The sequence below is a fragment of the Gossypium raimondii genome, chromosome 7 (assembly GCF_025698545.1).
Source record: "Gossypium raimondii isolate GPD5lz chromosome 7, ASM2569854v1, whole genome shotgun sequence".
NCBI classification, from domain to species: Eukaryota; Viridiplantae; Streptophyta; class Magnoliopsida; order Malvales; family Malvaceae; genus Gossypium; species Gossypium raimondii.
This window is the reverse complement of record NC_068571.1, coordinates 49,064,216-49,204,867: the sequence shown is the minus strand read 5'-3', so window position 1 is coordinate 49,204,867 and position 140,652 is coordinate 49,064,216. Positions and strand designations below refer to the sequence as shown.

General features: G+C 32.7%; 15 protein-coding genes and 1 pseudogene across 25 annotated transcripts in view; 9 read left to right on the top strand and 7 right to left on the bottom strand.

Annotated features, from left to right (window-relative positions):
* Positions 1 to 5,105, bottom strand: part of LOC105780599 (peptidyl-prolyl cis-trans isomerase CYP95) — a 7,713-nt gene extending 2,608 nt beyond the window's left edge. Inside the window, exons 1-10 of one of the 5 annotated variants that reach the window (XM_012605270.2) lie at positions 4,944 to 5,105; positions 3,959 to 4,080; positions 3,743 to 3,797; positions 3,063 to 3,151; positions 2,758 to 2,782; positions 2,559 to 2,597; positions 1,477 to 1,594; positions 1,239 to 1,366; positions 714 to 1,074; positions 1 to 33 (exon numbers count right to left, since the gene is read on the bottom strand). The exon at positions 1 to 33 is cut by the window's left edge and continues 77 nt beyond it. In XM_012605270.2, the coding sequence (XP_012460724.1) occupies positions 1 to 33; positions 714 to 1,074; positions 1,239 to 1,366; positions 1,477 to 1,594; positions 2,559 to 2,597; positions 2,758 to 2,782; positions 3,063 to 3,151; positions 3,743 to 3,797; positions 3,959 to 4,036 (926 nt within the window). In that variant the 5' untranslated portion in view covers positions 4,037 to 4,080; positions 4,944 to 5,105. Of the gene's footprint in view, positions 34 to 713; positions 1,075 to 1,238; positions 1,367 to 1,476; positions 1,595 to 2,558; positions 2,598 to 2,757; positions 2,783 to 2,902; positions 2,951 to 3,062; positions 3,152 to 3,742; positions 3,798 to 3,958; positions 4,081 to 4,593; positions 4,617 to 4,938 lie in introns of those variants that run through there. The other 4 variants (XM_012605061.2, XM_012605140.2, XM_052633164.1 and 1 more) reach the window with 4 other exon arrangements.
* Positions 5,106 to 6,936: 1,831 nt separating this feature from the next.
* LOC105781566 (protein DUF642 L-GALACTONO-1,4-LACTONE-RESPONSIVE GENE 2) lies at positions 6,937 to 10,172 on the bottom strand. Its single transcript, XM_012606112.2, has 3 exons — positions 9,981 to 10,172; positions 8,551 to 9,048; positions 6,937 to 7,631 (listed from the first exon to the last, which is right to left on the bottom strand). The coding sequence occupies exons 1-3, from the start codon at positions 10,078 to 10,080 to the stop codon at positions 7,096 to 7,098; spliced, it is 1,134 nt and encodes a 377-aa protein (XP_012461566.1). The 5' UTR covers positions 10,081 to 10,172; the 3' UTR covers positions 6,937 to 7,095.
* A 16,279-nt stretch (positions 10,173 to 26,451) lies between these two features.
* LOC105781747 (transmembrane 9 superfamily member 11) lies at positions 26,452 to 29,223 on the bottom strand. 2 transcript variants are annotated; one of them, XM_012606359.2, is made up of 3 exons: positions 29,092 to 29,223; positions 26,939 to 28,964; positions 26,452 to 26,659 (listed from the first exon to the last, which is right to left on the bottom strand). In XM_012606359.2, the coding sequence occupies exon 2, from the start codon at positions 28,941 to 28,943 to the stop codon at positions 26,979 to 26,981; it is 1,965 nt and encodes a 654-aa protein (XP_012461813.1). In that variant the 5' UTR covers positions 28,944 to 28,964; positions 29,092 to 29,223; the 3' UTR covers positions 26,452 to 26,659; positions 26,939 to 26,978. The 2 variants fall into 2 exon arrangements, with proteins under 2 accessions (XP_012461813.1, XP_012461746.1); XM_012606292.2 differs by lacking the exon at positions 26,452 to 26,659 and having other exon boundaries at positions 26,688 to 28,964.
* Positions 29,224 to 36,851: 7,628 nt separating this feature from the next.
* LOC105782172 (uncharacterized) lies at positions 36,852 to 40,533 on the top strand. 2 transcript variants are annotated; one of them, XM_012606995.2, is made up of 11 exons: positions 36,854 to 37,182; positions 37,277 to 37,396; positions 37,703 to 37,751; positions 38,098 to 38,240; positions 38,377 to 38,450; positions 38,556 to 38,635; positions 38,969 to 39,050; positions 39,187 to 39,279; positions 39,515 to 39,569; positions 39,750 to 39,870; positions 40,313 to 40,533. In XM_012606995.2, the coding sequence occupies exons 2-10, from the start codon at positions 37,386 to 37,388 to the stop codon at positions 39,760 to 39,762; spliced, it is 600 nt and encodes a 199-aa protein (XP_012462449.1). In that variant the 5' UTR covers positions 36,854 to 37,182; positions 37,277 to 37,385; the 3' UTR covers positions 39,763 to 39,870; positions 40,313 to 40,533. The 2 variants fall into 2 exon arrangements, with proteins under 2 accessions (XP_012462606.1, XP_012462449.1); XM_012607152.2 differs by lacking the exon at positions 40,313 to 40,533 and having other exon boundaries at positions 36,852 to 37,182; positions 39,200 to 39,279; positions 39,750 to 39,844.
* Positions 40,534 to 42,100: 1,567 nt separating this feature from the next.
* On the bottom strand, positions 42,101 to 45,823 carry LOC105782098 (gibberellin 3-beta-dioxygenase 1). The gene is made up of 2 exons (XM_012606635.2): positions 45,284 to 45,823; positions 42,101 to 42,685 (listed from the first exon to the last, which is right to left on the bottom strand). Exons 1-2 carry the CDS (start codon positions 45,757 to 45,759, stop codon positions 42,124 to 42,126), a joined length of 1,038 nt encoding a protein of 345 aa, XP_012462089.1. The 5' UTR covers positions 45,760 to 45,823; the 3' UTR covers positions 42,101 to 42,123.
* Positions 45,824 to 51,672: 5,849 nt separating this feature from the next.
* On the top strand, positions 51,673 to 59,685 carry LOC105782472 (uncharacterized). The gene is made up of 5 exons (XM_012607268.2): positions 51,673 to 51,961; positions 52,113 to 54,645; positions 54,896 to 56,650; positions 58,191 to 58,416; positions 58,510 to 59,685. Exons 2-5 carry the CDS (start codon positions 52,135 to 52,137, stop codon positions 59,076 to 59,078), a joined length of 5,061 nt encoding a protein of 1,686 aa, XP_012462722.1. The 5' UTR covers positions 51,673 to 51,961; positions 52,113 to 52,134; the 3' UTR covers positions 59,079 to 59,685.
* A 5,400-nt stretch (positions 59,686 to 65,085) lies between these two features.
* On the top strand, positions 65,086 to 68,672 carry LOC105782742 (serine/threonine protein phosphatase 2A 57 kDa regulatory subunit B' kappa isoform). Its single transcript, XM_012607736.2, has 2 exons — positions 65,086 to 66,776; positions 68,025 to 68,672. The coding sequence occupies exons 1-2, from the start codon at positions 65,625 to 65,627 to the stop codon at positions 68,379 to 68,381; spliced, it is 1,509 nt and encodes a 502-aa protein (XP_012463190.1). The 5' UTR covers positions 65,086 to 65,624; the 3' UTR covers positions 68,382 to 68,672.
* A 1,883-nt stretch (positions 68,673 to 70,555) lies between these two features.
* On the bottom strand, positions 70,556 to 90,751 carry LOC105782547 (transcription initiation factor TFIID subunit 2). Of its 3 annotated transcripts, none has more exons than XM_052633249.1 (25): positions 90,560 to 90,751; positions 90,137 to 90,461; positions 89,499 to 89,644; positions 89,353 to 89,419; positions 87,825 to 88,024; positions 87,548 to 87,701; positions 86,827 to 86,911; positions 86,603 to 86,694; positions 85,380 to 85,505; positions 84,758 to 84,811; positions 84,560 to 84,628; positions 81,004 to 81,101; positions 80,554 to 80,898; positions 80,371 to 80,458; positions 78,158 to 78,283; positions 78,018 to 78,074; positions 77,474 to 77,553; positions 77,346 to 77,388; positions 76,715 to 76,801; positions 74,362 to 74,451; positions 73,699 to 73,727; positions 73,522 to 73,612; positions 73,269 to 73,434; positions 72,944 to 73,127; positions 70,556 to 71,772 (listed from the first exon to the last, which is right to left on the bottom strand). In XM_052633249.1, exons 1-25 carry the CDS (start codon positions 90,673 to 90,675, stop codon positions 70,686 to 70,688), a joined length of 4,005 nt encoding a protein of 1,334 aa, XP_052489209.1. In that variant the 5' UTR covers positions 90,676 to 90,751; the 3' UTR covers positions 70,556 to 70,685. The 3 variants fall into 3 exon arrangements, with proteins under 3 accessions (XP_052489209.1, XP_012462841.1, XP_012462994.1); XM_012607387.2 differs by having other exon boundaries at positions 73,699 to 73,757; positions 90,560 to 90,750; XM_012607540.2 differs by lacking the exon at positions 90,560 to 90,751 and having other exon boundaries at positions 73,699 to 73,757; positions 89,499 to 89,661; positions 90,137 to 90,283.
* Positions 90,752 to 99,034: 8,283 nt separating this feature from the next.
* On the top strand, positions 99,035 to 101,558 carry LOC105782922 (protein CHUP1, chloroplastic-like). 2 transcript variants are annotated; one of them, XM_052633124.1, is made up of 4 exons: positions 99,035 to 99,301; positions 99,418 to 99,485; positions 99,550 to 100,155; positions 100,531 to 101,558. In XM_052633124.1, the coding sequence occupies exons 1-4, from the start codon at positions 99,196 to 99,198 to the stop codon at positions 101,494 to 101,496; spliced, it is 1,746 nt and encodes a 581-aa protein (XP_052489084.1). In that variant the 5' UTR covers positions 99,035 to 99,195; the 3' UTR covers positions 101,497 to 101,558. The 2 variants fall into 2 exon arrangements, with proteins under 2 accessions (XP_052489084.1, XP_052489086.1); XM_052633126.1 differs by having other exon boundaries at positions 99,036 to 99,301; positions 99,559 to 100,155.
* Positions 101,559 to 103,125: 1,567 nt separating this feature from the next.
* LOC105782991 (protein LPA2) lies at positions 103,126 to 104,325 on the top strand. Its single transcript, XM_012608177.2, has 2 exons — positions 103,126 to 103,609; positions 103,923 to 104,325. The coding sequence occupies exons 1-2, from the start codon at positions 103,210 to 103,212 to the stop codon at positions 104,066 to 104,068; spliced, it is 546 nt and encodes a 181-aa protein (XP_012463631.1). The 5' UTR covers positions 103,126 to 103,209; the 3' UTR covers positions 104,069 to 104,325.
* A 4,940-nt stretch (positions 104,326 to 109,265) lies between these two features.
* On the top strand, positions 109,266 to 111,597 carry LOC105783068 (40S ribosomal protein S20-2). Its single transcript, XM_012608290.2, has 4 exons — positions 109,266 to 109,431; positions 110,110 to 110,246; positions 110,408 to 110,521; positions 111,168 to 111,597. The coding sequence occupies exons 2-4, from the start codon at positions 110,135 to 110,137 to the stop codon at positions 111,308 to 111,310; spliced, it is 369 nt and encodes a 122-aa protein (XP_012463744.1). The 5' UTR covers positions 109,266 to 109,431; positions 110,110 to 110,134; the 3' UTR covers positions 111,311 to 111,597.
* Positions 111,598 to 116,305: 4,708 nt separating this feature from the next.
* On the bottom strand, positions 116,306 to 122,509 carry LOC105782811 (polyadenylate-binding protein, cytoplasmic and nuclear). The gene is made up of 11 exons (XM_012607856.2): positions 121,825 to 122,509; positions 120,417 to 120,844; positions 120,237 to 120,326; positions 119,813 to 120,052; positions 119,061 to 119,276; positions 118,443 to 118,986; positions 118,159 to 118,355; positions 117,850 to 118,085; positions 117,712 to 117,761; positions 116,788 to 116,843; positions 116,306 to 116,644 (listed from the first exon to the last, which is right to left on the bottom strand). The coding sequence occupies exons 1-11, from the start codon at positions 122,321 to 122,323 to the stop codon at positions 116,576 to 116,578; spliced, it is 2,625 nt and encodes an 874-aa protein (XP_012463310.1). The 5' UTR covers positions 122,324 to 122,509; the 3' UTR covers positions 116,306 to 116,575.
* A 1,506-nt stretch (positions 122,510 to 124,015) lies between these two features.
* Positions 124,016 to 127,612, top strand: LOC105783435 (enolase). The gene is made up of 17 exons (XM_012608927.2): positions 124,016 to 124,175; positions 124,286 to 124,349; positions 124,451 to 124,515; positions 124,708 to 124,755; positions 124,856 to 124,942; positions 125,028 to 125,108; positions 125,203 to 125,304; positions 125,386 to 125,466; positions 125,544 to 125,618; positions 125,827 to 125,889; positions 126,001 to 126,081; positions 126,175 to 126,369; positions 126,454 to 126,504; positions 126,643 to 126,731; positions 126,883 to 126,934; positions 127,062 to 127,118; positions 127,271 to 127,612. The coding sequence occupies exons 1-17, from the start codon at positions 124,110 to 124,112 to the stop codon at positions 127,349 to 127,351; spliced, it is 1,338 nt and encodes a 445-aa protein (XP_012464381.1). The 5' UTR covers positions 124,016 to 124,109; the 3' UTR covers positions 127,352 to 127,612.
* A 1,099-nt stretch (positions 127,613 to 128,711) lies between these two features.
* LOC105783222 (65-kDa microtubule-associated protein 3) lies at positions 128,712 to 133,035 on the top strand. Of its 2 annotated transcripts, none has more exons than XM_012608739.2 (13): positions 128,712 to 128,881; positions 129,344 to 129,427; positions 129,568 to 129,774; positions 129,847 to 130,098; positions 130,202 to 130,411; positions 130,509 to 130,664; positions 130,739 to 130,898; positions 131,000 to 131,151; positions 131,235 to 131,322; positions 131,467 to 131,540; positions 131,639 to 131,713; positions 131,859 to 132,147; positions 132,384 to 133,035. In XM_012608739.2, exons 2-13 carry the CDS (start codon positions 129,356 to 129,358, stop codon positions 132,842 to 132,844), a joined length of 2,196 nt encoding a protein of 731 aa, XP_012464193.1. In that variant the 5' UTR covers positions 128,712 to 128,881; positions 129,344 to 129,355; the 3' UTR covers positions 132,845 to 133,035. The 2 variants fall into 2 exon arrangements, with proteins under 2 accessions (XP_012464193.1, XP_012464033.1); XM_012608579.2 differs by having other exon boundaries at positions 128,713 to 128,881; positions 129,329 to 129,427.
* Positions 133,036 to 134,686: 1,651 nt separating this feature from the next.
* LOC105783504 (AT-hook motif nuclear-localized protein 6-like) lies at positions 134,687 to 137,362 on the top strand (annotated as a pseudogene).
* Positions 137,363 to 137,726: 364 nt separating this feature from the next.
* LOC105783577 (probable rRNA-processing protein EBP2 homolog) lies at positions 137,727 to 139,227 on the bottom strand. Its single transcript, XM_012609150.2, has 2 exons — positions 139,151 to 139,227; positions 137,727 to 138,792 (listed from the first exon to the last, which is right to left on the bottom strand). Exon 2 carries the CDS (start codon positions 138,780 to 138,782, stop codon positions 137,898 to 137,900), a length of 885 nt encoding a protein of 294 aa, XP_012464604.1. The 5' UTR covers positions 138,783 to 138,792; positions 139,151 to 139,227; the 3' UTR covers positions 137,727 to 137,897.
* Between the last annotated feature and the right edge of the window lie 1,425 nt (positions 139,228 to 140,652).

Below are 140,652 nucleotides of genomic sequence, written 5' to 3'. Positions count from 1 at the left end.
TCACTGTCATCGTCTGTAAGGCTATCTGATGCCCTGATAAAAAAGAGGATATAGTAATTTAAGTTCTATAAGATACTTAAGAAAGCTAATCAGCTCACCCGTGAACTTGAAGCATCATAACCCTATTTGTTTTGCGTGGATTGGAAAAGGTTTTGGTAAATTCCACACCAGATGTATTAACAAAATTAATTTCGAGGGACGAAACCATGATATTTTCTCAACAAATGTTCACCAAGCACTAGAGAGAAACACATGGATCTACTTCAACAAAGACACAAGTGACAACTGCATTTCAAAGAAAGGATAGAAATATGCATTTTACATAATATTTATAGTTGCTATTCATGCGCATCGTTAGTTCATATATGCAACTCATTATGACTTAGGAACAAACAAATCCTGAACAATTTTAGTAATTTACCAAGATTGCAGGTTTTGGATCACAAAAACCTACCATTAGTAATCAAAAACTTATTTTTCTAAGGGGGAAAAAGGAAAAGAACATCTTCTAACGCATCACACTGGAAGCCAAGGAAACAGTAACAGGACCATAAAAGTATTGATTACATCTAGAAAACATTAAAGTCCTCTCATACACAGCTGAACAAGCACAAAACTCAACAAAACATGCACAGGACTCATGTTGATTAACAGGTAATTTGCTGGAAGAGAAGACAATGTCATGAAGTATAAATAGATTGTAAGCATATAACCTTCTTGATTTACGCTTTGATCTCTTATCACGCCTTTTTCTCTTTTTGTCACGTCGTCTCTCTCTCTTTTTTCCACGCCTATATTTTCCTCTTTTAAAATATCTCTTCCTCTTTTTGTGCCCATCATCACTTGAGGAACTAATGTCAGAGGAAGATGAGAGATATGAGTCAGAATCACTATCAGATTCAGATGATTCTATCTCAGAATCTGAGGAACTATCTGAATCAGACGAATAATGTCTTCTTCTCTTCTTTCTTTTGTCTCTTGAAGATTTTTTATTTTTCCCCTTCCTCCGCACTTCATAATTGTTAGCACCAGAAGAAGCATCTTTGCCCGTTCTCAACTTATTTTTCCTCTTGTCTGCAGATAAGATAAAAAAATAAAAAGTAAATTTAAAAAGGAATGATGGCCAAGCCTCATGCAGCACCATACAGGTGCATCTTTGGCAGGTCTACCATAAATTAGATCATGATATTCCATCTTAAGAAATATACCCTCCAATCAGAGATGACTATGACCTATACCTTCAATGACTTCACCACAATTAATAATTTTCACTGTCACAGTTGGTATTCCTTCCTCATCACCCACATTTTCAATTTTCTTCAGCACTTCATTTCCTTGTACAAGCTGTCCAAAGACTATATACTTTCTGCAACATGCCAAAAATGCAAAAGCTCAAGATCCAAGGATGAATAACAGCAAAGCATATATCTGGGGAGGTAGGGAACTGAGAACAAATATTTGAAGATAAGAAACTACCTATCAAGGTCATGATTAGCCTTGAAGGTGATAACAAATTGTGAACCAACAGTATCACGATCAGCAATTGCCATGGATAAAAGACCAGGTCCATCATGCTTTAGCCTAGGTGATTCATCTGAACAAGAGTTGAAATTATCCCTTGTTACTAATCAATTATTAGTGAAAAGAATAGCCTACTGTCAAATTCTAAAAGAATAATCATAAGCTTGGAATTAAGAAAGCATTAGACTTCAAACAGTAAACATACTTTCTTTGAATTATGTCCCTTGATAGTTTGTGGAGATCATAAAATTTAGCATTTAATAGTCCTTAAATGATTTAGCCATCAGGTCATTATGTTAGCACCAACCAATTCTCAAGGACATCCAGATTATTGAGAAAAAATGCTATGACCCAGGCATTGATGGTGCAAAATAAAACTTGTGAAGTGATTTGAAGAATGCATATTGCTCCATCAAAAAGGCCTTTTAGGTGAAGATAGGCTTAGATCAAGAGCCATGGAAAGCACCTACTATATACGATATTAACACAAAAGAAAGCTTTTGCAAAGATCCTAAGAACACCTATTGCTCACTCAGAAACATTTCAATTGCAGATACACCCAAATCTAGATTCAAGGAAAAAACTTAATACAATGTTATCTTGGTATAAATAACCCTAATACCAAACCTGAAATTAAGTCCAAAAAAATTGATCAATTCCATATTATATAGCAACAAATTATAAATTGAAAATAAAGATTTGACATTTTGACCATTAGAAACACAACTTGATAACAAAATTAGAGACTTTGGTCACTTAGGGAGAGTACAATACTATGTACATTATTAGCACATATGACCACTTCCATCATGTACACGATTATGATATAGTTAGAATATTATTCAATTTTCATGAACAAAGAGTAATTACAAACAACAATAGCATAAATAGTACAATGTTTAAATCATTTCCACAAAATGATTGAATTTTAAAATATTAAAAGAAAGGAGAATCTTGCATCCATTCTTCATTAATTTAAGACAACCTAAACTATGTCTATCACTGTAACCTTGGAAGGATGGGAAGAGATCACTCACCTGGAAACTTCCCATCATATATGCTTTCCCCACTAGTTCCTGGAAAAGGTACAGTTAAAATATCAATGTGCTTTTCAAGAGAAACTTCAACCAGCAGTCACATAGATGGCAACCTTTAAAAAGAGATCTTATCTAAAGTAAAATCAATTAACAGCTGCAAAAAATTAAAATAAAAGTCCTCTCTGCAAAGAATGCATACCATCTCTTCTTACAAAATCACCACCCTGCACAACAAACATAAGATGTTAGTCCACAAGAAAAAAGACATTTATGTGCAAAAAAACTGGGTTGGACACAGCGAAGTTTAGTAAAATTTTGAGGATTCACAACATGGTAAATACAACCTTAAAAACTACATCACAAGAAAAGCAGTCGTGACCATCAGCCCTGTTTCCTACAGCATAAACAATAGTAACTGACTAAACGACATTCCACTTCTAAGCCATGTTCTACAAGAAACAGCTAGTGGAAAATCCCGATTAGAAGTAAGATAAAAAAACAAACCTGGGCCAGGGAACCTTTCATGACTCGATGGAAAAAGGAACCCTTGTAGTGCAATGGCTTTCCAGTTTTAGGACCAATGCCCTTTTCTCCTGTAGACCAAGACATATTTTAAGAAAGCAGAAAAATACAAACATGTGAATATATATGTGCATAAATGTCTGCAAGTGTGCTTATCTATACTAACTTGAAATCCGTGACAGACTGAGTTTGGTGTTACAAGTGAAGTGGACACCAACTCAGTTGGGGGAAAGACAAATACAACAAATTTACAAGAGAAAATTAGTACATCAATAAGATCAAATAAGAAATTTAATCTTTAAAAAAAACTAAAAGTCACTCCTAGTTTTCACATGCAGTTTTAAAATCATTTTCACTTTAATTTCTCTTTCATTAATAATAATTAGTTTTTTCAAAGAAGAAAAGAACATTAGTTGAGTAATTTTTATATTCTTTTATTTTTTTCACCCACATGGTGAGTGTGTATTGACATAGCATATGGTAAACAATTACAACCCAGAAACTACCTAGCCCCTGACCACAAATGCTTCTTCAAACGTGAAAAAGATCATATACAACAAAAACTTAAAGAGTTAAGAAGAGGAATTATTCTTAATACAATAATTTAAAAAATTCTGGGAATAAAAGAACATCATAACAATGGGAAATAAGAATATCAGAACCTGTACAAAGGGCACGGAAATTTTCTGCAGTCTTGGGAGCAATATCAGGAAAGAGCTGAAGAATCAAAGAAAACTGATAAATATAAGCAAAAACATAATCTCCAATATACACATATAGAAACCCAATGCATGGTGATTCAAAACAAGAGAACATGGGCAAAGGACAATACAAAAATGTAAAATTTTGTTGACTTGCTTCCATAGCTAAAATGATACCTCAAAAACCATTCTTTCAGCAGGATCACCATCTATTGACACATCCATAAAAACTAGGGGATTCTTCTTCTTTGCCATCTTTGTTCACCAGATTCACAACTCAAGCCAGCATAACCAACAATCTAATCAAATAACAAGCAGCTAGAATCAGCAGATTAAAATTAATATTAGCTAAGAAAGAAAAAAACCTAACACTACTTCATCATTAAAGCATTCCCAAGCTCACCAATCTTCATTAACGAATATAGCAAAACAGACGGGACCTTTTTCCCTTTATATGCGTCATTTCTTTCATTCATTTAACTGTTTCAAGATACTAGTGAAGGTTTTCCAGAACATGGAGCGTATAAAAATAGATTTTCTTATACATAGTATATATCGAGATTAGGAAGAAGAAGAAAATGGAAAGCATTGCAGGTAGCTATGAAACCTGAAAAATATTTCTGGTCCTATTTCAGCTTTGTGCAAATCATCCTAGCATTTCCAAACATACTGATTGCAGGATGCAAGAAAACAAGAAAATCAAGTTGATGGAACCTAAGCCGTAATCATTAGAGCAATTACATAATCAAACTAGTGGACGATTGCAGGGAATCAGAATCCCATATCAGAAAAAGAAAAACAATGGCCATTACCCATTAGAGACATACTTCCCAAACGAAAGCAGAAGCACACACTCTCCTAAAACAGTGAGCCAAATAATATCATAACCAAATCAAGCTGAAAACCTTAAACCCTAGAAAAACCAGCAAAAACACTTAAACCAAGCTTATAGTAAACTCTACCTTAAACCATAAACTCAAAAACTGGAGAATCATACAAAAAAACTAAATATACGTAAACATTTTAAAACGAAGTAAGCAAAAAAAAAACATAAAAAAAAAAACTACGCGAGTATTGCATCAGAAAAATACTCTTTAAAGAAAAGGGGAAAATAGTGCAATAGTAAGTGACAAAGGCAGAAACCCTAGAATGTTCACCTGACCTGAGAAATGCTGAGCCACAAAAAGAAAAAAACCTAAAAAAAAGTGACGATTATAGGAGAGAAAACGAAACCGAAGGCCTAATGGACTTTCTTTCGGATTATAAAGGAAGCCTCCCCTCCCCTGGCCTGGATTCTTATATTGGGTACTGGATTATCCTGTCATTGAGTTTCTGCCTCTATGGATTGGGATCCGTTTTATAATAGGCTAACTTCAGGTATCTATTCGGTTTTGGATGCACCATAGACCCAACTCCAAATGCTTTGTTGTTAAAAGTTTCTAATAACCAAATGATTGATTCGCTGGAATTAAACAAAGGTTTAATATAATAAATATTAATTTTTTATCTCTTGTCATGCAGTATTTTATAAAATTATTATTTAATTATTTAATAGTCATAAAACTCTTTTAATAGAAAATTGTAAATAATATTTTGAACTTTTAAATTTTGTAAAATTATTTTAAAAATATTGTTTCAAATTTTGAAACTTTTAAAATGAACAGAACTTTTGATAAATTATTTTTATATTGTATTTAAAAATGTTTTGATTTTTACCGTTAAATATAAAATAATTTTGAAAATTTTGAAATCAATTTTAAATTTTTAAAAGTTTTAAAATATTTTTTTAAAACGATTTAGTTTTAATATTATATGTTTCAATTTAAAATTATTTTTATATTTTTGGATTTAAAAAATATTATATGTTTGCAAACATATTTTAAAAGTAATTAAAATCCATGCAAAAATTTTTTAAAAATTCAATTTTTGGATTTTTGAAGCTGTTTTTGCAAGAGGCGTGAAGGTAAAATTAATGTCGAAACGTGCTTTTGGTGTTCTGTATGTGTATTTAAGTATGTGATAAGGATGATAGTTTGTCTGAAAAACTGCATGGATTACATGATTTATTTACATTTTTAGTGTCATATCTAAGTTTGATAATAATGGTGGGAATATATGAGAACATGATCAGCTTTTTCCCTTAACTAAAATCTTTGTTTTGCTGTCACTAATTAACAATACTTCTTGATATCTTATTGATTTAAAGAGAAAATATAATCGAGATTTATCTTGAATGAATTTTTTCCTAAAAACTGAAGTTATTTGTTTTTATTTTATTTTTTGCATTTCAATTTGTTGAGTGAAATAGTTAAAATCAAACATTAAAAGAAACTATTTAGTTCTTAGAAAAATATTCATAATAATGTGCCCTTCGTAAAAAAAAAAAAAAAAAGATTATGCATAATTTTTTTTTCCGAACATGCCTTTTTCAAGTATAAGTATGCAAGATCTGGTCATTCATGTTGTTAAGTATCAACATGGACGGATATTTAATTGGAGCTTGAAATTTATTTTTTGGTGATTGATTACAACTCGCATTGGTAGGCGGTTATACCTCACAGGCGGTTGCATGTTTGTTCTCACGTTTCCTGATAGTTACATCCATGGATGGTAAAAACCGGGTATGCTTATCTGCACTTGCATGTACATGCATGTCTATATATAATGGATTTGTTAATTAATTTTTTTTATTTATTGTTATTTATAATCTATAATATATATAAAAAGGCGAGTATGAAAAAAAATTTAAACTGCGAGAACGTTGTTTATTTTCCATCCTATGATTTGCGTTTAAAAATAAAAAGATTGGAGTAAAATAGAATTTGCGATAATTATAGAGTTAAATATAATTATAATTTATTAGAAGTCGTGATAATTAAACTTTTAAAAATAATTATAATTTATTATAACTATTAGTGTTAATTTTAAAATAAATTTATTAGTTAAATAAAATTATAAGTATAAAATATAGAAAAAAATTGTTATTATTATAACTATAATTGTAAGTTTAAACTACAATTAGTTAAAGAAATTTATGTAAAAAAAAGTTGTGTTAATTTCATTTTTAAAATTGTAAAATTTTATTGATATAAAATAGTATTATTAAATAAAATACATAAACAAGTAATAAATTCACATAGTATACCACCCTCATATTAGTATATATTTTGTTGGATTAATAAACTAATTAAACTCTCACAAAGCATGCTAAAATAGGGGGAAAACATCGTAGTATAGCAAAACATTCAATATAGCCAGATTCTAGGGCATATGTGGCTTGCTTCATCGACGGCTGTAAATCAGGTCGATGATGATCAAGGATTCGGGGAAGTTTGGATGCTCAAAAGCTTCACGTCGTCGAGGACTGGGCCACATAGGGAAGAGAAGTCATCACTCCTCATGGTGTAAAAAGTGCTAAGGAACATGATTCTTGTTCTGTTGGAAACAGCCTTGAATTTAAGCTCAGCACGCTTGAATCCCCCTTTGCCCTTTGACTCATATGGGACTTTGAGTGTGTCTTTTCCAGCGAATGCCTCGACAACCAAAGAACCTACACAGGAGTTGTTAGCATCCCCAACCGCAAACGAGAGCCTGTACATTTTTCCGACGATGGTCCTGACTATCTGAGCGATGGCACTCTCTTTTCCAGCAACTAGCTCCACTGCTCTTCGCCCTTGAGGCACAAAGTAATGTGCTGAGTCGATGTACTTGACAGCCTTGAGGGATTCAACAATCCAGGCAGGCAGAGGAGAGTGATCATCCTCGATGTTGGGTGGAATTAAGACACCCCATGGAGTGTTGGGGAATACGTAGGGACCTTCTTCAAAACCTCCATTTTTCACACTGTTTTCTAAAGAAATAGAAACTTGAATAGTCACTCCTTAAATTCACTCTATCATGACACGTTCTACTAGTATGTTTGAAATCAAAACAACAAGCGAAGAGGCATAGCATTGAATGCCACGTGAAACGGGACCAAGGTGTTAGGTATAGCAGTAGCTAGCTCCTTAATTGTCTGCAACAATTCGCTGGCCCAAATCTGAATCATAACTTTGAAAACAAAGGCCACACCACATGTTCTTGTAGAAGTACCATCTCTATCTCAAATTCGTCTCAAAATTCAGTATTGTGCTTTCAACCACAGTAATAACATTTATTGAGCTTAGCTTGATCATATAATTACTCTTAAAAGATGGTATTTAGTAAATATGATATTCAAGTTTTAGCATGCCAAATACTTTTTTTTTCTATAATTACAGGTGTCCTCATTCGTTTTACAATCTGAAATCAGTCTTGTTCGGGTCGGGATGGTATTCAAGTAAAAACTTCCTAACAATGATGACTCTAGGATTAGAATTTGGTCCAAATGCATCGGATCAGAAAGAAGTCCACTAAAAAAACTTTCTTAAAGAATGTATCAAATGCTAAAGTTTTAATTCAATTTTCAGCAAGAACAATGGTGAATGTAAGTTTTAATTAACAGAATCAGACTGCAACATGCAATAATTAATCCTAATTTAAGTTTTATTCCTACAAGAGCCAGCCGGAAGGAGTCATGATTCATGGGTCTCTTTCATTATCCGCAGCCCACTCATCCACCATTTACTTTTGACAGTTGCTCGTATGTCCCACAAAAAGTTAAGCAGAAAAAGACAGAACCCAATTTCTATGTAATGAATATTCCCCAGGTGAAAAACAATCTTAAAAGTTAAATCAAAGCTAATTAAGTAATATTGAAACGTAGGCCGATGGTGAATTGAAACACTTACTATTGGTTGGTCTAGGAGGATATAAAGCCTTGATTGCAACAGCATCGATGAGTGGTCCACAAGCTGGATCTTCCTCCACTCCTGGATTATGAATAATCAACTCTGCAACCTCATATATTGCTTTGAACGCCCATGCATAGTTGTCCCAACCACTGCTACTGTACACAGTCTGGATGGGCAGAACGCCGGAATCAGGCGCCACCGTTACATTCAAACGCTCCTCTTGAGCACAAGTCCGAGCTGCACTGAATGTGATGGAGTAATACATCCCTTTGATCACCTTTATCTTCTGCTTGATGGATGCCTCGTTTCCTAGCCTTACAGCATAGGCCCCTTCGGGCACCACCAGCAGCATGTCCCCTTGCTTTTGCCCTGACTTAATGTATTCCACAAACCCCTCATTCACCCATCCTGGTATTGAGTAGCGTCCCACAACCACGGTGCCTTTCATGTTTGTTGCATTTGGGGCGTTTTCAAAGTTGCCATTTTCCAGTAGTCCTGAAACCAATTACATAGGGAAAGACATTAAACATGTTGAAACCCAAACTCACATTTTTCCTAAAGGGAATGCATATGGTTAAAAAAAGCTATTTATCATTTATTCTAGTTTCTTCAATCATAAATTTCATTAGGTGTTCCAGAAATGAACAGACAGTGATGAAAAAGTAAAGATGTGCGAGTTAGAAAAGAAATAAAACATGATACTTTAAGAAGAAATAATTTAGCATACTTCACCGCTGATATGGTAAATTTTTTGTGTCATTGAGGTTGATGGCTCTCTGCAAAATTATCTAGTCATGAACATGCAAACGCATTAAATACCCTGCATCAACACTCTTTACATATCGGACATAATAAGGTCATTCTCGTTCTAAAATACTAGCTCAATATCCTAGTAGGAATTGTCTCATTAAATGTTCTGCTTTATAGACGAAATAACCAATTTAAATAAACTTATAACCCGTAACAATTAAGAATTCAGGTTTAGTCCAATACTCGTTCGTTATTACTCTCAAAGTATCCGACTTTACAATTCCTTCCCTTAACCCCTCTTTGGTAAAAGAAAAATATAACAATTACGTATACTACTGCTAGCTTAGTAGCATTGCTTGTTCCAACCGATAATCCCGTTTTAAATCTCTCCATATTCCTATGAATTCAGCTCATTAAAAGCAGTCAAGGGGTAAAAAGCAACAGTTTCAGATCAGTATGCAATAAGAAGAGTTTTAGACCCATGGCAACGATCTAGATCAGCGGCTTAAACCACAACACCCCCAAACACAATGCAATCAAAACTGTATGATTTCTTTCCTTTTTTTCCTAATATTTTTTGTTGAACACTCAAACTAAGAGTTGAGCACTCTTAGTGTCGGTAAGGAGTGAATGTATTTTGTTCGATATTAAAAGAATGCATGGATATATAGTCTTACCGTCCGCCACTGTACCGTTGCTGGCAGTACCATTGGTCAAGGAAAGGGAGATATGGCAGCTGGCGCAAAGGAGCACCGATAGTAAGACGAGCCTTTGCATTGCTACAATTCTAGTGTGTAATTTCTGACAGATTTAGGAAATAAAAGAAATGTCAGCTTAAGTTGGTTGGAGCAAAACAGAGGAGAGCAAGGGGCTTATATGCATGCTCAGCTATGAGAAATCCCTTGGATTTTGCCTAAATAACCAACTTGACATTCGTAAATCAACCTTCACGTGGGCGGTTTTTTTTTTATTTTTTTTGTCTTTTTTAAATATAGTGAGGTTGCTATCTATTTTACTGTTCAAAGCTAATCACAAACTCAATCCGAACACCTAAGAAAAAAAACCTACAGTCACTTTCTTGAGCCACTTGTTAATAAAATATTTTTTTAAGTTACAATTGTATATACAAATAATAAATATATGAGGAATATATTAAAACAAGACTTACACATGATAGGGTTTATACCTAAATAAAATTTAGAGCTAAGGCTAACACATGATTTATATAGGGTTTAAGATTTTAAAGCCTTCATGATTTCAACTAGGGTATTAATTATAAGGAATTATAATTCTCTAAACATATTTGGTGATAAAGTGTAATTAAATGTATCATAATAGTATAAAATTGTAATTATATAGTTATACAATTTAAATTAAAAATATTAATTTACATAATTTAAAAATATTAATTACTATAAAAAATTATAAGTACAATTAATTTTTTTCTATACAAGTAATAAATATTAAAATCAAATCATTATATGTAATATGTTAATCCAATAAAGTAGTGGATAATATGATCACTAATAAAATAATAAGAAAATGAAATTTAAAGTTTTTATAATGATATAGTATTTCATGAAAATAAAAATACATAATACTTTTTATAAATACATAGCTTTATAAAACATACATATTTATTTTAGGCCATATATTTATGAGTTTTGATGCTCATTAATCGAGTCGGCCCAGCATGTCTATGCTACTATGTTTTTATGATTTTTGAACAAAAGAATAAGTTAAAATAAAGTGTTGTCTAACTTCGAAAATTTTAATATACTTTTTTATTTATAAAATAATTTTGTTTAACTCTGTAAAATACATATAATTATAGTTATAATTTAATTTCTATAACTTGTATAACATAATTTCTAACAAATAATATTTTAACTTTTATAATTTGTTTATATTTAGACGTGTCTATGCTTCTAATATAAAATTTATATCTTGTATAAAAAATAGTTGGATTTGGGTGTTTGAAAATTATACCAGTGTTTGGGAAATCGTAGTGTAATTACTCCAATTTTTAACCCCTCTAAAAATTAGAAAGTGTAATTAGGGTGCTTCAATCACATCCAATTCAATGGGACGCACCCAATTACGATGGTAATTATCCAAACATACCAAACATGTGTAATTACAAATAATTACATCTAAATTCAATTACCAAAAGATATTATAAATATACCTTAAAATTAATTTGAGTTCAAATTATCGTTGTACAAAGAAACCTCATTGATTAAAAAATTGTAATGAAATATCATGTTTTTACTTGGAAAAGAAAAATAGCAATCAAAATTACTAGTTTGGACGGATTATATAGTATTTTAAAATTATTTGTACTAATTTAAATATCAATATTTATTTGTATATTATATAAAGTATATCTAATTAATTAAGAGAAAATGAAAATACAATTTTTAATTTATGAACCAAATAACCATTAGTTTTGTCTTATATTTTGATCGTAAGTCTAAATTCGGAATGATGTAAAGAATCGGATGAGTGGGAAAAAATGAATTGGATGTTTTTCATTTACTTGGTTGATAATATGATTTCTTTCTAAAAACCAAAAAAAAAAAACTGAATAAAAAAATTTCAGATTTAATATAATTAAATGAAATCAAATATTACAGTTTTTTTTTTTAAAACCTATAGAATAAAATCAGCTAAAATGGGGGTTTGTGTGGGAGGTTAAACTTTAAAAGACAAAAACTGTTGAATGTCACATGGGATGGGGTTCAATCCCTAAGCTGTTGCTACGCGCATGCAAGCCTACCACACACTAAATTAACCTACTCTCTCTCCATCTACGATGACATCTTGAGCACGACTTGGAACGGATTAATCAATTAGACCAGTTGGATCGGGAACTAATAAGAGTACTAGTTCGAAGAAAGATATTGAATTAGTTGACTCGAGAATCGATACAAGCTGATTAAACCGTGTAACGATCTGAATTTCGTTGGTGTGGAAAGTTCAATTTTAAGGTTATAATTTCTTAACTGAAAGTGTTGGAATATTGAACCAAGATAGTTATTAGATGATTATGAGATTAGAAAATAGAATTATTTATTAAATTATTAAATAGGTTATTAAACATAGTATGAGGACTAAATTGAAAGGTGACTAAATAAGTGAGATTTGATTAAGAAATTTAGCAAAATCTTAGTGTGCAAATAAGCCAAGGCCTCAATAGCAATTTAACCACGATTGAGTTAATATTAGTAGACCAAAGTGACCTGACCCATTGGATTCCACTAACTAATGTCATGTTAGACTCTAGCCATTCGATTTGTGATTATTAAGTTAATTAAGCTTAATTAAAGGTTAATATATAAGCTAGTGGGAAAGAGAAAACATGTTTATATAATTTCTCCTTCATCTTCTCCGACCGAAATTAAGAAGAAAGAAAGGGTTTAGGTTTCTCCACCATTGCCGTCCACCATTTTTGTAAGGTAAGCATGTTTTCTTTGAAGATTTTTATGGATTTTCAAACTAGGAAGCTAAATTTAACAACCCAATAAGTTAGAATTTTCTATTGTGCACATTTTGTGAAGTTACATTTGTTGAGAACATAGAAAATTGAAGCTTGAAACTATAAAATACTTGATTGTTAAGCTTAGTTTATGTGAGAAACATGCTAGAAATGAATTGGGTAATGTTGGAACAAGTTTGATTAAGCTTAGGCTAAAGGGGTAATGGTTGAGTTTTAAGGACTTATGTAATATATGAGAACTTTGGCGTTGAATGTTATGAATTGATAGGTAGATATTAGATCGGGAAGATGAAAGATACAAGAATTTCTGGCATTAGAGTTATAAGTATGGTAGTCGATTCTACACCGGTTCTGGTCGTATTAGTTAATGTGCACCGTTCTAGTGTTAAAGCGGAACAAGCAACATCCTTTTTCGAGCCAGTGATAATTCTAGCCTATACTGATTGCACTAGTTCATTTCAGTCAATTCCGGTCGTATCGAACAGAACACGATGCATGGGTTGATGCATGAATAATATTAAAGAAATACAAAACTTTTAACTATTATGCTAGAAACTTAATTTGAATGTATTAACCAATAAAAAATTATTACACTAGAAAATAAAGTTTAACTTTTTTAATTTTTTGGGACATACATTCACATTTAGAATATTATAAATAAAAAAACCACTCACTTGATTATCAAAGAAAAAGTTTCATCCATCCTTCAGCTTTTTTATCCAAAAATCCCAAAACTCTTGAGCTATCTTGTTTGTTTTGAGTTTATTAAATGATAAAATTTTATTTGTGGAGTTTAATTTGTATTTTATATAAGCGGCAAATATTTTATATTTAAAATTTATTCAATATATGTAATTATTTTATATATATTAAATATATATATTTTTAAATAATGATAAATCTAAAATTGTACACCAAAACAGACCACTACAAATACTTACCAGTTTTAGAAGAAAAATATAGCATCCATCGATGTGGTATTGACTACCTTGATTATATGGGACCTAAGTGAAAATACGCATAACATGCTTTAATTTTAAGTTATATATACTTAATAATGACAACTTATACAAGTAGATAATTTAAACATGTTTTAGCCTAATCGAAATTGAACAAATAAATTAAAAGACTAATATGTTGTCTATCAAATCCAACTGGGGAGATACCTTATCTTGGGTATCAGAGTGGATGACTTCTATAAGATAGAGATATAAATGCGACTAATTAGACTAACAATACATCGAACAGTACCCAAGTAAAATAAATCCTCGTTTATGTATTTATTCACTTGTTACATTTATAGTATGATATACCTTAATTATGAGTGGATGATGGACATGCGTGACTTGTGTACTTTGATCTAAATGAAAACTTGAGTTCAAATAGATAAAGAAACGAAAGTTGTTACGTTGGGTATACGACTTCTGCATGATTAGCATCATTCCACAACAATAGAATTCATAGTCTAATAAGGGTAAATGATGTCATCTCATTGACATTACATGATAGAAGAAAAGTAACATGTTCTCGAGTTGTTTGTCTTAAAAATAAAAAATTTAATTACTATTTGTTAGTAATTGACTTTTCATGAAGGAAGATGTAATGGTTACCATGAGGATAACACACTTATGGCAAGGTTACTGAACGAATACTTAATGAGTGACTTTTGTAGTGGTATATAATAAATGAGAGTTCAATCACGATACTTTAGTGGAAGGGCTCTAGATTAAATAATGTTGCATACTAGCTCTATTAAAATCAGTCATATTGAATTTTTTTTCAATTTACCCAGCTTGAAGAGTGGATCTTTTGAAGGCTTTGATACCAAAATTGTTATAAATTCAATGTTAAATTTAAAAAATTTAGAGATTTGATAAATGAAGAAGAAGGAGAAGAAAATTTTGAGTAATTTCATTCATGAAAATAGTGGCTCGTTACATTATAATTTATATTTCAATTTGTTCTAACAACTAAATAACAGACTAGTACTATTGAATTATTTTTGGACAATTGTCATTAGCCATGGTTGGCTAGCTGTTGAAATCAGTAGTACAATTAGTTGTTGTAATGGTAGGCTGGAATAATAGCTCTTATCTTAGTTTGTGGTTGGGTCATCTATTGGGCCTGTGTTTGGGTCTATTTTGCTCATTCCATGAAATCCTTTAACACTTAGTGATATCTTTCATACTTGAATTCTTGAGCCCGCTGTTTTGACCCACTCTTTAAGTAGGCCCACTTCCATTCGGCTTGTTTTGTAATAGCCCGTTTTCAGTAATCTTGCTTGGTGATAAATAAATAAAAGAAAATATCATAATGTATATCACTTTTCCCAAAATTAAATACATGGAAACCCTAGCTAAGAGAAGAGAACTCAAGCAAGCTTGCTTGGCTTAATTAGTTAAGTAATCTTGTCCCGTTTTTAGTAATTTTTATGTTTTCAAGATCGTAATAGCTTAATTTAGCTATCTTGGGGATTAATTTGCAAAGTTATCTAAGTATTAAAGTTTACCCATGGATGAATATGCATGAATTATGAAATTTATGATAGAAAATGAAATGTTGTTGATAGATAAACAACTTTTGTAAAGTGAGTTTTATAAAATTGTGATTTAGGGACTAAATTGTAAATATGTAAAATTCATGAAAAATTCTAAATTTTATGAAATACATGGGATTTTAATGTTATATGTAAAAATCGGTTAGGCTTGAAATAAGGATTAAATTGCATAATTTCATTTTCCGAGTCTAGAGACGAAATCGTCATTAATAAAAAGTATAGGGGCAAAATGGTAATTTTTCCTAAGATGTGAATTGAATTGAATATGAATTGTATTAAATTGAGTTAAATTCACTTGTATAGATCCAGGTAGACAAAATACGAAATTAGATCAAGGAAAAGAGAAAGTGTCGGATTAGTAGACAACAAATCAACGAACACTTGTCAAGATAAATTCGTGTAACTAAATTATGTATATTTATATGTTTGAATTTAATGTTGTATATGTGAATTGTATAAATGCCATATGTATGAAATTGATCACATATCTGATAATATCTGATAAATAATAAGTCTCGTTTGGATAAATGAGATTCGGTGGATACATGGTTCCCAAATTGGTTGTGGTCCTGTATATGTTGCGGACACACCATAGCTCGAAAGAGCATCCCGTTATTAGCTCTCATGAGCATCCGAATATTTGGCCCTCTTGAGCTTCTTGTTATATGGTTCTTGCGAGCTTCCCGTTAATAGCTCTTCGGAACATCCTTACCAATCGTGATCCTGATTGTGTTGTGGGTACACCGTAGCTCTTGTGAGCGTCCCATTATATGGCTCTTCACGAGCTTCCCGATTAAAGGCTCTTTGTGAGCTTCCTAATTAATGGCTCTCCGGATCTTCCCGATATGGCTCGCTTGAACTTCCCAATATATAAATGTAACACCCCTTACCCGTATCCAACACCGAAATAGGGTACGAGGCATTACCAAAACACATACACTTGTAAACGTATTTAACCGAGTTATAAAATTTCATCAAAATTAAAACTTTCAAAATAATTAACATGTTTCTATAACTTTTCACAATATATCCTTAAAATATTATAATCATAATAATTAGGGCCTGCGAGACCCGATACATACTCATGCAATTTAATGCTTCATTTCCATTTCATTCAATTCGCAATTTCTCATGCTCATAATTTAAATCATATCACTAGCAATTTCCATTTAATTCACGTACAATTCAATGACATCAAGTTCAAAACTAATACGTATTTACCATTTAACTCAATGTTTATTGATTATACCATTCAATAACACATTTATGAAATTCTCAATTTTGCAATGAAAATATCACTTTAGTTTGAATAACAACATCGTCCTGATATAAATACACTACCACTTATCCATTTACTTTAATTCTTTTGGGCCCATTTGTCACTTACCATCCTTAATCAAATTAGGGAACAGTCACGGAAAATTGAGTACTTCACTTTCATTTTGCCATAGTATAACTATGGTCTTACGTATGATTACTTATCACTTGTCCCTGATCAGATAAGTGTAGCTAGGCTACCACTTATCACTTTGCCACTTGATCAGATAAGTGTAGCACTTATCACTTTGTCACTTGATCAGATAAGTGTAGCTAAAGCTACCACTTATCACTTTGGCTCTTGATCAGATAAGTTTAGCACTTATCACTTTGTCACTTGATCAGATAAGTGTAACCACTTATCACTTTGTTTCTTGATCAGATAAGTGTAACCACTTATCACTTTGTTTCTTGATCAGATAAGTGTAGCCACTTATCACTTTGTCACTTGATCAGAAGTACTCAAATCCGACGTTCCACTTAATTTGATCATTTATTCGATTTTCACATTTTTATTTTATTCTCATTTTAACAATAAATACATTTCACCATACATTGTATAATTCATGAAATTAACATTTAATCATTAAATTTCAGCCATATGAACTTACTATTTCATTATCTTCCACACTTGTTTTCTATGCACATTACACAAGATATAAACATATCATTCAACCATAGTTGCAAGCTAGTGTATTGAAACATAACTTTTTTTGGAACTAACCACATGATAAACCATTCATGACATTATTTCATGCCAAATCATATACCGAATATACCATACACACATGCTATGAAACTTTATTTTCACACATGAGCTTAAACCATGTCCAATAATGCACAAATTTAAGCATCATTTCTATTTCATCATCTATCAATTATAATCAAACATATGACCAATTATACACAAATCATTCATATATTTCTCAATTTTCCTCCTCCTCCTCTCCATTCCACATCCTTAATGTGTATAACACACTTAAACAACATTAACCATAATTTCAATATTCACTAACATATATATTCAAAGCTGTTTATCCGAGTCAGAGTCACTAAATTATTTTTATCCAGAGCTACAGAGCTCCAAATTAAGATCCGTTAATTTTCCCTGAAACTAGACTCACATATCTTCATACCATAAAATTTTCAGAATTTTCGGTTCTGCCAAATAGTACAGTTTATTCTTTACAGTTTCCCCTGTTTCGCTGTCTGACAGTTCCGACCACTCTTCACTAAAAATTAATTATCTCATTGTACAGAATTAGGATGATGTTTTAGCTTGTTTCTTCTAAAAATAGACTTATTAAGGATTCTAACCATATAAACTATAACTCATAATAATTTTTGTACAATTTTTAATGATTTTCCAAAGTCAGAACAGGGGAACCCGAATTCATTCTGACATTGTCTCACAAAATCTATTATATCTCATGATTTACAATTCCATTGCTCACATCTTTTCTTTTATAAGAAACTAGACTCAATAAGATTTAGTTTCATATTTTATTCATCCTCTAATTCAATCTCTACAATTTTTGGTGATTTTTCAAAGTTACACTACTGCTGCTGTCCAAAACTGCTTTAGTGCAAAATGTTGATTTCCATTTTGCCCCAAATTTCACAGTTTATACAATTCGGTCCTTTCTCAATTAACCCCTCAATTAATATAATTTTCTCTATTAGTACTTTACTAGACATTATAAGTTGTTACACAACTATTGAAATTCAGAATTTCCACATATAACTCTATCTTCAAACTCTTTTACTATTAGGTCCCAAACATTCACTTTCTATTCAATTCTTTCAAAAAATCAGCATATGAACAATTTAAAGCTCTAATTTCATGATAAATCATCATATAGTTCCAGCACATATTCATATCAACTTTCAACTTCTTTCATAAAATCAAAAACTAATGAATTTAACAAGTGGGCCTAGTTGTAAAATTCATAAAAATACAAAAATTTCAAGAAATAGTCAAGAATTGAACTTACTTGTAATAATAATATGAAGAATCAGCTTGAAGAAGCCCTTCCATGGTGTTTTAGCTGATGAGAATTCAGAAAAAATGAAGAGAAATCTAGATAATTCCACTTTGGTCCTAACTTTATTAAGCAAATTTTGCAATATTCCAATTTTGCCCTTAATTCTCTTTACTTTCTGCTGATTTCATGCCCCTGTCGTCCAGCCCAAATAGGCCTTGGGTCTATTTACCTTTTAAGCCCTCTTCCTTTTATCATTTAAGCTATTTAATCATTTCCTATAATTTTGCATTTGTTACAATTTAGTCCTTTTTGTTCAATTAATTATCGGAACTTTAAAATTTCTTAACGAAACTTTAATACTAACTTTTTAACACTCCATAAATATTTATAAAAATATTTATGGCTCGGTTTAAAATCCCTGAGGTCTTGATACCTCATTTCGATTCTAATTATTTTAATATTTATTTCTAGTGCACTATTCACTATTTCAAAAATTTTCCTAACTTCACATTTAACTTATACTTACTAAATTAATAATATTTTCTACCCATTTGTCGAATTTAGTGATCTCGAATCACCGTTCCGACACCTCTGAAAATTCAAGCCATTACATTTTTTTTTCGTCGGATTTGTGGTCCCGAAACCACTGTTCCGACTAGGCCTAAAATCAGGCTATTACAATGACTATCCGGAGCTTCCTGATTAATGGCTCTTTGGAGCTACCCGTTATTGGCTCACATGAGCTTCCTGATTATGGCTCTTATGAGCTTCCCGTTATACAGCCCAGATAAGCTTCTCGTTAATGGCTCTCAGGAGCTTCCTGTTTTATGGCTCGAGAGAAGGCTTCTCAATTATGTGCTCTAATGAGCTCCCCCGAATATGAATTGATGGATTTCAGATTCGTACACTTCATGTGTACTACCCTTGTATCCATCGATATTTTAAATGATTCAACGGGTAAAGTTTCGATATGAGATGAAATGAATTCAATATGAAATACTATGAGAAATATTTGAAGTACAAAGATATGATATGTACATGTTCAGGGATACTTGAAGAATACATGTATGTGGAAATTGAATATTGATGAGCTCATTCATTTTTCTTGGTATTTCTGTGAATTACATGACTAACTAAGGGTGTGCAAAATTCGGGTAAAATCGAAAAAATTCGGTTAACCGATCGAATTCGGTTAACCGACCGAATTGATTAACGAAATTTTTCAGTCGGGGGTTGGTTAAGGATTTTTTAAATTTTTCGATTAACGGTTAAATCGGTTTGAAACCGGTCGGTTAACCGAATTTTTTTGATTTAACCGAATTTTGCAAGGTAATTGGGAAACCATGGCCCTTAAATTAAACCCAGCCGGCCAACCCAATTTATTTTCTCTCTTCCAGGCTCCAATCCTAAAAACCAAACCTTTTCTCAATTCTCAGCAGGTAACAACAACACAAATCGGATTCTCAATCTCAAATTCTCAGTCGAATCGGGAAAACCCACCATTTTTGTTGTCCATTTCTCTTCCAGCACACCAATACCCAGAGGCCAGGTTTGCTTTATTCTAATTTCCCTTTCATTTTTTCCAATTTCTTCAATGACAGATATATTTTAGGGTTTTGTTTTGTTTAGTTCCTGTACCTTTTTCTGATTTAACTTTTCTCCTTCTTCTTTTTCTTCTTTTTCTTCTTCTTCTTCTTCTTCTTCTTCTTCTTCTTCTTCTTCAGTTCTTCTTTTTTTCTTTTTAAGTTCCAAATCACTGCAAAATCCCACTTGTTGTTTTTTGTTAATAGTACAGCCTGCTTCGAAAGTTTTCAATCTGCAATATTTTTTCCCCTGGCGTTATGTTCTGTTTGGTGGCTGAGAAAATGTAGGAAGCAAGATAAATAGGCTTTTGATTTCTGACAGCTATGTTAATATCATTTCATCAAAGTGATTTTTAATTCACTACCTAAACCAGAAAAATAAATTAAATGCGAATAGAGACGAAAATGAGAGTTTTGTTCTCTGGATTTCATGGTAACAATAATGAATATAGACAATTATTTCTGTTTCATATCTCAACAGCGTTCCAATTCTTAATTGTTATTATTTTTTCCTTTGTGAAATTGGAATTTCTATGGAAGGATTGCTTCAAAGTCCTTAAAGGCATTTGGTTTAGTTGAACTCTGTGTGTGTTTTCCAGGTTGAATATGTGAGGCAATTAGATGTCACCCAACATTGTTTCTATTTAGTATTTACTGTCTTTGAATGTGCCTTCAATTTCAAAGATACTGAATTTGGTTTGAAAATTGTTTCCATTTCAATTTTCAAAGATACTGACATTATCTTAAGATATAATTGTTTCAATTACTTCATCACTCTTGCTTTGCTTGCTGCTCATGCTCCTAATTTGCATATTCTATTTTGTTTAATTTTTATTTTTGTTAAAAATTATTGAAATACAAAAGATAAATGGTAAATTTATTTTATAATGCTATAAAACAAAATATTTAATACATATTAAATACAATATAGTATTTCTTTTAGAAATTCAACAGTTTAAAACCATATCATAAATCCAATAAACATGAAAGCAATATATAATTAACACAACTTGCTCTTGTTTTTAATTTTAACTCCTTTGTATTTCTATTTACATTAATAAACATATTATAGCGACTATAAAAATAGCAAAAGATTATTGAACTTAAAAGAAGAGAAAATAGTTGTCTGCTTTGCTTTCAATTTTCATTCTATTGATAAAAGATTTTAATCTCTAAATTTTCAAAATAAGATGAAAAAAATGCATTTTTTTAAATTCTCTTACATAGATTTTTTAATATCTATTTATAATTGGCGCTATCAAACAAATTTCTAATAACTTTAACAGTAACTTAGCAAAGTGTTAACCTTTTCAAAATTTATTCTATTTCTATCTCAAATTTTAAAGAAACCTTAAAACCCCTCATCTCTGCTATAGTCATAGTGCAACCAACTTCTATTTGGATTGTTGTGCGCCATCCGTCCTTCCTCTCTCTGATCTTCCCTCTACTTTTTTATATTGGAGTTCGATGGTTTGTTGAGAAGAGCATGGCTTTGTTTGCGAGAGTCAATGCACCAGTAAAATGACTCCTAATCTAGTGGCTAATGCCTCAATTTGCGTTGTTGACTCTTCTAATGCTTGTGTTTTTGCTAACCAATTTCAACCTTTGTCTCTCCGAATTGATGACTCGATATTATTTTGATTTATTATATTTTTTTTCTTGCAGAATGTCAACCGAACCAACATCTATTGAGGGTAGTGTTACACCTCCTATTTTGATAGATTCTGAAAATTCAGGAGTTGGAGCTTCAAGCCAAACAAAGAGGAGTAACAGGAAAAGAAAAGCCGCTCCTCAAAGGTCAAAAGTTTGGTCTCACTTCACTAAGATTATTAATAGTGAGGGTGCAAGTAAGGCTAAATGTAATTATTGTCAAAAGGAATTTTGTTGTGATATAAAAATAAATGGTACAGGGTCATTGAAATATCATATTGGTTCATGTAAGAAAAATCCTAATAATGTTGTTGAAAATACTCAAGGACAACTAGTTTTACCTAGAAAGGGAGTTGAAGGGGGGAAGGGAATCTTTCAACTTGGAGATTTGATCAAGAAGCATGTAGGAAAGGATTAGCACAAATGATTGTGATTGATGAATTACCTTTCAAGTTTGTTGAAAGTGAAGGTTTTAATAAAGTTATGTTTGTGGCATGTCCTAGGTTTCATATTCCTTCACGAACTACTATGACTAGGGATGTTTATCAATTGTATTTAGATGAAAGGATCAAGATAAAACAACTTTTTGAGAAGTTCTTGTTTTAGAATTTGCTTAACTACTGACACATGGACTTCTTTGCAAAGAGTTAATTATTTGTGCATCACTGCTCATTTTATTGATAATGATTGGAAATTAAATAAAAAGATTTTAAACTTTTGTCCAATTTCTAGTCATAAGGGTGAGTCTATTGGGATGGTGATTGAGAAATGCTTATTGAATTGGGGGATTGATAAGTTGTTTACTGTTACTGTTGATAATGCAAGTTCAAATGATGTTGCTATTGGTTATTTGAGAAAGAAATTTAACCCTCGAGAGGGTTTAGTTCAAAATGGTAAATATCTTCATATGAGATGCATGGCACACATTGTGAATTTGATTGTTGTTGAAGGCTTAAAGGAAATGAATAAATCTGTTGAACGTGTTAGGGGGCTGTTAGATATGTGAGACAATCTCCAGCTAGATCACAAAAGTTTAAGGAGTGTGTTGTGGTGGAAAAGATAGAGTGCAAGAAGATGTTGTGTCTTGATGTTTGTACTAGGTGGAACTCGACCTACTTAATGTTAGACATTGCTCAGAACTTTGAGAGAGCTTTTGAGATATTTGAGAAGCAAGATACAAACTTTAAGGCTGAACTTGAAAGGGAAGAGGGTTGACCTAGTGTGGATGATTGGGATAATGTTAGAAACATAAGGGATTTCTTGGAACACTTTTATGAAGTCACTTTGCGTATATCTGGCACTTCATATGTCACATTCAATAATTTTTTTGATGAGCTTTCTGAAATTGATATTCTTTTACAAGATGTTCAGTTAAAAAGTAATGTTGATTTCTGTGTTATGGCCATCAAGATGAAAGAGAAGTATGATAAATATTGGGGTGATATTGATAAGATGAATTTGCTTATGTTTGTTGCTTGTATTTTAGATCCTAGACAAAAACTAAAGTATCTTGAATTTGCACTTAGTGAAATATCTAGTTCTGAAAAAGCTTGTGAAATGATGCAAAAATTGAAGGAATCTTTGTATGAATTGTTTGATGAGTATAAGTCTCCACTTCATAGTACTTGTAGCCAATTGAGTGTGCCAACATATGTTTCTCTCGGTGAACCACAAAAAAAATGAAAAGGCGAATGCAAGCTTTGTATAAAAAGCGTGAGTTGAAAATTTGTGGTGAGGATAAAACAAACATCTGAGTTGGATAAATATCTAATTGAGGCTAATGAGGAATTTGTTGAAGATTTTGATATTTTATTGTGGTAGAAAGTGAACAGCACTAGATTTCCCACTCTTTCAAAAATGGCCAGAGATGTGTTAGTTATACCGGTTTCTACGGTTGCTTCAAAGTCTACATTTAGCACCGGAGGACGTGTGCTTGATCAATATAGGAGTTCTTTAACTCCTAAAATTGTACAAGCTCTTGTGTGTACTCAATATTGGATTCAAAAATCATTATCACAAGAAGACATAAAAAAGATTGAAAAACAAATCCAAGATCTTGACAAGATCGAAAATGGTATATTTATTGTATTTTAATAGTTTCAATTTTTTTACCATATCACTCCTACTTATTTAATTAATTCAATGTTTAGACTTTTCTTGGAATGCATCAAAGCCTACCCTAAATTCATGAGCTTTAGTGAGTTGAAGGATATGCTTACTATCTTATTCTTGTTAACTTATAATCTATTCGTTTGTTTATATTATTTAATTTTTTAGATGCGTATATTTCTATTATATGCTAAATTTTTGCACATTTTTTGTAGGTTTAATGCAAATGGAGATTTTTGGAGAGAAGAAATGGATATAAATGGAGAATATTAAAGACTTACATTTCAATTATGTGTTAATTTCAAGACTTATTTAATATTTTTAATTATGTAGTGATTCAAAGACTTATGTAATGTTTTTAATTATGTAGTGATTCAATTCGGGTAATTCGATTAATTCGGTTAATTTTTAACCAAAAATAAAAACCATATAATTTTCGATTAATTCGGTTAACCGATCGATTTAACCGAAAAAATTTCGGTTCGATTACTTTTTTTTAAAAAAAATTCAGTTCGGTTAAAAGTTAAAAAATTTGGAAGGTCGGTTAATCCAATTATAGCTATTTTGGGTCGGCTAACCGAATACACACCCCTATAATTAACATGCTTGATGAGGATATGTGTTTAGGCAATTGGCCAAATTGGTTTGATCATGTTTAGTTAGCTTACCTTAAATGTGAAATAAATGGTAAGTTAATTTCCTGTTATACGAACTAAGTATTAAATGCTTACTTTGTTTTCTTTCCTCTGTTTTATAGTAACCTGGAAGCTCGTTAAGGTTAGAAGTTGGTCGGAGCCACATCACACTATCAATCGCCCTTTTTCGGTATATTTATTAAATCAACTTTGATATAATGACATGTATAGGTTAATTTGGCCAATGATGGCATGTAAATGTTTTGTTGTGATTAGCCATTTGAATGACTTATGTTTGATACATTTTGATATATATATAAGTATATGGCCTTATCATGGTTGATATGTGTTTTGGTATAATTGATTGATGGTTAACTAATAGGCAAATTGTAATATGGCTTGAGTTGGTATAGTTGGTGTAGATATGAATATATATATATGTAAGTGATCAAATTGTTAAGCATGGATACTTAATTATATAAGATGATATGATATGCATAAGACTTGGTTATGGCTTGATTCAAATGTTTTGTATTGGATTGAGAATGTGTTTAACTGTTAATGTAGGTGGAAGACAAGTTTGGGTGAGAAATAAGGCTTGGAAATGGCCTTATTTTATCCACATGGGCAGAGACACGGGTGTGTGTCTTAGTCGTGTGTAACACACGGCCTAGCACATGGGCGTGTGTTTTGGCTGTGTGTCCCCTACATCTTTAAAATTTCAAAACAGAATGCTCAGAATTGATCACATGGACTAGCACACGGGCATGTGGCTTGACCGTGTGACCCCTGCACCTACACACGGCCTAGCACATGGGCATGTGACTTGGCCGTATGACCCAAGTCAGAGTTACATGGGTATAGACAAAGGTTGGGACACGGCCGTGTGCCCCATTTCGAATGCTCACATGGCCTGAGACACTGGCGTGCCTCTTGGCCGTGTGAGTCACATGGCCTGACCCACCTAAGAAAAATTTTGAAATTTCGCGAAAAATTCTCTGAGTACCCAGTTTAGTCCCGACTTGTTTTTAATGTATGCTTTGGGCCTCGATGGCTCATATAAGGGGACTTTATGAATAATGTTTGATATGGATTTTAAATAATATGAAATGTCTGTATTTGATTTGTTTATTCCGATAATGCTCTGTAACCCTGTTCCAGCGCCGGATACGGGTTAGGGGTGTTACATATTTTCTCTTTTCCCCCTTCAATCAATGTCTCCCAATTCTTCATTTTGGGTTTCGATTTCCCTAATTTCCCATTTTCCCTTAAGCTCATAATATTGTGTCCAAAAAATGGTTTAAGTACCAAAATGATAAAAAAAAGAGTATAATTTAAATATCAATTTATAGATTAAGTTAGAAAACAATTCTAAGTACTAACATATATATATTTAATTATACACACCTAGCACATGTTCAGTGCCATCTTTCTTCACAATTTAATTCACATGAATCAACCACGAAGACTAGACTTGCCAATGAATTCATACTAATAAACACAATGCTATTAGAGCCATATATGACATGACTTAGCTTCAGATTGAATTGTATGAACTAAAAATCCATGTTTAATGTTATGTTTGGTAAGAGTATTATTGTTTACATATGTTTTAATATATGAGTTAACAATAATCTAACTCAAGTGGTAATATTTAACTACTCCTATGACTTACTTTTAGAAAATCGAAAGAAAATATTTCACTTATTTTGAAGAGGCTTTTTTTTTTTTTACAAAAGTTTTTACACATATTTCTAATTTCAAGTTTAAATTTCTATTAACTATTCTTTATTTTATGTTTACCTATTGTAAAACATATGTAATAAATAAGCTTCTTCATGTTATTACACTAGTAAGCAAACGAGGCATAAAAGATAGGAACAAGGAATTCCTGGCATGGTGTCACATTCCGGGCACGCAGAAGGTGCTGTAGACGGCTTCTGTTCTGCTTTCCAAATTTGATCTTTTTCAGAAATTAAGCAAATCTCTTTTGAGTTGGATTTTGGATGGGAGGAAAAGCACTGAAAAAAACAACTAAAAAACCTGAACTCTGATAACGTATTTCCAACATGAAATTACCCAAATGTATGTTACCAAAACGACACAAAAATGGCCTCCAATGATACATCAGACTGCAAAAACAGACTCGGTATTGTGTTGTCATGCATCATAGACATCTAATAAAGAATTAAGCAAAACTGGGCCGACTTATTGGTTATTCCACTTACTAAAGTTTCCCTAACAAAGTAATGCTCGAAGTCAAGAGATGATTTTGACTTTTTATGTTCAGGGCTGCCTACCTCTTAAATGTGCCAATTTTTGTGGCTGGACAAGCTTTTTTCAATCCAGCTTTACCGAAGCAAATAAATAATGCACGAACCAGAAAGAAGAAAGGAATCCAACGGTGCCTGTTGCGAGCATGACTGCAAGAACCATGAAAAGAGAATACCCCAAGTAAAGAGTAGCAGACACGGGTCCACTCAAACTCTTAAGATCAAATATAAGATAATTTATGGAGTACAAGAAGATGTAGATAGCAACTGAACCAGAAGCAAAGAAGGATTTCCACCACCACTTCCAGTCCTCCACACACAGATGCATGTAAGTTAACACCAAAGATACTTCGGCGCAAACCACAACAAGAAGAATTAGAACAATAAATAAAAACCCAAAAACGTAGTAGACTCGTCCCATCCATATGCTAGACATGATGAAGAATAGCTCGATGAAAAGGGTACCGAAAGGCAGGGTCCCAGAACCAAGAACTAACAACCATGATGGATACTTTTGAGCTGGGATTTCACGAGGGATCTGGTTGGTTCGGACAGGATATTCAATATGATGCGCCTTAGCCCCAAAGTATCCACCAACTAAGGTGAGTGGAACTGAGATACAGAACCAGAGCAGAAGTAGAATAACAAAAACAGCAAATGGAATGGCTCCAGTGCTGTGACTTCCCCACAACAGGAAATTCAAAATGGTTAGAATTAAAAAAGCAATACCAGGAAAGAAACAAGCAGCTTTCCAAGCGACAGAAATCCATCCTTTATGATCACCACAGCCAATCGTTCTCCAAAGACGTACTGCAACATAGCCAGCTGCAATACCTAGAATTAGGTAGAAAAATAGCATACCTGTAATAAGAGTGCCACGGGATGCTGGTGACATAAATCCGAGAGCAGCAAACAATATTGTCACAATTGCCATACCAAGGATCTGAACTCCATCCCCTATCAGAATACACAAAAGAGCAGGATTGGATGGGGCACGGAAAACATCCCCGACAACTAACTTCCACCCAGATAACTCCTCGTTCATCTGTACTTGAGACTCCTTGTCTAGCTCCTCATACCGGGTCAGATCCCGCCTAACAGTCCTTAAAAAGATCACAAGGACTATACCAGCAAGGAAAGTGATCACCATAAGAGAATTCAAGATCGAGAACCAATGGACCTTGGATCCTTCCATCTTCAAATAAGCATCCCATCGAGATGGCCACTTGATATCACTCTCCTCAAAAGCAACCTCATAGGTGAAGACAATCGGCTCACCTTCCTTGATGGGCATTGAGACAGCATTTGGGTCGCATTTTATTGGAGATTGGTATTTTTCATACATTTTCAATTTATTAACTAAATTACCATCATGCACCACGCTACAAGGAACCACCTCAAACCCAACAACCATATGTCCTGGCATATCTGAACCCTCCTTGGTAACAGTGGGCATAACCTCAACAGCATCCCCTGTTCCCATCACACGTGCCACACTTGTTTCCTCGTACTTATGAATAAGCACCTTAAATTTCAAATGATTAAACAAATAATACACATTCTGAACCTTAACCCCAACCGGATACCCGGTCCACCTCAACATAAAACCCTCTTTCTTAGTATACCTTATTGCAGGCAAATTATCGAGAATCAAGTTAATCTGATACATCTCATCAATCCTCTTCTTCAACAACTTGAAATCATCAGCCGATACCTTATTAGATTGACATAAGAAGATCTCAGACTCATTAACGTACATTTTAAACTTATATGGTGAATTCTCAATCCGATCTCCCATGAGAAGCTCACCCAAATTCTCAGCACTATCCTTAACACCCTCTTTAGGCTTACAAAAGGGTAAACTGTAATAGCTAAAGGGCATTTCGGTGTCAATGGAAGTTAAGGAATTTACTTTGACAGATAAAGGATCCCCAACAACATATTTGTGAGGGTAACTACCAGGCAGATAAAACCCATATCCCAATTGAAATATCACGCACATTGTCAATACCCAGATCTCAACATGACCCATGACGTCCGAATTTTGGAAGATCTAGGAAAACCCAGATCGAAAAATGAGTTTAAAATAAAAAAGTGTTTAGAGAAAACAAGATAGCAAAAATCTACCACTGCATGTAATATTAAAGAAATTGTGCAAAGGAAGAAAGGATATGACTAACCTTGGGAATTGCCTGAGAGAAAGAAGAGAATAGTCTTTATGACGAAATTGAAGTCCAAACGTAGCGATCTTCAAATTGTTTGTTTATTTTTCTTTTAAACGAATTTGAAATATTCCAGAGAACAAAAGCAGCAATCGAAAACACAAACGATCCGATATTTATACGATTCGCTTTGTGCGTTTTCCGCCAAAAGCCTGGTGGGTCACCACCATCAAAGTATTGCGACTTTTTTATTATTATTTTCTCTTTTCTTTTTCAGATTTTCTTTGATCTTTTCAAGTTATATATATATACCTGAATTAAAAATAATTTCTTTACTATTTTTATCAAAAAATTTCATTTAATGATAAGATTATCATATTATTTATACTTTTAATTATAATTACAGTTATAGCTTTAGTGATTAACACATACATTTAATACAATTTTCAAAAACAAGTTAAAAGAAGCTAAATAATACCAACTACCCTTCCTTCAATGACATGATTGAAGCTCTAGAAATTTTGAAGTTTCAGTCCTACCTACATTTATTCCAATTAATTAATTAGATTAATTGTTGAATTAATTATTTGAAAAATGAAATTCATTCTAGTTTTCTTCTTGAGCTAACTAACTATCGATAATTTAGGCCTAAATTGGGACTTAAGGCTGAATCTACTCATTTTGTTATTATTATTTTTATGTCAATAGATCTTAAGCTTTATAATTCAAATGATAAAAATAATTTTGACATACTAACTTATTTGGCCTCTAATTTTACAAAAAATCATTTTAGCTTTTCATTTAATTTTTCGCTCTTTTAGCCCTAGAACTTGTATTATTTGTCAAATCACCCCAAATAGGATGGAAAAATTAACATCTGTTAACTTTGTTGACATGGCATCCACATGGCAATATGTCATGTTAGCAATTAATTATTTTTTAAAATTTAAAAATATTCAAAAATATTTTTTAATTTCTAATATTTTATTTTAAAAATAATTACGTGTATGCCACATTAGTAAAGTTAATATACATTAATTTTTTCATTCATTTTCGAGTTATTTGACAAACAACGCAAGTTAAAGAGCTAAAAAATGTGAAAAATTAAATAGAGGGCTAAAATGACTTCTTTCATAAAATTAGATGGCCAAATAAATTATTATACCAATAATTTTTAATTAGTGTTTTTTTACACAACCATTGTGCAAACCGAAATGCACGATAAATTAGTTCATTGGAATGGAATAGGGTAGAAATGTAATAATCATTCAATGGGAATTGAATATTAAAATATGCATATTCCATTTAACGTTAATTCATAAAAATAAATATTAAAATTAAAATCGGTAAAATTATAAATTATAACTCCACAAATGAAAGATAATATCTTATTGTTAAATTAAAATTAAAATTAATATATACTATTTTTATTTTTATCAAACTATTTTTAGTATTTTAAATTTTATAATAATTAAAATATTTTTCTATGAATTTAATCTTTGTATTTGAAAAAATAATAATCTTTGTATAAATAGTTAATTTTTTTCTCTTTTTTAAGGATTTCATTGTTCTATACTTCACACCTCTAAGGGGTGAGTTTGGATGGGAGGTGCGTTTACCCGCGGTTAGTGTAAAAACAGCGGTGGCGGTGAGATTAGATATTGTAGTGATACTGTAGCGTGAGAGAAAAAGTAAGCTAAACGCACTGCACCGCACCCAATCGCCGATCCAAACCCACCCTAAGTGTCCCTCAAATTCTCTTCATTGGCTTCTAAGTTTTTCGTTTTCTTTCCGCCAACTTCCAGTGGTTTAATTGTCATTGACCACTATAAACTACTGCCTACCACCAGCTGCGGTGGTTGATGTCCCATTGATATCAAATTTTCACCAGAAACAGTTCTTCACCTATTTATTTTTTCTTTCAGGTGTTTTTTTTTAGTTTTTCTCTTGAACTTTGTAAATTGATTATTTGTTTATGTTGAATATGTTGATGCTGGGTTTTCTGATATGTTGATTTTTTTTATATTTCGGTTAGCCTTGAGTGGTCGGTCAGTCGACCCACAAGAATGTTGATTCTCTTTCCTTCCCTCTTCCCCTCCTCCCCTCCCCTCTATCTTTGTACTGTCTCCTTCTTTTAAGGGTGTGAAAATTTTATTTCTATTACCATTCAGTGTTGCACATAATAGTTATTCTTAGCTATCTCTAAAGAATAACCATTACATGATAAGTAGGAATAGCTAAGGAATAGCATTCCACAGAATAACCAATTCTTCCAACCCAACCATTGTATTACTAGGCATTATTATTGTATAAGGGGGATATTCCATTCCCCCAACCAAACGTATCATTATGGCACGATTCAATATTATATATGCACATTGAATTTAATATTTTATCAGTATTAAGTGTATTAAATAATAAAATAAAATATGATACAAGAATTATTAGTAAAATCATATTTAAATATGTCATTATAATATTCATTTTGTTGTTAGATACACTTAAATATATCAAATCATAGTTATTTAGACAAATATATATATATATATATTAAAGTATTACATTTTAGATCTCGTGCTAATGATTCTTGATCCGAACATTCATAAATTTCAAGGTCAAAGTAATTTTTCTCTTGTAAATACATTCAAACTCAACTCTTTTCTTAACCTTGTAACTATAAACTCTAAATCCTTTCAATTTAAACATTTGATAAAAAAAAAACCAACAAGATCTATTCTAGCTCCAATCTTTTCTCAGGAAGATTTTGGTCTAACGCTAACTTCAAATGAAGCCCATCTCGATTCTCTTAATTTAGATTTTTTATAAGTTTTTAATCATTTTTCAAATAAAAAATGCTCTAGGTTATGTAACACCCTAAACCCAACTTGATTCACTGGGTTTGGATTTCGGGTGTTACTGTACAAGATTTAACCATTAACAAAAACAATTTACAAATTTCTTAATTTCCTTACACATGTTCTTTAACAATTTAACTGAAAACTTATTATATAAAAATAAAGGAAGTATTTAAAATATAATATATTTGGATACAACAATCTTGTATGATCTACTGGGTGCCAATTATTCCACATCATTTATTTGGATGGATACCACCATAGTTTACCGTTCTTTTATACACCAGCTATCATGCTCTTGTCATACTCAATCTTCTTTATCTAACTAATTGAGGAATCCTTCCAAACATTTCGTCTATCTCTTGTCCCATAATACTTTTGAACAGAACATACCCTCAAAAACCACTTCCAATAATTTTTGCCTTAACCTATACTCTTATTTCAAATAGTTGTTCATTGACATTTATCACGGGCATATACATATATGCTTGGCGAATACTTACGCAAAATTTAATGCCATAAACTCATACTCAGATTTACCTCGATTCAGTACCACATATGTCCATACTGATAAATCACTGTATAGACCATTCTGATGAATTCCATATCATGTTATATCAGAATCCCATAACTCAATATAACATTAATTCAGATTTAGAATAATTTTAGATGACGACACAATAGCACTCATTTTCCATTTTTACAGATCTTTATGACGGATACCCTTCGTAACATACGAATATACATCTCTTTTCACGGAAACCCTTAAGATTTATTCACTCTTAGCTTACTTAATACATAAATAAAAAACTTTACTCATATTTTACAATAGAGATGTTACATGACCCTAATGACATGTCATACGTATCCTAACATTTTACTAAGTTCACTCGAGCATCATTTTCGTATAAATGGCTTTATCAATTCCTGTACACAAATTCATTTATCGTACGAGACATATATTCAGTCAAAAATCTCATTTACATCCTATTCTATTTACATATAACTAATATTCACATGAATTTACAATTCAGTCCATTTCAAGCCATTAGTGCCAAATTCACTAATTCACTTCAATCCATCACATAAATGGAATAGAATAGAATTCAACATAGCATAAAATAAAGTAGTATGCTCCATATAAAGTTACTTGACCAAAATTACAAACAAGTTGAAAATTCAAGGACTAATCGACAATTTTGGTTTTTCCTCGATTATTTCCAGTTTGATCCAATTCTTGATTTATACTATTATTTCATTCAATTCATCAATGTTAAACATTTATACATTATATCATGATATGAATGAACCTATGAAATTTCATTTTTCAATACCCATAAAGCTTTACGTGTTATTCAATTTAGTCCCTAAAACCAAAATAGTCATAGCTTTAAATTTTGAGCTTTAGTTTGAAAATTGGCCTTAATTACATTCATTACAGACCCTCCACTATCTATTATCACTAAATTTCACATCAATTTCACAATTTTTTCACTTTATCTTTATGTACAAAACTAACCACCAAACATTTCAATTTAGTCCTTTTCATAATCTAAGCTTAAAATCTATTAATTTAACAACAATTTCTTAAAGAAATAAAGAATGGCATCTTTAAAAAACTTTAATAATTTTGCAAATTAATACATGGGCTAGCTAAATCAAGCTCTCATGACTTCAAAAACATAAAAATTACAAGAAAATGACTTAATTGCACTAACCAAATCATTGTCGAAAGCTTGAAACCCTTAAGGACAGTTTTCTTTGTTTGTTTTCTTGAATTTTCGGTATGGAAAGATGGAGAAGATGGACCTTCTCTTTCTTTCCACTTAATTCATGTTTTTATACATGTTTTATTCTTAGTTAATTTAATTATAATTTTAACAATAATCATATTTAAGAAATTTTAACTTACCGTCCACTATAACCTCTTCAAGATGGTTTATTTCCATTTTAGGCTTTGGATTAATTTCTATTTAAGCCCCTTAGTCTTTAGCCAATTTAAAAACTTATAGCAATAAAACTTTTATAATTTAGTCCCTAGACCTAAATTAAGCAATTAATAGACAAAATTGAAGGACCAAACTTTAATGTTCGTTTATACTAACTCGAAAATATTTATATTTAATATTTACGGACTCGATTTACGGAAATGGGGTTCCAAAACTGCCTTTTCTAGCACCACTAAAAATCGAGCTGTTACACCTTTCGTTTTAACTTCTCAGGGTAGCTCGGTTTAAGAAACCCGGCCCAAAACCGTATTCTATGACACCGACAAAAATGGGTCGTCACACATCTAACTTCCCTCCACTACACCAAAACAGGCTTTTAGCGGCGTTTGGACAAAAAGCGCCACTAAAAATCGAGCATTAGCGGCGCTTTTTAGAAAACGCCGCTAAAAATAAGCATTAGCGGCTTTTTTTGAAAAGCGCCGCAAAAAGCCTAAGCCCAACGACACCGTTTTCTGAGTTTTTGGGGCCTTTAGCGGCGTTTTTGAATAAGCGTCGCTAATGCTCTGGCCTTTAGCGGCGTTTTTGGAGAAGCGCCGCTAATGCTGGGGCCTTTAGCGGTGTTTTCGAATAAGCGTCGCTAATGCTCGGGCCTTTAGCGGCGTTTTTTAAGAAGTGCCGCTGATGCTCGGATCTTTGGCGGCGTTTTTGAAAAAGCGCCGCTAATGCTCTAGCCTTTAGCGGCGTTTTTGAAAAAGCGCCGCTAATAATAAAATCTAAAACCATTTCAATTATCTCATTCGTTGATATATTCTCAAGTAATGTTTCAATTATATTTTTTTATTATAAGTTGAAAATTTTGATATTTCGTTGTATTTATTATATATTGGTCAAATTTACATTTAAAAGATAACAAATAATATTGTTTAATACAAAATGTTTTTATTAAAGAGAAGTCCTAACTCCTAACTATTTATTATTATTTTTCAATCACAGTTTATTTAAACTACTTTACTAGAAAAATATATTAAATTATGAGTAAAATAAAATATCATAAAAATTAAATTGATAGTTCGATTAAATAAATCAAATAAAGTAATATAAAACACCAAATATGGTGATAAATAATATTATATATTGATAATTTTATTACCAAAAATAATTTTATATTTAGTTAATCAAACATGAACACAACAATGACCTAATAGTACCTACTCAATAGTAAGAACTGAAAATGAATGAAAAGGGACAAATGAAATTAGAGTATTAATTTTAAGTATTAATTTCAAATATAATTGTAAAAAATACGATAGTATTAATTTTAAAATATTTAATTTAATTATCATTATAGTTTAGGGTTTAATATATATGGTTTAGAGTATATATATGGTTAATTTAGGATTTAGGGTCAGTTTAAAAGTTACAATTTTAAGGTTTATAGATTATGAAATTAGGGATTAGGGATTAGGGATTAGGGATTCTAATTTAATGGTTGTCATTTAAGGTTTATGTGTTATGGGCTAGGGGTTAGGGGTTAGGGGATAGATGTTAAGATCAGTTATGGATTTACGGTTTATGGATTTAGGGGTTAGGGGTTAGGGGTTAGGTTTAGATTAATTAGTGGGTTTTAATTTATATATTAAATAATGTTTAGGGGTTAGGGATTCTGGGTCGGGTTAGGGTTTAGAGATTAGGGATTCTGGGTCGGGTTAGGGTTTAGAATTTAGATTAATTAGTGTTTTTTAATTTATATATTAAATAAGGTTTAGGGGTTAGGGGTTTGGGGTTAAGAATTAGTAATTCAGGGTTTAGAGATTCGGGGTCGGGGTTAGGGTTTAAGGTTTAGATTAATTAGTATTTTTTTTATTTATATACTAAATAAGTTCTTATATAATTGTAAAAGAGATAATAATAAATTGTAAAGATTATTAATTTAAAATTGATGATATGCAATATACAATAATTGAATATAAAAAATTATAAAATATACGAGCTTTGGCGGCGTTTATAGCAAAAACGCCGCTAATATGTATTAGAATTTTTCAAAACGGTGTCGTTTCATTACAAGAATTTAATTTATTAGTGACGTTTCTTCTGTAAACGTCGGAAAAGGTGACATTAGCGGTGTTTATGACTAAAAAATATTTAATCTAAACCATTTGATATATTTAAATATTAGATTTTAAATAATTAATAAAAATGTAACAAATTGATACGTATAGGTAACTATCTATTTTGGATATATAGGACCAAATTATGACAAATAAAATAAAATACAAAACTAAAATCATTCCACATCGAACATGTAGCAAAATAATTATATTTTAGTTAGGAAGAAATATCTCTAATAAAATAGAGATTAGATCGAAAATGAATAATATAAAATCATTATTAACGTCTCAATCTTTAATAGAAATTTGATATGTGATAGATTAATTGCTTACATTGGATAATTCTAACTTAATAATTAATTACAGCCATTTAATCTTTTTTTCTTATTAAAATATCGATATTTATTTTAAGAGTACTTAATTTTTTATAAAAATTCAATTTATAAAAATAATAATAAATGAAATAAAAATTCAATTTAACTAATAATTTTAATGAGACAAAATAAAAGATTTTAGCAAAAGATAAGCAATAGCGGCGTTTTATAAAAAGCATACAAAAATAATTTTACTTAAAAAATAGCGCCTCTTAGCATAGCAAAATAGTGTCGTTTTATTCTAAATAAAATAATTTTTTGCGTTTTTATAAAAACGCATAAAAATTAATCAATAGCGCGTTTTTAAAAACGCATACAAAAATAATTTTATTTTAAAAATAGCGCCATTTTATATAGCAAAACAGCGTCGTTTTTATTCCAAATAAAATAATTTTTGCGTTTTTATAAAAACGCATAATAGATAATAATAATAAGCGTTTTATAAACGCCGCAAAAAATTACTTTTAAAAAATAGCGCTATTTTATAAAATTCCTTCCCTCCTCCCTCCGAAATCCCCAACTTTCCCCCCTAAAATTCCTTATTTCCCACATCAAAGAAAGAAACCCAGAAGCTTATTCAACTCTAGGGAAAATCAAAATCAAAGAACCCAAAACCAGGAAACTAAGGAAACGATGAGAAAAAGAGAAAAAAGGATTGGAAATTGAAAGGTACCGAGTGGGAGGGTTGTCAAGGGCATGAAACTTGCATTATTTTTCCCACTCTTAACCTAGCATTTGATATCGGTCGATGCCCACAACGTGCCCTTTCTCAAGATTTTCTTTTTATTTACTCAATCCAACTCCATTAATTCCAATTTTGCAGGTAATATTCCAATTTTATTCTTTCTGGAAAAAGAAAAAAAGTCAAAAAAATTTTCCATGTTGCTTTTAATTTGAGTTTGGTTTTATGGTTAAAGTGAAAAGGAAAGGAAGATTTAGTTTTCAAGGAAAAAAGTGTGGATTCGGTGCAGTTCAGTAGACTGTGAGTATGAAACCTGCTTGGGAGACTTGTACAGTGTTGCTTGGATGGAGGACGGGTACATATAATTTTTTATTTACCCTTCGGTTCATTGAATCTGCGAGGTTTTTGAAGTTGAAGCCTTATTGCCTATATCTGTTTTCGATAGATTTCAGTTTAGCATTTTCAGTTTATTTCATGTCTCTAAGAATTTGGTAAACAAATACAAAAATCAGAGGCAAAGTAGGTGGATATATTCTGATTCTTTTGATATCACCTGGATTAAATTAGGATATATTTTAATACTAAGGAATCAGCTTTTTTCTTAATAGTTGAGTTACATCTCTTGGTATGTATTTTTAATGTTCTGTATCTTGTTGAGCAGTGACATACATAATCTGCGGAAGGAGACTTTGCACCAGCAATATGAAATTGTATGGCTTTTTTAAACCTATGCGTTGCATGAGCTGTTTCCTTTCCTTAAAAAGAGAAAAAAAAATGGCGACTTCGATGTCATCTTCCTATAGTAGTTATTTATTACTGCTATATAGATATAAATAAATATGAAACTATATACTGAAAATGAGAGGTCGGTCTAAGTTCCTTTGACATTGAATTCAAGTGCCAATGAGTCTTATTCAGTATTATGCTAAAATCCAAATGGTTACTCGGTTGAGTTATATGGTGAAATTTCACTGTGCTGGTCTTTACAAGTAAAAAGGAGGACTATCAATGACAATTCTGCATATGGCTCTCATGTTATGCAATTTGGTGATATAGGAATTAGCATGGACAATCTCTTCACATGTTTGGGTACCAATCCTGCTAACGATAACTTCAAATTCGTCGATGGGAACTCATTGTTGCCACCCACCAAAGCTGTTAATCAACGCTATGATGATCTTGTCCATTTCCGGGATAAGGTTTGTATCCTATGTCTCTTGCATCAGATATTACTGTGAATGAGTGTAAGATATGAAACTTTGTTCCATACGTTGAAAGCTGAACTGCTAGTTTAGAGCTCATCCCACTCAAGTTATTTTCGAACCTATTGTGCAGTATCGCAAGGCACCTGATGTCTTGGTTAGGAAGGTTGAAGCTCAAAAGCAGTATCAATATACTGTCTTTGTTTGGTATGAAGGAAGTTTTAGTTTAGTACTAATCTTCTCTTCTTTTGTTTGTCTTGTATCTATTTATTATTTTTTTCTTTTTTGCATTTGTATCATTTTACTTGACAGTGGCTGTCCTAAGGCATACCACCCAGCCTGTATCAAAAGGGATGAGGCATTCTTTAAATCCAAGGCAAAATGGAACTGCGGTATGTTTGGATTAATTATTTATCACTTTTAGTTCGATTTAATTAATATAAGTGCTGGGGAGAGTTGAAGCATGAATTATACTGTCTAATATATCGTAAAATATAAAGGTATAATGTGTCTCTGCCCTTTTCAGACCTTATTTTGTTGCAAGATAATTCATAGTTAACAACTCAAAAGATAAGTAATGCGCATCCAATATTATTATAGCAATTTTATTTTTTGATATTATATATTCTAGCTTATCCAAAATATAAAAATAATGTTTAATATAATATATATATTTATTTATCTTATTATTTTTTTAAGACCTATACTCGTGTTTTCATTTTAAGACATACACGGATAAAGAAGGTATCAGGCAGCAGCAGTTGTTGGCATTTATCCCAAGACATCACAAGCACTACATTTTACCGAGTAAGAATAGTTGATAGAGGCCTTTTTTTTTCCTAGAAGCTAATTAGTGGGTTGAAGTTTTGTATGTTTTCTCATTTCTATTTCCTTTTTGTCCTGTTTCTTTGCCTCTCTTCTATTGAAATTTTTTCTAAGCCAGATTCTGTCAGCAGGAAGGTGCATTTTAGTCCACAGTTACAGACAGATCCTAGGGAAAATTATCTCTATGCTAAATCTTGTCTTCAGCCTTCAGGTATAGTGTTTCTTAGCAAGTAGGAACTCTTCTATGTTAGTTGTTTTCTGCATTGTTTTGAGGGGACCAAAGCATAATTTTCCTTTATATTGATTTATAATTTGATCATATGTATGGGGTTATAATTTGATCATATTATTGGTTTTATCAACTATTGGGAGATTGTTCTCATAACACTAGCTACTGGTCCATTCATTGTTGCTGTTGGAGGCATATCTAATATATTTCTTCATAGGCTTGCTGAGAACATCCAAGATGCTTATGGTGAGGCAGCTAGCATTGCTGAACAGGTTTTTCTCTTCTCTCCTGGTTCCATTTCTTTCAACCAGACTTATTTTTCTTAATGTTCATACAGTTCTAACCCTATTCTTACATCAATGGTCTATGTCTCAAACCAGGCATTATTTTATTTTCTAACCCTCATTTTTTAGCATACTTTTCTTAACATGGAAGAATGATGTTGATGGCAGTCACATTATTTAACACCAAAACCCATATTTTACGGGTTTTTCAAAGAAGAAAAATGCTGAGAATAGATGGTCTCTATAAAAAGATGGGCTACAAGGACACCAAGTTACTGATGCTTTACGGGTATTAGATTTATCCTTTTTCATCTGTTTCTTGTGTGTTCCTAGCTTTCACTGTACAATGGGATAGCTAAATTATATGGTTTCTGCATGCTCCAAATTCCTGGAAAAAAGGTTGACAAACATTGGCAAGTAAAATTTTAGAGAAAGTTCTATGAAGTTTTTTATGGATTCTGTGGCGCAGACCCATATTTTTTAATTTGGCATATCATGTAATTGTTGTACAAGTAAAGTAAAAAGTAGACTGAAGCAGTTTACTATGAAGTTTTTAGAGAAAGTTCTATGAAGTTTTAATCTATGCTTGCTTTCCCATGGATTTCCATTCCAACTAGTTTCGATACGGATCTGCTGCTTTCAGTTTCATGCGATCTCCTCACTGTTAACTTGTAATTATCCTTTCTCCACCTTTTGATGAGTGATTTTGCTGCTGCTATTGTTGTTATTAGGCTCTGATAGCCAATGGCGTTGAAGCGGGGACTATCCAGTGTGGGCGTCCAAAGGAACAGAAGTTTTGGATCTCGTTTGCGTATCGTGATTCTTTTTTTCTTCTCAATTCTGATGCTCATTGCTTTGAGTTCATTACAAGATTTCCTTGATTAAATAAATGTATTATATCTTTTATTACCAAGGTTTACTTGATTAAGAAAATGCATTGTATGTTTTATTACCTTGCATATGTATTATTTATTTTAGTTTTGATTCTAAATTTTTATTTTTACTTAAGAGTTCTAATTGTGTTATTAATTTATTATTTTAAATTCTAAAACTAAATTTATTAATTTTTATATTTAGTTTTAAAGTTAAAATTTTCATAGAAAATTTAATTTAAATAATATTTTTTATTTATCCTTAAAAGTATATTTAAAGTTCAAATTTAGAAAATAAAACATAATATAATATTTATCATAAAAATAAATATAATTTGATTAAAATAATTTTTTTTAAAGGTTATGTTTTTAGTGGCGTTTTTGCGAGAAGCGCTGCTAAAGGTTTGATCTATAGCGGCGTTTGTGACAAAAAACGTCGCTAAAGGTTATGGTCTTTAGCGGCGTTTGTGGGGAAAGTGCCGCTAAAGGTCTTTGTCTTTAGCAGCGTTTGTGAGAAAAGCGCCACTAATGCTCTTGGTCTTTAGCGGCGTTTGTTGGAAAAGCGCCGCTAAAGGTCATGGTCTTTAGCGGCGTTTGTGAGAAAAGCGCCGCTAAAGTTAGCGATGCTGTCATTAGCGGCGTTTTTTGCGACGCTTCTTAAAGTGCCGCTAAAGGCCTAAAAAAGCGCCGCTAAAAGCCTGTTTTGGTGTAGTGCTCCTATTTAATTGTTTTTCTTTGGTTGCAAGAAACTCCCATTCAAATTCAAAAACACCTTGGGAGACTCCTAAAGCATTCAATCATCATACCTCCCTTTGATTCTTGTGTTTCCAAACACCCTTTTAACATCCATTCCACAGAAGAACACAATCGAAAACCTCTTACAAATTGAATTCACATAATCGGCAGCTTGTTCTTCGAATCCTAATCAAACTAGGACAATTCTTTTATCTTTTCACTATTTAATTTCCTTTGTTTTCATATTCGATTTCTTTGTGTTAGATTTCTAATTTTCTTTGTTGTTCATTTCAAGTCCTAACTAGAAAGCTTGCTGGCCAAGTCACCTTGAGCTCGGCCTAGAGGTTCCCACAAGTTTCGGTTTGTTTCTTGAATTGAAAGCAACTTCGGATTTTGCTTGGGCTTTGTGGACACTGCCCTCTGTAAGATTGAAAGGCTTAATCAAATCCTTACTTTTATTGTTTTCTACATGTTTACGCTGCATTAATAGGCTACTTACAAACTTTAAGATCCATCAAACAAAGGTCCAAATAGATTGTGTCAAAAATATGTCGATTCATATAAGTCAAAATTTTATCCTACTGTCAACTATTTCTCAAGTCACAATTGACATTGCAGCTGGTAGATAAAACTAATCATATTTATTAGGACATAGATATACAATATTAGTAGTAAATGAGTATTAGGAACCATATTTTTATTATTGCATTTGATATTTTGATAGTAAATGTGTCTATTTATTTTAATTCATTTTATTCTAGTTAATTATTTTTATACTATTTAAGATTAATTATTTATATTTGATTTAAGTAGAAAATATTGTTTTAGTATTTGATTGAATAATACATTTTAAAATATATTATTATAATAATTAAATATTGATGGGCCGCGCCAGTTTAAAACGAGTTAATGTTAAAGAAAATGTCACTTTAATATTAAATTCTAATCGAAGTAAGTGGTTCCTCGAAATACTTAGACTTAATGTCCACATATTCTTTCACTGTCACAGGTCGGTATCTAGGATTTTCGCCTGAATCTAAGAGCTTTAACAATGGCGATACACTACATTCAATGGGTAACCCGTAGAAGTAAGCCACTGATACCCTGTGAGACCCCTCTTGGTTCAAAACAGCTCGATGAAGCACGCTAGGGAACCGAGCATTGGTTAAAATATGCAAAAGGTCGCCGACGTTCACTACCAGGGCACCGGTAACGGGTAGCATCGAAATCCAACCAGCTCCTTGTTTGAAGATTTGGAGGCCACTTATGGAGCCTTGGTATAGAATGGTCAAGAAGGATGTGTCGGTGTGTGGGGCTAGACCCATGGCTCGATTCGGGTTCGGACATGGAGGGTAGGAGTTGAGCTGAAGGGCGGTGGAAGGTGATCCTACGTCCCAGTTTAGGTCTTCTCGGAAGATTGCCAATGACTCGAGGATGAGATCTGTGAGTTTCTCTGCCAGAACTTTCATTTGCTTCTGATATCTCTCAATTACATCGCTGTTTGTATGTAACAAAGGCAAAAACGCATGGACAAAATGGTGTCAAATGTGAGCTTAAATAAGATGATTTTTTTCCCCTTAATGCATGTAAGTACGAAAATATTCCAACTTCAATCTTCAACTTTCTTTTAAAAGACTCATCTATTAACTTTGTAGATTGCCACATAATTACTTATTATTTTTTTAATATTTAAAAATAAAAATTATAAAAATTATTAAATAAACTATTAATATTATTAAAAAGTATAAATATATATTTAAATTTTAATATTTTAATTAATTGCTGACACATGAATGTCACGTTAGTAAAGTCAACAGACATTACTCTTTTCATCTATTTTGGGATGATTTAACAACGTTCAAAAATTAAAAGAAACAAATAATTAAATGAAAAACTAAAATGAATTTTTTTGTAGAATTGGAGAGAAATAGTTTATAGGTTTTTAAATTTTGAATTTGGTTTTATTTGATGAGATTAATATAGGGAGTTAAGGTGGGTTTGGATGGACGGTGCATTTACTTGCGGTTAGTGTAAAAACAACAGTGACGGTGAGATTAAATATTAATATGAAACAAAAAATAAATTAAACATACTGCAGCGTACCTAATCGTCCATCCAAACTCACTCAAGTTTGAAGTGGCAATTTTTTACTTATATAGCTTACTCCAACCTGCCTATGAAAGCCTATTCGATTGGATATAAAAAATTAGACGCACTCTAAAGCAAAGCATATATAAAAGTTTGTATTAAATTGTTTCTGTCATGTGTCGTGCTTAAATCTTGTCTTTTTCTCTTCCTGGTTCTCAAATTATCGAACTTTAACGATAAGTTAAACATGAATAAAAGACAAAAAAAAAAAAAAAAAGAGAATTAATTACATTAATAAGCTTATATTATATCAAATGTGGCCAATTATTATAATTAGGTTAAATACTCAAAATAGGTGTATTTTTTAATTAGTAGTTCACGTAAGAGTTTAAATCTTTTAAAATAATCACATAAAAGTTAAAATTTTACAAAAATCTTTACGAATATGTTTAAATAAAGATTTTTTACACTATAAATAAATTTATAGTAAAAATTAAATGAATACCAACGAGTTTAAAATAAAATATATGACAACTTAATCAAATTTTACTTGAAAAGAAAAAAAAAGAAAAACATATTTTTAAACTTAATATATGATATTCAAAAATCTTTTATTTGAGTACATTCATAAAATTTAATCTTACAAAATAAGTAGTTTCTAGCTAACGTTATTCAAAGCTCCATCGAATTGCCAATCAAGGATCTAATGATTAAAAGGTCCTTAATCCCACTAATTGACAGATTTTTCTTGGGTAAAGATAAAATCCACTTTCATATAAATAAATATTCTTGTTGATAAAAGGAAAGTTTCAAATCTATATTTCGATTTATAAAAGGAAGGTCGACCATCTTTTTCTTAATATGTGGTTTTTATTAATAATAATTTGTTTTTTATAAAAACATTAAATTTCATCTTTGATTCTTTTAATATGTTTAAATTTGAGATTGAATCTATATACTTTAAATTTTAATATAATTTGATCTATATATTTTATAATATTATTAATTAATCCAAATAGTTAAGATCATCAACTTTTCGGTTAAAAGATTACATATGATTATATATAATTTGATCATATTTTAAAAGCTTGAGACTAACACGTGACTTTTTATTTCTTTTAGGGTTTAAGTCAATGCTTACCTTCTTTCTTCTTTTTTTTTTTGTAGTTTTAGAAAAATGGTTAAATTTCAATTTTGATATTTGTATTAGGCCTAAATTTGAGATTTAATTGCTACAGCATACACTTTAATTTCTAAAGTAATTTGGTGCCTATAATTTTATAATGCTATTAATTAGTCCAAAAGTTAATATCATTAATTTTCCAATTAAAACATTACATGGTTATATAGAATTTCAATGCCCTGAAGGTCTTAGAGATGAATACATGGCATTTATATTTCTTTTAGGTTTTCCTTTCTTCTTCTTCTTATCATAAGATCAATTTTACCCTTATATTATACTGAAACTTGTATTTAATCTATACACTTTATTTTTATATAATTTGATCATTCTACTTTTATAATGTCATTAGTTAGTCTAAATTTATATTATTAACCATTTCAAACAAAATGCCGACGTTAATTTTTTTAGAAACACTATTCCAACAAAAATATTATTTCATCATGACAAGTTTAAATTAATATTTTTGAGAAAAAAACTCCATAAACATTTTTAATGTTATTTTATTATTGCAAAACACCACACCAGTGAATTTAATAGAATCATTTTAATAGTGGTAACAATTAGGCCAAAATTTTAAACCCGAAAAATAGAGAATATAAAATTAGAATATATTTTAACCTTCAAATTTATATTTTATAATTTTACACAAATAAATAATCACTCCAACACAAAACGTGAGACTTTTACTAGTGAAACGAACAAATTAAGGCGCTTCAATGCATCCATCCAGGAATAAGCTATATTCGTACTTTTTTTTTATCATTATTTTCATCGAAGGTTGTCTACGTGCATGCATGAAATGATAGAAAAGTGCAAGGACTTACCAAAAACGTGCATTGTCTGTCGGCCAAAGTGCCCTAGCATGATCAGTCGGTGAATCCATGATGGTGAACCCTTCATGCCACATATACTTTGGGAAAAAAGGGGATATCCGAGCTAGACCATACCCAGTGGCACCTGCCGGTTCGCGTAACGCCTTCATCTTCGTCTGAGTAGGGAGAGAGAACAGCCGTCGAGCCTCCGACTCCACTTCTTCAAGAAGATTCAAATGAATTCCATGGTTAATAACTTGGAACACACCCCATGTCTCACAAGCATGTCCTGCAAGTTTTACAGCATTGGGATCTTTAAGATCTATGATCGGGACCATTAACTGGTGATCGGATGAGAAGTCATCTGATATTGGCCACACATGTGAGTCGGGCACTGAGCGGATGGAGTTGAAATCCAAAGGAATGATGTCGCGGAGGTGGATAGGATGTTCTCTGTAGACTTGGGCGAGAGTAGTAGTGGTGGTCATGATAAGTTCAAAGAGAGAAAAACTAAACAAATAAAGTATGCTTAGGGTTAATTAAAAAAGCATATGCAATTATATATACACATATAGGGTTGTCATGTATTAATATAATATAATTGGAATTAAATTTAGATTAAATTGCCTCCGACAAATTTTAACATGTTATCAACATCAACAAATGTAATATTTGAAAAATAATTAAAATATGATATGATAAAAAATTAATATAAACACAATATAAATATAAGAACCTATCAAAATATGTAATATAATTTTTTAATGTATCAAATTTCATATGAATTATATATAACTACAAACCCTATCACATGCATATGCACGTAGAAATCATGATTTAGAACACAAATGTATGTATAAAAATAACATACAATAAAATAATAAAATGTATGATTTGATATTAATTAATTATAATAACACATGAAATATATACGATATTAAAATAAAAATTAGGTTAAATTATGAGTAAAATAAAATTTAAACACATAAATACATCATAAACAATACTAAATGCACTACAATTATTTATTATAGTTTTGTTATTAATTGTGAGTTAGTGTCGAGTTAACTTTTGACTCAAACTCAATTAACAATATTATTAATATACACAACTACTGGAGGTAGCAAATTGTACACGTTAAAAAAAGTACAAAATACATTGAAATGATGTTTTGGGTAAGTGGTAAAATTAAGGTTTTATTAATTTAATTAGCCGGGGGTTCAAATCCAATCATATTAATTACATAAGAATACTTTCGTAAATTTTCTAATCAAATTAGTACCTGATTGACTCGTGATATCAACTCTATATATTATCATATTTAAATTAAAAGACAAATAAGATATAGAAGTGGTTAAGGGTGGCTGTTTGTACAGAATGTTGTCTGGGTGTGAAATTTAGAAGGATTGTTTTGGGTGATTGGTTGAATCAAACAAAAGAAGGAACAGATAATTCATGCATCGCAATGACTGACAACAAATTTAATGTTCCATGATAAGAGGGGACTTGCGTGCTTTGTGCACAAGTGTAATACTTAAAAGCCAAGTCAAATAACAACAACTGCATAAGAAAATAATAATTCAAATAGCCAGAGTTATTTGTATTTCCTTTTGTCTCTTAATCAAGGGGATCAAGCCACTCCCCCTTTTTTTTTTAAAGTCATGTTGGCTCATTAGATTAAAAAAAACCACGTGTCGTTATTTAATATGAAATTTTATATTAAAAATTATATGTTTTACTATGAAATTTAAGTAACTTATTAATTAAATCAGAGTTATAAATATTTTATTTTCACATTAATCTAATTCGAGTTATTTGCGAGGTTAGCTGAGTAATCCAACTTTTGAATTTATCTGCATGCATATATGAAACCAATGAAACGAACAAATCAAAGTTCTAATGATGTGGTATATGCGTGTTACATCTGAATTCTTTATCAAATCAAATCATTACTAGCAAACACATGATGCAATCATTTGGATTTTAAAATTTTAGATTTATTTGTTATTTATATTTTTTATTTTGGTAATTAAAATATTTGAAATTTACAATTTTGAATTAATCTAAATTTATTATTTGGATAGTATTAAATTTAAATTTGGATTTTAATTAACTAATTTTAAACTTTAAAACATTTTTCCAAAAAATTAATTGTTTAGGAGGATTTTGAACATTGTTACTTGATCAAGGTATTGGTCTAGAGAAATGTATTAGATCGGTTGACTCAGAAATCAGTACAAATCAATTGATTAAGTGGTTGAACCGGTTGAATAATTTTTTAAAAAATATTTTTTATGAATTTTTAATGATTTATTTAACATAACTGAATGGACCAATCGAATCGATCGAATTAATTAAGCCAGCAAACCGGTAGCCTAATCAATTCGGCCACCATGTTTGTTCTAAAATATATTATAATTTAGCATATATTTTTTTTATTATTGATGCGAATTCTAGACATATCATTAATAATTAAAATTAATATATTATGTACTAAGTCAAGCTGATTAGAGTGAGGTTATGCTGATGGGGAGTTAATGTTTACTGTGGTAGTTAACTTTCCTATCTTGTTTGAAATTAAATTTTGGTATAGATTATGATATATATATATATATATATATATATATATATAAAAAGTATTTTGAGTTGCCATGTATAAGAACTTTAATGAAAAGAAAAATGCTTAAAGAAGTTAGAATTTGATGGTGTAGTGAAATAAGATTGAGTCATGCTTTGAATATATGTTGATTTATGAGATATATCTTAAGATTTAAATATGATTTAGGGTGAGTTTGGATGGGCGGTGCGTTTACCTGTGGTTAGTGTAAAAACAGCGGTGGCGGTTAGATTAGATACTGTAGCGATATTGTAGCGTGAGACAAAAAGTAAGCTAAACGCACCGCACCGTACCCAATCGCCCATCCAAACCTACACTTAGATTGATCGGGAAATATGTAAAGATGGTTAGATATATTTTTGAGGTATTCCAAGCTTAATTTTAAGTTCTCTGCATTCATGTATTGATATTTGGGAAGATGTATGGTACAAGTGTCATGTTTTCTCTTTTTTTTTTTTTTGTTTATTTTAGCTTGAATGACTTCCGATTGCAATCAAATTTTAAAAGAAGCTTATAAATGATTCAAATTATTTCAAAAAATTTTAATAAAATTCAAATAAAGTTTTTAGGCTTTGATAAAGTTATGTGAAGTTAGTGAACTTAGTAATGTGGGATCCTTTGCTCGGGTAAGGAGTTGTACATGTATTGTTTGTTTCGATTTTACTTTTGAAATCAAATTGATTTACTACTGTATACAACTTTTGATAAGGAATGATAAGGGATGGTGAAAGAATGTCTTATTCTAGTTGTTCAACTCGAGAAAGAAATATTCAGATCTTACCAGAAAAGAAGAAAGCAAATAGATTTAGGAAAATAATAAAAACAAAAAAATTTAAGAATAAAGAATAAATATTCAAAATATTAAATAAGCAATAAAATAAAGAGTAGAAGATGGATAATTGTCCAATTAAACCCTTTGAGAAACTCAATTAATGATTCTAATCACCCTCCAATAAATAAAGAAAATTAAGAAGAAAATTGCTTCTAAAAATCACATGAAAGTAATCTTACACAAAGAAACTAACTTCTAGAGTTAAAATTTTATTAATAAACAAAAACAATTTTGTATTTAATGAACGATGAAGATGTTTTCATATAGATTAGCTAAGTACACCAAATAAGACTCTCAAGTATATTGAAAATATTTCAAAAAACCCAAAATTTGAAATAAATAACTAATTAAATAATAAAACCTAATAAACACAATATTGGGGCTCATATATAATAAAAATTAAGTCTAAAAATCGAATACAATATGATTTAAGCTCGTAATTTCTGTAATAATCCCGTCCAAAAATTTTGCTTGCGCAATCTTCACTAAAACGATTATAACTTGAGCTTCCAAACTCAAAATTGAGTGATTTAAACTGTATTTCGAAGCTAAGAGATAGATCTTTGAAAACTATGAAGACATCTCATCACAGAAATTCCTGGATCCCATTCAAAAAGTCATAGCAAGTTGACTGATTTTTCAAACTTGAAAATTGACAGTTTCAAAAAATAAAATTTAATAAATTTCACTCCATCCGTGCATGTATTAACTTCATATTACAATCTATAAGTTTCGTTTCCAATTGCTTAATCAAATTAAATTTATATTTATCTTTTTTATAACTAAATCGATTTCACCAAAGGTTCATTAAACATACATAAATTAAGCTTCATTCAAATCCAACAAACATGAACTAAGCTTTAAATCCAACAAACTTCCAACGTTCGTTAAAATTTAACCTTCGTTCAAATCCAACATACATAACTAAGCTTCACAACAATAAAAAATCTAATCACAACAACTACATAAAGATTCATCAAACATGCTGTAAATCTTCACTTCATTAGCAAAAGCAATACAACACAGGCCAACAAAACAATAAAGTAGCAAATTCGTTGCATCCTCCTCCTCTCCATTTCTTTGATTTTTTTGTAAAATACCAACAATAACATTTCTTGCCTGATAACTCATCGGTGGATCAAACCACTTAAAGAAGTGGCAAGAACAACGAAACCCAGACCTGTAAATTTGGCACCTAAAAAACCTTCTTCATGGACTATCATTTGACCATAAAGTTCTCAATAAGGCTTGTAATAATATGCAATAACAAATCGAAATAACTTTAGGTTCTTCATTTCTTGGTATTTGAGAACACTGATCTTCCATTTCCTTCTTGCGTTCCTTCATTTTCCCTTCCCAATTTCTTTTCCTTACTGCTGCGTTAATCTTACTCTAGAGAAAAGGGCCCTCAGCAATGCATATGTCCTCATTTTTAAGGGTTAAACCTCATTTATATTAAAAGATTAGGGTGACTAAATGATAATTTTTTATTTAAATGTATAACAATGAGCCGGATTTTACATAAATTATGAGGAAAACCACAGTTTTAGAAAAATATTTCATCTCATATTTTTGTTTACTATTTTAACAAGAGTAACTAAAATGTTCGAACTAAATATATTTTTGGAATCTAAAATAAAATTATTGAAAATTGAGTGATAATCTATATAGCTTACCCTTTTAAAAATTACATATATCAAACAGTTTAATTCTCGTTCTTAATTTTAAGAAATATACCAAATAAATTTTTATAAATTAAAATTTTAATACTTAAATTTTCAGTATTTGATATTTTAATTTACCAAGCATCTGCTAATTTAATTATAATAACAAATAGAAAATCTAGAATATTAATATTTTATAAACATAAAATTTAAATAAAATTTGGAATGAGTAGTTTTTTTTATCTATGGCTCGCCGGTAAAAACTCGTCTATTGTAAATCCATTCAACAATTAGGTTACTTTTGAATGCACTTTTACCTCCACCGCAACACGTTTTGTGTCACTTTTTGGCTCAATTGCACTGCTGCAATCCTTTTAGATTGCTAGGTCAAGCGCACTGAAATCTTTTACCAATGCACTGATGAAGTTTTTTCAACCGGAGCTTTAAGCTCCAATGAAAATTTTATATCTCTACTGGTTTTTTTTACCCTTTTTCTTTTACTTATTACCACGTATCCTTCTTATTTTATTATTATGATTTTTCCTTTTTCATTCTTTTATACTTTTAAATTTTACTTTCTTAAAATTTGAACGTAATAGCTTTTAAATTATTTATTTTACTTTTTAACTATTTAAAAAATATTTTTTTAATGAAATAAATTTTTTATAATTATATAGTAAGTTCACAGTCAATCCAAATTAACCTTAATTTTTCGTCTCACCATTTCACTCAGACGCCCATCGGCATCCAACTCGCCGTTTTAAGCTCAGATACGCCGCACTGCTCGCATTATTATTCTGCCACGTGTTCACAATGAAATGGAGTTCTCTTCACGTTTCGTGCTAGCGGGTGGCTTTCTCACTTTGCTTAATGGCGCCTACTGACTGAAAATCTCGGTGGCATTTTTGCTATTTTATCAAAACAGTAGGGCCATTTAAAGTAATACAAAATGGAAGTGTGAAATATAAAACCTTTTATTTCCTTCAAATTTAACGTTTCAGCAAATCGAGCCGCTTATGATAAAAAAAAATGGGGTCGCTACCATACATCTCACATATCAACTCAAAATCCTAACCGTCCACGTTCCAGCATAGCCAATCGTGCCGTTCCTTAATCTCATTGTTCTCCACGAAAATATCAATCCGTATTAATTAATCATGCAACTTTAAATAAATCCGAACAAGATCCCACCGCATTTTCTAAATCTGAGGGTTAACTTTTTGCCACGTAGCTGAATCGAAAAGCCAAGTTTAGTATACATTTTACCAATTTTTCCATTTTTAATTTATGATTTTCATTTTGTTTTTGGTTATTTTCGATCTAAGCCCTTACTCTCGTGAAACTGAAGGAAACCCTAGACTCGTCCCGTCTCTCACGGTAAAAAAAAAAAAAAAAGAAAAAAAAAAGAAGGAATTTCAGAAAAAGAATTATCAACAAAATAATTTTAAAAAATCGACAAATCTATTAGGGATTTAGGGTTCAGTTCAAAATCCCTAGATTCTAACCTAGCCTACGCTCGTACTCTTGATATTCACGATTCGGCGGAGAAATTGATGTTCTTTTAAGCACCGATCCAGGTAACAAATGTAGTTTATTTCGATTTTCTTTGCTAATTGCTTGATTTGTTCAAAACAATCTGAATATACGGATATTGGGATTTATCGGCTAATTTATTGGAAATTTGAGGGATTTTTCGTTTTTTTTTTGAGTGCAAATTTGTTTTTACAGATCTGAACTATGTGTGATGTGAATGAGAAAAGTGGGGGATTTTGTTTTCCCTGTTTGGATTGAGGGATTGTTGATGGAAAATAGAATAGGAAACTCTCATGGAGCGGAAATTCCTAAGAAATCAAGATCTTTGGATCTTAAGAGTTTGTATAAATCTGGTGATTCAAAGGAGTCTTCTGAAAATAGAAGCTTGAAGAGGAAAGAAAGTTCGCAAGAAGGTGATGGTGAGAAGAGGAGTAATAATAATAACAAGAGAAAGAAGAGTAGGAAATCTCTGCCTCTCAGTAGTTTTAGAACCGTCCATGATAGCGATAGTAGCAAGAGTTTAACTGAAGTGTATAATGGGGGGTTCAGTTCGAAGTTGCATGATCCAAAAAGCTTGAAGAAGTTGGGTTTGAGCCAGAAATCAAACAATGGCTGTACTGCTGATGGCATTTCAGTTAGTTTGGGCAACAATGGTACTAAGATCCCAAGGCGTAAACGACGGTTTGTGGGGCGGAAAAAATTTGAGGATGGGCAAGCGTTGAAGTTGGCAGGGCGGTCTAATTGTAAAGAAGTTGTTAATGAGGAAGTGAAGTTAGTCAGTGAAGATTCTGGCATTCAGAATGAGTCTTTGAAGGTTAAACAGGATAAGATTGATGATTTTAAGGAAAACCGGAACAGTGAGTCCATTTCAATTCAGCATTTGAAGGAAGAAGATGGTGTTGCTGGTTACTCAGCTGTAAATGATGGTGACTCTTTGCTAAGAAAACCACAGAGGAAGCCTAGGAAGAGGAAAGATTCTGTAAAGAGTGATAAAAGTGTTGCTAACATGGCTGAGAGTTTAGTAGAGACTTGTGATGCCTTTCAAGAAGATGATGAAGAGAACCTAGAAGAAAATGCAGCAAGGATGTTATCATCACGGTTTGACCCATGCTGTACTGGCTTTTCTTCAAACAGCAAAGTTTCTGTGGCACCATCTGATAATGGATTATCTTTTCTCTTATCTTCTGGTCAGAATGCTAGTTCTGGGTCTAAGAATTTGTCTGGTTCTGAATCTGCTTCTGTTGATGCTTCTGGTAGGATATTGAGACCACGGAAAAGTCATAAAGAGAAGGTCAACTCAAGGAAAAGGCGCCATTTTTATGAAATTTTCTCTGGAGACTTGGATGCTGACTGGGTGTTGAATCGAAGAATCAAGGTGTTTTGGCCTTTGGACAAGAATTGGTATTATGGCCTTGTCTATGACTATGACAAAGAGAGAAAGCTTCATCATGTCAAATATGATGACCGTGATGAGGAATGGATAGATTTACGGAATGAGAGATTTAAACTCCTGCTATTTCCTAGTGAACTTCCCTGCAAATCCCAACGGAAAAGAACTCGGCGAGATAGAGGTTCTGATGATAGAATCAGGAATGTGAAGCTCAACAAAGAGAATGGAAAGAAAAATTTCATGACAGAAGATGACAGTTCTAATGGGAGCTATATGGATTCTGAGCCCATCATCTCCTGGTTGGCTCGCTCAACTCATCGTGTCAAATCCTGCCCTTTGCGATCCATGAAGAGACAGAAAACATCTGCTTCATCTCTTAGTTCTCCTGGTCAACCATTGTCGTGTGATGAAGCTGTTGATGAAAATGGTTGTCTCTATGAGGGTTCATTGAAGGGAAGCAAAGTTAAACTGTTCAATTCCACTGCATTGCCAGGCAAAACGGTTGGTAGCAGAAGGGTCCAGGATTCTTCCTTGGGTAGCACTAGTTACCCCAACAGAAAACATCCTATCGTATATTTTAGAAGGCGTTTTCGCAGGACAGATAATGTATTGTGTCAGGCTTCTAAAGGCAATTTTATTGCCAGTAGTGCTTCTGAATCTATCTCGTCCTTTGTCTGTGTTGATGAATTTCAGGATTTGGGTGTAGTTGATGCTTGCCTGGGAAGGCTGGATCCTGAACGAGATTTGTTGTTTAGTGATAATGCAGGACAGTTACAATTAAATATCTCATTGATACATTCAAAACAATTCAGGCTTGGGTTGAGCTTCCCTGTGCCCTCTGTCTCAAATAACTTATTTGGTACAAAGTGCCTTTGGCTGGTTCGTACTTTTCTGTTGCTGCAGTGTGGTACAGTGATGACTGTCTGGCCAATGGTCCATATGGAGATCCTTTTCGTCGATAATGAAGTTGGAGTCAGGTTTTTCCTGTTTGAAGGTTCCCTGAAACAGGCTATAGCTTTTGTTTTCCAGGTCCTGATGGTATTTTATCGACCCACTGAGCAGGGGAAGTATACTGATATGCAGTTGCCTGTAACTTCAATCAGGTTCAAATTTTCTTGTTCTCAAGATTTCAGGAGGCAGATTGTCTTTGCTTTTTACAACTTCCATGATGTGAAGCATTCAAAATGGATGTCCTTGGATTCTAAGCTGAAAAAACATAGTCTGCTCAATAGGCAATTACCTCTGTCTGATTGCACTTATGATAACCTTAAGGCGCTTCAGAATGGAACTAATCAGCTACTTGGTTCCCCTGCTTGCAAAGTCTCCTCATCAGTTGAGGTATGCTTGTTCTCCATGTTATTCTGATATTGAATCCTCGTGTGTTTTTTTTTTTTGTGAGTTTGTGTTACTTGTGATCGCCTATGCCTCAAAAATTCTTTATATAGTTTTAGTTTTGGTTGTGTTCATTTAACTATCAACCATAGGCTCCTGCGAGTTTTAAACTTGCTGTACAGTCTGAGATATTAATACCTTTCTTTTATTGTTGGTGTCTGTATTAAATAGTATGAAATTTGTTTTTGTTGACCAGGGTTTAAGTAGGAGAAAGTATAGGCAGGGTATCAGCCTTATGGGTGTCTCCAGAGAATCTAGTTTTCTGAAACTTGGCCAGTTTTCTTGCAATTCTGAGAAGCTTAGAAATCTTCCTCGGTTTGCCCTTTCTTTTGGTGCTGCACCAACATTCTTTCTTAGTTTGCATCTTAAGCTACTTATGGAACGCAGTCTAGCTCGCATCAGCTTTGGCGATCATGACTCCATTGAGCAACCAGGAAGCTCTGGCAATTTGTTGTTGGATGACAGTTCTAGTAGAGAGGACTCCATGAACAACAATTCTGAAAGTAGCGTAGAAAAAAATCTGAAGGCTTCATCGAAGGAAGTTGCTTCTGATGCTGAGTTAACATCTGATCTCTCTGTTTGTGGTAATGGATGCTTGAAAAAGTCCTCTCGAGAGTACAAAAATAATGATCAAATTGTTGACGGAACTTTTGCCGGTTCTCATGAATCTGAAGTTGGAGCCATAGCCTTTGTTCCATTACAAAAGCAACAATGTGACAATTCTGAGACTCAGCAATTTGTTTTGTCATCAAAGTCTCCATTTGATGCTGATAAGGAGACTGCAAGCTCTGGTTCCATTTTGAGTGGTATTAGGGTTGAGATTCCACCCTTTGATCAATATGGAAAGCATGTTGACAGTGAATTACCCAGTACACGACAGTCTACTGATTTAACTTTGAATATGAATGGTGGCATTATCCCAAGTCCTAATCCTACTGCTCCTAGAAGTACATGGCATCGAAATAGAAGTAGTTCATCGATTGGTTTTCATGCTCGTGGATGGTCAGATGGGAAGGCTGATTTCTTTCACAGTAATTTTGGAAATGGACCTAAGAAGCCACGAACTCAGGTGTCATACTCAATGCCCCTTGGAAGTTTAGATTACAGCTCAAAAAGTAAAGGCCTGCAGCAGAGAGTTCTTCCTCACAAGCGAATTAGGAGGGCTAATGAGAAGAGATCGTCTGATGTTTCTAGAGGCTCCCAAAGGAACTTGGATTTATTATCTTGTGATGCAAATGTACTAATTACTATTGGTGACAGAGGATGGCGAGAATGTGGAGTGCAGGCTGTGCTAGAGCTTTTTGATCATAATGAATGGAAGCTGGCTGTGAAAGTGTCGGGGTCTACGAGGTACTCATACAAGGCACATCAGTTCCTGCAGCCTGGATCTACCAATCGCTTTACGCATGCTATGATGTGGAAAGGAGGAAAGGATTGGATCTTGGAGTTCACGGACAGGAGTCAGTGGGCTCTTTTCAAGGAGATGCATGAAGAGTGCTACAACCGAAATGTTCGAGCTGCTTCTGTGAAGAACATTCCTATTCCTGGGGTTAGCTTGATAGAGGAATATGATGAAAACGCAGTGGAAGTGGCATTTGTTCGCAGTTCTTCCAAGTACTTGCGTCAGGTTGAAACTGATGTCGAGATGGCTTTGGATCCATCCCGTGTTTTATATGACATGGATAGTGATGATGAACAGTGGATTTCGATAATTCAGAAATCTTCTGGAAGTGATATTGGCAATTCTTTGGAATTGTCTGATGAAATGTTTGAGAAGATTATGGACATGTTTGAGAAGGCTGCATATACTCAACAGTGCAATGAGTTTACTTCTGAAGAAATACAGGAGGTCACGGCTGGAGTTGGGTCCATGAAAGTAATCACAGCAATCTATGGGCATTGGAAGCAGAAGAGGCAGAGAGTTGGAATGCCTTTAATTCGTCATCTCCAGGTATCTTTCAAAATGCTTATTTTTCATGCATTTGTTTCTTTGACTTTTATGTCTATAATGTCAATCCTTTTTAGTCTACGAGCAGATTGGAATTTATGGATTTATTTTGTACACTAAAAATTACAGGTCTATTGATTCTTAGTTAATTTCTGGATTCATCCTCAAAATTCACATAACAATCAAATCGAAATAGACTTTTTTAATTCATCTTCCCAAACATAGCATGGGGATTAGGAGTTGTATTTTGTAGGAGTTCATTTAAACCAATGTATTCTTTCTATTGATATTTAGATTTTTATCCAATAATTTCCAGCATTCTTTCTTTTGTGTTTGGGTGATGCATTCAAGCTTAAGTGCGACTCCTAAGGACCCTAGGTGTAAAGCTTAGGATCTTTTCCTTGTTTCTTGTCTGTGTATTGCAATCAACCTTAGTAGCTTCTATGGAACCCATGGTGTAAAACTTAGGGATCTTTTGTATTATGTTCCTGGGTAAAGATGATTGATTGCCTTTTGAAGTTTTGACAATCATATTAATTCTATTTTGTAGAAATTGTATTTCAGTGGCTATTCCTATTCATTTTAACACTTTGTTCGGATTGAGTTAGGAAAGGAAAAGAGGGTTTTAAGGGGAAAGGAATGGGTACTTCATTTCTTTGTTTGGATAGCTAAAATGTGTAAAGAAAAGTAAAAGCACGGATAATGAGCAACCCTGGTTTGGTTTATTGAAGGAAAGTAAAAGATTACAATACATTTTGCTTCATATCCTTGTTAAATATTTCACCTAGCATGTTAATGATCTTGTGATTAATTATTTGAAGTAAATTAAAAATGGAAGTAAAGAATAAAAAACCAAGTATATGTATTACTTGTTAAAAAATATATTAAAAATAGTTCCTTTTTTTTTTCTGGAATTGTTTGTGCACGGCTTTTGTTTTGATTGATGTATACATACTGTTTTCTTGGGTTTTAAAGGGACTATGCCAAGTGGCCATTTATATGGTTGAAGACGGTACTTTACTAGACTAAAATATAGGACTAGAAAAGAAGAAATTTTCTTCATTCTGGAAGGTAGGATTTAGTGACAAAGTAAATACTTATATATCCACCAATAACATGCCTTAAGTCCTCATTCATAAAAGATAATTAAAATTGTCCAAGTATTGCCATATTGGAATCATAGACATACTATTGTGCTATAGAAGCCGAAATATTAACCAAAAAAATAGTTGATGAAGAGCACTTGAGAGGATTTGGCAATGACTACATTTGTATGGTCATAGTGCTTTATTTGGAATTTAAAGAAAACGGTTTGGATTAACTTGAAAATGAGGATTTGAGGGAAACCAATAAAGCAGGATATTATTGCTTCTATCTCCCATCTTATTTTAGAGCCTGAAGAGTTTTCAAGTTCATCTCCTGGCTGTAATTTTATCTGACAATTTTACCACGTTGCTTTGGTGTGTTTGTTTTCATGTGTTTTGTTTTATCTGAAACATTTTATTACGTCCAACTTATTATAAAATATTTGGTTGTCATGCAGCCGCCATTGTGGGAAAGGTACCAGCAGCAAGTGAGAGAGTGGGAGCTAGCAATGTCCAAAGCTAACTCTAAATCCATTGAGAAGCCACCCATGTTTGCTTTCTGCATGAAACCCCGGGGTTTGGAACTTCCAAATAAAGGGTCAAAGCATAGATCCCAGAGGAAAATATCAGTTTCCGGTCAAAGCCAACATGCCTTGGGAGATCACGAGGGCTGTCATTCCTTTGGTAAATGTTCTTTACGCTCACTTTCTGCCTATTAATTTTTTAATTTTTTTAATATTTTTCTTTGTAAACTGTGTCCATTTGCTGTAATTTCAGGCAGAAGATCAAATGGCTTCCTGTTTGGGGATGAAAAGGTTCTATATCCTGCGCATAACTATGAATCATTAGAAGATTCCCCACTGTCTCAAGCATCACCAAGGTCACGAGATGCTGGTAACATGGCGTATTTCCCAATGGGCAGTGATAGGTTTGATAAGAATCATATCAAGAAACTTCAAAGAAGCAAGTCAAAAAAGTATGGCAGTTTTCTACCATCAAATGGACCACAAATGATGGATTCATACAATCACAGGCTAATTGGCAAGAGAAATGGAATTCACCAATGGAACAGGGGCATTTGTGAGTGGTCAAGCCAGCGGCATTACTTCCCTGATAGCCTTCAAAGGCACGGTCCTGAACAGTGGGATAATTCTGACATCGATGAGTTCACATTGCGTGATGCATCTAGCGCAGCCCAGCATGCACTTAAAATGGCCAAGTTCAAGAGAGAGAGAGCCCAGAGATTGCTTTTTAGAGCAGATCTGGCAATTCACAAGGCCATGGTTGCTCTCGCAACTGCAGAGGCAATGAAAGAATCTTCTGAGGACTTAAATGGTGATGGGTAGAATGACCTATGCAACAGAGAGTCTACGAGTGAATGAAATTAGCCAGCACCATTTTCTTGGAGCTGATGAATGCATAAGAATAGACACCGTTTTCCCTGGAAACGGGTGGCCTGGAGTTGTCATTGACCGATCAAGTGGAGAAGTTCCAACAGGAAAGCTGTGGGCGTAGATTTTTGCTTTTGCTACATATCGTGGCAGTTCATTAACTTCACAGCTTTTTGGGGGCCCGTAGGTTCTTTTTAATCCCAGCAGCAGTTTACTCGGTTCGTAAAAACCATGCTTTGATCCTGCCAGTAAGCGGTGCATGGAATTTAGGCTGCTGATATCTGTACAGATTTTTTTTTCTTTTGGGTCCGTGATCTCTTATTTTGTTCGTTTATTCCCCCTTAGCCTTGATATTGTCATATCACAGTAGCTGGTTAGCTCAAATAATACAGCATCCCGTTTGGAATCAAATTGAGGTTTCCTGTGTGATTGAAATGCTTGGAATTGATAGATATATGTATGAAAACAAAAGCGTACGTCTGAAGTGAAAACAGAAAATGCTGTAAGTAATTATTATTATTATTATTATAAGAAGTTCACAGAGATTCATTAGAGGTCAAAAGGAGTCTTTTGTTGGCTTCGCTTCTCCATTGTTTCAATGTGTCTGAAATTTCTGATTTGTAAGCGTTTATGTGAAACCACAGCAACTTCTTTTAAACCGTATCGTCATTGCTCTATCTAATTTTGGTACCATTTCCTAATCGTGAGCGTATGTTACAAACTTTGATTGCGATAAGTTGTTTAGTGTGGGGTTCTGGTGAGATGAATTTAAGGGATTCAACAAATTTGACGTATAAAATTGTAAATTGGATTAAATAATTCCTTTATGTTTTTTAAGAAATTGGATCACTTAATTTCTTAGAGGATTTTGATGTTTAGATGGTTCTTTCATGTATTACTGATTGTTCTTCTTTTTAGAAATCTTTTCATGTTCAAAGTAATTTTTTGTGTTTTATGAATTACTTAATATAAATGAAATTCTTCCACTAAATTCCATATTTACACCCGAGATTTTAAAAAATGCACTTACTTGTTTGGGTAAAAATAATGGAGAAATTGACATTTTAAAGGCTTTTAAATGGCTCAATTTTCTTTTTCTAAAATCCACTTAAAGAAGTAGTTTTTCAAAATTTCTCATTATTTTACATTGGCTAAATTCTAAAATGTCAAATAAGTCTTCCGAAGATAATTCAAAAAAAAACAATTAGGCCCATCGTCGAAAAGTGTACCCAATTGAGCCAATTGAATCATTATTTCTACCCAATTGAGCCATTTGAATCATGATTTCTACCCAATAAAGTCCCTTAAATTCATTTTTCTGTTGAAGCTCTTAGCGACCATTAAGTGCCAACATGGTAAGTTGACGAACGTAGCAATTGACATATAAAAATGATAACGTGGAGGTTTTGTTTATTTTTTATTATTTTACGGGGGCTTAATTGATTATTTAAGAAATTTATTAAAATTACAAAAAAAAATTTAATTTTAAAATATAAATTAAAAAATCATTAAAAAATTATTAGAAATTTATAAATAATTAGAAAAATTACTAAAAATTATAGAAAGTTTTTAAATGTTTTAATTTTTTTTAGAAATATATATACAATTTATTATAAATTATTATAAAATAGTATAAAATTTTAGAAACTATTATTTTTTTAAAAAACTACAAATAAGTTATAAAAAATTAAAAATACAAAAAGTACTAAAAATTAATAGAAATTTATAAAACAAAATTTTTTTAGAAATATTTAAAACTATAGAAAAATTGTTATTTTACTAGTTTGGGGTTCTTGGGTTTTTTTTTTTAATTGAGGGGTTCTTGGTTTTGGTAATAAGGAAATGGGGAGATTGAAGTGTGATGATTGAACTTGTATGGGTGTCGAGTGATGGGTTTGAGTGACGATGAGTTCAATGCTTGATGGCTTAAGGTGAGTGATAAATAAAGATATTCATGGATGGTCTGATTTGATTTACTATTCAAAAATAAAAATATATAAAAATAAGTTTATATTATTATTTTATAATAAATTTAAATAAAAAACTTATTATTTTTAAAACAATGAAACAAATCATTTTGGCGAGCTAGGTCTAGTTGAACTTGAGTGTAGAAAATTTTTGAAATCGAGTCTAAGCTTGGTCCCTCCCATAAACACCTTTAGTGATAAGTATTGTTTTAGTCGATGAAGGATGATGCGAAGGAAGTTGATAATGATGAGTTGATGTATGACATGGTGTGAGAGAAAACAAAAACTTATATTTTTATAGCATTTAAATCATTTTAATAAAATATATATATTTCTAAAAAATTTATAACATTTAATTTTTTTTAATTTTTAATATTTTTATGAATTTTATAATTTATATTTTTAAAAATCATATATTTTTTAGAATTTAATATTTTTTTAACTTAAAGAATCAATTAAGCCCCTCGTAAAATAATAATAAATCAATTAAGTCATTGTAAAATAATAAAAAGTCAATTAAATCCTCCATGCTAATTGTCACTACATCAATTTTTCCATGACACTTGCCACGTCATCCTCCAGCGCTTAACAACCATCATGCGCTTCAATGAAAAAATAAATTTAATGAGCTTAATTAGGTACAAATCATGAGTTAAAGGGTTCAATTGGGCGTATTTTTTTACGATGGGCCTAATTAATTTTTTTTAATTATTTTCGGAAGGGCTTTCACATTTTATCTTTAATACACATGATCCCACTATAAAATTAAAAAGAAATTAAACTTTAAAAAATGCTTTTATTTAATTTTAACATATATTTTAAAATTTTATTTTAGTAAAAATATTTATAAATATGTATAGATTTAATGATATATATATGAAATATATTCTAAATTACTAGCTTTTAATGTTACATACGTCACATTTGATTTTACATATAACATTTAATGAGCTTTTTAAATATTAATTTTAATTGCATTAATTAGCGTAAAATAATATTTATTATTTGAATTATTGAATATAATTAAAATATATTAAATTATCATATAAAAAAGTTCAAGTAATAATTGAAATATTTTAATATATTCAACATACAACAGAGTTTTACTTTACGTAATTAATGCAAAGTAACATTATTTAAAATAATAACTAATTAACTCTAATATTAATGAAGTGATAATTAAGATTCTTAAAATTCTATTCGAATAATAATTTTATTTTACATCAATAAAATTAACATACTTTTGTTTATGTCAAAAATTTTAAACTAATAATTGTAAATTATAATTATAATTATGATAAATTTTTTCGATTAGAGTTCTATTTAAGTAATAGCTCTATTTCAAAATTAGCACAATTTTTTTAATAGATCATTCGAAATATTATAATTATTTTAAATATGAATTTAGTAATATGATAAAAATAAAATGTATTTTCGTTAGTTCAAAAATTTTTCAAACTCGTGTTTATATATATTATAGATTTATTTTTAATATAATTATTTTATTTTATAATTATTTATTAATTTATAAAATTCCAATAACATAACAATTATTTATCCAAACTAAACAATTACAATTACTAGCATTTTGAATTTATAAATTTTGAAATACTAACCTTTTAAAAATCTCCAAAATTTTAAAATTCTTCGCTGAATGCACTCTCTATGTTTTATGTAATTCTTTCAGGCTTTATGAATTACTTAATTTCTTAAAATCTAAGTTTTAAGTAATTTTTCATATATATATATATATATATATATATATATATATAATATTGGTTACAAAACAAGTGTAAAACAATTATTTGCATATGGGATATAACGTTCTCAAACTATTAGGGTAGAGGGTTCTTTTAGTAATGTGAAGAGATGTTACAATCTAGTAAAATAAGAGAAGCCATGGAGAGATGGTAGAGAGGAATATCGAAATAGACTCTAAAAAATAAGTGCAGTAACAAGCGGTTGTGATGGACGTAATAAAGGGTCAAGAAGGATGAGAGTTACAGTGGTTATTGTGATTGTAAAAAGAAAGTTGTTGAGAGAATTTTAGAGTGCTGTGTTGCTAAAAGATAAAAAAAAAAAAGTCCTAAAAATGAAACTTTGAATCTTCTATTTATAGCCTTTCCATAGTAGTTATCCCTAAAGAACGATTATGAAATAAGTGGCATATTTTATAGCATGTGGAGAGATGTGGGTTAATTCACATGAATTTGTTATGAATTATGAGTAATGAGCGTGAATGCAATCACGTTCATGTTACATGTAATGAGTAATGGGAAAGAAGTTAGATAATTGATATAATGGTAGTTTTGTGGAAGTTATACTCATGTAATTCATTTTAGCAACGAGAATGCTACTTACAAACTTAAGTGCAAGTGCATAGTTTGATCAACGAGGAGCGTGAGAGGAAAACACTTATATTCGAAAGAAATGTATCATTTTAATAACCTCTATTTTTTAAAAATTTTAAAAAATTAAATCAAAATTTTATCATTTTTAAGAGACCAAAGTACAATTTTACCTTTACTAATTTAAAATTTTAAAAAAATTCAAAAGGCCTAAATGGAAAATTTTCCATTTTAGAGAGGCCAGGGCCCATGCCAACCTCTGGTTTCACCCCTTATTATTTAAGCCTATAATTGAACTGGTGTGATGAGTCAATCGGTTATCAACTCGATTAGGAAAAATATAAGAATACATTTTCGTAATTATAATAAATTATATTGTTTGAGGGTAGTTATTATTTTTTATTTTAACAAAAACCAAACAGTTAGAAAAATTATGAGAATCTCATTATATAATTATATTAAATTATATTATTTGAGGATTTTTTAATTTAAAAAAGAATCAATAAAAATAAAAATTAGTTTTAAATTACAATCCAACCAAAGTTTCGTTTGGGCAAATTACCAAAAAAAGCCCTATTTTTTTAAAATTTATCGAAATGGGCCCGATATTTTATTATTTACCGGAATGAGCAATTTTCCCCGAAATCGCGTCCACGTCAGCGCGATGTCAGGGGACGTGTCAGAACATCGCGTCCACGTCAGCGCGATTTGCTGACGTGGATGAACAGTTTATGTTTTTTAGCTTGGAAAACTTTGAAAGGTCATAACTTTTGGCTCGATTGTCCGATTGAGACGATTTTTTTTTGATTTCGAATAACTTTTCGAGATCTACGCTACGACAAACAGCCAAGGCGCTTTACCACGATTTCGTCGAAAAAGATCCTTTTTTGCCCCTAAATTTTGATTTTTTCGGTTTAAAATTGAATTTTGAAACATTCAAATCATTATTTTCCTTATTTATTTGAAGTAAACACCGGATTTTTTTACAGAATTGTTGTATTATTTTTTCTGATTTGACACATGTATGGAATAGGTCCGATAAATTGTTAGAACGTAAGTAATATAATTAAGATAATAACATTATTTCTATAATATGTCAATTAATTAGTTTAGCTTAGTTGGTTAAGATGCTTGCTATTTTCCCTTAGTACCTTAGTTCAAATCTTGTTAGTAATAATTTTGAATCTTTTTTGTACTTGTTGCTATTGATGTAATATTAAAGAGTTAATTGATTAAAAAAATAAATACAAGTACAAAAAGATTCAAAATTTATTTTTTCAAAATACCAAAAAAGCCCTATATTTTTAAAATTTATCGAAATGGGCCCGGTATTTTATTTTTTTGACCGTTGGGTACTGTTCACGCACGGGCTGAAATCGCATCCACGTCAGCGCGAGATGCTGACGTGGAAGCGATTTCCTGACGCGTACACTGACATCGCGCTGACGTGGACGCGATTTCTCCAGAAAAAGGACCATTCCGTTAAATAATTAAAAAATAGGCCTATTTCGATAATTTTTGAAAAAAATCTTTTATTGGTAAATTGACCGTTTCGTTTTAGTATATTATGTATTTTAAATAAGAGATTTTCTGTGTTTTTAATAACACCCTTCACTTTATTTCTTTTATATAAATAGATCTGTAGCGTAAAAGGAAATTTCAAAAAACAACAACTATTTCTCTTTCTTCAATCTGATTTTCTTTCTCTTTCTTTGTTTCCAAACACGCAGTCTCCCACTCTCTAGAAATCTCCTCTGGAAGATTCTTCTATAACTTTGCAATCCTGTCTCTCTTTTTGGAATAATGAGATTCTGATCCGTCATCTAAATTTACCTATCTTGTCTCTGTTTCTTTTAACTTTTTCTTTTTTCTGGTTGAATTGATAGTTGTGAAATTCCTTCTTTGTGTTTTATTTTGGGGAAAATGCTTCTGATTGAAAAAGATTCTCCTCTTCTCCACTCTTAGAGAATCCGTTCCACTGCTTTTTGGTTCGATCTGAACGCGTTTCTTTCACCCCCAGATCTGTCAACAAAATCTAGGGTTAGGGTTTCTTTCTTTCTAACATTGTTAGATTGATTTAACAAATCAGTCCCTGGACAATGTGGTTCTTTTCTGTTTAGAACTCCTTTTGGTCGTCAACTTAAAATTTCCTTTTGTTTTGATTTTTGTTCCTCTGGAAATCTGCGATGTTAAGGCAATTCCTCAGTAAACTCCCACGAAAATCCGGGAAATCGGACTCGCCCGAGCTTACAAGGTCAACCTCATGCACGACAGCGGGGTCCACCCCGCAACCTCACCGATCCAACAGTTTGAATTTGGGTTCTGGCCGTCCCTGCGCTCCAAAACGAACATCTTCCGCTGTTTTTCCGGCAAGTGTTGTGGCGGGAATCGAGCCATTGTTGCCATTCAAAGATGTACCAAATTCGGAAAAGATGAATCTTTTTGTGAGTAAAGTTAGCCTTTGTTGTGTAACTTTTGATTTCACTGACCCAACTAAAAATTTAATTGAAAAAGATGTTAAAAGACAAACCTTGCTAGAGCTGTTGGATTTTGTGTCAGGGTCCGTTAGATTTAGCGAACCTGCAATTTTAGCCATGTGTAGGATGTGTGCTGTGAATTTGTTTAGAGTTTTCCCACCCAATTATCGGTCTGCTGTAAGTAATGGAGGTGAAAATGATGACGATGAGCCGATGTTTGATCCGGCTTGGCCACATTTGCAAATTGTGTATGATTTGCTAGTTAAGTTTATCACTTCTTCTTGTCTCGATGCAAAAGTAGCTAAAAAGTATATAGATCATTCCTTTATTTTGAGATTGCTTGACTTGTTTGATTCGGAGGATCCAAGGGAAAGGGATTGTTTGAAGACGATACTGCATAGGGTTTATGGGAAGTTCATGGTTCATAGACCTTTTATTCGGAAGGCTATAAGCAATATATTTTATCGGTTTGTTTTTGAGATTGAGAGGCATAACGGCATTGCTGAGTTATTGGAGATTTTCGGCAGTATAATCAGTGGATTTGCTTTGCCTTTGAAGGAGGAGCACAAGATCTTCTTGTGGAGGGTTTTGATTCCTCTTCACAAGCCAAAATCTTTGGGTGTTTATTTTCAACAATTGTCTTATTGCGTTTCTCAGTTCATTGAGAAGGAGCCGAAGTTGTGTAGTACAGTGATACGGGGGTTGTTGAAGTACTGGCCCATAACAAACAGCCAAAAGGAGTTGATGTTTCTTGCTGAGTTGGAAGAGATTTTGGAAGCCATTAACATGGTGGAATTCCAAAAGGTTATGGTCCCATTATTCTGGCGGATTGGCTGTTGCATTAACAGTTTCCATTTCCAGGTGTTTTTCTTTATATTTTGATATATACTCTTTACTAACATTAAATTGTGCTATTTTCTTTAGTTATTGATCTCATACTCAGTATGTTATCGTCTTCTGTTTATCCAAGGTGGTGCATGACTTGTTTTTTTATCCCCTTCTTGGAAAAGTTTCTATCATGCTCTGCAACTTCTATTTCATTCTTTTTTCAGTGTTAAACTTTCTAGAATATCACGTTAAAGGATGCATCCATTAATGTGTTAAGAAATGCAATTACTAGTCTTTTGTCTGAAATGTATGAAATGTTTCTTGTGATATTTTATTCATGTGAACTTTAGTTGCATTTATTCATGCTTGGGCGTGCATCAATTTCTTAAATAGTTGACCTTTTAATGTTTTCTTTTACTATGTTTGACTACAAATGAGCATAACTTGGGGATAGGCTCTGATCTGGTAACTTACATAATGTCTAAATCCTGGGGTTGATATTGTGGTTGGTTTTAATGAATGTTAGCTTATGTTTATATCCATATCTGACCTAAAGTAAACCTTACTCAGGTCAACTTGGAGCTGACCTCTGTTTGTGGGGTATCTTCGGATATCTTATGAGGGTTGAGAATGTCATGGTTTTTGAGGCTATTAATTCGGCATAATGGTTTATTAATATAACTTAACAGTTAGAAAACATTATACCTAACAAGCTATGAGCTATTTCTCTTTCTTTTCCAATAATAGAATTGTCTATCTTGCAACCAACCAATATTAATTGACTATAAGTTGTCTATCAACTACCTTGCAACCAACCAATATTAAGCTTTGCTTATGCCTTCATCTTGGACCAAAAGTATGTTTACTTTCAGTTAGTGACTGCAATTTTGTTTGTTTAAACATTTGCTCTAAGTTTGTAAGGTTATCAAGCTAGGCTAGGCTAGGCATAAAAGTAGTGATGCGCTAAAATGGCTTTCTTTAAGTTACAAGGCTAGTTGTTAACTCTAAACTCTTGGCTAGAGTAAATTCCCTCATTTGCAATAAGTTTGTAACTACAATAAAAGCTGTCTTGGCCTTAGAGGATGTTGTGGTGGACTGCATGCCATGAACTTCTTGAATGTCTAGTGTTCAACTGTTGTGCCTTCTTTTCTTTAAAAAGAGTTCTTTCTTGGCCTTGTTATCTCATATGGTGTTCATAATTATTATAAGATGTTAGTCATTTACTTGTTTGATCGTCAAAAAGAAATAATAAGTTTATTCTATTAAATATACTTGTTTCAGGTTGCTGAAAGGGCACTTTTCTTTTGGAATAACGATCAAATTGTAAACCTAATTGCACATAACCGGCATGTGATTTTGCCCATCATACTTCCAGCCTTGGAAAAGAATGCCCAGAACCATTGGAATCATGCGGTGCTCAACTTGACAATAAATGTCCGAAAGATGTTCATGGAGATGGATGATCAACTATTCATATCTTGCCATATTCACTTTAAGGAGGAAGAGGCCAAGGTAAGCATATTATCTGAGAAACGGAAGGAAGCATGGAAGCAACTAGAAAATGCAGCCAGTCTCAAGCCAATAGCCGGAAATACCGCTGTACTGGTAACTCCTTTGGCAACCCCAATTGCCTATTAACTGCTTTCCTGAACTGGAGTTTCCCTGAGTTTTTTGATATATCTTTTTCTCCCACCTTTTGCAACAATGGGAAATTTATGCAAATAGCTGCCTTTTCAAGTGGTGGGAACATTTTTTTTTTCCTGTACGTTCCATTAGCAGCCGTTTCCTGTAACTTGCTTTTATGTATTCTCCGTGCTACTGTATGGGATATTAATTGCTTCCTTGGAAAGATCGTGGGGAGGTCCATGCAGTGATTTATGCAAAACTTTATGTATCAACTAATTTTGTTAATTCTCTCACCTTAACTTACACAGTTGTGCCAATTTCTGTTGATAGTATTTTTCTTGCAACATTGGATTAGTTTAACTGAATATTAACTGCATTGGAGTGGAATACTGGAAAATGCTTAAAGCTTGCCATATTTTTTTATCAAAACGAATATGCTTTTATAAGATTAAATTGTTGAGACTCAGATGGTCAATAATATTTTAATAATTAAACAATTCAATTTATAATCGTAGAATATTAGATAATATGTAATTTTTCTCTCGTTTAGCTCTATAGAGAGATTTCCCAAAAGACGTTTCACGTTCTTCTTCTGTCAGCGGCGCATAACTTCCCGTTTCAGTTCTTCTCTTTAACGGTTTCCGTTTTCTAACGTTTGCTGGAAACCAAATCGTCGTTCTCTTCTTGTTTCTAGTTTATCCTTACTGGTTCTTTTGATTGTCAGAGGGTGGCTTGCTGTATTAGTTCCCAATCATTGTTGGTTACGCTAGTAAGCATGCAATTTTTACGTGCCTTCCTTGTCTTTGTTTTAGGGTTTCTTAAGATCTAAACTGGTTTTCTCTTCTTAATCGAAGGATCTAGAGTTCTTGTGTTAGCTCTTATTGGTGGAACCTTTAATCGTTGACAGTTAGTTGCTTGGTCAGTTTAAAGTTTTTTTCTTTTCATCTCGTGTCTCCTTCCCACCAATAAGATCTGTGGTGTTCATCTCCACAGTAGGGGTTAGGAGTCTATAGTTTTTTAGTTTTCATCGGGAAACGTTCTCTATCATTGTTCTTATCCTTTGAAGATTTCCCTATATATTTTAAACCTAATAAGAGATGCAAAACACACGATTTCAACTGTGGCAATAGTGATAATCTATTAAGCAGATTCCAAGAATCAACAGTTTACGTTCCTCCGCACAAGAGAGTGACGGAAAGAGAATCTGAAAGGATAGTGATTCTGAGGATAATGAAAGTAGGGAAATGGTCGACGAGGAGATTCATGATATGGACACGTATCCACCGTTGCATGTTGAACCAAGGGCAAGAGCTAGGAGTCCGATTATCAACATAAATGATGACGTCGCTCGAAATCAGATTCCTTTCTGGAACTAAACTGCAGTGGCGTGTGTTTTGGATGCAATAACTTTTTCTGCTCGAACCATGCAAGGAATAGTCAGGGAAGCATGGGATCTACTAGCAAGGGTGGACGTGCTAACGTGCTAACGTGCTAAGGCAACGATGGAAGTTTTTATTATTTCCATTTCGAATATAGCATGGATGCAGAAATCATTATCCATGGTATCCCCTGGTCACTTGAAGGGGATTTCATTATTTTTTATCACTGGCGGGCTAACCTACCTACTGGAGACCTACAATTGGTAGCATCGCCCATTTGGGTGCAACTTTGGGGCCTTGCCATAGAATTGCAACTGCCTGAGGTGGCTTCAAAAGTGGCAAGTGTCATTGGAAATATGATGCAGGTGGACTGGGCAGCCGGATTTCCACGAAATATTCGATATATAAGAGTTAGATGCTGGTTTGAGCCATGGGCTTTGGGACCTAAGCTTTGGATAGTGAAAAATGTTTGGTTGAAAGCCGAAATCGGCTCAAATCTTTCTCACAGGACCGTTCAGTAAAAATTTATTATTTTGATTTTACAAAATTTTAATTTTTTGCAGTAACTATAAATTATTTTCTTGACCAAAATTTTTTTAACACTATCTACACTAACTCAATTTAAACCTAGAGTAGGCTAAACCTATAATTCTGATACTAAAATACATGAGTACCTAAATTGCAAGCTTTTTATGTTAAGAGCCCGAAATTAAAATATTTAATAGTTTTGAATGACTATTTGTGTAAGCAACCAATTCCAATTTTAAGCACCAAGATCAAAAAAATTAATTAGTGACTAGAGAAAAATTGAAAATGAGAACAATAATTCCAAATAAGATTTGCACTGAATTTCAAATTAACCTTTTCCCAATGCTGGAGAAGAAGGTTAATGGTTTTTTCTTGAATTCACCAATATACTTTTTTTAAAGACAAAAACCTAAGACTTACTTAAAGGCTTGCTCTTAATCTTGATCCGGAATTTGGGCGCAGATGTAGGTTGTGTAGGCTCGGTCCTGGTTTCCAACTTTGAAATTACAACTTTAGGAGGTTCACTTGAATTCATATTATCCGCTTCCTGTTTGTTACCACCCATCTGTGTTAAAGATGTGGTCTCCTCTTTCTTACTTTTTAACTCCCCCGAAGCTGCCTTCACTTCACCCAGTATCCTTGCCATCTCCTTTTCCTTGTATTTTTTCTCTTTTTTCAATCGCTTCTTCTCTAAATATTCTGGATCGTTTCGCTCTCCTTTGTGCTCTTCCCCCTTTCTTTTCTTTTCCTTATCTTTCTTCTTCTTCTTCGACTTCTTTTTCTTCTCCTTCTCCTTCTCCTGGAATGGAGGACCGTCGTCCCTCGAGATTGATAGTGTTTGTAGACTTGCATATTTTTTCGCTTCAGCATCTATGTAGCTATCTTGAATGATGCTTGGCGACGAGGGATCATCAGGCTGATGGTGCACCGAGGCATTACCCGAATCAGCTGTACACTGAAGTTCCTTACCAAAGTTGTCGCCTTCACTTGCAATTTTTGCACTCCCAATGCTAGCAGTAATCCGAGACCCATGATCATGAAATGAGTTAACTTCTTCAATATTTTGATTGCTTATGCTCACGGCCTCAGCCGAATTTCTTTGGGGTGCATCCACAGAAACTGAACTGGTTGCACCACGATCAGCATCATGATTACGCCTTCCTTCAGATCTTTCCCCACCCTCGGACCTTTCGGCAGTACCATTATCTGCTTCCTCTGCTTTACTGGATGTTGCCGACTGCTTGACCCTTATCTTAACAACAGCTGTCTTCCTATCATGACTGTTAGAGACTGTATCTACTTCCTTTGAAGCTTCTGGAATTGCCAAATTGTCATGCGAATGGTTTGAATGGCTCGGATTCCCCATGGGAGGTTGAGGTTGAGGTGGCCTTATCTCATTAACAGGAGCACCGAAATTGTTCTTCTGCTCATTACAAATCTCCACATTACCCATACAGGGCAACTTCTCTTTAGGCACTCCATAAAGTGTGGGGGATCTGAAAATGAGAGCTCAAAAATTTGATTACAAAATTTTGTTTCGAAATAAGACAATATATGAGATTCTCAAAAAGAAATTGCTAATTGAAAACACAAATAAAATGGAAGTTACAAGTTTCTGACATAAGCCTCTTATAAACAGCCGAAGTAACTGAAAACAAGCACCACAAGAGAACTCTGTGCTACATCAAATTCACTAGTATGTTTCTTCCAATAAGGCAAAGCATATTGAACCACAAAAAACATAACAAAAGAATATCAAGCTTCCAATGCCACAACCACAAATTAGGTTCTCATTCTTTGACTTTGTTGCATAGTTTTAGCAAATCAGAAGTTTCCTAACAATTTCTACTGCTAATTTATTAGGAATCTAGTTCGGAGTTTTTAGGGTTTCAACAAATTTAAATTTCTCGTAACTAAAATTTGGTACTTATGTGTTCCCAGTCCCACTGGTTATTCCTAATTAAGTTTTACTATTTAAATCAGAATGGTCGTTTCTATTTTCATTTTATTTCCAGAGAAATGGACTATTTGCGCTTATAGGGTATCATAAACATCAAGCCACAAGAAACTCCAGTAACTCACTGTAAAAGAAAAAAAAACACTAAAACATTTGAGACTATGTAAAGGACTCAATCAAATTCGTACTGATTACTCCAATTAAACCGTAAAAGCTCCAGTGTAGCCACCTGCAAGACTTTCTGATCTCTCTCTCCTTTTTTTTTTTCTTTTTGCCAGGAAAAAAAAAAGAAAATAATCTCTTTATTCTCATCACCATTTTAACCCCAAACACCCCACAGGGCAAACTATCATTGCCAATCCTTTTTTCTCCATAAACTTCATAAGATTTGAAACAAAAATTCAGAACAAACCAAATTGGAAGATTATCTTAGTCCTCTCCCAGCTCACTTCCTATCTGTGACTAGTCTCTCATGACCTCGACAAAAATTTCATAAAAGCTTATGCTAAAACTGTCTACTAATCAGCAGTTCTGTCCAAAGCTTAATAAGATCAAACAGGACAATCTTCAGAAGACAACAGTAACAGAATTATATGCTTTGGTCATCAATGTAGTCTTTTCCCCAGGAATATTATCAACATGTATGAAGCAACCACTTGTCCAAAGGAAAGTTTAAATCCTAGAGAGACCATATTAGAATGCATACCCACCTTCCTGCAAGAACTTGTAAAATGCAGAACAAGTAGTGCCGGAGGAATACATTATTGAATGCTATGCGGCTTTCTAAAAGATGAAGCAAAGCTACAAGTGTTGTTGCCTTAATATCCTCACTAGAGACAGATCCACCTTGTATCTGACATAACCGCATAGCATGCACACCCAACTTTACCTGACCTACAATCAGAGAATGTATAACAACGTCAAATTTTAAACAAATATAAAGTACAACTAAACATTACCAATAAAATAAACATTTTGGATAACATCAGGAAAGTTAGAGAAGATATTTTTCAGAAAAAATTTACTGAAGGGAACCTCTTAAAGAAGGCTCCTCCTCTATATACTTTATAAACAACAACAATGCCGCATTGATGCCATTGCAATGGTGCTCAAGATCTAGCAAAGCTCTGCTTGCTTCTATTCGAACTTGCCAGATGGTCTTGGAATCTCGAAATGGTTTAATTAGTTCAAAGACATGATCCTGCAGCGAGAAACAAAATTTATAAAGAAATATAAAGAAATATGCAAAGTAGACATTATATGATAAGGGATCAGAGAAAAAACACACTAGATGGATGAATCCAGAAAGCTTTAATGCAATCTGTGCCAAGGTCCGGATGCAACTGATCGTCAATATACCATTGTAACTAGGCATCAACCTGGTAAGTGTCATAAGATGTAAATAACCAGGAGATTATTTGGAATAATCAGTCTTTAATCAAACAGATCAGAATATAATTATTACCTGTCGAACTGCAAAAGCCGATCAATGCGCTTCAGAAGAGAAGATAAAAAGTAAATACTCTGAAATAAGAGGAAGAAAGCAAAAAATTGTAAATAGGATAGCCTTACAGATGAATGTTTTAAAATGACATAGGTCATGCATGAGTGAAACCAAAATCTGTAACATTGGAAAGCTATTCTTTACCCGTGACATGTCCCATCAGCCAAAAGGAAATTTAATTGAGAAAAAAAAGGGTTCAAGAGAAAAGGAAACTGAAAGAATCAACAGTAGTAGCAGCAGCAGAAGAGGAAAGCACACAAATAAGATGCTAATGTCCAGTAATTGATCTGTATTTTCAGACTCTGGCAAGCATCTGTTCATAGCACATTCATGTACAGAATATAAGTGTGAGGGGGAGGGGGAGCTATGCTGATAATGTCGATTTGATGGGACAAATTGCAACATATTACCCTATATTTCAAAATCCTAGCATGCGAAGAAAATACTTACACAACAAGAAAGACTAATTTCTTTAAGAATAATATATACTGTTATTCCTTGTAGATTGTAGTAACAGAACAAAGAATTAAACTGCAGAAACTTAATGACAAAAAAACCTACACGAGCTTTTAAACAAATTAAGATGCATACCAAAAGGTGTAAGTAAAAAATATATTTACGTACCTGTTGCCCAAATTCAAGTTCACCAACTGACTGTACCAATGCAGCGAGCCAGAATACATCAGAGTAAGGATTCTCATTATTATCATTATACTGTCAAAGGCAAGTGAAAAACAGAAAGCCGGAATAAGGACTACATATCAAGCATAAGAACCAAAGCAAATAAATGAAGCACCGTTTACAATAATAATTCAGTATAAAGAGCAAGGTAAGCAGTGTATATCAATAATATACATGAAGTATGGTAGGACCAAACGATTTAAGAATGCTCTCTGCATTTATGAATCATATAGGGAATGACTGAACATAAAAGAGCTTTTCTTGACATACCAAATTTGTTTTCATTCCAATTTAATATTATAAACAAAAAGTATAGTAGGACCAAACAAATTAAGAATGTTTTCTGCATATGTGAATGATCTAGAGAATGACCGAAAAAAAAAAAAATCTTGACATACCAAATTAGTTTTCATTCCAATTTAATATTGCATGTCCCATCACCTCTTCAACCATAAATCCTTTAACTGGTTGATCAGTGGCAAGTCATACACACCCATATGCATGTTTTAGTTATATAACCTCGCTTTTCATTTTTAAGGTCATTTATTTATTGCAGAGTGCAAGATATTAGCACAAGCCTTTTTAACTCAGAGAAAGTAAGTCCTGGTTCTTCCAAGTCTCTTCCCATGCAATGCATGGAGAACCACCTTATCTTGCACTTCAACAGGATAAAATATATCAAGTACAATACTGCGATTAGTTCAAGCTCACTGAAAATATGAAGAAAAATCAATAAATCATACTCATGACATCATTCCTCGAATTCAGTAACACCTTTGACTATCCCAGATACAGTTGTCAATTGGTTTCTCTACTTATAGAGATGAGAGAGGATATTCTGCACAACTTATCGTCGCATATTTTGCAGAGTTTAAAGGAATGATAGAACTTAACAAAATTAAAAACCTTATTTCTGTGCAGTCTTAAGCATCACACACATGCTTTTCACTAGTATACTCTCCTAAAGACGCATGCTATGTCCAACGTCCTTTTAGATCTTGCAGAAGTTTGACTTTTCTAATTCAATGGGTAGTTGCTTTAGCTAATTGTAACTTCATAAACAAAAGACAGAAAATGCATTTGCATGCAAAAAAAAACCGGAATAATGATTTTGAATATAAAAAAGTAAAGTTATATTTACAGTGATCAAAAAGATGGAAGAACTATGTTAGAATTAAAGTTGTATTTGGTTGTTCATTTTTAATAAAAATTAATTGTTCTTGTTACCGTTTGCTTTGCATTTTAGCAACCTTTTAAGAGCCACAATACCAAGTAGAATAAGTAGCATAGAAACAATGCCCAAGTAAAAACAGAAGAGCAGTGTTATGTGCTCAATTTATATTAGGAAAGGTCATTCATTTTGATTATCTAGTTAAGGCTACATCGTGATTATATTTTTTCCTTGGGTTTTGTTGTGCTTTTTATTTTAGTTTATTTACAACCTTTCTACAATAGGTTTCCCATTTATGTAACAAAGACAGGTCCTTATTTAAAGGGACGTATGGAATAATAAAACCGAAGCAGAATTTCCATTAAAAGCCCTCCCTCTCTTTCCCTCTCTAACAAGTCCTAAGGTTTCAGTCCCCCTTTGATGAGTTGAACTATCAATCACAAATATTCACAATAATTCGTATCAAGAATCAGCAAAAGTTATAAAATTTGCCAGATTTTCAAAGTACAAAAAAACTGAGAAGTTAATCAAGAATTAACAGAAGCTTAATTTGTTTTTAGCCAGATCATATGATCTTCCTCCCAATGAATAAAAAAAAAGAACAATAAAATTGAACTCCATAAGTAAACCATGCAAAAATATATTATAAATAATGAAATAAAGGCTCACTATAATATTGATTTCTCAGTCTTAATTGAACTCGGGTGTCAGTGTTAGATACGAGTATGTATCCAGCAGGGGTATGTTTAATTTTCTTTTAAAGCTTTTCCATGTATTTAGAGGTTCCTTGGAGAGTCATATACCTATAACCATGTCCTAAAATGCGTCAGATAGAAGCACTTCTAGAAAAATATGAAGAGTAGCAGTAACAAAGATTTCTATATTGCAAAATTAGGAGGTCAACCCCTTCTCTTCTTGACAAGCAAAAATCATGCAAATCAAAGGAAAAAAAATTTCAAGGTTCTATCATTTATGCAGCAATTGACAGCTACAGATCATTGATTACTCACTGAAAGATCCATGCAGCAAAATTAGAAAGCCATCACTGATGTAGATTGATTAGCATAGGCATTCCACATCTTCTTGATGATCTTGTAAAGTAAGTGATGGCCAAGGAAATCATACCTTTAAAAGTTGCAAAATAAACTCAACAGCTTCTCTGGGGCTTTTCCTGTCTGCAGCTCTTATCGTTGCTACGGCATGAGGAATTGCCTAACAAACCAAAGAAAATGAAGAAGGTTTAAGGAACGCCCACAAACTACATTTAAGTTAGAAATTTAGTAACTCAGGCTTAAGTACCAATGCATGCAGGAAGCATCTCAAAGAAAAGAAAGTCTGAACAGCATACAGAGGCAATTAACCTAATTTATGCATTAGTACCACATGAAGATAGAAATACCAGTGTTGCTATCTTGGGTTGAAGGAAATCCCACAAACTACATTTCAGTTATAAATTTAGCAACCCAAGCATAAGTACTGGTGCATACAAGAAGCACCTCAAAGTAAGGAAAAAAGCTAAAAGTCCAGGCAGCATACAGAGGCAATTAACCTAATTTATGCAAAAATCCCACATGAAGGCAGGAGATGCCCAATGTTACTATCCCTTGTCATCCCTTTTCAAACCTCTAGATCAAATATATCTTGCAGTTTTTAATTCAAATTCCATAAACCAGCAATTCACTAGCATCAGAGGCACCTGAGCTAGTTGTAAACATCATAAGCACATAGTTTACCACAGCCTACCTCATTGCATTACCTCAAGAACAAAGTACTCCGGAAAATCTGAGAAGTCATTTGGTCTGGCAAGATCAGCAGGAAAAGGAACTTCTTATTAGGGCATTTTAGCAATCATTGACAAATTGAGACTCAGGTTAAGAAACTCACTTTGGTAGTCCAATATCTGTGTCAAACCTTCTACTTTTATAAAATTTCACCAGATGTTGCAAACCAGCCATGTCAGTTTCCTGCCAGCCAGAGAATGAAATAAAACCTCCATGCCTAGAGCAAATGCAAAAAACTAACAAGATGACAAAAGATCAATTAAAATATGCAAACTATTAAAGAAACTCGGAACAGCACAAATATTTTTTAGTTAAAAAGTGATACTAATGTATTAAAAATTATAACATATCTCACTATTGAACAACCAATAAGAAGCAATCTAACTGCCCCATGCATTTGGATCATTGCAGGTAAGATGTTAAAAGAAAACATCAACCGATGCCACATTCAGAGCATCATGCAAAGAACATGAAAGTTAAGAATAGTTTTAGCGAAACTCAAAAAGACATGCAATTGCTACAAAAAAGGGTTTCAAAATCATAACATAATTTTCCAGTGAAAGAAATAGGTGAATAATTTGGTTAACGTCACATAAAGAAACTAATTTCATCACTAGTTATTGAGCATCAAATGCTGCTGATGATACCTCGGAAGATGTGCTAGCTAATGCAAGTGCAGCCTCGATTCGAACCCTCCAGAAGGCCTTGACACAAAGGAAAATCAAAATGATTAAATTCAATTCATAACGACTCTTAGCCAAATAAGTCCTTGGGGAGCAGAAAAAACCTTGGAGTCAGTCAGGAAATTATTTAGTGCCTTGAGAACAGAAAATGAAAGCTCTGGTAAAGATTCTAGTGCAGTGATTGCTTGTGCCTGAGCTACCACATCTTCATCCTTCTCTAACTGATTAATCTGATAATTTTACCAATTTTAAGAAGTCAAATACCAATGAAAAATTAAATCATTGGAAGTGATTTATAAAAAGCAACAGATACAGCTACACAACTGGATACAAATTCTGTACAATAAAAGCAATCTTGAACTAAGTAGTTACCTTGTTCTGTGTCATCAGATACAATTAGTTCTTAGTAAAATTCCCATTTAATCCAATTATATTTATCAAAGACAAATAATTGGGCTTCAACAGGTTGAAAAAAGATTTCAAGTAAATACTTAAACCTTGTTTAAGGATATATTGTAAGATTACAGTCCATCTTGACAGTTTAATATTACAATGTGGAATTTAGACTAGACTTATGCTTGTGGTGCTGATTAACCACATATCTACGGCCTAACAAAAACTAAATTGGAATTATGGCTTAATTTATTAGGTTGATCACCACATGAAGGGTTAGAATGTATGCTCTTCCTGATCCTCTAAACTCAAAGCATGTTAATAGATGTTATTTTTCTTGCTTCGTATGCATAACTTTTTCATTTTCATAGAAGGCATATTCCAAGTTAAAATTGCAAGCTTCAAAATTTTGTTATTAGTTAAATACAATCTTCGACATGCTAAAATTGAAATTTCAAGCTGACTTTTGGGAATTAGTAATTCAAGAAACCGAGAACTTTATCTCGATTCTCAGTAATATCTAGAGGTTCACTTGAAAGTTCATTAATAAACAACATTTTGCAAATATGCATAATAAATTGCATCTTGTCACATATGTGAATAAATCTCCAAAAGAATGAACAAAATTGTCAGGCAGAAAATCTGAACACGGAAGTTGTGTTTCCAACAAATTTAGCTAGAAGCAACCAAGTAGATTAGCATGCCATCTTTTGATAGTGACACTCCAATGGTCCATCATCCAAACTATAGAAATACAACTGAATGGTTTTACTCCAATTATTTGCCAGCAACCAATAATAGAGAAATAAGTATAAATATCTTTCCCTGCTGCATGGAGGAAACAGAAACAGCTACATACAAGGTAGAGGAGAGGCTATTGGCTATGAGAATAATTGAGCGAACACTGCATGTGTCATAATCATCTTCTAGGAGAAAATAACCCTTTTAAATAAGGCCAAGGAGAAATGTCAAATCCAACCAGAAAATGTATCTACCACTACTGCTTTGCTTATGTGATATAATGATCCTAGCAATGGAAACAGATAAGAACATTGCCATACATCCACACTTATCAACCGTGAACATTTATGTGCATCCAAAATTTCTTCTTCTTTCTTTTTCTTTGTTGTGAATAAGCGAAATACAAAGGCAAATAAAGGAGGCTGGTTTAATTATCTGAGGTATAATTCAATAGAATATGAAATTGATTTAGAAAATCACTCAAGTTTGGATGAGCACAAGAACACAGATGTGATATTCCAGAAAGACAAGTTGCTGAAAGGGTGGAAATCAAGTTTTGGCAAAAACTCTCGTCTGAAATCAAGTTGCCAATATTCCCTCTAATCAGAAATATCAGGACAATATACCCAAATAAACCTTTTGCGCTTGTCTGAAATCATCAGACAAAATAACCTTGCAACTGAGACTTATTTCATGCTGGGTTATGCAAAAACATTAACAAGTTTCTCTCCTTCAACAGCAATGATGGGGAACAATCACGCACATCCAAAATTTCTTTTTGTTAATAAGAGAACAAACACCAAAAAAAAGGTGGTTTAATTTTATCTTAGGTATAATTCAATAGAAGACATCTACACCGGAAGAATACAAGAAAACAGGTGTTATATTCCTACATGACCAGTTGGAAAGTGATGATGGAATTGTCAACATTTTGGTTAAGCATTTTACAACCATGCAGAGCAAGAGCCAATATTCCCCCTAATGATTTTTTTTTGTGTGTGTTGGGGGGGACCCTTAAATCAACAAAGAGAAATAACAGGAATACATAACTTAATAAACCATATGTACTTAATGACTGAGTAAACTATCAAGGAAAATGACCTTGCAACTGACCTACTTAATGCTGGGTTATGCAAAAACATTGACAAAATTCACCTAGAAATGAAAACAATAGTTTTCTTACCCACATCTGTACAGGTTGATTAAAATGAATTTCAGCAAGATATTCCATCTCCGGATCTGCCCTAATCCACAACAATGGGGAGTCTACACTGCAAAAGAACAATTAAACATGGAAGAATGTGTTAATGAAATCTTCTGGAACAAGATATAAAGAAAAAAAATCCACATTTGTGTGATGAAATACCTCGAACGCATATCTACTGTAGGCAAATCACCATTATCATCAGAGCCATCAGGTTTTGAACCCTTTTTAGGCTTCTGGTAGCGTCTAGCAGCAAGCTTTGAGTGGCATGCTATTTCCAGCAGCTGCCATGCATCCCCAGCCATTGGAAGATCAGGATGATCAGACATACCATCAAGTTCATAAACCCTCACAGTCATAACTCCAGGCCACCCAATATCACCATCACGATTTTCAGAATCAGGATTAGCATTTAGAACTGATACACTTGAATCGATTGTAGCTGTGCATTCGCGCAGAACTGCCAACTCAATGATATTTTTCCGCTTGTTGTAGGAAAACCCCATCCTTACAAATTGAGGATAGGAAAGAAAATAACACTTAAGTATATGAAACGAGCAAGAAAATGCCAAATGCAGAAGACATTAAATACATGATTCACTTAAATCATACCTGAGAACTGGACATCCATATAATCCTACCCACCGAGGAAAAAATTCTTTGAGAAATGGACGCTCCAGATTTCCAATTTTATTAGCAAAATGCCGGAACTGAGTATAAAAGTTTATAGCTTAATTAGTGACACAGACACAATTAATTTGTATCTTAATTTTAAGTAAAACCAATACATAATTTTATGAAATTAAAACAAAGAAAAAGACAGAATCATGGAAATACTCTCATATGTGCCATTATCAAATATATATAGCCATACAAAACAATAAATCCATAGTAAGTTAGTATCAATAGGCAGAAGAAGATCAAGGGTCCAAAATAATTGGCAGAAGAAGGGCTCAAACCCCTGCAATTTTACCAATTCAAGCCTACCAATTTTCCTTGTGGACCCTTGCCAAATTACTGCATCAAAAACATGTTTTCAAGCTCCATTAATTTAAAATGAAGCAAAACATAAAACACAAATCCTGAAACACCAGCACTTAGTTTTTTAACAAATAGTTATTCTAGATGACTCTAATTTAAAATTAACACTAAGTCAGCATTTCCATAATTCTCATTATTGCTGTTGCGAACACTTCCAAGTATTGTATTTGATATCATGATGGGTAATGATTAATCTCTTTGCCAAATATGTCATCTCATGAAGGGGAAATTCACAACCTAGACTGAAATTTTAATCAGACTAGAAGAAAGGGTCTTTATCCTTATTTGGATTCCTATTTTTCCCTATGGTTGTGGAACTCTGAAAGAGTTGCCTACCTAGGAACTCTAACTGTGGTTCCTACCTTAATTTACTGGAACTTCCAACATCCTTTATTCATTAATAATTTTCCTCTTAAGGTTTACAATTTAGGAAATAAGATGCAAAACACTAGTTTCATATTCTAATAAGAATTATAATATGACAGCAAAGTATACTAATTTATTAGGATAGTTTTATTTAAACTAATAGGAGAATTCTAGTAAATAAAATCATAACTAAACCCCACTAAAATCAAAGCCAAATCCCGGGTTAGAGAAAAGCTTGTCCTCAAGCTTGACATCAAAACACTTAATGATAAAACCAACCCAATTCATTCATAATGTCAATTTCTGGTTCTGCATCATTTTGATTAGCCAATTCCAACTGAAAGAGCTTTTACATTCATGCCTAACTGTATACAGTTCATCACAATTATAGCATAAGCCCTTCACCTTTCTCTCTGCCATTTCTTCCCTTGATAGGTTTTTTATAAAAAGGTTGTAGTGAGACTCATAGTTCCACTTAATGTGTCACTGTCCTCATTACCTAGCCAAGTTACCTTACGCTTATTTCCAACATGTAGCATCTGTTGCTTCTGCTCAAAAGCTCTAGCAAGACTCTTAGCCATGACTAAATCAAGGGTTTTTCGCATTTGAACATCAAGTTGAATTTAATCATCCAACCCAACCAAGAATAACCCAACATGTTGATCCAATCGAACATAATGACTGGCCCTTGCCAATTTTTCTTAAAGCTGCCGCAGATAGATCTTTATTGTACCTGTTTGTTTCAGACTAACCAAATCTCCCATGAGATTGCTGCCCACAGAAGGACCAAAACGAAGGGTGCAACCATTACAAAACTTTAACCAATACATTATGTGCCCCACCAATTTCATCTAATAAGACCAAGTTGCGCTTCTCCCAACATGTCAAAGGCTGCCAAACCTACCTTGTCTGCTCATTGGTGTGTTGGTTTTTTAAGAATTGTTCACGTCAATGCAGCCATAAAAGGATCTTCAGATCCATGAAAAGTAGGAAAATCTAATTTTGCATACTTGGGACCAGTTCCTCCAACTAGCAGAACCCCACCTAGTGGTGGTGCTGCTGCCCCTCCCCTAGCAATTGGTGGCCAGTGCACCTATTCTAGTTGAATTGTCGAACTATTTGCATCTCCATCCCCAATAGTTGATTTACTCAAGTCGGAAAAAAGGCTTTCACCTGTTCTTGCATTCAGAGTCATTTGCCAGAGGTGGTTATCCATACGGTTCTGCAGATTGACAATTTTAGCCTCCACCAAAGAGTTTGTATAAACTCAAATGGCATTGCCCATTGTGGCAGGCTTTGATGCCAAATTGTTATGGTCCCCAGTTTGGGATCGAGTCACCGAACGATCAACAGAGAAATCAGATCCAAAGAAAGGGTCTTTACCCTTTTTTCGTTTCCTACTTTTTCCTATGGTTGTGGAACCCTAAACGAGTTGCCTATCTTAATTTTCTGGAACTTACAACTTCCTTTAATCATTAATAATTTTCCTCTTAAATAGAGATTTACAATTTAAGAAATAAGATGCAAAATCATAGTTTCACGTTCTTATAAGGAAAACTGAAATATGACAAGACAGTATCCTAATTTATTAGGAAAGTTTTATTTAAACTATAAACAAATTCTAGTAAATAAAATCATATTCAGATTCCCACTTGTCAATCATATTCCTAGTCTAACAACTAAATTCCTCTCTAATGTTTGTTTCAATAGTCACTACTGTACACGTACTTCTCTCCAAGAGAAATCTTCCCTAATCCATCTAATTTCCATTTTACCACCATAGTTTCAACTAAATATGAAAAGCACTCACCTATCAGCATTTAACCACTATTTATGTTTTTAAATTATTTATAGCTTTTATCATTGAATTTCTTTATTTATAAATGCCTTTTACTTTAAGCATTTTATTTTATTTATATTACTCTGCAATTTATTCATTTTGCAATTTACTTTTCCACAATTTATTTTAATCATCTTTTATTTCACTTTTACTTTTGTATTTACTTCATGCATTTGTTTTATTTATTTTAGTCATTTAATTAATATTTATTTTATCTTGTTTATTTACCTTTTATTTTTAATTGGGTAAAATCATATGTCGATGGTATGAGAAAAGTTTCCCAAAACTTAGCAAAAATGAATGGTGTCAAGTTCCTGAAACTATAGTTTTAGGAATGAAATGAAATTCTTCAACTCTACCAGATTACTAGATAGAATTTCAACAATTACTTCTCATAAAAGAATGCAGATTTTAGGAATGAAATAAAATTTTTATCCCAAAACCCATTTTTAGATTCTGCTGAATTCCTGAAAATATATAAAAGTTTGTTAATTTCAAAACAGATCAATTTGTTTTCCAAATAAACAAACCATAATCTAAAAAAATGGTTAAAGAGGATTATTTTCAAATGTCTTAAAACCATTTTTTTCAAGATCTAAGATTATGCATATGATTAATTGGTACAGCTTTCAGACAGACACTGTAATGAGGATGCTAATACACGGGTACTTGCATTCCTAACTCCTGCTTTGTTTTTCTCTAGTTTTATTTACATGCCTAAAAATTTTATTTTTCTCAAATCTTATTTAGTTTTAGGGTTTCTAGAACGATAATTTTTTATTGGTGATGAATTACAGCTAACCGAAAATGATTAGCAGCAGTTCCATTGCAGATGTTATGACAAGCAGAAAGGCAATTAATAAATAGATGGCACATAGATGATAACTGAGAAATAAGAAAAAGAAAAATATATATGATCACCTCTTTTGTACTAAGAGACCTCACAGGACAGGTTGTACTTTGTGCACGACAAATTATTGCTTGCAGAATCTTCATAATGAAAAAAGAAAACCAAGAACAAATGACAGTCAACAAAAGAAACTGATTCCACAATCCCTTTACACATAACATCCAAAATGCTTCAAATAGGACAACTAGGACCAAGATGATACCCCATACCTTTTTGAAGAAGTCAGGTCCCATCTGCTTTTCTAACATCTGAAGAATTGCCACCTTCAGGATAAAAATAGTCAACAAAACGGCCAAAAGATATAAGCGACAATAATGATAGTGCTCCCTTGGTTATTTCTGACTCTCCCGGTTTAAAGTAAATTTTCTTGCTATTTTTGCTACTTTTTCTTCTAGAAACAGAAAAGCAAAAAAGAAATTTCCATTTTTGAACAAGAGCAATTAAAAATTTTGAAAATTAAATATCTTAAACTTTTATGAATAATCATAATGTATGATCAATATTTGCATATGCAACGACTGTGTTTCAAAGCATAGCACATTATAACCATTTCTATGTTTTACAACATTTTAGCCATATGCTATCTTTAACCAAATACTTCTTATTCTCAACGCATACCTTGCACATTTTAGCAACTTTTAAAGTAGTTAATAAAAGCAACAACTAGATGACGCCAAAACTATTTCACCTCCATGCTCTTGAACACATTCCTTTAATTCAAGGTTCATTTCATCATTCATAGTCATAAGATACTTGAGCGACTTAGTAAAAAATTAGGGGGTAATATAACATCATGAAAAAAGAAAAAATAAGTCAAAAGTAGCTACTTACTGACTTCCATGATCGTATTTTTCCAAGCAAGCCAATGGAATGAGTTCCATACAAATCCTTGCAAGCAAAAGAGGAACTCAAAGCTGTTGCACCACTATCATCTGCTTTGCAAACAGCACAATTTGCCTACATTTACATGAATAAAATAGCATAATTCTGCATCTGAAAACATAAGGGGGGCAATTTACATCTATCTCATCCTTGTCTCCTAATGACAGTATAGATTTAAACATAGCTAAATACTCGGAATCATTTCATACTAATGCCACATGCCCACTTCCCATCCACATCAAGAAAATGAATTAATGATGCTAAATTTTATAAAGCCTTTGAATATCAGCCTCCAGTACTATTTGAAACAAAAAATTGCAGTCACATTCTCAACATGCCAAAAGTGTAAGAATTACTAACCTACTTTTGGGTTTAGAAGATGCGCAAACTTAAATCAATGAATTCTAAGTATTCAAATTATACAATTTTTGGTAAGGAAGTCCAGTATAAATCACCCAGAACTTTACATGTTTCAAATCTCCAATGTAATTATTATTAGTTAAATCAAGAATTTATGAATATCCAAATCATCAAGAATTATTATTCATAACTCAAGAACTTATGAATATTCAAATGATGCAATATTTAGTAAGGAAGTCCAGTATAAATCATCCAGAACCTAAGAAAATTTTATTCAAAACTCCATTGTATTATTAATTAAATAAAGCCCTCAGTGAGATAAATTTTCCAGTTATCACAAGGATAGAGAAAATGAAACAGAAAATCAGAAAAGGGATTTTCTTTTAATTCTCCCATAGATCAAGATGGATACAGTAAAAAAATTGATACTAATAAAAAATAAAAATAAAAATATACCATAGTGTCTCTTGGTTTTTAATATTTCAGTCTTTTTTTTTTCGTTCTTTAAACTCATTTCCTATGAGGATGCCAGCTCAACATCAGAATTTAGGTTTTGTTTACGAGCATAAGATGTTAATGGTAAATGAACACATTTAGTAATAGGAAGAATCAAATGAGGTAAGCCATGAATTGAAAAAAGAGATTTAGAATAGAGAGTATTCACTCGAACTACATGCAATAAGCTTTCATAGAAAAAGTACAGCCTACTAAAAACAGTAACCACAGAGGAAACCAAATAGGTTCTCTCAATTAGCAACCATGATCAGCTTCTCCATTAATTTCAATCTTACATGACTCCATAGAAAACAAACCTTGTATCTTCGATACCGTGCCTCATTATTTCCTAAAAATTTCTTGATGAACAAATCTGTCAAAAAACCAGCAAGACCATCCAGCAGCCACTCTGACAACAAAAACAGCAGCCAAATCAGCACTAACAGAAACCTTTTCTTCCAAAGCTTATCAAAATAAATTACTAATTAACTTGCTTAAATTTCAGTCAACCCATACAAGCCGCCATTATCCATCAACATACCATCATTTGGTGCCTCAGGAGTAATATACACCCCAAACCACTGTCTTGAAAGAGCAAAAGCAAGTTTGATGCATGTGTCTATTGTCTGTCAAGACACAAATTTACATATCAACAACATAAGGAAAGAAAAGAAAAACTTGAGACCTGGCATAGATGTCATACACTGCAGTTCATGCTCATATAGAGGTTCAACTAACCTCAAAAATAATAATAATAAAATAAAATACGCATCATAAACAAAACAATTTACATTGTAGTCCCTATTAATTGCCAACATTTAAACCACATCCAACTCGTAAGATGGGAAAGATAAGCATGTATTTAAGGTCATAACATACCCAAATCAAACCAATAAAACATTAAACCTAAAAATTGAGAAAAGTGAAATACATATAAAAAGAACAAGCTGGACCATGGTGAAACATATAGCCACGATTAAAACTTACATGTTACATGCAGCAGGTTCTTAGTTAACAAGAATGTGATAGATATTGTATCAAATTCAATAGTTTAGCCAAGCAAATAGTGCTGTCCATAGAGAAGAAGCAGTATTATGGAATTTAGATTAGACAATTATTTTGTTTGCTTAAAGTAATACTGTGTGATGTATTTTGCATCTTAAACTGACTCCTAGAGTAATAATGCGGAACAAGTGTCCATATCTAAGATTAGACTCATATGTCACGTGCCTCAAAAATATGAGCCCAAGCAGTGAACAAACCTGATCAATGACCTTCTCATCAAATAAAACTTGAGAAGTAAGGATGCACAAGGAGGCTCCAACAGTTGAGGAAGATATTGCCATTTCAGGAGATAGAAAAACTTGGTTGTATGACCCAAATGGAAATTTTGCATCAAGATACTGTTCATACTCACTGTGAAAGTATAATGTTAAACAACCACATAAACTGTAATCAGGGAACTTAAATGTAAATAGCCTGATTATGAAATGAAAGAAAAGATTTTATAATATGTTAAATTTAACCAAAGACAAAAACCTGAATGCATTATGGAAAAACTCCACTGTGTGACGCAGCTTTGGCAAATTAGGTGGTAAACACATGTGTGAAATGAGACCGTTATGCTGATCAGGGAGGATTTCAAATGGTCCAACTGCTAAGGATATCCACTGAGCAGTAACAGGAACATCTAACCTGTAGACATATGTCTTGCAGGGAGGCTCATATTTGCTCAATACCTGAAAAACAGAATAATTAGAATATCAAAAGCCTCAACTGTATTTGTAAAATCCTTAATATAACTGAAGAGAGGGATGGAAGAGAATTAGGCTCATCTCAATAGTCAGCAAGTCCATAACTTCAGGAAACTACTTTTTGAAAAAAAAAATGAAGAGTACCATTAAGAAAATCTAGATGCTAAATACAAGGTCCAGTATACACTATTCTTAACATTTACCACTAACCCTCAATATATTAATGCCATACTTCTGCAATTGCAAAAGAAAATTCATGCTCAAAACTATTTTTTGCTCCTATCTTGAATTTACTACCCTTACCAAGAGGCTTTTACAGTTCCAACACCTAACCAGCAAAAATTTTCACAGCACACAGAAACCTTAAAAGAGGCTTCAGTCACATGAGTAATATGTCAAACATCACAAAGGCTTTTCTTTTAAATGGTACTGGACGCTGAAAAATGGATCAGGGAAATTGATTTGTTTGATGTTGAGTTATTTGAGATCTTGCCCGGATAAAAATAATCATACTCTAGTCTACCAAGGATATTCCAAAAGGATTAGTACAAAAACAAACATTTTAGCCCCCTCAGTACCCCCAACATGAAACATGCTTTAGTCACATAAAGTGAAATTGCCACCTAAAATTAAGGTTTTCTACTTATATTGATTAGCAACGATGCATTCCAGTGCATTATATTTGGTCAACAAGCAGCAAACAATTCTTTTTCAGCAGAAAGGGGGAAAAGAGACTGGGCTACAGTTCCCAGAATAAGAAGCAAGGAATACAACCAACCTCATTGATGAACTTTATCCAACAATGAAGGAATTAATTGTAGCAATCATATCTTTTAAACGCATGATACTTCAATTATAACTATCATTTTGACCCTCCAGAACTTTAGCTGAGCTAAAACAGTGCCTAGCCTAAAATATTTTTCTGCAATGATTCGCAAATTGCATTGAACTGTAACAAGTATTGAATAACTCAAACCTTTTTTATCTCCCTTAAATGGATTATTCCACCTTCAAAAAGTATACAAATCAAAATGCCATGCAATATATCAACCTAAACCTCGATTACAAGGATGCATGTGGTGAGCATAGATTTAAATTTAACCTTCAGATCTCCAATCTGGTGCCCTCCCAACTGAGCTATCCCTACAATTTATGCACCAATCTAGAACTGAACTTTATTATTTACGCACAAGAATAAGATAAAATAAAGACATTTTTCCCATCAATTTTGTCTCACTTATGCATGTCACACAGTTTTTGGCAAAGAAGAAACCTAGAAATCAACTACATATTTTCCATCACATTTGTCTCACCTGATATAATAAGCTCCCATTGCTGACAGCTACGAGATTGTGAGCAACCGTGAACTCCAGATCAAAACTGAACAGAAAATACGTAGATGGTAAAAAGCCCAAAGTAGCCAAATTACTACAAGAAGTGACAGAATATAGTCACATACCAGCACCGCTGATTATTGTCATCGATACAAGGAAACCAGCACCGAGCACGCCGTATCTGATTATCAGTATGGACCACATTATCCTCAAAATGAATCCCTGTCTCCATTTTCTCTACCCAATAGTTAACACGAACAGATTTCACATTCTGCATCCAATACCAACCTACATGAGAGACCGAAATACTCATAAACCTCATCAACTGAACCTGGTACACACTAGAATACATCAGCCAAAATCTTCATTTCTTTGCTTCACAAAAAAACAAGTTTTTAGAAGTCATATAGCGGCAATTTTTGCTACTTGCATAAAAACACAAATCACAATAGGGGGGGAAAAGGTTCTGGAAAGAACTGAAAATTCTAGACATGACTTTTACATATGAGAAGAAAATGCATGTTATATACTACAATATACTACACTTCTATCAAAATTATGCTACAATTTAGTCATAATTCCCTTTTACGTTTCCGGTAAACTAGTAGTGAAAGAAACATTTCTAGTCAGTTCTATTCTTTAGCATATATATTTCGAGAAATCAAAACCAAATAAGCCATATCACATTGATTAAGCATTTACATGCAACTTTTTTAAAAAAAATTAAAAATCATATATTCACTAAAAAAACAGGTGCAGTAACCTGCTTGACTTCAGCAGAAGATTGTACTCCATTAGGCTCCGTATTAATTTGCTCAATTTGCATCTTATTGAAACAATTGATGAGCAAATTAGGGATCAGTTCTGTCTCAAGCGCCGTGACGTAAGCAGCTGCAGCAACATCCGCGGCTGAACTCGGTGAAGACACAGCGGAGGCCCACCGTTTCTCAATATCGGAGCTCTGATTACGCGGGTAATACTCAAAATCTGTCGGTTCCCCATCTACAAGCACACTCTCAATCCCTAAATTCTCCGCATGTAATCCAACGATACCGATATCAGGCACCTCAATTTCAAGCTCAGTGTAGCTGAAAGTGCAAAATGACATCGCGTTAACTAAACACAGCAATTAACACATCTCCATGATAAATTGCAGAGCAAGGAGAAGTGAACAAAATAGAATTACCCGTAAATGCGACGAAGGTTCGTGTCGATGGAGAGGCAAAGCTTCTGGTGGCGGACAACGGCACCGGAGTGAGCTGGCTTCGGGTCTTCGGGCTTGGGCTTGCGAGGCTTGGCCATGGCTCAGGGTCAGACGACTCTGGTCCCTTTTTCGAACTCGAAAAAGTTTTCAGATGAACAGTGAGAGAAGAGTTTATTTATGGAGAAGCTCACGAGCTCCTCCTGTGGATTTGCTGGTGATGATCTACCCTAACATTATTTTTTATTCGACCATTAGCTTACACGTGTCATGATGGGGATCGGAGGATCAGCCAGGAGTCTGATTTTGACTCGGCATATGAACCTTGTTGTAGGGGATTAATTAGTAGAATTTTCACTAAAAATTACACGGAAGCTCTTGTATTAGCTCTTAAATTGCATTTTGTCCTCTATTAAAAAATAGTTAAATTAGTCCTTGTATATTTTATCAAAGAGTAAATTAATCTTTTCTATTAAAAATTTAATCTATTTGTACTGTTAAAAATTCAATCTATCATGTATACCTTATATTGATGTGCATAGACTAATTTTTAAACGTAAAATTGATGAAATTTTAACCAAATGACCAGTTTACTTTTTAATCTAACATATAGAAACTAATTTGTTCATTTTTGAGTAAATGAGGCAAAATACAATATAGTTGATAGCATGTTTATTTTGCATATTTTATGTGTTCAAATCAATTAATTCTTAAAATAATTCCTGCTAAATTGGTGATTTTAAGTTTAAATTTTGTCAAGAATGAAATTCGGGTGTTTTAATTCAAAGACGAGTAGAAAATAATTAAATTGGAGCACGAGCAATAAAAGAGGGGCCGAATCATAAATTTGGAAACATTTAAGGGCTGATCAGACTTTTAACTTTGTAAAAGCCATATTTAAAAAAGGAAATCTGATATTTTATTTCATGTAATTAGTTGCTAGGTGAGTTAGGCTAATTTTAGTATATGATTTGTGTATAAATAGGTTGTATGGTGGCCTTTGAAAAACACACCTTGTATACCTGGAAATTGAATAGAAAAAAAAAATCAATCCATTTCTTATTTTATTTCCATTTCAATATTTTGGCTTAATTGCTTCCGAAGTCCCTTTTTCCTTTCCACCTTCTACCATTTCCATATAAACCATTTCCATACGCCAACTAAGCATGATTAATTTCATGCTTCACTAAACTTCTAACTTAGCTTTAGGCCAATATTCTTTCCGGTCAATAATCGTGAGAATTGAATCCATACTAAAAATCTTTCATAACAATATTCACCGTCTCTCCGGAATATGGGATAGTACAAATCCGTCCCTTAAAGTTAATTCAATTTCAACACAAAATGCACGTTGGGTTGGAGTCATTTTGGCGTACAATTGGGAAGACCAGTTGGCCGTGTTGTATTCGAATTCCCGCGAACAAATTGGCATATTCTGGCGGGGTCATGCTAGTGGGATTTTTGTCAAGGGAGATAGTGATCAGATTTAAATGTCTCGCACGGTTGAGGCTGTTGATCCGAGTTGAGTTCTTCAGAACTCAAGACTGCTGGAGTCTTGAATTACGAACGTGTGTATTGCGATTAGACAATTGGTAAGAGTTGATTTGCAGGTCGTATCAGAATAAACTACAAAATGAAGAATTGGCGGTTGGGACGTTCTTAGTCGCTATAACCAACTTATAGTTTGGAAGAGAAAATCATTTTTAAGGACCGATTCAAAACCGGAATTAATTGAGTCTAAAGCTAAGGCTTAATATTTCTGTTTACAAAATTTAAACCCATTTTCTTATTTTATCTTTTTTTTATTAATATAATTGCTTATTTCTGCTACCTCACTTATTTAATTTCTAAACATTTTCAACTCGCCTAATTTATTTTATTTGTTTATTTTTCAGCGAGTTTGTTTCGAGTCATGGACACGACTATTGCCACGACAGAAATCCTATTCACAATAAAAAAAACGAAATTGGATAACAATAACCAATTCCTGTGGATTTGACCCTACTACTCTTTACTACTATCTAGAGTTAATTTGTTGTAAAAAAATTTATTTGGTGGTTCCAATGCCTATCAAATTTTGGCGCTGTTGCCAGGGATTTGAAATATTTTTTCTAATTTTTGTTTGTTTTCCTTATGATCAGGTCAGAATCAGGGACTCTAGAATTTGAACCAGAAATAGAGAAGTTGGCTTGAAAACTGCGAAGAGAAGTTATTAGACGCTGTAAACAACCACATCCGGAGTTTGAAATAGGATCTTATACCGAGAACATTTTCTCATTTAATGAACCAAACGAAATGGCAAATCAAACTATACACTAACTCGCAACAGCACCAAATGAATGACAGCCACTGTGCATTACTTATTCGGCGGGAGAAACACTGTTCGAGTTGAAGTCGGGCTTAATTCATCTCTTGCCCACCTTTCGCAGAATGCAAAATGAAAATCCGCATACCCATCAATGACTCCTAGTACAATACCTCCATAGTACTTCTACTTGGAATTTTCCTTCTATCTTTTTACAATCACTCATAATTTGTTTTTCTTTTAATTATTTAATGAGCTAACAAATTAATGGAGTTCGAGTATCTAATAGTTTGTTAGGATAACTCACAATACCTAATCAATTTTTTATTTATAAAATTTAACTAGTTTTCTTACTCGTGCAATTGTGCAATGCACAAGCTTACTATATCTATAAATTAGACTTGATTAAGATTAATTTACATAAAATAAAATTACTTACAAATAATTTTTTCCAGAAAATGATTTAGGCTTTTTAAAAAAGTAAATTAATTTTATCGACTAATAAATAATTTTTGTTGTCCAATCTATTTTCCATAAAATAAACACTAAAAAATACTATAAACATTTTTATAAATAATTTTCTATAAATCAAATACACCACATTTACCTTTTAAATTATCACAATGCGATATTATAATTGTTTTATTTTATTTTTTGCATTACGAATATTCATCGTGCATGATAAAGTTAACATTCAATGAAAATGCCAAAGCAAGACAACTCAGATAAAAACAAAAACACCTCCGCCATAATAATTTAAATTATAAGAGTACGAGTATGGTAATTAGGTGGTGTTGTTGTTTTTATGAATGTGATTAGTTTAACTTTAACATTAAACAAATGAGCTTATAATTATACCAGATTAGTCTGACTCTCACGTACATTTCCTGATGATTGGCGGTCCGTCCTAATATATAATTTAAGGTTTGACGATCTGTGCATTAAATGTCCTTGTATTCCTTGAACGCAAAGGAAGTTTCATTGGTAAAACAAATGTAGAAAGGTGGACAATTTTTCCTTATACCCCAATTTCTCCTCATTGATCACTCTTCTCCTCTCTTCTCTTCTTCCCTCTAATAAATTATCACCAAATTGACCATGGAAGCTACCCCTTCTCTCACTCCCACCCCATAAGCTCTCACTGATCACAATATTCCACTTTTGCCTCTCCATGCATGCTGTCCTCTTAAAACTTCAACCTTCTCCCTCCTAGCCAATAGCTATGGCCGTGAAATATACCCAGCTGCATCTTTTCAGTGTCATTCTTTGGCTGTCTTTGTATCTTTTATTCTTTGGGTGGTGCCATTTATTTGACATTAGTCACCAAGTATCCACTTCTCATCATCATCATCACAACCGTAAAGTCTTGGCTACCAAATTTGACTTCACTCCATTTCTAGATCACAAGCATCAGAGTCAGGTTCCAGTTGCCCATCCTCAACCTTCCGGCAACGACATCGACCCACGTTATGGGGTTGAAAAACGCCTTGTTCCTACTGGTCCAAACCCATTGCATCATTGAGGTTTTCTTCTTCCTTTTCCTCTTCTCTTGTGTCTAAATCTATTTTTGTTTTTTTTTCTTCTCATCAAAAAACAAGAAGAAGAAGAAAAAAAGAATATGTAATATGAAATTGTTAATTTGGTATGACCTCCATACTTGTTCAATGTCCATAAACCATATAATTGAGTTATAGTACTGAAGTTGGATCTCTCTTTCTTCTTCTTTTTTTACGTTTTTTGGGATTTTTTTTTTGTACAACTAAATTTCCATATTTCGAAAAGTTATTAAAATGGATTTTACATGCAAATAATTTATTGTTTTATTGCCTTTTTTCTTCTGTGCTGTCAAGAAACAAATGGAGCATGAGTAGTTGTGACGGCACGGCTCACGACGGCAACCCAAATATTTGCGACTCTACCTATAACAAATTCCCACATTTAATTAAATTAGTTATATATTATTAGGAACATTGTGAATAATTATAACTTATTGCCAATGGCCTTTCTATAAAGGGTTGACTTTGGATAGAGATCTATAATTAAAATATTTATTTATTTATCCTTATATTGGTCTAGAAAAGTAAATGATAGTTTATTTAAATTCTAATATCTACAACAAAATAAAAATAGTTACATTAAATTTAAAAACGAAATTATTAAACAAAATAAAAATTATCTCTCCTCAGAAAAAAATATTTTTCGAAAATTTCAAAGTAAAATGTCCATGGAGTTAACCATACACAACATTGGATGCTGAATGGGGTTTAAATACATTTAATTTGCAGTATAGTCAAATTCTTATGGTGTGTTTGTTGTACTTAAAAGGGTCACTTACTTGAGCTCTAAGTCCTTTTGAATTTCAATATGGTTGGTATTAGGTAATTGAAATTTTTTTAAATGTTAAACTACTACTTCTTTCTCTCTTTGGACTTGAGGAATCAAATAACCAATCACTCCTTTTGCTCTTCCAAAGCTACATATTAATCAAACATCAAATCTCTCTCATATTTGAATTACAACCCAACTAATTCTCACTTTTACAGACCAAATTCCAACAAAAGCTATTCAAGTTTAGATTTTTTTTTAACTTTTAAATTTATAATTGAGTTTTTAGATTTAGAATATGAAATGCCAAATTATTTATAAAATAGAAAAAATTTACTTAACATCAAGGTTTAATATATGCTGAGGTACTTGAACTCAAGTTATACCTATTTAGTATCTACACCATTTTTTAGATTTAACTGGTACCTAAATTTAGGAACCGTAAGCGAACTTGATATTTTCTTTTAGGTTCCTTACTAATATTTTTAAAATACGTTGATGACTAATAGCGTGATGACACGTGGTAATATAACATTTTGACATGTGACAAAAATTAAAAAATACAAATAAAAATAAAAAAATTAAAATTTATAAATATAAATATATATAATTTTTTATTTTTGCCACGCGTCAAAATGTGAATCTGTCACATATCACCATGTCCTTAATGCCTTGTCAATATCATATCAACATATTTTAACATTGTTAGTAAATTACCAAGTTGAAATAGTTCCGTATACATTAACCTTAACATCAAAACTATTTCCGCCAAGAGACGCGTAACCGTGGATTTATCGTCATCCAAGGAGATCCAAAATTGTATAAAACTTGACACCACCAAAGCTAGAGGAGAGAAGCCTATGGCAACCAAGCTTCAACCTCCATAATTTCTTCTCTTTGTGAACTAACTTCGGCCTAGGTATTCTGATGCTTTTTGCGTTGAATGTCGTCTCAAAGGGAAAAGCAAAAGAAAGTAACAGGAAAGTTAAAATTTAATACGTTTATTTTTCACAAATAAATTCTATTTTTCGTGAGAACTCAATTTTAGTTTTTTACCCATTGAGAGAATTAACTTCTTTCAATGGAAAGTTAAAATTTTCATTGTGTGCTCGGTTTGTGAATCAATGCCTACTCTCTAAGCAAATTGAGAGTTCAAGAATAACGGAGAAAATTGTGTTGGTTGAAAGTTAAGAATTGATTAATACCGCTAAGAGAAAAATATAGGTAATACTTTGGTAAAGTTTATTGCTATAAGTAACACAAAGGGCTCGGGTTTTAAAAATTAAAATTAAAATTCTGCTATGCAAAATAAAAAAAAATCATTTTCTAAATTGGTTTTTCCCACATGTATCATATTAAAATTTATGCATAAATTAATTTAATTGTCCTATTAAAGTATGACTATGATGACTAATTAATTTAATTACCACTTGAAACCTAATTATTTAATTTCATCCAATTAAATAATTCTCCAAAAATTTAAATTAATTTCTAAGTCATCTCGAGAAAAATACATTTACTACTAATTGTAATTTATGTAATCTATTTCACAAACATTGTTTTCATCCATTTGTTAAAGTGGTTCTTATGATGCAATCAGAAAGAGTTATCTTGAACTAGTGAAGAGACCGATCAAACATATATAATTAGGGCTTAAATACTTTGTAATTAAATTTTGACTCTATATTTATTAATCACGAATTATTTAGTAATGAAGTCAATATACTAAAAGTATCATGACTGATCTACTTATTAAATACCATAAACAATAGCACCTATATTTCTATTTTTGGGAGTCAATTACTTGATAGCCAAGACAATAGTCCCTTGAATCAATTGCTTTGTTTAATTTCTATGGACTATAAACAATTTAGATTACCTAATAATATAAGTTGTCTTCTCGCATTATAATTTACTATTTATAATGCTTATATTGCAACTTTATAATAGATAAAACTTAGGTAATCGATGAGCAAACATTTGCTTATACATTTTACGTTTCATTAAAAAAATCATTGAAGACAACCATACAAATATATATAATTTATTATATAAAACTTTGTTTATTCAATCAAATCGAAAATTGCAAGTAGAATGATGAAATCACTGCACTAAGAGCACAAATCTTAACAATCGCCTAGTTACTTTAGTGAAGTGAAGTCATATTTTGATACACATACGCTCAAAGATGTTTCTCAAAACTCTTAGACACCAAAGTATTGGTAAACGTATCCACATTATTGTCTTCAACTGCGATTTTGACTACATCTACTATTCAATCAACCACCGCCTCTTGTATAATATGATATTTGCAATTAATGTGTTTCTCCTCTTGTGATTTCTTGTAATTTCTTTAGTTTTAACTATTGCCACATTGTTATCGTGATACAATATGATAGTTTTTTTCATGCTAGGAATGACTTAAAAGATTTATTAAGAACTCTCAAAATTTGACTGTCTTTTATATTGCGTTAGAAGCAGTCACATATTTTTATAAGTTCATATTTAGTTCAAATGATGGTTTAGTGGCAAAGCCAAAAATTTTTGACCGAAATTAAGTTATATGTTTTTATGAGAGTTAAAATATAATTTTTTTAAATTTTAATAGCTTATATCTTTATAATTTTTAAAGAACTAAATCAAAATTTTATCTTGAGAGTCAAAATATAATTGTATCGTTTACTAAATTAAAGTATTGTAAAATTTAAAACATCAAAATTGAAATTTACTAAATTAATATGATTTTGACAAGTTGAACATGATATGATAAAAAGAAACAAACACCAACGCACGTATGCAGGGATTGAAGCATTTAAAATATTTGAGATGTAGTTTGATAAATTAAAATTTTAATTGGTAAAGTTAAATTTAATCATTATAAATTATTGAAAAATTTTATTTAATAGAAAATTTTAGTATTTAATTTTTAAATATGTTTAATAAAAATATTGAATAAAATAAGTAGTAATATCTACTTATCACTTAATGTTTAAATGATTAAATTAATCTTTTAAATATATATTTAAAATAAATCATCTCTTTACTTTGGTTAAAAATTAAATTTTATCTAAAATTATCTAAAATAATATAAAATACTATATTAATAAGGTGAAATTAATTTTTACTAACAATACAAATAATTTTAAAATATAAATTTAGCACTTGTAATTTATTATTATTATTATGCACGTGTGTTTTGAAGCAATTGTAAATTTTAAACTAAAATTTCTATTCTTAATTTTAAAGCACATAATTTCTCAGGTGATCAAACAACACTTAAATTTTATGAGTACTAAATTTAGATTAAAAATTATATTATTTGATAAAATAAATATTAATTCTTAAAATTTAATTATTTATTAATTTTAATCTTATTAATATAATATTTTATATTATTTTGTATAGTTTTGGATAAAATTTTAATAAAATAAAATCAACTTAATATTTTCGATATTAAGTGATATGTAGATACAAAGCTACTTATCTTATTTAATAATTTTTTGTTGAAATTATTATATTAAGTAAGAAAATAAAATAATTAACAAACACATTTATAATATTTTATAAAATTAAACGATTTATCATATTCAATGGTTTATAGAAAATGAATATAACGGAAATGTAGTTGATAAAAAGTGCAAATTCTGGCTGATGTACAGGAAAAAGCATCATAATTTTCTACTATCGACGGAGTGAGATGATGTTGGTGATGGCTGTGGGCCTGTTCTTTAGTATTAGAGACATGATAGCTTCATGTTCTTCCAAATGGCATTAAATAGTCGTACATGGACAAAGTTGAGCCACTTCTTGGTGATGAGATTTATCACTATATTTTGTGAGCATAGTGAGGTACCTAAATATCATCAGTACCATTGGAGGTGATGGTGAAAACAGTGGCAATCTATTAGAGCTTCTTGACCCCAAATATCTTGAGTTACCCTATCAACTTTTTAACTCTTTAAAGTACTGCTATGAACTGTGAGGAAGCTAAATGATATTCCGGGTCAGCATCTTAGTTGTTGCTTCACTTGCTGCTTTCGCTGTTTCTCCACTCAATACCAAGCAGCGGTTAAAGAAGCAACATTCTATGCTTTCAGGTCAGTTAATATGTATGTATGTATGTATGTATGTATGTATGTATGTATGTATGCATGCATGCATGCATGCGTATTGTTAGTTTACAGCTAATTTGTTGGCATTGGCATGCTTTTAGGAAAAGGTTGCTCAAGCACTCAAGAAACGGAGGAATTGGGAGGAGAAAAGTTTGGAGATGATATTTCAGTACTTCATCTTATCCCTTTCAATGTTTTTCACTCTTACACATAAGTCTAATGAAAAAACAAAGTTCTTGCAGGAAGAGGACATGCAAAATGAGGAGGGGACTGAAGTGGTTAACACAAAGAATTTGAACCCAAATACAGAAATAGAGCATTCACAGAATCCCATTAATGAGTTGGAGAGCAGGAGATTGACCCTTGAAAGGAAACTGCTTGAGTTGCATAGTCTAAAAGAGAAGTTGTCATGCATTGCTTATTTGCAGAAGGATTTAACTGGCAAAACTGCAGAAATTGGCAAGCTCAATTTCACAATTGCTGCACTTAAGGCTGAGATAAAGGATCTTCAAGAAATTATAAGGCAGGGTAACATGGAAGTGAAGCAGCTAGACATGGCAAAGCAGTTGATAGAGGAATTGCAGAGGAAAAATGGCAATGGTAGCCAGATAAAGGGGCAGATAATTTTGCTTGAAGAGCAATTATCCGGATTTACAGCCATTGAAACCTCTACTGGAGATGCTTTGGTTAAGAACAGGCTTGAAGATATTAAAAATATTGAATTAAAAGTTATTAAAAAGAGGAGGAGAAACAAAGAACTTGAGCTTGAAAAGAGGGAAATTTTTGTCAAGTTATATGCTGCTCATGCTAAACTATCTGCACTTTCTGACATGACACAGGTTAATTTAATTTTGGATTTCTTTTTCTTGCTATCTGCAAGTTTCAGTGTTTGCGCAAATGACTGCTAATCGGTTTGTTCTCATGTGGCTCTAAAATCCCGAATTGGGATAATAAAATTGTTTACACTTAGCACTAGGGTGTATATAGACTCTTTTCGGTTCCGAAATATCGTGTCTAGTACATATTCAAACATGAGCACAGGTATGAACCTCCAAATATATGAAAAAAAAGGGCTTACCTGTTTTATATTCATACATGAGTACATATATATGCCTATGATTCTATATTGAGTTCACACTGAATTGTGATGCACCTACCAGAACACATTATTGATTGAATCTGAAAGGATTGCTTCTTAAATGGTGCTGTTGCAGAATAAGACTATTGGCAAGATTAGTGAACTGAGGCAGGCCAATGGGGACCTTGCAAACAAAGTTAACATACTGCAGAAGAGTAGATTTGACATGGTTGAGGAACTAGTGTACCAACGTTGGCTTAATGTTTGCTTGAGGGCTGAAATCAAAGAATATCAAACATCATCAAGAAAGACCTCGGAAAAGGAAGTTCAGAAGGCTTCAGACCAGAAAACTAGCAAGATAATTACACAATACCCCGACACGAACAGCACTTGGTCATATACCTCATCGACTGATAGTGAAGAGATAGATAGTAGCACCATTGATAGCTCTTCAAGTAGCCAGAGGAGCATTAGCAAGAATTCTAGCACATGTTGGAGAAGCATGGATGACGGTTCTAGTGTTGTTTCATCACCAAACAAGTCCTCCACTGGAAGTCCTGCGGACAGAACTGGCATCATACGCAGGTTTTCTACTTCAATGTTGCCTTCAAAGGAACTTACTGAAACTATGGAAATGCCAAATCTTACAAAAGTAAGGCGAGTTTCATTCAATGCTGATGTGGAAGCAGTTTCATCAGTAAAGATAGTTTTGACAAAATCAGTAGAAGGGTTATTGGATGAGAAGGGAATTGTTTCTTTAGTCCCCGAGGATAGATCGAGTGTGAAGAAGGGCGTAGTAGAGTCTCAATCTGCATTGGCTGGAGAGAAACATGAATTCCCATTGTCTGAGGCTTCACTGGTAGAGCCAGACCAGTCAAGTGGTTCAAATAGGAGATCCATTGACGAGAATGAACGTGATGCCCGAGAAGTTAGCTGGATAGAAAATGCTCAACCAGATGGAGAGCTGCATCCAAGCATTTCCAATGTCATTCATAAGGAAAATAAGATGGAATCTCTCATAAACCCTCGTATATTTGCTTTTCTACTTTTTGTACTTGTTTTACTTCTATGCTTCTTACTTCTTTCTGCAATGATATACTAATCTTGACATATTAATGAAGCAGAAGGCAGCAAATACTTCTATCTGCTGATAACTTTCTCAAAGATGTCCTTCCTGGCTTGGATATGTAGCAAAAAAGTTATTCTCCAATTGACGTGGCCCATGCAATAAATTAAGTAATTTAAGTGATTGTGGGAGGGAATTTCGAACCCGACCCATTGGACCCCGGAGTTCCCAAACCACATCAGGATATCAAGTGTCCAACAAGGTTGTTAGGCCGTGGAATAAAAGTAATCATGGGCTGGGCTGGGCCGGGTCGAGTAAAAATTTAGGCTCATTTTCTAAGTCTGGACCAACTCGAAAAATAGGTTTAAAATTTTGTTTAAATTTAATCCGGATAAAAATGCAAAAACCTGAGTTTAGCCTAGTTTGCTCGTATTAAATTTTTTATATTATTTTTTTATAAAAATAAATTTAAAAATATAATACATCAAATACATTAAAATAAATATTTCCTAACAAGTTAAAAAAAGTATACTTTAATAAAACTAAAATAGATGCAATTTAGTAAGCAAATACTTTTAAAATAGTAACAAAATTAATAATAAAATAAGAGTTATACAATATCCAAGAATTAACAACAAAATAATAGTAATATAATAACGAAATGATAGCAAAATAATGAAAAACAGTAAAAACAACAGCAATTTTTTCGCCCTCAAAATACTTACCGAAACTCAACCTATTTAAAAAAGATTTATCAAAACTCATTTTTCAAATTTATATTTTTATTAAACCCTTGTTTTATTTTTTACTCCATTTTAATGTTACATTGAGTTTATGGGAATTGGGGCTTGATTTTACATACTTTTGGTTTGAAAGAGAATTTTATAAATATTGAATATATTCTAAATATAAATATAAATATAGTAATTATAAGGAAAAAATTATTAATTATGTTATTATATCTAAGATTTGTTTTATATAAAAATCCAATAAGTATATAGAATTTTATTATGATAAATATAATTTTAATATTTATTTGATATGGTTTTAATCCTTTTTAATTATTATTTTAATCATTTTATATTATAAATACATTTTAAATTAATGTCTCTCATATTTCAAACATTTTAATATTTTTAATTATCATTCAACGTTAATATAAATTTAATTTATACTTATTATTTAATATATATGATTTTAATGTTTTTTTTTGAATTATTATGTATAAGCTTATTTTAATTTAGTGTCATGGTCATTTTTACTTTTATCTCATTATCACCGCTACAATTGCATCTAAATATGTATCTCGCCACCGTCTTAATCTTATTATTATAATACTTAATCTCACTTCTACAATAACTAATTTTACAGCTACAGTTATTTTTAATTTCATCAGAACCAATCTCACCATCCATTCAAAACAAACCATGAGGTTTGTTTGTCTTATGTAAGGCCTTAATTGGTGGTTCGATGTGCAAAGATAGAGAGAAAAAACTCTAACATAGGGACAATACCTTTAGTTATTGACATTTCCGATTAGCTGTCCAGGAGGGTGGCACTTTGAAGACTTGTCGATTACCCTTGTCAACAATATCAGTAGATACTCCCAAAGTTTTGGAAAGCAAAATAAAAGAAAAGAATTAAAGGGGCGTAAGCATAAATACTAGATTTTTAATAACCCCAAAAAATCCAGGTTGACAAAAAGATGAAGCTCACGCTGGAGTGCTGTTTAACCAACTAAAACTGAAAATGGCGCTACCAATCTACACCCCATCTTATTTGGCTAACACAGTCTATCACCGCCACTCCCTCTTCCCAAAACCCAAATTTTCAATCAAATCCAAGAAGCCCACCGTCGACGCCGACCCCACTCCAGACCCCACCTCCTCTTCCAAGAAGGCCGTCGTACCTGGCCAAGGGTTTGGCTCCTCACCCTCCCAAAGCAGCGGCAGCAACAAAAAGAAGCCCAAGGGAAAAAGAGAGAGGGCTTCTATAATAAGGCGGTCGCCTGTTGAGAAACCTGCTTTCCTCACCAAAGAGGAAGAGGCTAAGGCTGAGGAACAGAGGAAAAATGAGAGTGCTTTTCTACTGGCATGGTTGGGGCTTGGTGGGATCATTCTTGTCCAAGGCATTGTTCTTGCTGCTTCAGGTTTTTCTACAAATCACTACTATACGCCGTTTTGCTGCTTATTGAAAGTCACCTATTTCTTTGTAGTATAAATTCGAACCTTATTTTAGGTAAAATAAGATTGAAATTGAACATTTTTAGGAGAAACAGTGCTTTCTGTTTCATTGGAAAACTGGGGGCCTTCAGAACTACTTTACTAGGCTTTTTAACCCTTGATAAATGCATAGTGATAAGTCGCATTTCCATAAAGCTGTATATGTCAAAGTATGGAAGTGATTTCTATGAAGCTATAAGTTGTCATCCCAAATAACTTATAAGCTGTTTTTATTTACAGGCTTCCTACCAGAAGAATGGGATAAGTTCTTTGTGAAGTACTTGTACCCATCTTTCACCCCAACTGTTATCTTATTTCTTGCTGGAACTGTTGCGTATGGAGTGTTGAAGTACCTGGAAAATGAGAAACTTAAGGACCAAAAGTAAATAGTTATTCGTATAATACTGTAAGAGTGGACTGCTGTCTTGAAAAGAAAGTGAGCATTTGTACATTTCTGCAGGCAGAACTTTCAGTTTTAGTGCTTTCCTTGTGAAGAAAATTGTATTAACCAGAAATGAACCTCATGCAAGGAATATTAACCATCCTTATTAGTGATCTGCTGATGCAGCTGTGTCTTAATTGGCCATTGAAACAGCTGCACAAATTGTGCGTCTTAATAAATGCAACTGTTTTGATTCTATTATATGTCTGGAATCTTTGAAAGCATGGCATGGTAATTTCTTAACTTCTTTTACCTGAAAAAACAATAATGCAGTTTACAAGGAATTTCCTTACTTTGATATTAAAATTTGACAACTAAGTTTTACTGCTTGCTTCTTCAAATCCCAAAGACACGTTTTTGTGTTTTGCTGTCTAAATTTACTGAGATTGTTATTTTCCATATGCTTACTTGCTGGCAATGATGCGTGGAAGCTTGGTGCTATGCTCTTCAAGGTGACCAATAGTTCTGTTTTCTTGTAGCTACGTTGGACCCACTATGTCTTAGGTAAAAGAGTTAATGAATAACAAATAATAAAATACTGTTTCCTTCCAGAAGAGTGGGATGAACAACTCGGTGTGCATCAATTTGTTCAAAATCCAAGCAGATTAGTTCTCCATCATCTACAAATATGCACAAGTTTTATATGTTGGAAACTGTCCTGAAGCAAAACGCTAAATTCATGGTGCTTGATATTTCTCTCATGATTTATGGATTTTATGTAATGTTATAGTCATTAACATCAATCAATTGTTTCTCTTTGCTTGATTTGTTCTACTACGAGAAATGATCTCTGCTCTTGCCAGTTGTAAGACATTTTGCAGCCAACGGAACTTTGACTAGCTAGGTCTTGTTGCAGCCACTTAAATCTCCTCTTTCTGAATCGAGTATTTGGAAACATTGTATTTATTATTTCTGTTATTCATTGAACTCTGGTTTTAGCCAATTTTTGCTGTCTGTCAGAACTGATAATGCAAGTTTTAGTTTGTTTCCAACTACAGCATTGTCTAACTGCATGCTGGTTTCATTGGATTGATCACATAAAAGCTTACGCCTTATTGCTGGTAAAGGCTTCAATCTCCAGACTGTAGCCTGGTAGGTAACATCAAATACTATACAATAAGAAAATGAACAATAGAATAGCTAAACTTCAATTCAGAATTGAGCTAATAAGGAGTTTTACTTTTTACCAGATTTTTTAGGGTATATAGAAAGGCTTACTATTTAATAGAAAGTTATAACAAAAAAATATGTAAAAGGAGTGCAGGAGATCTATTTATTCATTTCTGTTCCAATATCTTATATTCTTTTGAGAAGTAATAGGATATGGTCGTAATAGATTGGATAAAGGGAGTACATAGCTTATTCATTGAATGAAGAAGGTAGATCCCTGGGTGTAAGAGTTTTAATTCGTTGTAGTATATAATCCTTTCTGAAAGACATCCATTCTTGAATATGAAAATGCCTCTTTTCTTCTAATGTACCACTTAAAAGCCTCAAATCATTAAAACATTCCATTGTTCTGCATGAGTTAGTTTAAGGCCTATGTATCAGTTCGTTTAGGTCATCATTATTGAACTTCGCATGCTGGTTCAAATTTCGGTATATTTTGTACCAATTTTGTGCCGGCTCCATAAGAAGATCTTTGTTACCTCATTTACTTTTCTACTCTAAATTATTTGCATCAGTTTCCCACTTTTTGACAAGCTCTCTTCTTCCCCTTTATTCAATATTGACTGCTACTATTCCTTTTGCCTTCTCTTGTTTCTTGATCTTAGCATAGAACTCCAGCTTAATAATGTGGAATAATTGCTTCTTGTTCCAAATTATTATCCTAGCGGGGAGCCTCTACCTCCTTTGTCCTGCAACTATGAAGATGCTTATCAACCTCCTAATTTGTACAAAGTTTTAAAACTCTAGGAACCAATAAAATCTACAGGTTAGGTTGCTGCATGACGCAGACGCATTCAATATGTCAAGTCTTACCTTTTATTTTGGTGGACTTTGTTCATTGATGATCATCAACTTTGACACATAATTGTACAGTTGTATGTTAGAAGCAAAATTTATAGTCAGTTTCATTGTTCTGGTAAGATATTAATAGTGTTAAATGGGTAACCACCGGTCTCATATTGATATTGTTTTTTCCCGTGGACCATTTCTTAGTCTCTCGCATTCATATCTGTTTGTGCTCTTTCCAACTAGAATTACTCTTGCAAAATATGATCTTTGGTTTTTGATAGTTGGTGATTCCGCTGAAAGCAGAGCAAGAAAATATTCTCCTGCATATGATGGAAAGCATTAAATAAGTGGGGCTGAGTCAGAAAAATGCATCATCCAACAGTGAGGGGGCAAAAATTTAGTGAGATCAATGTCTCCTGTAAGTCTGGTAAAACAGTTTGGAGATGGGTTGAGCTCTTGAAATTGGATACAGTGGAGCTTTTAATTTAAAGTATTGCTTAGCAGATTGAGAATGCAGTGGTTGTTAATTACTTATGATTTAGGGTAACTATGCACCAGTCAGTTCCCTCTTAAATAAAAGCTACAATGCTATATACGATATTTGGTGTAGTTTACAAATGACAGCATAGCACCCTAGTCTATAGTATTCAGCATGTTACCATGAACTAAAATTGTACAGCGTTGGCATAGCAGATTACAACCATAAGCGACAGAACCAGAGATGGTTGGATGGATGAGCTTGTTACTTGAACAGAACATTTACTTGGTGTGGTCATTTGTATTCAATTAACTAAAGATCTTCCATACTATATGATTTGTTAAAGAAGATGCTGCTTTTAACAGCTGGTTTCAGTTGCTCTGATTCCAATTCAGTGTTTGGCTAAGTAAATCCGACAAATGATTGACCATAAAAGTAACACTTAAAAAAGGATAATATAATTTTTAGCCCTAGAATTTGACAATTGGGTCCATTTTGGTACGTGTAAATTTTTTTTATTCACGTTGGTATTTGAACTTAGCAACTCGATCTATTTTGGCCCCTAATCTTGGATTCCATTAAGATTTAATGATATGACTAGTGTTCTTGTAACATGACTGGACTGGTCGCTCAGATTAATTAGATCAAGAATCGACCAGTATACTGATCAAAGCAAAAAAGGTTGAACTAGTTGAATAAAGGTTGGTATATTTTTTAATTGTTATGCTTTATTAATTATTTATTTAGTTATTGTTAGTCTAGCAGTTGAACTGATTAAACTGATTGAATTAAGAACTAATGGTTTGATCAGTTGAACCACTAACCCAATTATTAGAACACTGCATGCGACACTTTAATATTGTATCATGTCATCGCTTGATTATATAAGTTTTTTAATTTTCAAGCGCTGATGTGGCATAATTTCAGAGTGTCACATCATTGAATTTTTATATTTTTCAAGTTCGAAAACCAAAATAAATCTAATTACCAAATTTAAATATCAAAATAGATAAAAAAAATACAGATATTAGTACGGACCTAATTGTCAAATTTAGGGTTGAAAAACTATCTGATTCTTCTGCCTCTATTTTTGTTGGCAGATCTTTTGCCTCTATATAGAAAAAGTCTTCTTTTATTCCATAATGGTCTAAATAGGACAATTGTGAACTTATCAAATGTGACTAGTTTTAACTATATGTTGATATCATTTAGAGCTTCTTTCTTTAGAAAATATGATACATGTGATTTAGGCGCATATTCACTCATGCTTGACGTAGACAATAGTAATGCAACTTCAAACAAATTTCATCTCTCCTTATCCTATGTTTGTCTCTAATGAAAACTTGAAAACATGTTTGAATTAAGGAAGAGCAAGATAAAAGGCTCTTCTTTAACATGTAAAAGGCCATATTTTATTTTATTGGTAAGTCCATATGATTTAAATTTGTGGGCATACCAGTTTTTTTACATTTATTTTTATGAACTTTTCTTTGGTACTAAGATTTTTTTGGTTACGATAACGATTCTCTTTCAAAAGAGAACATAGATTTTAAGGTCAAGATTATTTAATTAGTATTATATGAAATAAATTTGCTTATAAATGAAAAGGTAAATTATTTCGTTAATCACTCTGAATAGAAGTTATTATTATTATTTTAGTAACTCTAAAATATTTTTTATTAAATTGGTTACTTCACCGTTAAATGATAACAAAATGTTGATTGTGCATTTTCACGTTAATCACTCTAAAATTAGGGTAAGCTACCTGTTAATCACTCTAAATAGGGGTGCTCTTATTTTGGTTATCCCAAAGCAATGTGCGAAAATATACTATTAATCTTTTTGTTATCATTTAATGGTGGAGTGACCAAATTTGATCAATTTATTTTTCAAGTGAATAAAATAACAAAAAATTTAGAACGTTCAAAATAAAAAGATCACTATTTAGGGTGAATAAGGAACAATTTACCTTAAATAAAAATAATTGGCTTTTAAAAGAAAATTATTTTACCTTTTAGGGTCTGTTTGATTGCCGAGAAAATATTTTCCGTAAAATTATTTCGGAAAATGTTTTACTTTTCTGTAAAATTTTCTGGAAAATATTTTTGGTGTTTGATTGAATCATGTAAAATATTTTCTCGCTTGCATGATTTTTGAAAATATTTTTCGGAAAAGTTGTTTTTACATATATTAATATATATTAATAAATTTTTATATTTTAAATTATTTTTACATATATTGCAATGATTTATTTATAATAATACTCAATTATTAAGCTACAATATTAATCGTTATAAATTGAAAAAAACTAATATCAAATAAATTATTTGTAATTGTGTTAAAAAAACAAGTATTGAATAATTAAAAAAACAAGTTACTGGAAAATCGATAAACAGAAGCAGTTTTCTACCGGAAATGAAGGAAGGAATGAATGAGGCGATAGAGAGGAGAGCACGGAAAATGTCTTACGGAAATTGAAAGGGTAAGATATTTTCCCTAAAATGTAACCCATTTTTCCTTGTTTTGGAGTTTATTTTCCAAATGGAAAATATTTTCCGCCAATCAAACGCTGAAAAAGTTGGAAATAATTTTCCGAAAAATCAATTCCGTCAATCAAACAGACCCTTAATGTTAGATCGTCCGCTGTGAAGAAAAAGCCCAAACCCAAAACGTTCCTACTTGAGTTGAGTCAAATATCTGTAACCCGACCCGAAACGCATTTGGTCCATCAAAAACCCTAGCGCTAGCAATAAAGTTCAGCTCCACTCCGCACCTATATATCTTGTACAAAGCTTTTATCTCATTCCTCCGTCGCTTTTGAGAATAGAGGCAGCAGTGGCTTGACGTTCCCCTTTGCTCCCTTCTTCCAGGTTTCTTTCTTTTTATTTTGATGTGTAAAAAGCTTGCTTCACAACAGGGACTTAGAATTCTTCTTTATGCTGGTTATTTATTTATTTATTCTACTTAGCAGGTTTTCCTATCTATTTTATATATGTTGCAAGGCTCGATCTTCGATCAAACAAGTTCAAACCCGCTAACCTTTGAATTCGACCTTTTACGTTACTGCATTGTATTGTCTTATTGGAAAAAGGACTTTCTTTTTGTCGCATATAACCTTATTTTTTGTTTTAGATAGTTCTAGGTTTGAAGGTTGTATGGAATATGATAGTTTTCTTCTTAGGTTTAGTACTTAGAATCTAGTTATTGAATCCTATGCTTTTATTTAGGCATTATTAACAAATTGGCCCCTAAACTATACCCCAATTCCCATGTTGGTAAAGCTTTTGTTTTTTTTTTTTTGTTAGATGTGGAGACTAAATTATCAATGTGCAATGTCTCACATTCTTATGGGATGTTATTATTTTACGGGGTAAACTAGGATAATTGATAATTTAGTTCTAGAAAACACTTTAAATACCTATATGGGAATTGGGGTGTAGTTTAGGAGCCAAATTGTTAATAAAGCTTTTTTCAATTTTGAACTTTGTGAATTAATTTGTACGAGGAGTTTTTATTCATTGCAAATGATTGACTTACTGTCCTAGTAGAAGCCAAAAGTTTGAGTTAAGAACAATGGCTTTTGCTGCAATGAAGCCGACCAAACCTGGTTTGGAGGAGTCCCAGGAGCAGATTCACAAGATCAGGATCACTCTCTCCTCCAAGAATGTGAAAAACCTTGAGAAAGGTATGGATTTCTTTTATGCTAGAATATTGTAGTTTCATTTATTATATTATGGGCCTTGTTATTAAAATTCTTTTTCGTGGTGTGATTTCATGTAGGATGTTTGATATCCAATTGAACCAAATAGTTTCTGTTAGTCTAAAGTGTTTCTGTTTGATTGATAGTTTGTGCTGATTTGGTTCGTGGTGCCAAGGATAAGAGACTGAGGGTTAAGGGGCCAGTGAGAATGCCCACCAAGGTTCTTCACATCACAACAAGGAAGTCTCCCTGTGGTGAAGGTAGTTACTTATGTTAATTGCTTTTATTCAAGACTGTTTCTTTTCTTGAAAACATGTTTTAACTACACTTCCCATAAACAATTCTATGTTTCCTTTTTCCCTCGGAGCTGAAAGCTAGAGATTATATCTTATATTAGAAAATAAGGTTCTGCTATCTTTCTGGTTTGCTTGGTAATCCCAGCATCTTGTAAGATTACAAGTATATGTATGTGCTTGTGCTCTTCTATACTTCTTGGTTTCTTAGTTTCCATCCATCTTTTTTATTTGTTAATTTATTTTGTAACAATCATTAGGGACTATCATTTGCACCTTTTTTGCATGTTTAAACATATAAACTTGTCTTAGTAATTGGGTCTTTGAATGCTTGTGCTACTCTTTGCTTCGTTTCTTGTTTGGCCTACATAAATGGATTAGATATATATGTCAAAATCTATTCTTTTTAGTTGGATGCCCTCTACTGTAGTAATGAGTATGAATTGCAACTGTTAGGATCTTGGTTGTTGACTGTATTTGTTGGTTTATCCATTGTTTATGGTTGGGGAGTGACATGCAGTCTGATTTAAAACATAAGAAATTCATGTACGCTAAATATTTGATGTACACAATTTGTTTGGACAATTTATTGAACTATTTGGCCCCTTTGTAGGAACAAACACATGGGATAGATTTGAGCTCCGTGTTCACAAGCGAGTTATTGATCTTTTCAGCTCCCCTGATGTGGTCAAGCAGATCACATCTATCACCATTGAACCTGGTGTTGAGGTGGAGGTTACCATTGCAGATTCTTAAATATGCCTCACTTATATGCTTTTTGGCAACCTCTAGTTTTAGTCAATTAGAAGACTTCCATCTGATATAGCCCTCGATGTCCTAAACAATCTTAAGCTTGAGTGGTTGGTTACAGGGCTTTTGTAGTTTGTGATTTTCCCATGCTAGTATTAAAGTTAAGGTTCTATTTTGCCCTGTGGCTCTGGATTCTCTTTCCTTTTTGTTACCTAAAAAGATCATGTCTGGATGATTTTGTTTATTGCATTATTTGACATTAAAATGTCACGAGACTAGCTGCTTCATTTTCATTTTGCTTAGTGAAGGGTCGATTATGGGAATGAGAATAACGAAATAGGATCTCTGCCTTTAGTTTTCATTTGGTCTCCATTTTTCTCAAAACCATTTTTTAAATTTCCATCTACAGTTCTTAAAAACCGCCCGTTGAGGCTTGTCTTGCTGATAATTTTTACAGGTTTAATTTTTATTTTATTTTATTTTGGGTTTGAGCTTAGTATAATATATTTGGATTTTGAGATAAGTATTAGGTTTATAAATTTAATAAGAAAGATAAAATTTATTTAATTGTCAATATAATAATAAATAATAAATATATTTTCATCAATTCATATATTATATACTGATAAATTTTATATATAATAAGTATTTTAATTATTTTATACAAAAGAACCCAATTAAATATATGTAATTTATGTTTTTTATAAGTCAAATTTAAATTGTTTGCCATCGTAAAATGAATTATTAATAAAAATATTTATTTAAAAAAATTCAAAATTATTTGAAACTATTAGAATCATTTTAAAAAATCCAAGTCCAAAAGAACTTGGGGAAAAAGCTTGATATAAAGCCGCCTGTTTTCAGTCACAGTTAGCAAAGATAGCATCATGGTCCATTTTAGCATCATGGTCCTTTTTAGGACCTCCTTGGTAAGCTGAAATTATAACTATGCTGCCAAGCGTTCTTTCTAAAATTAAGTTATTTGAGTGGTTAAAAATCACCAATTGAAATTTGTTTAATGTTAATTCATATATTAAAACATGATGAAAAAATATTACTTCTACTAGGCGAAACATGCATATTTTATTTCCCAACTGAAGTTTTACGATAGTGCCATAAATTTGAGACATTTTGGAAGAATGTTGAATTGAGGATGAAAATGAGGCTGGAGGAAAGGTTGTTTGAATTGAACCAGAGTGATCGATCAGACTAATTGGATTGAGATTAAGTAATGTACTGGTTCAATTAGAAGATTAAATTGATTAAATTCGCAAATTAAACTGATCAAACCGATTAAACTAAAGATCAATAATTTGATCGATTCAACCATCAATCTAATTTTGCAATCCGATTTTGAAAACCTTAATGGTGGCAAGAGCAAGCCCATTGCACTATTGCAGTAGCACGACAACCCCCATAGGATGGAACAGCAATCTTACCCAAATTACTTTGCATCGCACTCGAGGAACGTGTTTTGGTCCTTGTGGAGGTAAAAATAGACATGCTACCAGGAAGTTGGACATATGAAAAAATGTTGTAACAAACAAATTCTTCATCATTAGCATATTCAATAAAAATTAGACTATATAAGTAAATTATAAGCATGAAACCACGATGCAAATTCATTAGAAACTCAACATCTAAATTAAGATAAAAGCCTCATAAGTGTGAAAAGTACCAAGTTAGTGTTACCAAATCAACATGAATCAAAACAACAGAGAGAAATATACCAAAGACTATAAAAGCATCCAATGGTACATGCCTAAAAATTTAAAGAAGACCTAAAATGACATTACGAGTAAAAGACTAGCTAAGACTCCCGAAAATGATGTTGCTCGACTCTAACAAGCGTTTGCAAACCTCTTAAATCTATACATGAAACACAAATCTACAAATTGAGCTTTTTCATTAAGCTCAATGGTGCATAACAAATTTCCAATAAGCTAAAATAAAAGTATACGAACCAAACAACAATATATCATCTATGGCATCAAGAAGTATAATAATAAAGAATATTTAAAACATTATAACACATAATGTATTCATTAAGATCATAACATTTCACATTTCATTTCACAGCACCGTTGCATACATAGTTGTATTACATAATTGAAGCAAGCATAGTCATTCAATTTCACTTCCTCATAACAAAAATTCTGTTAAACATTTTTATTAAAGCATTGCCCCAAATAATCAAATTTGGAATTGTATATAGATACATAGATATTCAACCAAATCTTTTAAAAGTATTGCAAAAGCTCAATAATATGGCACACTATAACAAACCTTCAGTGCATGTGTAACACGACTTATTCTACCTATTTCTCAAGAATGTGCAAAAACCTTATAAAACAAATCTCTCAAGCACATTAAGCAAACTTGCATCATATAAAAACTTTATAGAACTCTATATATCCTATGACATATTAACTATACACGAGAATTATCTAAAATTATTTAATAGAATTATTCAAAAATTTGAACATGTATTTCCAATTATTTATCAACCAAACACATATCAACATTCCAGCAGCAACATTATTTATCATTTAACCATTCTAAGGCTTCACTATGAGCAACATCACACACACAGTTCTCTATTTATTTAACTTGTACTTAACCCATAACAAGATGCTTACCAAAGTAATCATTCAATGCATACAACATAAAATCAGTTCCTAAACAATTAATTTAGATGAAAACATAACATGAAGTATAACGAAAATTAGAATGCAAAAACTAAAACTAAGCCTCCATTACTTTCTCTTTTGCTTTCGCCTTCAAACTTTCATCTTCTTTAGTTTCATTTTCAACATCAAATCAATAAAACAAATTAGAAAAATGATGCAATTCGATGGAGTGAGACACTATCGCCGCTTCCTAAAACCACTCAAAAACACTCGTCTACTCCTGAATCTATATTTACCGAAACTAAAATCTAACATTATAACTAAGATTTGGAACTTAAAATACTTTTGAACTCTATTAAAAATCAACAAGAACCATCATAAATCTCAGCACTCTCTCACTCTACAACTCACCTAAAGCTTTGAGATATCGCTCAAACTTTCTCAAATATGATTCTTTGTTCTAATGTTGTTTTAAACTTAAAAACATTTGGAATCTAACGTAAAATCAATAAAAAAAAACACAAAATCGAAGCTCCTCTCTCAAGAATGAAAATGACGTGAATGGATATAGAGAAAGAAAGTGAAGAATTCAAGCTTACAGAATTAAAATAGTGATAATTAATTAAGAAAATATGTTTACCTAGCTGAAATGGATCGAATAGAATCAAGAATTAAAGAAAATGATTGAAGAAATTTGAGAAAAAATATGACAACTATGGTGAAAATGGAATGGGTTACAGTTCCCTCCAACTAACCTCAGGGGTTCGACCCAAAAAAAAATCATCTAATGTTATATTTGCTCTTATGCCCTTGGGCTGATTACCAAATAAAGACCTCTATTCTATCTAGAGTTATTTCCAACTCTTAAGACATTGTAACTCCCTAATTTTGATTTCCTTACAAATTAGTCCATATCTCAAAATTTTAATTTCTAATTCCCAACTAATTTAAAACTAACTACTAATTATTGCTCGCTAACTACGGAGTATAAAATCGACCCGATACCGATTCCCATAAACCTCGGTTTAACTTCCCTAAATGTCTCCGATTCAATTGTAGCAATTTTCGCATTTTTTGACACCGGAAAATTTTGGAGCGTTGCATAAAACTGAAGAATTGAGTGAAAACTGACAGAAACCACTGAGTACCCAAGACCATGCGAAAAACCACTCCTTAGAACTCGTTTGTACCAAGACAAGACTTTTACTCCTATAACTTCCTCAGAGAAAATTAAAGAGATGTGGTTTTCCTTTTAAGGTCATGAATATGATAATGTTAGATTATGTAGGACAATGTGTTTGTACGATTGATTTGCTCAATTCAATACCTGGTGTTGAAGGAACATGCTAATGATGGATTTTATGAGCTGCAAAACCCCAAAGAATCGATTCAGGCTTAAGTGTTTGATGGTATCTTTCCTCTAATCATACAGCCTATGTATTTTGCTATTTTTGTCTTCAGTTTTCCTCTGTATGCTAGTGCATCTTATTTCTTGTGGCAGTGGTTCGAGAATGAATTTGGATGAACTCTTTGAACAAAAGGGTGAGATGCTAAAGCTGTTGTTGAGGAACTTGAGAAGGTAATATATGATGCATTCTTTTTCTACCATTGGTCCACATTTAGGCCAAGCGTGGTACCAAATTTGTTAATCTTATGGTTAAGCTGCAAAGTAGGAAAGTAATTGCGAATTTTAACCATTTGTTTAACAAGGGAGATATGGCTATGTTTCCATAAAGACCAACTCTGCAATGAGATTGTGTTACAGTTCAAAGACTTTGAGCCAGCAAGCGTGCACAAAGGAGAAGCTGAGGAAGTGGTATAAGAGCAAAGTATATGAGTGGAATTGATGCTTAATTGATTTATAACATCAAACTCAATCATAATAGGTTTAAAGTTTAACCAATTTTTAAGAGAGAGAAAAAAACTGAACAATGTAACTGTCATCAACCATTCTCGATGGCGGCTACTGCATCTTTCCACGGGCAATATTTAACTTTGATTAATAAATGAAACGTATTTATTAATAACTTTTTTTTTCCACAAATTAAAAAGTAGTGACTCCACATTAACATAGTTAGTGACACATCATCCAAATCCAAACTCTTACGTGTCACCTCACAAATTTAATAAAATATCATGACTCCAATTATCAGTTTTATCAATTTACTTCAAATTTATAAATAGAGGAATCTAATTAACCGAATACCTCAGTAAAGGATTTCCATTGGAATGAAATCTTAGTTGATATTAAACCTTGGCTTCCATCCCTCTATCCCTCCCTTATAAATATAAAGAGAGAGAGAGAGAGAGAGAGAGAGAGAGAGAGAGAGAGAGAGGAACCTAATGGAGTTTCTAACTGCTTAGACTGGAGTTGAGTACTTGAGTTGATCAAACTTCAGAATATGACCAACATTTCAAGATATTGAACATAAATATTTCTCCAGCCATTCTTCACTTACAAAACATCAGTCCTTTAGATGGTATGGGTTTCAGAGGGCAGCTCAATCACCAATGCCTTTATATAATCCCTACGGGAAACATACATTTTTTATTAACAGAGAAAGTTCAATCTTCACAAGACTGAAAATTGTTTCTAAACTAATATGCTAAAAATAGACGATGAAATTGTTCTTGTTCCTGTTCAATAGTGTGCTTGCCTTGCTGTGTATGCTCTCCTAAACCTATGATAGCCACCACCATTACTATTTCCCTGCATGCACCACGAATATGAATGTTGATTACTCAAAGGAACAGTGCCAACTATGCAACATTTTCGTTCTTTTAAAGAAAATGCATCACTAACATGTTTCATAATTTTAAATAATTTAGAGAGAGTGTGTGAGAGAGAGTGACCTCATATCCAGCATAGCTCAAGTTGTTTGGAACATAAGGGCGTGAATAAGCTGATCCTACAGTGACACAATCAGTAACCAGACAGTGTTCACAATTAGCTACCAATCACAAGAATTCCAAAACCCCAACAATAGAAAAGTAACATATTCAGATATAGCAGTTTCAAATTCCATTAAGAACAGAGATAATTCAGTTACCACAAATATAGGTAAAAAAATGAACAAATTTATGAGTATTATCAATGTTTTTATTCCCAAGAGAAAATAAAATTATCCCAGACCCAAAACAACTGAATCACTATTATTGTAGGGCATTACCAAAAATACTACCAGTTTTTCCCCTTAAAAAAAGGTGTTGAGCATCCTACCTAAGATCAATAGCAACAGATGGACAAGCCCAACTTCAATATAATACCATAGGAAACCCCGATACTTAACATATATGGGATAACACCACTTAACACTACGCCTCATGAGTAGCTCACAAGTGCTACACATGAGAAACCTCACTAGAAGGTCAAGGAGTTAGGCACGCACACCTGGGACCTGTGGGTTATGTGCCCGCCATACTTAACACAATGAACTGAAAATTTCTGAAAAGCAAGTCCAACACATGAGGACATTTTCCACAAGAAGTTTGTAAGGTATAAAGCAGGAACTGGAAGGGGCATTCAAGTTGAAAACCCAATATCTAATGGGTTTTGCCTCCTTATATTTACATGCATGTATCACATATATAACCACATACATATAAATAAATCAGGCATTAAGAGGGGTCATCAATTGTCTTTTTGTAAACAAAAGTAGAATTCCAATCATTTTCACTAAAGTACATTAAACAAAAATATTGAGCGTACAGATACAAGAGGGTTAAAAAGAGGATAGATGCTTCAAATGATAAAGATATCTAGATTGGTGATGCTACCTGATCCATGAACAGGCCCTTGATTGTCTGGGCCACTATACTTGGCAATCCTGTGAACAAATTTATAAGCACGTGAAACAAAGAAATGAAGCATAAACTCCAAAATCAAATAAAGAAGTGTAAGATGCACAACAATACCTTCTGGCTCCATCAAAACTTTGCTTTCTGAAAGAAGACTCAAGAAATCCTGCATGAGGTAGGGCATCATTCCCAATAGCAGGTTTGAAGTACTTAGCAGGAGGTTGTCTTTCATAGTGATCTAGCTTAAGATACCCTGCATAAGCTTGCCTTTGATGATGAAAAGCAGGTGCGATACATTCTGTGAGATATTGGTCATTGTGCTTCACAGGTTGAGCGAATCCGGCATGAGATTCCTAAATAGAACCAAATTAAGAGATCAAACACATGTGACACCATGAAATAATTGTGTACAAATTAGAAAATTACCATATAAGAAGAAGGCCTTTTGGATCCAGAAAAAGCACCATGAGCTGATCCTGGATACCCACTAGTGGATGGAGCATATGCCTCTTTAACTGGTATTCTATATGCAACAGAATCTGCACCCCTGCCATGACCCTTCCGTACATAAGATCTGCTCTTTGAACTTCGAGAAGAACGAATATGTCGACCTTGTGAGGTACCTGTGAATTAAAAGCCATATAAAGCTTTTTAGCAAATTCTCCTCTAAGAGTCTCTGTATTTAGTAGCGCAAACAGCAAATACAGAACCTTCTCGTTTATTTGATGACCTCTTACTGTGCAGATGGTTCCTTTCTCTCTTTACTACAGAACCTTCTGGTTTGTTTGATGACCTCTTACTGTGCATATGGTTCCTTTCTCTCATTAATACAGAACCTTCTGGTTTGTTTGATGACCTCTTACTGTGCATACTGTTCCTTTGTCTCTTTCTATTATTTCTCTTGAAATCAGTTTTCTTGGGCTTGGTAGATAGTCCATCTTCAGCGTCATGAGTTTCAGGGGCAATGCTTTGTTGTTCATTTCTTTTACCTTCTATTGTATGCTTTGAATTCAAAGGATCCTGATTATTTTTATACACAACTGCAGCTGGCTTCTCTTTGGTCCCCCAAATCTTTGACTTGTATATAACGGTTGCTGCTCTCACATCACTCTCTTTTTTAACGCCTTTAGACCTGGCTTGACCTTTTGTCTTCAACCAATCACTGTTTCTATGCCTTTTACTAAATTTCAGTCCTAGACAAGAGCTTTTTTGCAGCCGCACTTGAACAAGAGGCCTTGCAATATAAGCTTTAACCTGACACCAAAATTGACTCTAAGAGGTGCTATTTGAGAGAGAAAGAAAACGAATGAGACATCCAATGAAATTACCTTGACGTTTCCTCCATATCGCAATTTATTCATCCCTTCCACACAAGCCACAGCACCTCCACGGGTAGTGAAAGAAATGAATCCAAAATCCTTGCCTTTATTGCTTAAATTCCTAGATATTTTGACCTTTTTAGTCTCAGCATATTGTTCACAGATCTCTTTAAGTTTGTGTACATCCCAAGACTTTGGTATCCCCTCAACATAAATAGTTTTCACCTACAGCAGGAGACTTCTATCATTTAGAAGAAAGTGCGATTCAGAAAGCTATCAACTAATATTCTCCCTCATCCTCACATAAATTTCTTACAGAAAGTAAATTACGAAAATCCCTAATAATGAACATTTTGAAATTTAATTTTAGAAGTTCAATAAATCTATATGATAACACGATCGCATTGGTTCTATATCAAGTGGTTCACAATCACCATTTCACCATATTGGTCCATAAAAGAGAAGTTAATTTGGTTCCTTAGAGTGAATATTAGTCCCCCCTTCTATTTCTCTTTTATCAGCCCATAGCAGTTGTTTTCTTTGAAGAGCTTCATGTTTTAATCAATGGCATCTTTCAAAAATCAAAAAGCCAAAAAGTCACCTCTTTTAGCAGGTTTTCCTGCTTCTCTTGATAAATGAAATTTTAGCTTGTCCAAAAAATAAGAGAGTCCAAGTATGCAACTACAAAAAGGAAAAACCCACAAACATAACAAGCTCTGAATGTTAAGTAAATGAGAGTATAACATCCATGGATTCCCAACCTGTAACCGAACTCTCTCTCTTGGATGCATTGGGGTGCGAGCAAAAGCAATTTTAGCACCTCTTGCATTGCCAAAAGCTATATCTGGTTTCCTTAAACGGTGCAATGCAGCCTTTGCATCAGAGAAGGTATTGAATCTCAAGAAAGCAAAACCTTTAATCTTCCTATCATCCTTAGGATCATTGGGTACTTGTATCTCATCAATGTTTTCAATTCCATAGCCTTTCAACTTCCCAAGCACCTAAAATGAGACAAAAAGAAAAGGGTAAAAAAAATAAGATCAAGAATTTAAGTTCATCACTTGCAGTATGAAATGAATTTTTGGCAGACACAAAATGTGATTTGCATCTAATAAATGCATTACGTGATCCAAACAAATGCCTAGAAAAGAAAACAGAAAGTGAATACAGAATTCTTTTGCCTACATCCTCTTTGGTCCATGTTCTGCAAATACGTCCCAGATATAGAACATCACGGTCATGACTGATTGATAACTTAGCAAGCTTTCCTTTCACCTACATGTATAAGGGGGAAAAAGAATGTTAGTAAATATAGAAAGCTGATAAATTTTATAACATCGGACACAAATGAATGTCGTACTTAACCTCTATGCCATCCTTCAAGTCAGAAAGAGCTTTCTTGGCTTGCTCAGTTGTGGCATATTGAATAAAAGCAAATCCTTTGCTTTTTTTTGTGGTTCGATGCCTCACAATCCTTGCACTTTGGACTTCCCCAAACTTTCCAAATATTTCAAACAAGTCTCGTTCAACTATCTCTTTATGCAGACCTCCAACATGTATTTCCAGTTGCTTTTCTTTCTTTTGCTTAGTTGGAGAGTCGTGGTCAACTACCTGAGACGCTTCATTGACATCACTAACTGCAATGTCTTCATTTTGCTCCCGGCCACCTCTGCTCTCCTCCTCTTTTTCCCTATCATTACCATCCTTGTTGTTGTAACCATCATTGATTTGCCCATCTAATGTCATGACTGCAATTCTAGCAGAAGAGGGTTCCTCTTCAAGTGATTTCTGTTCTGTACCAAGAAAAGCTCAACATGTGTTTGACATTAAAAATATGCAATGTCATTACCATTTTACAGGGGAAAGCAATTGAAGATAAAAACAACTTCCTTCTAGAGGACAGGAAGGGAGAGAGGTGGGGGAGAACAGAGTCCACAGATCACAAATATACAGCATGCTAATGAGTGTGTATAGAAAACATTATTGGAGCAAATTGTGAACTGGAAGCTTGGCAGGAACAGAACACTTCAGAAAGCCAAAATTTTGAACATCCTAAAATATCATAATTAACTAGGATAAAATCAGGGACATGCATGGATTGTCAAGGCATTAAAGACCACAAACAGTGAGTTGTGATAAAAGATTCATGTTCGTTCCAGTGATGTTGAAAAACTCTAACTAATAACTTTAATGGGCATGAGAAAACATAAAGACAGCGGTGCATACTACTTTTGGGTAACTATATGCAAACAATGCAAGAAAAAATTGAAAGAAAGGAAAAATTAAACAAATATAGTACCAAAAAGAATGAAAGTATTAAGCTGATCTTCCCTCACTCGTGAACGTTCAAAAGACACATCCATAATAGAACAACTTGATTGGAGCTTGTCAATTTTTACCAAAATAATTTCTTCCTTCACTTTCTAGCATGACTATTGTGTTCATATTCTGAACTGTAACAATAGCAGTCTTTCGATGGAACAATATCTACATATTTCATATTTCAATTGCTTATTGGCTTTAACGCCCCCTTTTCACCATTTTTAGTCTCACTAATTTGCAGAACTTGCAATATAAACTGCAATTTGGAATTGAACTACGATTACTACTAAAACCTCATTCAATATTTTGTAATATATAAAAGAAGATATTTATTTATATAAAAAAATCAATTAACAAAAACTTCATATGGGAACCAACAACCAAAAGGTCAGCTAAATAGCTAGAAACGAATTCAAATGAACACTTTTCAAGAAAATGATTAATCAATTACCTGAATTTTCATGATCCTTGGCTTCCTCACCATTGACGATTCCATTCCCTGAATCCACATCCATAACTTGGATGTTCGAACTCAAATTCTGTCCCCTAACAGTCCCATCCTCAATAATCTCCTCAAATTTACTACACTCCACACTAACATCCAAATTATCCGATTTCTCGCTCTCACTCACACCATTTACTTCTGAACACAATTCACTTTTACGAATACTTCCATCAGTAAAATTCGATTCAATTTGAACAACGTCACCGCCGTTGTGTTGAATTATTGAGTCCATCTCCATGACAGCAATTACCACATTCTCAACTTCCTCAAACTCCTCTTTAAAACAATCAATCTCTTGATTAACGTCCTTCTCACTCTGGATACCAGCCTCCTCGGCAGCTTCCACAGCATCCTTCGACGCTCCCGGCTCATCGTCGACTCCCGCCGTGTCTTCCTCGTTGGATCGGGCGACTCGCCGTTTAGCTCTGCTCTTCTTCCGACGCATGATTGACAAAATTTAGGAACTCTAAATCATGAATATACAATATTCTAACTGTAACTTACAAAATGGGAAAAAATAAAATACTCCTATAATAATATCTATTGCTTGGTCGAAATGCAAAAAAAAAAAATTTACTCTTTCCACCGCCGGGCTTCGAACCCGGAAACTCAAAGAAGAATTTTAACCATTGTGCTACAGTGGATACGACACTCTGCATAATACTTTATATAAGCTATATACAAATTCACTCGTATATGATTTAAAGGTAAAAAGACCCTTCTAGTCCTTCTCGATTTTGATATTGAGCAAATTAGTCTCTCTCAAAAAAATTCAAAGCAATTTAATCCCTTTCAAATTCAAAAGTGAGCAACTAAAGACAATTAATCGCAACATTAATGTTTTTCATCAATTTTACATAAATTTGACTGGTATAATAATAAATTTAGCTCCCATAATTTACACATTCAATCAATTTGGTCATGCTTTAACAAATTTAGCCTACAATACTTTTCTAAATGTGTAAATGTTGAGTCTAAATTTGTTGAATTTTAAGAATCAATACTAAATTAACAAAATATGTAAACATCAAAGGCTAAAATTGTTATCATACCAATCAAAATTATGCATAATTAATGAAAGATATTAACCCCGTGATTAATTGTTCCTTATTACTCACTTTCAAAATGATAGGGATTAAATTGCTCCATTTTTTTAGAGGGCCTAATTTTCTCAATTTGAAATTAAGAGGGGCTAAAGATATCTTTTTACCTAATTTAAATTACATTTTGGTCACCCAACTTTAAAAAAGTTTATTATTGCTAACATTGTCGAAAGTTAAAATATTGTCGCCAACGTTATCAATTTGTTACATTTTGGTCACTAAGTTGTTAACTACATTAACGACATAATAACAAGCTAACATGGCACATTAACTGTCATTAACGTTATCAATTCAAAGAAAAGAAAAAAATATCATTCTAATGTCTCATTCATTTATATTCACCGACTAACCAAATATGTTTTATATTGTGAACATTAGTATGAATACAAAAGTTCATTATATCATTGACAATAAAAGAGATCACATGAAACTTAGAATGTGACAAAAGCTTTCTTTGGATGGACAGTGAGGTTGCTTTTAATAAAATTAAAAATAACACTGGTGGTGAGATTAATTATTGTATTAATGAGATTAAAATCAACAGTAATATATGTGTTTGGATTCAATTGCAACTAGAACGGTAAGATATAATAGAAAATTGTCATTAAAGACATTAAATTAAAATATACATATATAATACATTATTAAAAACGATTAAAATCATATTTAGATTAAAAAGCATTTTAATTTTATATTTATTAATTAATTTTATATTTATTTAAATTTGAAAAAGTTACAGAAAATAAATTAACTTAATTTAAAAAAATTAACTTATAAAAATTATTTTAAATTTGAAAAAGTTAATATTGTGCCACTTGTCACAAACTAGATTATTATATTAAATATATTATTTAGGTGACAATGTTGGGTAAAAATACTTGAACCAATGAAAAAAGTTGGTTTAATGGAACCAGGGGCGGCCAAATTCACGCCTTTTGATGGCGATGTCACATTAAATTCCAGGTTTACCCTCACATTTCAAATTTTAGTATGTCCCCGTTCACGTTCAAGTAAAACAATCTCTACCGTCACTTCCCTCTATCAACGGTCTGGATTGAATTCTCTGCCCTTGTTATATTTTCCCTCTATTCTGCTTTTAGCTTCAGTTGAGTTCACTGAGCCCAAACCATGGCTACGATCAAGTGTATCAAAGCCCGTCAGATCTTCGACAGTCGTGGAAACCCCACCGTTGAAGTAAGTTATTGATTTATTTTTGTTTTCTTATTGCTCTGTTTGGTTGCAGAGAAACCCAAAAACATAAATAGAGGGATGAATGGTGGTTGAATTGAATCATAAATTAACAGGTTGATGTTTCTCTCTCTGATGGCGCCGTCGCAAGAGCGGCTGTTCCTAGTGGTGCTTCCACTGGTAATTTTATTCTCTTATACTTCACTATTATTTGTTTTAGTTGCGGTGAATTTGTACGATGCAATGTATGTCACTGAACCTCGCCTGATTTATTATGGAAGGTATATATGAAGCTCTGGAATTGAGGGATGGAGGATCTGACTATCTTGGAAAGGGCGTGCTTAAGGTAACTTTTCTTTGTTGGAAGGATTTTAGATTTGAGTCAAATTTTGAACTATTCTTCGTTTCTAGGTATTCTATTCATAAGCTTTTGTTAACTTCATGAATGAAATGCCAATACCTGTTGTGTGTATATATGTATAAAATATTGATGAAGTTGAACTGTTTGTGATGTTTTCATCATCTTGATGATGTTCAGGCTGTGGAGAATGTTAACACAATTATTGGACCCGCTTTGGTTGGCAAGGTATTTTATGGGACTCTAAGTCATGATTTATATATATCTTCTACGATCAAGATCATTGATGTGTACAACCTATATCTTATTAATCCTTATGTGCTGACAGGACCCAACAGAGCAGGCCAAAATTGATAATTTCATGGTACAACAGCTTGATGGAACAGTTAATGAATGGGGTTGGTGCAAACAAAAGGTACAGCTATATTCTTTTATCATTTTTTCTCTTCTGGTTATTTTTAATTGCTATTTTTTAATTTGGTAATGCTCAATAATTTCAGCTTGGAGCAAATGCTATATTGGCTGTTTCACTTGCTGTCTGTAAAGCAGGAGCTATGTTGAAGAAGATTCCCCTTTACCAGGCATGTATCATGCTGTCATCTTGAGCTGTTTGATTTCTCTCCTAATCCAAGTTTTTCAAGTTGATTCACTGGTTCTGCATATTCTAACTTGCAGCACATTGCCAACCTTGCTGGAAATAAGACCTTGGTCTTGCCTGTACCTGCATTCAATGTTATCAATGGAGGTTCCCATGCAGGCAATAAACTAGCAATGCAGGTAAAATTACTAAAATTTTGTGAAGGATGATTTGATGCCCTTTCTATTTATTGCAGTCTTTGACTGTTTGGACTTCTTCAGGAATTCATGATTCTACCTGTTGGGGCATCTTCTTTCAAGGAAGCCATGAAGATGGGAGTGGAAGTATATCATCACCTGAAGGTAGATTTTCCTCTGGCTCCCTTTTCTGCTTGTGTTTTCTACCCTTGTAGTGTGTCTTCACTTGTGTGCTTTTTTAGGCTGTTATAAAGAAGAAGTATGGACAAGATGCTACCAACGTCGGTGATGAAGGTGGCTTTGCTCCTAACATTCAGGTCTGTAAGTACATCTTTTAATTATGAACCAATTCAATGTTGGGGGTTTAGCATGAAGAGGCTTTCAATTCTCTTAGAGATGAAGAAATGTTTAAAATGAAATGACTTACTACGCCTGATCTCAGATTTTATTGAGCAATAGATCTCATGATACCAATCATTTGAAGAAGGAATTTAAACTGCATTCCATTGATGCTGTAATATGCAGGAAAATAAAGAGGGACTTGAGCTCTTGAAGACAGCTATAGCAAAAGCAGGGTATACTGGAAAGGTTAGTTTCGGAAATAATTGGTATATTAACCTAAAATGGCATTGTTAATTCATTATCTACTGTGTTTTCGCTGAAAGCTTATCATAAAAACTGACTATTTTCTGTTGACAGGTTGTTATTGGAATGGATGTTGCTGCTTCAGAGTTCTATGATAACAAGGATAAAACCTATGACTTGAATTTCAAGGAAGAGGTAAAATATGTCCATTTCATTTAAAATCTGCCTGTTTCTTGTAATCTTAATTTAAAGTTGAAATGGTTGCTTATCAAAGAAATGTTGCTGCAGAACAATGATGGATCGCAAAAAATTTCAGGAGACAGTTTGAAGAATGTTTACAAGTCATTCGTGACTGATTATCCAATTGTCTCCATTGAAGATCCATTTGATCAGGATGATTGGGAGCACTATGCAAAAATGACAAGTGAAATTGGTGAACAAGTGCAGATTGTTGGTGATGATCTCCTTGTCACAAATCCTAAGGTAAAAGATTTAATTATGGGGATTAAAATATAGAGGTTGGCTTTATGGAGTTTCTAAGTGCTCTATGTTTTCTACTTGCTTCAGCGTGTGGAGAAAGCAATTACGGAGAAGACGTGCAATGCTCTTTTATTGAAGGTAGCCTGACTATTTTGTCCCCTTGTTCCAGTAACCATGTGGATAATGTAGATTTAGTGGCATTTTTGTTTGTAGCTATTGGCTCATTATTTGGATGAGTTAAATTTTTTGATGCTGTCAGTGCTCTGTAACCGTCAGGTGAATCAAATTGGTTCTGTGACTGAAAGTATTGAAGCTGTAAAAATGTCTAAATCTGCCGGTTGGGGAGTCATGGCAAGCCACCGCAGGTATGACTTCCTCACACTGCAACACCCCACAATTAGTTTTTGCTATATTGATCTCTTCTCTTTGATAACTAAAATGTCATTTATTTTAAGGGAATATTGTTTGTATTTCCCAAATGATTTGAGATCAATGAAGTGTTTGTTTCTAATGCAGTGGTGAAACCGAGGATACTTTCATAGCAGACCTTTCAGTTGGGTTGGCAACAGTAAGCATTATACTAGTCATACTTTTACCTTTTTTTTCATTTTTCACCAAAAAAAAGTCCATGTTCCATGCGTTTTAGTTTTTCCATTCTTGTAATTTATTGAGCTGCATTGTTTTTGCAATAACAGGGCCAAATCAAGACCGGCGCACCGTGCAGATCAGAACGTCTTGCCAAGTACAACCAGGTAAAGGCTTACTCATATAAACTATTATTGCTGTTAGGTTGTAGTTGTGTAGGCACATTCAGACACTCCATTTTGTGTTTCTAGTCTAGGAATCAAATACAGAGTCTGTAATTGCACTAACATGTTTGTGATATGAACTGCAATTGTTGCAGCTTCTGAGGATTGAAGAAGAGCTTGGAGCTGCTGCAGTTTACGCAGGAGCAAAGTTCAGAGCACCAGTGGAACCATATTGATGGTTTCTTTCTTATGTTGCAATCGGCTTTTCATTGTCTTTTGCTCTTTGCCTTAAAACTAGTAAAGCACAAAGTGAATGATTTTGCAATGTTTTACTTTCCCCCAGTTTTTAGATTAAGACTTGTAAGTTTCATTCTGATGCTTTGACGTTTCTCATCTCTATCTCCATCTGATGAATTGGGGTTCAAAATGTCATTTTCATCCTGATCCTCAATTAAATTTTTTTTTATAAAATGTTCCGACAATTTTTTTTTGGTAAACTACACCACAGGTCACCTAACTATGGATTTGTTTCTTTTTTGATCCCTAAATTATGATTTTTTTTTAAATTGATCAGCCAACTAATCGAGATTGGTTTTCCACCTACTAGGTCTTCTATAACCATGCCATTGAACTAGGAATTAGTTGTGGAGCTCTTGATATGGCCTTCCATCTATTAGGTCTTCTAGACCTTATCCTCATCTATATATCTCCAATTATGTCCGTCTTCAAGCACAGCTTCAAATGCAACAAACCTAACCATTTTCAATGCAGGTTGTAGTCTTCAACCCATCTTGAACATGACGATCGTTGTTGTTTAAAAAAGGGAAATTCATATGTATTTTTATTGGAAAATGAAAAATATATATTTACAATTTTTAAAATTTTTAACTTTTAAGAACCAAGATTAAATTGGTAGAATGTGTAAAATTGAGAGCTAAATTTGTTATTATGCTAATAACAAAAGGCCATAGTTAGTGATTTAACGGAAGAATGACCAAAATATTAAATTTCGATAATGTTAGTGACTAAAATAGAAGTTTTTATACTTTAGTGACCAAAATAGAAACATGCTAATAATTGGTGACTATTTTTAAAGTTTACTCTTTTTTTTAAAGATACCAATTTGAGATATAAAATGTATTTATACCAAGACTAATTTAGAAAGTCTAACAATTGAATATATATTAAAGAGATAAAGCAACATTTAATCTTTTAACTTGGTAATTTTTCTTATCTTAGTCTCTAATTTTTTTGTTCCACATTAATTTTAAAATTTTATAATTTTTCTAATTTTAGTCCATGTGATGATGTGATATTTTCATATTATATCACGCCACCATCTAAAAATATCGTATCACAAGAACCAAAATTAAGAAAACTTACAAAATTCCAACATTAACATGGACGGAAAAAAAGTTAAAGAACCAAATTTAAAAGAGTCATAAAATTCAAGGACTAAATGTTATATTATCCCTTACTAAAAGAAAAGAAGGGTCAATATTTGTCCTTTATACCGCTTCATGGCAATCACACTTTAGGAAATAAAAGTCTATGTAGGAGCGTTGGATACAGAGTGAGAAAATAATCAAACGGTCGAAAACAAATAAATGAGATTTGAAATTCAAATTGTCTTGGTTCCTAATCTATCATTAAAAACAAATCCATAATCACCGCTCTTCAACGGACACCTATTTTTGTTCTTTTTTCTGGAAATCCAAAATTCAAACCTAACCTGGAAAGCTTCGTCTCAATCTCTTTTCCTTAAGGTTTGCTTCTACTTCTTTCTTCTTATTCAATTTCTTGCTATATTTGGCTGACGAGAAAATGCAGGGAAAAGAAACTCTTTTTGTGTGTGTGAAATTTTTGGAATAAATCTTGACTTCTGTTGTTGAGAGATTCATTAATATTTACCTAAAATTCAAATTTGATCTGCAAGAACTTTCCATTTTAAATTTAATTTAGTAAAAAACTGATAGAAATTCAGAGTCCTATAACTTAAGAATTTAGAGCATGAGTGTATGACACTATGACTTAGTCTAGTAAACATGAAAAGATAAGTGTTGATTTTCATGTCCCAGTCCCAGTCCAAGCTTGAAGTTTCAGGTTATTTACTTAGTGACTGCTCTGCAACTTGTTTTTCCTGCTTCTCAATCTTCCAGCTAAAGTTGATCCTGCTATCTCTAACAATTTTATAAATCTTTTTGTTTCTGAAGGTATTGTTTTGGCAGGAATTGTTCAACATGTCTACTACGCCAAGTGATCCACTTCTTCAAGTGGAAACAACTTGCGGAACCCTTTTATATGAACTTCAGGTATTGTTGAACTTTGTTCACAATGGATACCTTTTATATATTTTTTTTCTTGGATGCCTTTGTATGCACATGTTTTTCTTTTAAAAGCTTGAACATAATCTAATAATATATACGCTTTCATGATTCCTTGAATATATTAGATAATCTGGGATGAAGTTGGGGAGACAGATACTGATCGGGATGAAATGCTGCTTGAGCTTGAACGAGAATGCCTGGAAGTATACAGAAGAAAGGTAGATCAGGCAAATCGCTGTAGAGCTCAGCTAAGACAGACAATTGCTGATTCTGAAGCCGAACTTGCTGCCATCTGTTCAGCAATGGGGGAGAGGCCAGTGCATATTAGGCAGGTAAGAAATGAAAGATGAGAACTTTCCCATTACAATAAACTTTTTACTTATCTTCTGGTTCAAAATTTTCAGTCAGATCAAAATGCTGGAAGCTTGAAGGAGGAACTCAGCAAAATTCTTCCACAATTGGAAGAAATGAAGAAACGGAAAATAGAAAGAAGAAATCAATTTGTACAAGTTTTACAACAGATACAAATTATCACAAATGAGATTTATGGATCAGCCAAATTAGTTTCTTCCAAAGCAGTTGTGGATGAAAGTGACTTGTCCTTAAGGAAACTTGAAGAATTGCACAAACAGCTCAATGAACTTGAGAAAGAGAAGGTCATCAACCTTCTATTTTTCAATTCTTTATTGATTCCACCTCATTAGCATTTAGCACAAATGCAATATCTTTTCCTTACTGACTGATCTCTTTCTTGTGCAGAATGACCGTTTAAAGCAGGTTGAGGACCACCTTAGCATGTTGAACTCACTCTGCTTGGTGATGGGCATGGATTTCAAGCTCACAGTTGCCGAGGTCCATCCTAGTTTAGGTGACTCCGAAGGATTTTGGAGTATTAGTAATAACACAATTGAGCAGTTGGCTACTTTGATTAAAAAGTTACAGGAAGTTAAGATACAGAGGATGCAAAGGGTAAAATTGTTAATTTCTGCACTTTGTAAGCTTCAATATCTCTCTTCCCCACAATCCCTTTTCTCTGACCATAATATGATTCTTTTACCCACGGCAGCTACAAGATCTTGGTACTACCATGTTGGAATTATGGAATCTGATGGATACACCTATTGAGGAGCAACAGATGTTTCAGAATGTTACCTGTAATATAGCTGCTTCAGAACATGAAATTACAGAACCCAACACTCTCTCTGTGGATTTCATCAAATATGTTAGTGATGCATGTTTCAACGCCAGTTTACTGATTTTCTCTTGGTTTAAAGTATCTAAAGGTAGTAAGTGCAGGTTGAGGCAGAAGTTTCTAGGTTGGAAGAGTTAAAGTCTAGCAAAATGAAAGAGCTTGTCCTGAAGAAGAGATTAGAGCTGGAGGAGATATGTAGGAAGACGCACTTGGTCCCAGATTCACAAAGTGCAGTAGAAGATGCCATTGAAGCTATTGAGTCTGGTAACTGCTGATGCTATGTTATATTATTGTCAGCATAGTATCAGTTTAATCTCACTTCCCCTCCCATTCTACCGAAGATCACGCTTTCTTTTTTTATCCAGGGGCTGTTGGTGCTGCTACCATACTAGAACAGATTGAACTTCAAATTGCTAAGGTCAAAGAGGAAGCTTTTAGCAGGAGAGAAATACTTGAAAGGGTGGAGAAATGGTTGATGGCTTGTGACGAGGAGTGCTGGCTCGAGGAATATAACAGGGTGGGTGTTTTTGTCATCTGTTGGAGTATAGGCTTTTGTACTTGTAGTGTAATTTCCTTGCTTAATTGTCTGTTATTCAACAGGATGAAAACCGATATAATGCTGGGAAAGGTGCTCATCTTACACTGAAGCGTGCTGAGAAAGCCCGTTCATTGGTTAATAAACTTCCAGGTAAAAAATACATTCTAGATAAAAGGTTGAGAATGTCAACTTCACATTATGAAGCTTGGAGTTCCTCTCTATCAGTTTCTATTTTCTACCTGTTTTGAGTAATCAGCTAAAACAGTGTTGAAGTTGTTTATCATATTAACCCAGGAATGGTGGAGGCATTGGCTTCAAAGACAATGGCATGGGAAAAGGAAACAGAGGTTGAATTTTTGTATGATGGTGTGAGTACTCTAATAACGTAGGACTTGAACCTTTATAACAAGAGGAGAGAAAGTTGCTTATGCTTTTGGTATCTAACTGACACTTTTACACTGTGCAGATTCGTCTGCTATCTATGCTTGAAGAGTATACTATTTTACAACAAGAGAAAGAGCAAGAACGGCGTAGGTTGCGGGTATGATAGTATGCTTAGTTCCCAATTGCAGTGCATGCGTTAATACTGTTTTACCAAGTTATGGACCAAGGCTTTATGCAAATTATGAACGTTTTCCTTGGTGAAATTTAGCTAATAGTCGGGCATGATTCTTTTTGTGCTCCAGGACCAAAAGAAACTCCAGGGACAACTAATAGCAGAACAAGAGGCACTGTATGGGTCAAAACCAAGCCCATCAAAGCCCCTGAGTGTCAAAAAGGGTCCTAGGCATTCAACTGGAGGTGCAAGCAGTAGAAGAGTCTCCTTGGGAGGAGCAATGCTGCCTACTCATAAACCTGATTCCCTTCACTCTGCAAAGGCTACTCCCCAAACACTTCATAAGAGGACTGAGAGAATGTTTCAAAATGACCATTTGAATCACCGCCATGACGATGCCATTCCAGCTTTCTCAGCTTGTAAGTTCTCTCTGTCTCTGCTTGTTACAACCAAGAAATATATCTCAATTCTCAACCGCTTTCTAGCGTAATTAGCCATCGAAATCGGTTTCAGCAAAGCTATCTTGGATATTATTAAATGGGAATCAGTTTGAAATTTGTTTGTTCATCCCTTGGTGCCATGAACACAATACTAGGCAGCCAAAAGTTGCTACAATAAGTTTGTTTATCTCCTTGAAACATTCACCGTTTTGCAGTTAGGAGAGGCGTAGACATTGCTGACATTCCTGTAAGAAAGCACTCGTTCAATCTAGTAAATACTAATGAACTAGAATCACCATTGGTTCGTAAGCCGTTCTCGCCTATCTCATCCATGGTATCTTCAAAAACCAATACAACAAACACATTAGAAGATGATGGTGAAACTTTACAGAAAATGAAACCGGTTAATTTTCCATACACTACTCCCTCGAAGACAACGTTTTTGGTTGACGAAGAGAACAGAACACCAAAGGCAATGTGTATAGCAGCCATGACTCCAGCATCCACGGTGTCAGTTCCGATGCAGACAGCCATGACTCCTGCTCCATTAATAATACCGTTCGGTAAGCCAGTTCAAGAAATTTCTGAAGAGATTGAGCAATCGTTTGAGGAAAAAAGGCTTGCTTTTGTGCTTGCTGAAACACTACAAGTAACAACATCACTGGTACAAGTATGATGTTTAAGAAAAAACCTTGGTTGAATTGAAACTGAATGAGATTGATTTTATTCTTTTATATATATATTGTGTTTCTTCTCCGGTTTGTAAGGGGAAAAAGTCAATTATAAATTGGCTGTTGATATGCTATGTACCTTTCACATTTTACTGAATTTTGTTGTTATTTTTATTTTATTTTATCTTTTAGTTGAGGCCGAGGTTGTCCAGGTCACTTGTCACTGCAGTGACTAGGTGACCTTATGTTAATATTAATCTCTCCGACAAAAAAAAAAAAAAAAACTCTCCAAATGGAAGAATATTCAAAATATGTGATATTATTCCGTAAAAGTAGGTTTTTGTATTAAGAGTTAGATTGTATTTTGTCTCGTTTACTTAAAATATAGGCAAATTAATCCTTATACACGATAAATTAAAGAGCAATTTGATTGTTTTGTTAAAGATTTCGTCCATTTTACAATTAAAAGCTAATCTATATATGATAGCATGAGGTACATGTGACATGTTATGTGTAACTATTTTATTATTCTTTAGTCACATTAGTTTTAACAGTAGAAATGTATGAAATTTTTAATAGGTCGTTTTTGATTTAAGGTACGATAACTAATTTCTTCATTTTTTGAATAAAGAGGCAAAGTACAATTTGACTCCTAATATAAGGGTCTTCATGTACTTTTACCAATATTTTCTAATTTTTATAAGGTTAGCTCATTTTCTTATTTTAAGTTTTTAAAAATTATTTAAGAGTTTATATTTTTAATTTCTATTTTAATGTTTTTCAGGTTTTTTTGTAGATATTGAAGTATAACTTCTCATAAATTAATTTGTTTTTTTTATGTGTTCTTTGGGCAAAAGCAAAGGTGGGGAAGTTGTAAGTTTATTTTCTGACTTGAAAATTTTAATTTAGTATAATTATACATCGATAAAAAATAGTATATATGATTAATATTGATATTGCATCCCGCTTAAAAAAAGAAAGATATTGCATCATTTTGTATATATTTTTACATATACAATATACCAACAATTATATTTATTAAATAGTTAAATAATTATTTGAGACTTGAACTTAACAATAATTCTCATATTAGATTTTTTGTCTAAAGTAGACACGAGCTTAGTAATTGTTCCAATATTAGGACTTGAACTGGGCCATTATTCACATATTGGGAATTGAACTTTTTTTTATTCAAGTTAATCTTTGAACTTAACAATTATTTTCACATTGAGACCTGAACTTTAGGGGTTTCAAAGAAATATCAGGGACTAACTTGGGCCAGAAAAAAATTCAAGCTCTAATGTAAGAATAATTGCTAAATTCAAGGACTAATTTAAACAAAAAAATTTTAAACTTCGATTTTAAAAAAAAAAATTGAGAGTAGGTATCAGATTTAAATTTCATAAAGTAATTTAACCCTTTATTAAAAATAACTAAATATTATATAATATTGTAATGCTTTTGACATTTGATATAACGTTTTGGCTTATTTCATTTAATTTAGTATACTAAACTTTATTTAAACTGAAGAGACAACGAAGATGTGAGTAGTTGGAAAATGGCATGGAAATTTTCATTTTCTTTCCCCAAATTTCTATCTTTGCTATTTATTAATTCACTTTTATTAAATTTCCAAGACGGACGTGAAACCATTTCCTTAACCAAAATTCATACTCTAAATTTCAAAATTCATACTCTAAATTTAACAGATAAAATAATTGAAGGAGAATAATGTGATTGTTTGGGATGGAAGCCTCTTGTTACTAAGAGATTGTTGGCAAAATATTAATTGAATTCACAATATTAAATCAAATCATATTTTATATATATATATATATATATATATTTTTTTTGCATTTTTTCTACTTTATTTATTTCTCTTGCAAAACCCTAAATTATTGTTTCCTGAACAAATTCTTGTCTCACACAAAAAGTATAGCATTTGTTCTCTGTAATTTCTGGATAATTTTTTTTCGATTTTCTGTCAGCATTTTCAAGCTTTGGCCTCTTTTGGGTGTTCTCAGGAATGGTGAAAATTTAAGCCAAAAAAAAGTTGTGCTTATATAGAAAAAAAAACCATATGCAATTTCTTTTTTTTTTGATATATAAACCATATGCAATTTCATGTTCATAAAACTGGGTTTGTTTTGATCTTTGAAGTTTTTTTTTTCTTTTTGTAGTAACTCATTTTCAAATTAAATGTTTTGAACCTTCTGATCACTCAGGTTCTGGAAAGGGTTATGATCTATAATGGACAGGTTGGGTTCAGGGTTTTAGGGGTTGGTCAAAAAGCATATATGAATGGAGGAGAAAGAGGGAGGAAGGGTTGGTGTCATAGTGAAAGGAGATGAAGCTGCACCCAGAAGGGAAAATCCCATGTGTTTGGGCGGCAGTAGCGAGATGATGAAGAAAAAACGAGGAAGACCCAGAAAGTATGGTGCAGATGGGTGTTTGGCAATGGCATTGTCAGTAACGCCCATATCATCCTCGATTCCACTGTCTCGAGAGTTTTGGCCTTGGAAACAGGGTGAGATGGTTCAAAAGTCACAACACAAGTATGAAATCGAGAGCAGCCCCCCAGCCCGAGGTACTTTTTATTGGGTATTTAATTTTGTAGTGTTATTGAAACACAAAACTGGTTTGATGATGATGTTGCAAAACATGGGGGAATCTCTGTCTTGTCCCAACTACTGTTACTCACTGCCACTTTCTTTCCTTTATGCTTTATTAGTCCTTTTAGTAGGTAAGGTATATATATATATATATCTATATCAAGTATTACAGTCCACTTGTGTTAGGAAGTCATAAAAAGGAATAAGTCCTGAAGTATAGTGGGACTGTAATTTACTTACAAGTTACCAGCCTTCAACCGTTTTGATCTTTGACATGAACCTTGAGGCTATAATTTTGAAAATTAGATTGTTTTCTTACAACGCAATTAACTAATTTGTATATTTTGCTATAGGTGACAAAATTGCATATTTTGTGGGGGCAAATTTCACGTGATCATTGTTAATGCTGGCGAGGTATGTTGTGTAACAAATTTTGTCCCTATAATTAAAAAAAGAAAGCAAAGTTTTGAGATTCGCATCGCATTTTGCTTCCTCTATTAAAAAATTAAGTAAATTAATAGTCCTTATACATTAAATCAAAAAACATATTAGTCTTTCTGTTAAAAGATATCATTCATTTCTACTGTTAAATATTAATCAATGTACATCACCATAAGGTAAATGTGACATACTGTGTGTCATTGTCTGGTTATTTCATCAATTACACTAGTTTTTAACAATATAAATGCATGAAATTTTTAACAGAAATGATTAAATTACTCTTTGATCTAACAAGACTAATTCGCTAATTTTTTTAGTATGGGAGCAAAATGCAATCTGGACTTCTATAGTATTTTTACCTGGCTCTGAAAATGGATGCATGCATGTTACATTGAATAGTAAGATTTTTGTTTTATCTATGGTATTATTTTGGTGGATGCTAATTGCACAATGGTCCTGTTTCTTCATTCTGAGAACTGAGAAATTCTTATTCTATGCCCTTCAGCCTTGTGTTTTTCTTTATCTCATACTTTTTTTGCGATTGCCATAGGATGTTACGATGAAGGTAATGTCTTTCTCTCAACAAGGAGGTCGTGCGATCTGCATTCTCTCTGCTAATGGCACCATATCAAATGTTACCCTTCGTCAACCTACTTCATCTGGTGGTACTCTCACATATGAGGTGTGTCCCTTTATCCTCTACCATGGGCTTAAACTGCATAAGGATGCATGAAACATTTCTTAATAATCCAGCTTCATGATTTCTACAGGGGTGGTTCGAGATCCTTTCCTTGTCTGACTCATTTATGCCTACCCAGAATGGTGGAACCAAGAGTAGATCTGGTGGGATGAGTATTTCTTTGGCAGGTCCAAATGGTCATGTTCTAGGTGGAGGACTTGCTGGTCTGTTGGTAGCTGCTGGTCCTGTGCAGGTAACACCATTGCAATGGAACAACAAATTTGTTGGTATATACTATCACTGTTTAATGCCTGGTTTCTCGAGCCAACAGCTGGTTGTGGGCAGTTTCCTGCCAGGTCATCAGCAGGAGCAGAAGTACAAGCAACAGAGAACTAAAGCTGCTGTTGTAAGCTATACCAGAGAATTTAAGGTGTCGTACGGTGGGGTTATGCCAATTCTCACCTCTGCATCATTCCCTATCCAGGGCTTTAGAGATTCTGCTATTGACAGTAGTAAAACATCTTCAGCCGGAGAGGAATCGAAAGGCCACAGTCTATCGCAGTGTGAGGTTTCCAGTTGTTGATTTTAGTAGACAAGCAAGTCCATAACAAATATAAGCTCATTGGCTTCTTACGTAGGTTGAGATGGTTTTAACCCATAATTGTACTCTCGTCTTGTTATGATTGAGTAGGATGAGTAGTCATGGTGTATGATTTAGATCTTGTCTTATTGATGTAAAATTTTATAAATGATTTGAAGTTTAAAATGTATGTTGTTTTGGTTATGCTCTATTTAGAAGATTGTATAGTTTTGGTAAAAGTATCATAAATGTCCTGTATTAAAACTCAGGTTGCATTTTGACCCCAACAAAAGAATGAACAAATTAATCCTTGTACAATTGATCAAAAAGTAAATTAGTCTTTTTTATTAAATATCTTATCATTGCATTATTGCCGAATGAAATAATCAGAAATTAAGTGTAGAAATGAATAGAATTTTTAACAAAAAAACTAATTTGCTCTTTAATCTAATGGAACTACCATACCGGAACTAATTTGCCCATTGATCCATGTTTTTAATAGAGAAAGCAAAATGGAATCTGACTCTTAATACAAGTATCTCCGTGCTACTTTTACTCATATTTTTTGAAAAAAATGAATGGAAATGAGCGTATGTTCTTAAATTGAACCAGAAAACTTCATAATCATAATATCAAAAGGATACTTAAAGATGAAGCAGCAGCAACAACTATTTGAAGTTAACAAAGAGTTTGATTAAAAGCAAAAATGCCCCAACAAAGTAAGAAAATAAGGGGTCATAGTTTAATCACCTTTTCCTTTTCTTATTACCAGCAGCATTGCCTTTGTTGAAGCCCCTAGAATCATTAGTGGTTTCAGCAGTGTTCTGTTTCTTCAAGCCTTTCCTTCCTCCAAATCCAAACTTAGAATTCCTGATCTCCCTGTTTTTCATATTCTTACCTTTTCCACCACCATGCTGCTTTGCCTTCCCTCCGGATCGATCCCCAGGTGACACCCCTGGCCTTTTCTTGCTGGATCTCTCGAATGCTTTACCATCTTCAAAACCCAAGTCTAGCTCACTGTCTTTACCACCGGCAGGGAAGCCGCTCTGCTGCCTTTGCTTCCTCCACTTCTTAACAGCCTCGATCTCATGTTTTTTCTGCTTGGCTCTTTCTTTCATCTTCTCAGCTTGAACCTCCTTAGCAATTTTCTTGGCTTCTCTGGCCTTTCTCCTCTCCTCAGCCTCTTCAATCTGTCTCTTCTGTGACAAAAGCCTGCCTTTCACCTTCTGCATATGGGCATCTGTCTTAACCATCTCCGCATAATAATCCGGAGGCCTAAGGAAAGGTAGCTTCATCGACTCAAACTTCTCAAATGCCAACCTTGTCCCCTCCAATGCCTGCGTGTAGAAAGCAAGCTCTCTAGCCAGGTCATCGTTCACATCCACCTCTTTTTCTTGATCAATATCAAGAGAAAGCTTGTGCATCCATTCAACATTTTCCGGCCAGCTGATATCTTCCAGCTTCTCAATAAGCCCATCTCTATTGTATATAGAGTTCTTCGAAGGCTCGGCCAACTTCACATCTTCCTCTTCTGAGTCCGACTCAGATTCAAACTCTTCCTCACTAACATCATCCATAACATCGCTATCATCTTCCATGACATTCTCAACTTCATTACTTCGCAATCCCATTGAATCAAACCTACCATCAAAAAGGGGGAAAATTCAAAAGCTCATATGAAGCACATATGGTTGGGTAATTTCTTATTCCACATAAAGCAACAAGCAACAGCAAATCAAATCCAAAAATTTCCCAAAGAAACTACACAGAAATTAAAAATGGCGTAACATTTTCTAAAACAAAAATCAGGATTTCACATTCAGCCCATAAATATTCCTCAACAGCGAGCAATAGCACAAAACAAAATCTGGATTTAGAGCCACTTTTTACAGAATAAAAATAAAAAATCTTGTTATCTGATATCGATACCAGGCTTGTATTTGTGTTTTTTTTTTTTCAAAAGAAAATATAAAATCAAGCATATAAAGTAAAATCATACCTCAATATTTGGAATCAGTAAAAGGCGAAAACTAGAAGAAAATACTCTGGCTGCAAGCAACATTCCAAACCTCTGCTAAACCCTAAAATTTATATATACTATATTTTCAGGGTAAAAATACCTCTCCAATCCCTTTCAATTTCGATACTGAACAAATTGGTCCTTTCAAAAAAAATTGGAACAATTTAATTCCCTTAATTATGAAAATGAACAATTAATCAAATAATTAATATTTTTGTTAAATATAATTTTGATTGATATAATAATAAATTAAGCCCTCAATATTTACATATATTATCAATTTGATCATGATTCTAAAAGTTATTTGAAAATAATGAATTAAATTTAAAAACCTAAAACATTCAAATATATATAAAAACTTTATCTTCAAAAATAATTATAAAATAGATGAAATGTATAAACTTGGAGGACTAAATTTGTTATTATACCAATTAAATTATGTAAAATTTATGTGATTAATTATCTTTAGATTCTTATTTTCGAAATTGATAGAAATTAAATTACTTTAATTTATTTATAGGGACTAATCTATTCAATATCAAATTTAAGAGAAATTGGAAAAAAATTTATCTACTTTTAGCTCTAGGGTAGTTTAGGAATTTTGAAAATTTATTATAATTAACTTTGATTTGGTTATGTAAAGTCTACTAAAAATTGAACTTACGTTGTTAGTTTATTAGTTAAGGGTGCTCATCTTACAACTAACGTAGTGGGTTTAAGTCCTAGAAATCGTTTGCTTGTATTATATTTGTGTTGATAATGTTTGCTCCTGTAAATAGTTTGTGAGTTATATATATATATATAAAAGAGTATTAGAAATGTAAAATTATATGGTATTATTCAGGTTTTAAAACTTAATATGTATATTATATTTTATTTACATTTAATGGTAAAACAGAAAACTTTTAGGAAAAAATAAAAGAAATTATCTGCTTGTATTATGTACATGTTCGTAATAATTTGCTTTTGTAAATGGTGTGAATTATATATATTATAAGAATATTAGAAAGGTAAAATTATTTTTTAAAAGTAAATATGATATTATAAAGGTTTTCAAAACTCAATATATATTTTTATTTTTATTTTTATTTAAATTTAATGAAAAAAATCTCAGTGAAATATATAAAAAATCATTTGAGTCCCAATAAAAATTTCCACCCAATTTAACTCTTATTTCTGGAAAAGTTAAGCATTTGGTTGACCATTTTTTTTTACTTGGCTGACAGTCAAAGGGAAATCTGACACGTGGTCACCAGTGCAATGACATGGCACAAAGCTGACGTGGATTTTAAACACCCATTAAATCATTAAAATTAATTAAATAACAAAACAAATAAAATAAATAATTAAGTAAAATCAAAGGAAAGACAGAGAGTATGACAAAAATCTCCTCTCTTTTTTTCTTTTTTATTTTAAGTATTTGTTAGTGATGGTTAATATATATTACTTCTTTCATAAAGTCTAGAATAATTTTGTTAAAT

Excerpts from the sequence above, each read along its gene's own strand:
- LOC105782172 (XM_012606995.2), top strand. Across the intron at positions 39,051-39,186 it reads CAAGCACTACATTTTACCGA|ATTCTGTCAGCAGGAAGGTG; the intron begins GTAAGAATAGTT and ends TTTCTAAGCCAG. Across the intron at positions 39,280-39,514 it reads ATCTTGTCTTCAGCCTTCAG|GCTTGCTGAGAACATCCAAG; the intron begins GTATAGTGTTTC and ends ATTTCTTCATAG.
- LOC105783435 (XM_012608927.2), top strand. The coding sequence starts at position 124,110 with ATGGCTACGATCAAGTGTATCAAAGCCCGTCAGATCTTCGACAGTCGT. Across the intron at positions 124,516-124,707 it reads TTGGAAAGGGCGTGCTTAAG|GCTGTGGAGAATGTTAACAC; the intron begins GTAACTTTTCTT and ends GATGATGTTCAG. Across the intron at positions 127,119-127,270 it reads GTCTTGCCAAGTACAACCAG|CTTCTGAGGATTGAAGAAGA; the intron begins GTAAAGGCTTAC and ends CAATTGTTGCAG.
- LOC105783222 (XM_012608739.2), top strand. The coding sequence starts at position 129,356 with ATGTCTACTACGCCAAGTGATCCACTTCTTCAAGTGGAAACAACTTGC. Across the intron at positions 130,412-130,508 it reads AGATACAGAGGATGCAAAGG|CTACAAGATCTTGGTACTAC; the intron begins GTAAAATTGTTA and ends TACCCACGGCAG. Across the intron at positions 131,541-131,638 it reads TTGAATTTTTGTATGATGGT|ATTCGTCTGCTATCTATGCT; the intron begins GTGAGTACTCTA and ends TACACTGTGCAG.
- LOC105782922 (XM_052633124.1), top strand. The coding sequence starts at position 99,196 with ATGATATTCCGGGTCAGCATCTTAGTTGTTGCTTCACTTGCTGCTTTC. Across the intron at positions 99,302-99,417 it reads GCAACATTCTATGCTTTCAG|GAAAAGGTTGCTCAAGCACT; the intron begins GTCAGTTAATAT and ends GCATGCTTTTAG. Across the intron at positions 99,486-99,549 it reads AGTTTGGAGATGATATTTCA|TTCTTGCAGGAAGAGGACAT; the intron begins GTACTTCATCTT and ends GAAAAAACAAAG.
- LOC105781566 (XM_012606112.2), bottom strand. The coding sequence starts at position 10,080 with ATGCAAAGGCTCGTCTTACTATCGGTGCTCCTTTGCGCCAGCTGCCAT. Across the intron at positions 9,049-9,980 it reads CAACGGTACAGTGGCGGACG|GACTACTGGAAAATGGCAAC; the intron begins GTAAGACTATAT and ends AATTGGTTTCAG. Across the intron at positions 7,632-8,550 it reads TCCTCCTAGACCAACCAATA|AAAACAGTGTGAAAAATGGA; the intron begins GTAAGTGTTTCA and ends CTATTTCTTTAG.
- LOC105782098 (XM_012606635.2), bottom strand. The coding sequence starts at position 45,759 with ATGACCACCACTACTACTCTCGCCCAAGTCTACAGAGAACATCCTATC. Across the intron at positions 42,686-45,283 it reads ACAGACAATGCACGTTTTTG|CGATGTAATTGAGAGATATC; the intron begins GTAAGTCCTTGC and ends ACATACAAACAG.
- LOC105781747 (XM_012606359.2), bottom strand. The coding sequence starts at position 28,943 with ATGGGTCATGTTGAGATCTGGGTATTGACAATGTGCGTGATATTTCAA.
- LOC105782811 (XM_012607856.2), bottom strand. The coding sequence starts at position 122,323 with ATGCGTCGGAAGAAGAGCAGAGCTAAACGGCGAGTCGCCCGATCCAAC. Across the intron at positions 120,327-120,416 it reads ACTTGAAGGATGGCATAGAG|GTGAAAGGAAAGCTTGCTAA; the intron begins GTTAAGTACGAC and ends TTATACATGTAG. Across the intron at positions 117,762-117,849 it reads AGTTTTGATGGAGCCAGAAG|GATTGCCAAGTATAGTGGCC; the intron begins GTATTGTTGTGC and ends ATTTGTTCACAG.
- LOC105782991 (XM_012608177.2), top strand. The coding sequence starts at position 103,210 with ATGGCGCTACCAATCTACACCCCATCTTATTTGGCTAACACAGTCTAT. Across the intron at positions 103,610-103,922 it reads CATTGTTCTTGCTGCTTCAG|GCTTCCTACCAGAAGAATGG; the intron begins GTTTTTCTACAA and ends TTTTATTTACAG.
- LOC105782472 (XM_012607268.2), top strand. The coding sequence starts at position 52,135 with ATGAGAAAAGTGGGGGATTTTGTTTTCCCTGTTTGGATTGAGGGATTG. Across the intron at positions 54,646-54,895 it reads AAGTCTCCTCATCAGTTGAG|GGTTTAAGTAGGAGAAAGTA; the intron begins GTATGCTTGTTC and ends TTTGTTGACCAG. Across the intron at positions 58,417-58,509 it reads CGAGGGCTGTCATTCCTTTG|GCAGAAGATCAAATGGCTTC; the intron begins GTAAATGTTCTT and ends CTGTAATTTCAG.
- LOC105782742 (XM_012607736.2), top strand. The coding sequence starts at position 65,625 with ATGTTAAGGCAATTCCTCAGTAAACTCCCACGAAAATCCGGGAAATCG. Across the intron at positions 66,777-68,024 it reads TTAACAGTTTCCATTTCCAG|GTTGCTGAAAGGGCACTTTT; the intron begins GTGTTTTTCTTT and ends TACTTGTTTCAG.
- LOC105783577 (XM_012609150.2), bottom strand. The coding sequence starts at position 138,782 with ATGGGATTGCGAAGTAATGAAGTTGAGAATGTCATGGAAGATGATAGC.
- LOC105783068 (XM_012608290.2), top strand. The coding sequence starts at position 110,135 with ATGGCTTTTGCTGCAATGAAGCCGACCAAACCTGGTTTGGAGGAGTCC. Across the intron at positions 110,247-110,407 it reads TGTGAAAAACCTTGAGAAAG|TTTGTGCTGATTTGGTTCGT; the intron begins GTATGGATTTCT and ends TTTGATTGATAG. Across the intron at positions 110,522-111,167 it reads GAAGTCTCCCTGTGGTGAAG|GAACAAACACATGGGATAGA; the intron begins GTAGTTACTTAT and ends GCCCCTTTGTAG.
- LOC105782547 (XM_012607387.2), bottom strand. The coding sequence starts at position 90,675 with ATGGCCAAGCCTCGCAAGCCCAAGCCCGAAGACCCGAAGCCAGCTCAC. Across the intron at positions 86,912-87,547 it reads ATGAGAAGGTCATTGATCAG|ACAATAGACACATGCATCAA; the intron begins GTTTGTTCACTG and ends GTGTCTTGACAG. Across the intron at positions 84,629-84,757 it reads GACCTGACTTCTTCAAAAAG|ATTCTGCAAGCAATAATTTG; the intron begins GTATGGGGTATC and ends TTCATTATGAAG.